The sequence below is a fragment of the Accipiter gentilis genome, chromosome 9, assembly GCF_929443795.1.
Source record: "Accipiter gentilis chromosome 9, bAccGen1.1, whole genome shotgun sequence".
Lineage (NCBI taxonomy): Eukaryota > Metazoa > Chordata > Aves > Accipitriformes > Accipitridae > Astur > Astur gentilis.
In genome coordinates, this window is record NC_064888.1 from 24,700,684 (window position 1) to 24,844,862 (window position 144,179).

At 38.3% G+C, this 144,179-nt stretch overlaps 1 protein-coding gene and 1 long non-coding RNA gene across 6 annotated transcripts; one reads left to right on the forward strand and one right to left on the reverse strand.

Moving 5' to 3' along the window:
• Positions 1 to 372: 372 nt before the first annotated feature.
• On the reverse strand, positions 373 to 15,478 carry LOC126042488 (uncharacterized). 5 transcript variants are annotated; one of them, XR_007507169.1, is made up of 8 exons: positions 15,241 to 15,478; positions 14,123 to 14,248; positions 10,259 to 10,435; positions 9,131 to 9,179; positions 7,644 to 7,842; positions 6,841 to 7,004; positions 6,360 to 6,455; positions 373 to 6,104 (listed from the first exon to the last, which is right to left on the reverse strand). It is a non-coding gene; the product is annotated as an uncharacterized LOC126042488 (long non-coding RNA). The 5 variants fall into 5 exon arrangements; XR_007507171.1 differs by lacking the exon at positions 14,123 to 14,248; XR_007507170.1 differs by lacking the exon at positions 7,644 to 7,842 and having other exon boundaries at positions 14,123 to 14,245.
• Positions 15,479 to 15,712: 234 nt separating this feature from the next.
• On the forward strand, positions 15,713 to 58,844 carry KIF20B (kinesin family member 20B). The gene is made up of 33 exons (XM_049809587.1): positions 15,713 to 15,801; positions 17,304 to 17,460; positions 18,001 to 18,087; positions 18,195 to 18,311; positions 18,495 to 18,633; positions 20,878 to 21,062; positions 23,147 to 23,195; positions 23,862 to 24,056; positions 25,521 to 25,632; positions 26,088 to 26,159; positions 26,651 to 26,797; positions 28,546 to 28,708; positions 29,747 to 30,001; positions 30,761 to 30,900; positions 31,515 to 31,665; positions 32,610 to 32,877; positions 33,483 to 33,544; positions 33,736 to 33,855; positions 35,454 to 35,619; positions 39,382 to 40,594; positions 41,941 to 42,079; positions 43,043 to 43,165; positions 43,624 to 43,684; positions 44,298 to 44,423; positions 44,691 to 44,827; positions 45,842 to 45,997; positions 47,013 to 47,192; positions 47,812 to 47,976; positions 52,170 to 52,373; positions 54,645 to 54,722; positions 55,462 to 55,609; positions 57,146 to 57,288; positions 58,616 to 58,844. The coding sequence occupies exons 2-33, from the start codon at positions 17,305 to 17,307 to the stop codon at positions 58,691 to 58,693; spliced, it is 5,535 nt and encodes a 1,844-aa protein (XP_049665544.1). The 5' UTR covers positions 15,713 to 15,801; position 17,304; the 3' UTR covers positions 58,694 to 58,844.
• The last annotated feature ends 85,335 nt before the right edge of the window (positions 58,845 to 144,179 follow it).

Sequence of the window (144,179 nt, forward strand, 5' to 3'; positions counted from 1 at the left end):
GCAATGCAAAGAGTGTAATGAAACAAGACTTCTGGCATAGCTGCCTGCAGATTTATGCTCAAGTGACTGCTGGCACTTCACCATTCCTGTTTATATTTCTATTCAGGTTACTTCTATGTTTATCCTTCTATGTTTCTATATTGCACAAAATTCATACTAGTTCTTATTCAATTTTTCCCCTTTGAAAATAAAGCAAATACAGTTCAGCTTAATAAATTAACATAAAAATATTAAGAACGTTCCTTGCAAAAGAAAATCAGATACTGTTGATTTTTTAGGTACATTCACATATCACAGATATCAAAAGGAAAGTACCAAGTCTAGGAGTCCAGTATGAGCTTCAACTCAGTGCAGAAGAGGGCTTTTCTTCAGTAGACACATGTTTAAAATATATTTTAATGCTCTTTTTCCCCTACTTTAAATTGCAGAGCTAGAAGACCAACAGTCAAACATAACTACATAATGACAAATGACAGATGTGTAAATCAAAACAGCTCTAAAACTGTGCAGAATTCTTATCTGGAAAATGCAATGACAGAGAATTTAGAAAGGGACCCAAAGGGCTGTAGTTTTATCAGTGTGATCACAAGAAAGCTAAGCCTTACTACGACAACAGCTAGCTAGCACAAGAATTCTGCTTTCCCCAAACACTAACACATCTGAGAGGGGAAACTGACTGCAGATGACAGAGGAAGTGAAGGGCATAAATTTAGTCATATGCCTAAATCTTTGCCAGATTGAGGCCAAGAAAGATTATATTGAGACCATCAGTTCCTTCCCTCCCCACCCACCTCCTGGTGCAGGCTCCTTTCAATTATGCCTTCTGTGACACTTAAACAACACCTGATGATTTAATGAAGAAAAGCCCTCTTCTGCACTGAGTTGAAGCTCATCTCTACTTTCATCGAGGGAGAGAAAGATGGAAAAAGGCACTCTAAGCAGGAACGTAGCTTTGGTGGTCTTAACAGCCCTCAGGGGCAATGTTCTTCCATTTCATTGATGACAAATAGGGCATAGATAGATCTTCTGGCCCAAACGCCAAGCTGAGTGTCCAAGCAAGGCAGTATGAATGCTACCTGGAAACAGTTGTCTGGACTAGGACATGACTTAGATATCTAACAACAATAGCCAAGACTAGGGAATAACAGTCAGAAGAGTACATAGGTGTAGTCTGATATTACCAGCCTGCCCATCCCTGTGGCCAGACTTTGCAGTGGCCCAAGTAGTTTCTACAGTTATCCTCTGGCAGTTCTGAGATGAGGTTAGAGACTGTGGTTGCTCTCTTTCATTCCAACCGAAAAAAGCACGCAGCAGTCACAAAACAGCGAGAACCTTCTTTCAAATCTTTCCCTGCCAATACCTCTGTTTCTCTGTGTCCAACTAGACAATTACAACTTAATTTGCAGGTGCATTTGCTCCCCATAACTTTAACTGATCCCTGGCAGAGCTGTTGGTGCCCATCTTTTATAGGAAACAAAAGCCGTCAGTGCCTTAGTTCAGGCATTTCAAATACCCCCCCTCAAATTAGTAAAGATTTAAAATCTAGTCCTTCATTATTGCTTAGGAGTACAAGCCAGCAAAGATAAAGTAGGTTTTGGAGATGAATCATCTTTTTTCCATGTCATAGTTTCTATTCTGCAGAGAGTTTGTAAAAAAAGGAAAAACCAGGTAATAGATTCAAACTATTAAGTATGTAAATAAGCTAAAAATCTCATTTTAAATACACTCTCCTTTGCCCCCATCCACTCTACCTCATACCTAAGTATTTGGCTCAGCGTACTGCTGCTTATCTTTAACTATCAAACTTAAATATACAAAATGTAATTGGAAAACATGCAAGTTCACAACCCACTGATTGAGAAATACTGTTCATCATCATAAAAAAATGATTGCAACAAGTGGCAGAGCATTTGGTAGAGAAAACAATGGCCTTTGCTCCTGACTGCTCCTCCATAGACAATTATCCTCATGTATGTATACATACTGGTTTTGCTTGATTGAATGTCATCACTTTTTTTTTTAACTCAGCATTTTTATATGGCCCTTCATAATGCCATCAGGAGGGAAGTGACAGTTTCAAAGCTCTTTGAAAGACAACAACAGAATGGCTGACAATTACAAGAGACTCTCTCTTCCTCATTCAGCACTGCCACATCTGAAGAGGAGGAGAAACTGGTTCTCCTATCAATACTCAGCTACACCGAGATTTTTTACTTGCATTGGTCTGTATTCCCAGAGCTTAAATGCTGACATGAAATTCCCATGGATATTAATGATTACAGATCAGGTAACAACAGGGAATCAGACTTTCTATGCCTGTATGTGGAAAAGAAAAAAAGGCATCTTTCTGAACTATTCTAGCTAGGCATACATACCTCCAAACCAGACAAAACTGGCTTACTCCTCTAACCCAGGAGGGAAAACACAGTGTCCATCAGAGCTAGAAAGGACACAGAGCTTTTATCTTCCTTCTTCCAAACTAGTCCACAGATGGGAATCAGTACAAAAAGGAAACACACCACACCTTTGGTATTTCTCCTCAACCACCTTGAGTAGCAAGGAAGTGTATGTCTGAAAGAGCATTTAAGCACAGGGTTAAGTCCAAACACCAGAACTAATCTGGAGTTAAACTTTAGTACTTGAACAATAGGACTTTGCTTTCAGATAGATAAACCAAAGATTTGCTTAGGTTTTTGATGCTGAAAAAAACATTTAATATGTCCTTGTAAGATTAAGCTGAAACCACAGACAATAAAAATCAAATGCTAGTCTTTCTAAAAATATCTTTTTTTAATCCATGTTTGCAAAGAATGAGAGTCTTGTGTAGGAAGGGGCTGTGCTATAAATGACAAATTTGTTCCTAAAGACTCCCAACTACCTAGTAACAAAGAAGGGAAACAACCAAACATTATGCTAACATTGGGTTAGTTTGCCATAGTTACATGCTCTGATATTTCTGGGACTGGTGACCTTTCAGAGTAAGTATTACAGTGAATAGTCTGTTCTGTGCAATGCATTTTTTGTTCAAGTGGCCAATTTAGAGCTTTCAGGTTTTAACGTGGATCAATACAAACTACACACACAAAAAAAACCCCCAGGACTATAGAGACTTCTGTCTCCTCGTTAGATACATTGTGAAAAAAACCACAATAGAAAGTAACACCCAGGGTCTCTCCTGCATAGAGGGCAACTTGCATTTCACTGCAGGAACCTTAGTGTCACCAAAATACTTGCTTTTTTGCAATAAAACATAACTAATACAAACACACACTTGTTCTAATGGGACTTTAAGACTCAAAGAGACCATCTGGGTCATCAAAACAAGTTCTTTGAATCAATGATTAACCTGAAAGGGTGTAAGAAACATATATGCCAAGTACCAGTGAGCACAAAAGATTTTCTATTATCTTGTAACATATGACTGAACACCTTGGGACAGAAGCATTATTTTGACACTCACATATAAAGTCCTAATTATACACAAGTGTTCTTTTTAACCCAAAATGGTAAATCAGACTCCTTGATCTCATGAACACTGCTAATCACATTTGTTGTATTTATCCTTAATTTTGACACGGAAGTCAGTTAAAGAAGCTACAGAGTTACTTTTGGTGCCAGCTATTTCACACATGGGAAGAGAAAACAAAAGCACTGTATATCTCTTGTACAACAGGAGACAAAGATACCTTTTTTGTTTACAAAACCTCTGTATATCCACTGAAAACAGAACTGATAGGGCTAAGACGTCAATCTCTCATACTTTTTGCCTGACTGCTCTACAAGTAGCAAGCACCAATTGATTTGCTTTTCCTCCATTTATAAAATGTACTTAAAATACCAAAGGAGACATGTATCTTATCTTCATTCCATTTCTTCTTAGAAGGATGGGGAAGGAAAAAAAAAAAAAAAAAAAAAAAAGAGAAGAAATACACAGGCCAGAAAGAAAGGTACAGCTACCCCATTAGATGAAGGTATGAGGAAAATACCGCTGCAGTAGTTATGAAGCATCAGTGGTCATGGATTGCAAGTAAGAGAATCCCCACAAATTACATGACATGATCTAGTCTCCATTCACAGGCATAACTGCAATCTAGTATAAACTGGAATTGATATGCATGACCTAAAATCTTAAACCAAGAAAAGCTGTCTGACTTATGACCTCCTTCTTATTGCCAATTTTAAGACCTTAGATCCTCCCAGAACATATTAACTAAACAATGCATACATAAACCAAGTCATTTTTAGAGCAGATTAATTCTCACATTCTGAAGCAAATGCAAACAGCAGTGGATGGACACATTGTGACTGTTTTCATAGGATTAACAAAGATTACCTAATCAATGAAAACATTTTAAAAAAATTTTAAAAATCTCTTTCCTGCAGAGAGAAATCAGGCTGGAACCCTAGTTTCAGTGAACTAGAAGGTCTGTGGTTAAAACAAAAAACCCCACCAACTCTCCACCCCTATTCACCAACCAAGTTTAAATTTGATTATAAGCAGATTGATTTCAGTCACAGCAGACTGGCATAAGGAAAAAGGAAGAACACATAACATAGTTCTGAATTTAAATACTTTGCACTTATGTAGTGCTCTGTACCCACACACTTCACAAACTGTGAAAACTGCTCTTCTCACCTCCCATTTAAAGAAACAAAAGCAACAATGCTAAAACAGAAAGTAGTGAGAGAGCTGAGAAAGGATTTGCAGACAGGTCTCACCTCCAAACTGAAACCCATATTTGGATCAGTTTGACCCAAAACAGAAACTAAAATACCCATGTCCCCCAGCTGGAAAATTTAGTTGCAGTATTCCAGAGTAATTTTCGGATTTTTAACTTAGTTGCCTAGGCAGGCTTAGTGCTGAAATGAAGTCTGAAAGACTTCTGTTTGAAAAACATCAGAATATCTTAATTTTCTTTAAAGGAATTCCTGTTTTTCTCAGCCAGTCATAGATTCAAGAAACAGCTTCAGTTCCCCAGAAGTTGTATTCTCAGCAAAATTGGCTATTAATCTAGCAATGCTTCGGATTGGCTGATTAGCAGTCAAACTTGCATTTCATCAGACATAACATGCTGTCTTCCATTTCATATGGTAGGACCTTGGAAAGACTGCTCCTTCAAGCTGCATATTGAAAACAGGATCCATTTAGGTTTAAAATCAAACAAGCAAGCAAAAAACCCGCCTTGCTTGCAGTTTCACCAAATTAACTCATAAGTATTAGCTTCCTTTGTTGAAGCTCCTTGAGCCTATTAGAAACATATATTTTCACTTCACTGACATTTTGCTGTTCTGCTTGTAAAATTCAGTGAAAAGCTACCTGTTTATCTTTGCATGTACATCCACATAAGTTATGACATTTGGCTGTTATCAGTGTGATCGAAGTTCTAGGCACACAGGTTACTGACCTAAAACATGCTGTTTGAAGTCCTTGTTTGACATAATTTGTGTTACTGTCTACGTCAACAGTTATTTCATCTGTTGTCTACTACATTTACAACTGAACAAAATAAAGAGAACAGAAACTACTACTCAATGCAGTCTTCTTAAGACATTCTCCTGCCTCAGTACAGGAATAATTTCAGCTATACTAGCAAATAGCCTACTTTTTAAGAATAAGGATGTTTAGGCATCTGCAATGAACATGAATAATTTCTAATGTTACTAGAAACTTAAACTCCCAATTTAAGAATCATAGTTGAGAAACATGAACATCTCACTAAAATGCACCAGACTTTCCTCTTCATTACTTCAGCTGAAAATCATTCAGAGCTATTACAATAAAACTGTGTTCCATATTTTCATTGGATGATGAACATCCAACATGGAGGTAACATCTGACTTCTTTAGGGAAGAGTGTATGTATAGCCAAATGAAAGTGGGTTCCCAGCAACCAGTGACACTGAACTTCAATGAGTTAATGATACAGAGGAAGGACAGGAACAAAGGGAACTGGGGGCAAAAGGGGAAGATGAGCAATAGACTTGCCTAATATGAGGCCAGAAATCCCAAGTTTGTGGTCTGTGTTCTCTTCCCATCATAGGCAGGCATCGGCATTAGTCATGGTTTCATCAGATCAGACCTGCACTGTGATGCTACCTTACAAACTGCAGCCGAAGAAGGGGGAGGGTGGGGAGAGAAAAAGAAACAAAACAAAAGAGAGGGTTACAGCCAACAATATGGTACTATATCTGTCCCAAGCAAAGATGGCATGGATCTTCCCATCATCCCCATATTAATGCTCTCAACAATATTTATCAAACAATTTATTAAGAATTCTGAGGTGAAAAGTTTATTCATAAGAATGTTCCTGTCATGAGGCTTTAATAAATCACAGTTCCTGGATGGAAGGAAATACACACCACATTAGATTTTCCTTGTCCAAGTTCACTGCTGAGGTTCTTGGTGGCCATGGCTGCTTTAGACACCCAGTAGCTGGCTACACCATCCACCTAAAACTGAAAACAAAATATCAGATAAAAACATTTGGCATGTGTAACACATCCTCAAGCAGCACTGTGGCATAATTTTCAGGGTATAGCCATGTTTGTTATATCTGAAATCAAGCCTCATGTTTATTTGTAACAGCAATAGCCATCTGATTAAAACAATAATAAAACTTTAGCATCTGAGTGACTTATCTTGGATAATTAATTTGCCAAGAGCTTGAGTCACACAGTTAGAAATGAATTAGAGAATGACTAATTTCTAACTTTATGCTAATATTATCCTCAAAATAAAAGGATTCCTCCTTACCTATAAATTGTTCCATGTTTTTGTTCTTTTCACAATGCCAAAATCTGCTTTATATAGAATATTTGGATTTATTGTTGGAATAATTACCTTCTTTTTATAATGCCCTTCAAGCCAGAAAGATCTTATGGTGCTTTATAAATGTGTGTGTATTCTTCAGTGCACCCACATACATGATGAAACGTGGTAGTATGACAGTACTTGGCAACACTACACAAAAGCACCTGACTGGAACTGCAGTCAGATCCTATAATCTGTTGAAACAGCAAAGGGAAATTCAGATGCACAAAACTGAATTACTATCAATGGAATTTCACTGCTTACATCTCCGTTTTTGCAAAATGGGGTGTATTCTGACTACAGAGGGTCAGATCAGCCAGCTTGGTAACACTCATCATTTCAATGGAAACCTTTCCATTTCTTCAGATTTCAGCTGTGAGCAAATTTTCAGTAGGGTAATCTGGCCTGTTCCAAAACTCTGCTTATCCTTGGCTGCAGCATGTTGTGACAACATCAGGCAGGGCAACATCAAACTGAGAACTATATGTGGAATTATGTTTGGAAATACTCTTAACTCTGCAAGTCTGGATATGCCCAAAGACTGCAATCCAGCCAGCCACCTGCCTATTTGACTCCTTGCTGAAAAATTGCCAAAGATGCGACTTCACAAGCAATTTAGCCAATCTAGGACCGCCTAACAGAAGAGAAGCAGCGCTGCCCTTTTGTCCCACCAGCATTTCTGTCTGCTCTTCTGCTGTCCCAGCACCTGTTTGGTCACATAGATCTACTTGCTGATTTGGCTGAAAATAATGGTATAAGAATGTGTTTAAAAAATTAGCTGCTCATTAATCCACCCTTTGAGAAACAGCTGAGACTTCATGAGTTTTCATCACCTTTCATCTGCTGGTCCACCTTCAGGGAAGAAGACTGTGTTTCTCCTCAAGGACTGCAAAGAGCACTGTAGTGTGATTGCATGGCACAAATACAGGCCCTTGTCTTCTGGAGTATGACTTCATTCTATGCAGGGCAGATGTCTAGTGTGTATTAAGCTCCCTGCCTTCTGTTCTTCCTACAGGATGGGCAATGCCCAGCCTGAAATATTAATAAAGTATAAGCAAAATTTAAAAAAAGGAAAAAAGAAACATAAAAAAAAAGAAATAAAAGGGAAAAAAAAAAAAAAAAAGATTAATTCAGACCAAAACAGGAAATGTCCTGGGCCATTTGCTATTGTCAAAAAGCCATTGTTTTCAAGTCCTTTAAAGATAAGTCACGGGTTAAGAAATTTGTTTTCTAAATGTTCATTCCTTGCCTTTTATCATGCTGTAGGATAACCGTGTCACCCAATACTAGACATTAATTTTGATATCTAAACTAAGAGGCTAGTGAAGAAAGCAAGGTTCCTCCAGAGGGCAATTCACGTTATGGTTATATTCCTTAGCTGTACCATGTGGCATAACTGCACCTCTAGAACAAGAATTTAACTTGGGCCTGAAACTGTTCTGAGCATTTCTTGCCACTGGGTCTACAGGAAGCCCAAGTTAAAACATCTGAAGGTCAGTGGCGTGACTATCCTACTCCAATCGCACCTTCACACGAGTTCAAGGAGAAGTCCTGAGTGCCCAAAGCCATGATGACATTCTGAGGAACGGTACATAATGTCAGAGAACGGCACTAGTCTCTGAGGTCAAAAGAGACAGCTGACACTTGCCAAGAATAAAAGAAGCTCTGTCTTGGGTGTCAGAGCCAGAAAGATGAGTAATACTACACTGAAATACTGTAATGGCTACACTGTAGCACATCCTGCTTCTTGGATTTAGTTCATGTTACACATCTTTTTGAGGGACCTTGTATTTTTGAGACACGGAAGTGTCCAGTCTTCTGGCTTCTACACGGAATGTGTGTATATATATGTACACACACACCCCTTTAGCGGAAATCTCAGTTTCTTCAGCTATCAGCTATATATCTGGCATATATTTAGATATATCTTGGTCAGTTTCCCTATTTCAGAATTGCATTACTCTAGATATGTACTGACTTCATGTTCCAATTTATTTATCTTGTTAAGTTTCTAGTAAGATGACAGAGCAACAGTTGAGAATGTAACGATCAACAGAATGTCTTTGGTAAGACTTTCTGGGGCTGTTCTGAGAGCTCTGGGACCATTAGACAGCTATTTACAGCCTGTATTTTATGTAACACTACAAAAGAAGAAACAGTATTCTCAAAAAAGTAATCCTAAGGATTAAAGCTTGAATTTCTTACACCATGAAGAATTTCCCTAAGCAGCCTGGAACTGAAATAAAACTTCTGAAACCTCAATTGATATAAAACTCAAACATATGTTTCATTTTAGGAAAGTCAGTCCTGAGATTTTTACCTTTAAATTATGGTTACCCATGTTGGTATTTACACAGCTCTGTGGATGACTGAAAAAGAATCAACAACACATGGAGAGAAATAAAGTTTTACCAATAAGATTTGGAATTCATCCCCAGCCCTTAATCTGGAGGTTACAAGCTAACACACTGTCTCCAAAGAAAATAATTAACATCATGTATGGCAAAAAGTGGCAACAGGCCTAGTCCCAGACTTGGAGCTAAAAAGACATTATGCAAGTATTTGCAGAACTTAGGCACAGATTTAGAAATTTAAAAAAAAAAAAAAAAAAAAAAAAAAAGAGGAGGCATTTCAGGGAACCAAACAAAATTTGGATACACAGTTCAAATACACTTCATGAAATATAAGCAGCATATATAAAAAACATTTTCTGAAGTATCCAGTGTTCCTGGACTGTATATGTTCTTCTGTATTAACAATACCGCTCCATTTTTATGGCCAAAGGATGTAAGGACTTGAAGTCCATAGGAAAAGTAAGATGCAAGATCATTGCTATGTGAAAACAGTAGCAAAACTCATACTGACTTCTCTAAGTACAGCATTCAATTTATTATTCCAGCTGTAGACCCATTTGTATGTTCTGAGACATCAGTATAATGTTGACGAGGAGGGAAGAATATTACACACCTCATCAATATCAACTGTCAGTCTTCCTGCTTGTGGATTCTCTGTCAAGGTTTCCAATTATGTGATTACCAGTAGCTCAGAAGTGCCTGGTTTACATGACTCAGCATGATCACAACCCAGAGTGAGACAGTGTGCTGAGTCTGGTTGTGATGGAGTTTTAATTTTCTGGGGCAAATCACAAATGCCCCAGAAACTACATTTAGCAACCAGTTCTATGGAAAAGCCATGTATGCAGACTTGTTCTTAAAAATAACACAGCACACGATTTAAGAGTAGTTATCTTTTCTTGTATAAATAAAATTTCACAAAAAATCTTTTGACAGTACATTTTTTAAACAATAGTTTTACTATTTGCAACATGTATCTTAAACAGCTGATAACTAATTACACTATTTGCCACATGACTACAACTATGTCAGACAAAACAACTGACACATTTATAGGACAAATACTTATGTCACAATGTGAAAACAGCTCTTACCATTTTCTCCAATGGAGGCCGCTTTTGCTGTTATATTGACTAATATGATATTGTGTTGTTTGGCCTGATCAGCCGACTCAGTCTAAATGCTTCAGCCCCTTTCAGCAATAAAGAAGAAAAGTACGTAGCCATCACTAGCAGCCTTATAGCATCTGTTGCCAGCATTACAGAAAGACCCTAGAAAAGGCAGAGGAAAAAAGTAATTTTTTTCCCCCCTCCAGTTAGTAAAGCTTCAGTTTCCTTTGGTAGTAAAATATATATAAATATACACACACACATATACACAAAATATTTCTCAATTATTATTCATCTTGATAGCCTATTAAATTTTACTACAAATGGGGGCAGTTCAAATAAGTAGGGTATATCATAGAAATATTTATGAAACATATTTTATCATAATTTATGCTGTGATGATGTTAAAAAGCCCTTGTGAGGTTAAGAATCCCACTATATTAGGAAAACATCAGTGCAATTGCCCTAATGGAAGGCCCTAATGATCCTGCCTTGAAAAGCCCCTGTTCATAACAAAAGATTTAAATATGGATGAGTAGGTGGAGAAAATATACAGCACACTAATACTGAAAAAAATTAACTGCATTACTAATTCCTCAGAATATCCAAGACATTCACTTGCTTTAGTCACTAGAGCCAGTATAGAACACTACCACTACAAGGCACTTCGTTACACATGCTTATTAAAGAGCTGTTCAAATTAAAAGAACCTGAGAACCTAAGTACATTCATACACTTGGTAAGCATAATGATCCAAGACACACAATTATGTCTTCAGGTACGTTTTAAGCCTGTTGATGAGAGGTGGAAGGTTCTGATTTCAAAATGCTAGATCTGACCTTCAAAATGGTGATTATTTATATTATCATATTACAGACAACAATAGATTTTGAAATTTTTGGTTCAATTACAGGATTGAAAGGTTGGTTACAGCTGAAATGATCTCTTTAGCACATCAGAGAATTATGCAATAATTCAAAGAATGACAGAAGGAATAACCAGAGGGTTGAGGGAGAAGCAGTAAGAAACAACGATAGCTTTTTTGTCTCGGTTGCACTCTTTCCAAAGACTGTCTCGAGTTATGCAAACTGATCAAAATACATCTCAGTAAATATATTTCAAATCTTCTCCTATGTAAGACAATACAGCTCCTGCTCAACGAGTAATACTATGCTTGCCATGCACAGGTTTTCAAATGAAGTTACGAAGATTTAAAAATGATATGCTGAGCGCATGTAGCACATTTTCATTCCACAAAACACTGGCATGGCAACCAGGTGGCCTCACTGCATTTATGAGAAGCTCCCACAGCAGTACCTAAAGAAGCCTTCTTAACGCAACCATGTCTCCAGCTGTGAGCTCCCTGTCTCTTCTCATCTCAATGAATGACATTTCAAATAACCACGACCACAGAACACAGGCAACCCCAACACCTTACTAGCTGGAGCCGCCAGCCCTGGCCCTGCAAAGTGGCCAGAAAGTCCATCACCAGGTGCTAGGGCTTGCCTCCAGATGCCCATCAGCAATCCCCTCTTCCCTCCCCAGGCTCTTGGCTGCCTATCTCACCCTGGCATGTGCTCCTCAAGCTCCCTCTTTGCCCTTGGGTCTACGATTCATTTTCCGGACTGTATTTTACCCTCCCAGAGCACCTCAAGGGAGCGGCCTCGCGACCCTCCATCCACAAGCTCTTTCCAGTGACGGTTTCCTCTCACCCCGCCCGAAATCCCGCAATTACTCGGTTAACTAAATTAGCCGGCAAACAGCCGCAGCATTTGCAGGCCGGGGACTGGCAGAAAGACCCTGCCCGCCCCCCCCCTCCCCGGGAAAAGGGCCCCGACGCCCCGGCCAGCCGCCCTTCGCCGCTCGCCTCGCTGCGGCGGCCGGAGACACCCGGCGGGCCGCGCCCCCCACCCTGCAGAGCCGGGCCCTGCCCGCTGCGACCTCCCGGGCCCCGACGCCGTCACCTGCCCCCCGGGACGAAGCCTCCCGAGCCGGGGAGCGGCCGCGCCCGGCTCCCCCGGCAGCTCCCGGGCCGGGGTCCGCTCCTGGGCCGGGCGTCTTCCGCCAGGGGTCGGCCCGAGAGCCCGGCGGGGTCGGGGCGGCGGAGGGCGGGCTGCGGCCTCGCTCCCCGCTGAGGCGGGTTCCGCCAGTGCTGCGGGGTGAGCGGGGCCGGTAGGGCCTTTGCGGCGGGGCCGAGGCGCTAACGCTGGACGTTACTGCGAGCCTCACGCTCTGGGCCGTGTCACCTCGTCTCCAGCAGTTAATCTGACGCATGTTCGCGTCTGTCTGAAGGCAGAAACGCCGTGCTCGTCAACTTACACAGGATGGCAAACCTGAACGCTTGTTTGCTTGCAGGTGACCAGCCTCCGTGCGGCTGGGTTCAAGAGAAAGCTTGAACATAGGCACGCTAAAGCACAGAAATGACACTGACAAACCCAAGCCTTTTTTCTCTTAAATTTGTGCCTTTAAAGCTAGTCTTGAGCAGAAAACAAGCAAATAGGTAAAGAATCAGAAGTCAGCCATAGAAAAATGATACTCAACGAACTGGGAAATGTGAGACTGAAGAAGCAACTCATTGCTTAAAAGAGATGACGAAGGAAAACCTCTCTATATTAGTGAAGCAAAATAAGCAAACAAACAGCCTGCAAAGTCATGAGTTCATAAAATCAGCTGTATATGCATTAGAAATAATGTCACCTGAAGGCAACTGATGGGAGTGGGACAGTGAGGGTACCACTACATAGGTTCAAATTAAAGTAAGTGTGAAATACATCCACAGGATGGTGCAAACAACAAGATAAATGACAAGCACTGCCCTGAAAGATAGGGGTGAAAAGGGGCTGACATGGCAGACTACCAAGAAGATAACGCAGCACACCATTTTCCTCCAAGATGCCTGTGTGACAAGGAATGGGAGCTTGCTTGCCAGTCAGCTCCAAACAAACCCTGCAGAAGAAGGACTTTGCCTCCAGCCAGGACTGGAAGGTAGTGCTGTTGGGGCATGGGGAAGCACAGCAGAACCAGGAGTGCTGAGGGGAAACTGAAGTACTTTGTTAATTCCCGAGGGAAGGTGAGTTGAGTTCAAAGAAGTTGAAGCCAGTCCTGTTTTGGCTGCTGCTCAGATGTGCTGAAGGATGCTGGGCCAAGTCCCAGCAGTGCTGACTGTGTCTCTAATTACTTCTGACAGCAATGTAAAAGCTAGCTGAGATATGCTGCCTCATAGGGCATCATCTCATCACTCCCATGACTAGACTATCCACAACTTTTGAGTCCTGTCCCAACTATAAGGAGCATGAGTTTCTAAGGGTAATCGTCAGAGTTGTAACAAGTCATCTACAAAAAATCTTTTCCCCTTGGGGAGTGGCAACCTTGCTCCACAAGTTATAGAGCATTTGAGTAGCAACATAATCAAATTTCAGGGGCTAATGAGTTAACAGTTTTGGCAGCAGATATTTTTACTGCAACTGGCAGTCCTTGCACAAACCACTTTAAGGAGAATATACTGGTGGAAAGCCATAAAGGTTATTTACATAGATGGAGTTTCATCATCTACCACTCTAAAACAGGCTGGGTTAGTTATGCTGATCTAATGTTTTCTTTATCATGGTTTGTGTGAGGCTAGGAACACATGTTAGATTGTGTTTTAGTTTGCTCTTATAGTATGTTGATGGTAGTCCTCTGAGATACCAGTTTAAATTATGCAGCATGTGCAGTATTATAAAAACAGTTTCAGAAATGTAATATTCAAACAAAACCAAAATATTGCTTGTACCATGAGCTTTGTTATGCCCCAACTTAGCAATAACAATTTTCTGCAGGAAATAGCCCCCAACCTTCTTAAGAATATACCTTGCAAAATATTCTGAGAAGATCTTCAGTTTTCCTTTCCAACAAGTGGAAAAGAACAACTTTCAGGTTTGCTCCCAAGAGCTAATTTTTTCCCTCTCTTTGAGAGCCATTCTCAGTCCCGTCCTGCTACGAAAAAGGTGGTTTGGCATTAGGTTAGTTCAGTAGTTTGAATTCACGGTTCTGTTCACGATAGAAACTAAGGTACTTTTAAAAAAGTTAGCCTAAGTCTCAAAGAATGTCTACAAGAGCTTTTCAATTTTGTTTGGCAAACAATTTCAAAGTTGCATCATTTTCTGCCATTAAAACAGACCAACTCTTGCAACATGGCCTGCATCTGAACTGAAATCAAGTACACATCTTTTACTGATATGACATAGCCTCTGCTTAAAGAAAGATCGGATTTAATCTTAAAGACAACCTCATCAAAACAGCTGATACGTGATCTGCGTAGAATTATTCTTTTACAGAATTGCTTGCACTAGCTGGCATTCTTTTCTTCAAATGAAAGACGAACATTTGGGTTTGGTAGTTACCGACTACTTTCAACTTGCTTTTATTTCCATTAAAAATAGGCGACGTTCCCTGTTAAAGTTCAAAGAATTCCTGTCTGAGTCTAAAGAGAAACTTATGGTGATTTTTGTTACCAAACCCTGTACATTTCCCTACCCTGGCATTCTAGAAAAGGATGACCTGTTTGGCATTATGACACTGTTTTGAAAATACAGCCAAAGAATTTCTCTCCTTGCAGCTTAAGAAATTAAGCCCCTGTCATGCAAACCTGGTACCAAACAATAATTTCCACCTGGGGCAGGTTTTAAACAAAGGTACCTTACTAAGTGTTTTCCACAGCTGCCACTGTCAGTATTGTAACCCAGGGTGAGGAACAAGCACGGCCTGAACTTAAAACCGGAGTTTCCCAATTCTGCTGACCCCGGCTTGGATACAGGGCGTCTGCAGCTTGAGGAGGTCCCCTGGCCTCTTCCCTTTCACTACCTGCAAACAGCGATTATCCTGTTCATACACAGATCGCAAAGCCTCAGCTTGCCTCTCAGCCTGCAGAACGCCTGTGGAAATAGCATCACTGTAATCATCCGGAGTACCGACAAGCTTGAACTTACATATATCTTCCTGCCAGACCGGCAAAGCCCGGGCACTGCAGACGGCGAGGCGGGCAGGCGAGTGCAGGCCGCGGGGCGGGCAGGCGAGGGCAGGGCGCCTTCCCGTGGCAGTCGAGGCCCTGCTGCCGCCGAGGGGACAGGCCCTGACGGCTCTGGGTGCGTGCGATTCAGAAGTCTCAGTAAAGACCCCCTCGTAGCTCACCCCCACCGCACAGCCCCGCCGCCGCCTGAGAGGAAACCTCCCCCCGCCCCGCCAGCCGGGCAGCTCGGCCCGGCCCCTCCCCCTTCCACTGCCCCGTCAGGACTACACTTCCCGTCGAGCTTTCGCCGCAGCAACGGCCGCCCTCCCAGAAGGCCGCGCGGCGCTGCCGCACACTCCCATTGGTCGGATTTGAAAAGAAGCCGCGGCCGTGCTGGTTGCGCTGTACCGGTGAGCGGTGGCGGTTCTCCGGCCGGTGAGCGGGGAGGGGAGCCGAGCCGAGGCGAGTGGGGCTGCCTTCACCCGGCGGGGGTCGGCGGCTGGGCCAGGCCCGCCCCGTCCGGCGTGGCGTAGGCTCTCGGGTAAGCCCGTGGGGGTCGCGGGGCTGTCGCTTGAGCAGGGAAGGAGGCGGCGGCGGCGGCGGCTGAGGGGTCGCGGAGATGGGAAGCAGCGTGGGCGGCCTTCGTGGCGGGCGGTGCTTCGTGGGGTCTCTTCCCCGCGCTCCTCCCTGCCGCGAGCGTGGTTACCAGCCTTACGGAGCGCGAAAACTTCTCGGCGCTGCCGTGGGGCGCCCGAGCCGCGGGTAGGGCCCGGCCCAGGGCCGTGGTGCTGCCGGAGCCACGCGGCAGCGTCCCGCAAGAGCGGGAAAACAGTGCAACGCCTTGAAGGGAATGTCTGCAGGGGGGAAACTTTCCTCTTAACGTTTCTTAAGTGTGAGGGCTGGTGCTTCGTGACGGATATAAGCTGCCAGGCTCATCGCGCGGCTTGAGCCGTTTCTACCCTTCCTCGCGCGGCCTGTGACCACCGCTGGCTGTGTGCGCCGCTCTCGTTCCCCTTCGCTTGGGCTGTCTGCGGCTCTGCGCTATTGTCGCGGTAAGCAGTTACGATAACGCATCCCGGTGTACAAGTACCTGTTAGTGGCTACAGCCAGGAAACATACCTGTTTACACCAGAATAGCTAAGGCAATTACAGTGCTGTGTGACACCACGTGGAGACAGCGGGATAGTCCGCATCTTGGGTTTTGCATGCTGTCAGTGGCTGAACCTTTCTGGTCTGCCTGCTGGGCTCATACAAACAATTTCAGTTCCAGCTTTGCACACATAGCTCGATGTTTGTCTTTTGCCTCTTATGTAAAAAAGGCACAGAACGAGAGCATAATCTTGACAAATCACACTTTAAAATCAGCTTGTATTTAAAGCAACTGAAATGTCAGTTATCTAAAAATTATGTTTCCTGTCAAGGCCTGATAAGGGTTTTGCAGTGTGACTTTGTGTAGCTGATGAATAAGACTTCTAGATTGTGACAGCACAGGTGTGTTTCCTCTAGTAGCTTATTCACAGATAAGTGTTTGTTCAAGCCGTGGTAATATTTCATGCCAAGTTTTTCCTGGTTTTCATGCAGTTACCTGACAAAAACTGTAGATTAGAAAAAACAAAGTAAACATTGCTGCTTACTTTATGTATAGCATTTGCAGCCTGGTGACGTTTGTCTAGATTCATGAAGTCCTGTATCTGCCTTTTACAGGCTAGATAGGAAGACTGAGCTGTTAAGTGTTTTGGCACTGTCGTGTCAGACGTGGGTTTTAGCAAGGTTGTGGTATACATGTAAGGCTTTTCCCTGGTAAATAGTTGCTGTTTGTTGAAAGAGGAACAGCTGTTCTTGTTTCATCATGATGCGAATCCCTCTGCAGACCCTCTCCCCAGCTATCAGAAACTTGCTATGTCAATATGACTAAGGTGAAGAAAGCTTCCTCGTTAAAGAAATTGCAGCTATCAATCTCAAATTGACTTGTCTTCTGAGGCACTTCAGAAGCTCTACTTTATGTGATCAGAGAGAAAAAAAACATTTTATTTTATGTTGCAGGATGGAACCGACTTTGGATAATGATAAATTTTTCAGACCATCCTATATTGCTAGTGTTGAGCCGCCTCAAAGAACAGGACCAGTAAATGTGGATGATATTAAAGCAGATCTCTCTGCTGAATTTTCTTCGGTTTCTTCAAGCTCGGACACAAGCCAGGTAAGATAGTGATATTTGTATTGTTTGGGTATTTATTTTTTTAATAAGCTTAGTCTTTTCATCCATAAGAATAATCAGAATTTTACAGATAAGATGAGAAGCATCTTTAGGATGTTTTTAATTTGGAGGAGATGCATAGAATTAGACTAATTTGTGTGGCACTGCATTGATACCTTATTGGGTGCATCAGTCTTCTGTGAATGAGGCTAATTGCCTGTTCAGAGCAGCTTAAACATTGAATATTTTTATGGGTTTCGTTCTTGATCTCTAGTTGGCCTGAATGTAGTGCCATGTATGTGTTGCAAGACTATTAACTCTAAGTTATCACAGCAAACTTCTGCAGGGGCCTAAGCACTTGTAAAAGCTGATGCAATGAATTTCTTTTGCTTCTCACGTCATCAAATAAGTCTGTTCAAAATAGCTTGGTGAAAAGAAAACTGCCTTAACGTGCTAGTTATCAAACAGAATCTAGTCAAATTTCTAACTTCTTTAATTTGTTGGGTTTTTTGTGTTTGTGTTTTTGTTTTTTTTTAATTTAAGAGGAACAGTTTGGAGTCTAAGGGACACATACAAGTTTGCCTGCGTATTAGGCCATTGACATCGCTGGAAAGAGAAAATGAATTGCAGGTGTGACATTTACTTAAAATACCTTAAATGTGTGTATTTTTTTTTTCCTGTAAGCTGAGCTCTCTATACTCTTTTCATGCCTGTGTTGATTGTGCTTCCTTTAATAGGACTGTATTTTACTTGAAGACTCAACAAGCATCATACTGAAGCCTCCCAAAAACTCTTTGAGTCGGCTAAGTGAAAAAACTGCTGGACAGATGATACAGAAGTTCACTTTTTCACGAGTAAATGAATTGTCTTTAATTTATTTCTGGAAAAAGTTGTTTAACTTACATTATTTAATACCAAGCAAACTAGATTTTTTTAAACTGTCAATAGCCTTTATAAACATAGGGAATTTAAAAGATTCTTTAAAAGTCTCTAATGATTGCTTAAACAAAATGAAGATGTTTCTTGGTAATGCTCAGGTGTTTGGACCTGAAACAACTCAAGAAGAATTCTTTGAAGGTACCATGAGGCAACCAGTGCAAGACTTCTTAGACGGATATAATCGTCTTATTTTTACATATGGCGTTACAAATGCTGGGAAAACCTACACATTCCAAGGTATAAGTATAAATGTATTTTCCTTGAATGAACTTCCCCTTTTTTTTAAGTGAGGATTACTTCTAGCAGAAATATTACAACTTTTTCCTTTATTTAAACTGTAGGCCCTATACATTTGCTTCTCTTCAATATTAATAAATAGCCTTTGAAAGTCTCCTTCCATAACAAATACCACTAAACTACCAACAGAGAGAGTCACTGCTGGAGTTTACATAAACACATAGTGATACTACTTTGTAAGGCTGTAAAGTTCAACCAAGTGTGTGTGACTTGTCTTTTTTCATGCAAGTATCTAGAGGGACCCCCCCTCAGGGAGGAGGGGGAGGTAGGAAAATATATCTTCTATATATAAGGATGTGAAAAGTGTGTAAGTCGCTCTACACCAGACTAGCATTTTGTTACATTTTTTATTATTATAAAAGTCATAGGCATCTTATATGGACTGTCTTAAAATAAGAAATAATATTTGAGTCTGTTTCAGTTACTATAGGCAGAGAATAAATGTTTTGAAACATGTTTGATTACTTCCAAGTGTTTCTGTCTTGTCTCAAGTTTCTGAGCTTAATAATATCCTGGGAGACCTTGTCTCCTGATGCACTATTCTGTACTGTTAAAGCTCAATATACTTTCTGGTCAGAAGATGTCATTCTTTAATTATTTTTAAAGCATTTTAGCAAATGAGTTGAGTTAATTCACATGGAAACAATTTTTCCTATAATGAAATGGCAGTTCTAGGTGCTATACTGCTGATTTTATACACAGAAGTAGTAGAAGGACAATGAGTTTTGTGCCATGTGAAATTGATCTTTATTGAAGTGATGTTGTCTTCTAAGTGATCTTCTGTGAAGGGGATTATAGCTAAAGACTACTGCCAGTACTTTCAGTTATCATTAATCTGGGGCAATAATGGGATGCTCTTCCCTGTCATAATAATTAATAGGTAAATAACAAAAACCAAATTTCCTAAAGCATACAGCCCCTCATGCTTGACTAGTTTGGGGTGTATTGTGTGGTGTGGTTTTCTGAGAATTTTTGATTCTTATCTTCTCAGACTCTGGAGGCTTTTTCATGGTATTATATTTTTAGCACTTAACTGTCGACTTGTGATAAGAATTGGCAGGGCAGAATGTTGCTGTTGGGTGCCATGATTTCCTCTTCTGTTATTCCCAGTGTTGTCAATATAGCCTTTCCACTTTGGCATTACGTGGGAGCCCGTATTCAGTCAGTGATGAAGGACTGAAGTGAAGGATGAAGCAGGTTTTTTTTGGACTGTTCATCTTTGCCAGCAACTGTGAACTTTGTTCATGTTAAGTTGAATTACAAGTGGCATTACAATAAACAAAAAATAATTGGAGAAAAGAGGAGATGAGGATAAAGAAATGTAATGCAACAGTACTTTAACTTAATATGTTATTTGGTTACTAGCTTGGTGTTTGAGTGCCAACCAGATTTTACACAAGTTCTGACTGGGGCTTTTATCGGTTATAACACTAGCTGTGTTGCCTATCTGTCTCAAGAGTAGGAGAAATCAGTCTGGAAGATGATGCTGTCAGTCTGATACAGGACAGTAGTTTCTCTTCCTCTCTCCCCTTCTTTTCTCTGATTTAGAAATCAAAGTCAAGTGAACCCTTTTTAAACTTCCATCTGTATTCAGAAAGATCAAGTGTGCACTGAGGTTTTTATTTGACTGTTTTGCCTTTCAGGTGCAAAAGTAGTATGCTCTGAGAAAAGGGTATGGGACAGGGGAAGGAGTAAGCCTTCACAAGTCTTCTAGATCTTTTTTTGTAGGGTATATGAAATTAGTACAGGACTGCAGCTGAGAGACGAGTTATCAGTTGTACTTCAGGATTACTTCCTTGAGAGAGAGTGTGAAGGCAGCCTATGAAATGTGACTGAAAAACCACAAATCTCTATTAAATGCCTGTTGGTTGTGGTTGGTTTGATTGTTTTTTTTTTCTTAAGGCTAAGCTTATGCAGAATATTCCAGTAGTTTTTCTTTTAGGCCCCTTACTGTCCAAGGGGTAGAGCATGAGCTGTTGCTGAAAGCCAAATGCCTTTCAAAACACTCTTAAGACATTTCTGTTACCTTGAAAATACAGAAAACCTACTGCCTTGTGCTGTAAGTGGCCTCCACATTCCTCATGTATGCCTTGAGATTAGAATTGCTTATCTTTCTGTCTTCATTTATCTGTATACCTTGTTTACAGTAATAATTAGGATCTTTCTTTTGTATGTTGCTTTCAGGAACAGAAGATGATGTTGGTGTTCTGCCAAGGACTATGGATATGTTGTTTAAAAGTATTCAAGGAAAGCTGTACACAGCAATGGATCTCAAACCCCATCGGTGTAGAGATTATATAAAGCTGACTAAAGACCAAGTGAGAGAAGAAACCGCTATTAAAAATTCAATACTTCGCCTAACAAAAGAGGTAGAGGAGCACTTCTTTCTATACTGATGAGTACACACATCTTTAGATAGTCTCTTCCAATTGAAAAATGAACAGGGTAACATTGAGCTTTCTGTATTTAAGCATGGATGTGTCCATTTGCTGTCAGCCAGCTATTCAGGTTAGCAGTTAAGTGAGCAATAGAGTTGATGAACCCTGTTCTGCTGTGGATTTCTGTCTTGTGGCTGAATACTTGATAGGATGTAAACTCTAAGCTTTTTTTCTATAGTTTGGACACCTGATAACTTATCCTCTGGGGTTACTTGTGCTTAATAAGGACTGAATGCAAGTACTCTCCCCATCTGTGGAGATGGATCTGCTCCTTTAAATGATTTACTGTCTTTGAGGGTACTGGAAAGAAACTAATGATTTCGAGGTTGTTTCTCTCTTCCAGTTTGGCAAATAACCTCAAAGGAAGCAAAATATTTTTTTTGAAACAGCAGAGCTATAAAGCCAGTAGACTTCTAAAGACTTGAATTAAAATGGGCTTCTGCTGGACTTTATTCTTAAACAGATTGCTATTGGGCAGTCCAGAAACATACTTCAGTTTTATGAGTTGCCTGAAATTCTAAAGCTGTTTAGTCCAGTTACAGTTATAGGGAATTTGTATTTTGTATAAGCATTCTTGGTGTTTCTAATTTTGAAATGAATGGAATAATATAAAAAAACCTGAGCATATGCTAAAAATTGGAGCTAGAGAGGGATTATTGTGCTTTTTTATTTTTAATGAAAAGAATTAAGCATTTCCCCAGTGGTATGCTAGATTATAATGAGGTGTTCTGGCTGTTCTGGGACAGAATATATCTGTTACCTTGATTTTTATCTCTTATTTAGTTAACTGGACTTCTAGTGTGGAAGGCAGGTGGCAGCAAAATTCTTCAAGACTTCACTTCAAAAGCACAGGCATATGTTAAATATAGCTCTAGCAGTCTTTAAGGACTTCAGAAAAACCTGTCATGTATGTGTGTTCGAATAAACATATGTCCCCTCCAGTTTCTAAAACTGGTTGTAAGAACAATACTTTAGCTTATGAATTTGGTGGCAAAGTTTGCACCTACTTCAACAGAGACAGGTTTGGGTGGGTGTTTTATATGTGTAAAGCTTAAACCTTAAAGTTTTGATTACATAAATATTAAACTATTTCAGGGATCACTTCATGAAATCCCAGCGTTGTATGAAGTATACTCTTGCCAAAACACTAAAAAAACCCTGACCCAAACGACACTCATTTTCTAATCCATGTTTCTTTTAAGCATACTGTTTTTTGTAGATGAGTTGTACTTATTTGCAGTTCTGTGCCTAAAAAAAACCAAACAAACAAAAAAAAAACAAAACCCCAAAACCACCAACCAACCAAAACTAAGACCGGGAACAGAGTGTATGTGTATGAACCTCATAAGATATAGCTGTAGGGACTTGTTTTACCTTTTTTTTTTTCCCCCAAGAGCTCAGCAGAAGAAAGTTTTCCTTTTCTTATTAAAACCTAGACTTTATTTCAACTGTGAAAGGTTTCTATAGCCTGTATCATGAAGCAGGAAGTTGGTCACTTAATTTCTTAAGTGAATAAGTATTCTACATACACATGTGTTTCTGAGGGTTGACCTAGTAAGACTTAAGATAAGGAATCCTGAATTAGCAGAATACCAATAATAAAAAATTTCAGTACTCTCTAGATTCACCAGATTGAGACTAATGTGTAAACTGCAGCTGGACTTCTGCAAATCATCCTGTAAAATCACCCTGTTTCTGTTTGGGCTTCCACCCCTCTATTTTTCTGTGGCTAGTTTTCTTCTGGTTCAGCAAGCTGAAATGCTATATACTGTGATAGGGCCTGATATAAGGGAAGTGTCAGGAATGAGTATTAATGCAAGAATCAACCCTTTCAATAGGAATGTACAGGTGCATTGAACTAGGCATGACGTGTAGCCAGGATCTTTGTATTGGCATATTGCAACTACGTTGTATCCCTATCTAGTAGGACAATAGAGCTCTTACAAAAGTAACTGGTGGTGTACTGGTGATGTACTGTCAATGGTATATCTTAATATCTCTGTTCTCTTTTGTAGGTAGACCATCAAAATAGCAGTAATAACAAAGGACCAGTTGATTCTAAGGGTATGTTTTATATTGAAGAATTGTAATTAAAGCTGGCAAAGAAGCTTTCTTAAAGTCAGTAACTGAATTCTGGCCTATGTTAATAACAAAATGACTACTTGGCATTTTTATATGCACGTGAATTAGATGGTGAGCAAGTTATCTGGGCAGAAAACAAGGATAAAATGGCTAGAAGAATACCTGAACAGGCATTAAATGAGATGAAACTATAACAAGGAAAAGTAGTACTACTAATGCTATGGGCCCTAGTGGTATCCTGACAGGCTTTTAGAGTACCTGTATGTAATTAGATAAACGTAATTCTAGTATTTAAAAACTACCTAAATACTAGGTTTGCTTTAAAAAGTTTGAATGAATTATACTTGACAGTTTAATTCTGTCTTCTGAAGATATTGAAAAGACTCAAATAATTCTAGCCAAGCTGGATGTGTTTGGTAGAATTTGCAAGTGGAAAAAGAAGTGGTAGAGTAGGTGTCTCTTGCAGATGTGTAGGGTAAACGTGTGACTTCCAGATACTTAAGAAAGGGTGGGAAACTTCAATGGATTTTTGCCTGCAGTCGGTATTTTTTAGAAGGCTTCTGTAATATCAATTTTCACTTATTAATTTTTTAAATGAAATTCCCTTTACTAGGCCTATATTGACTTGTAATACTTTGTACTTGGCAGATTTGGAAGAACTCTTAAAAGACTTGGAACAATCTAGCACAACTGTGAAAAATTACATCAAGTTTTCTGTTTGGGTTTCATTTTTCGAGATTTACAATGAATGTTTTTATGATCTACTGATTCCTGTGTCAAATGAAAAGAAGAGAAAAACACTACGCCTTGCTCAAGATGTCAAGGGATGTTCTTATGTAAAAGGTGATTAGAATACATTGCAAATTGCTAAACATGTAACTTGAAAAGTTAGCCTTCCTGTAATAATGTCTCTTTCTAGATTAGAAAACTCCTAACTGCATACACTGTGGCACTAGAAATGTCTACCTTGAGTATGAAAGGCAACAATCTACATAAATAGTAGTATCTGTACCTTTAATAGCGTTTTCTCTTTATTCTTGACTGTAATTCTTAAAAGCCTGTGTGCACTTCACTGCCCTGAAATTTCTTTGAAATGGAAGAAATATTGAAAACAATTGGCAAATTTGTAGGTGGCTTGGTCTTTTTTTTTTTTCCCCACTTTCTTAAAAAAGCCTCCAAAAATTCTTAACTGTAGTTGGAACTGGCTCAACAGTTCTCTTTTTTGCTTTGGGGTTTTTTTGTATTTTCTGTAGAGAAACAGTCTGACTACAAATTACATTTTACAGTAGTCCAGTTTAATCAAACCTGTGATGTAATTTGTTTTGGGTTGGGGGTGGTGCGGAGTTAACAGAACTCAAAATAGCAATAGAGTGTTTGTTTCTGGCCATGGAAAAAATAGGGTTTGAAACCTGTTTGATTTGTTACAGGTTCTTTGGACAATCAAGTCACCAATTCTAGATTAAAGGCTTTTTTGTAGGTGTTTTGCCCGCTACTTCTATCTTTCATATGCCAAACTATAGATTCAAAAAGCTGAATTGGACAATAAACCCAACTTCTTAATTCTTCAAAGACTAGAAAATGTGTGAAGTGGGAAATAGTTTACTTTGAGCTATGCTTCAGCATAATCTTTTTTTATAAAGCTTGGAAGTATAATTGTGTGGAAGTGTTCCTGATGTAATTGAGGAAAACCAGTTAATGGTTTTTCTTGGTCACAGGTGGTATTTTTCCTAGTACAATTTTGCTGACATCTAATTTAAGAGGTCATGATGTTCATATCATAAGTTCTGTTAGTAGGGTTGTTGGTATTTACTCTAGCACATATCGAGATGACATAGTCATGATTTTGCAGACAAAATTCTTCACTGATATCAAAGATATCTTTCAGTTGATAGCCCTGAAAGGTGTCCATTCCCTCCCCCACCCTCCCCAGCTCCAAATCATGGGCTAGAACAGAGTCTGTCCAGGTAGAATTCTGCCTTGTTGAATATGAACATGGGGCTTTCATATTCATATTAGACCCTACCTTTTGGCTTTTCAGTGCTCAGGCTAAGGTTGCTCACTTAATATGGATGGAACCTATTTTAGTGTGCTAATAGGATGAAATGATGTGATATACTTGTCCTTCCTTTCCCGTGGAAGGAGGACTTTTGATATTATTTGTCATGTAATTTCTGTCTGAAGCAGGCTTAGTAAAATGTTTGTATGTCTCAAGTAACTGTATTATTCTTGGAGTGTGTACATTATCCCCTAATCCCTTTCTTTTTGATAATGATATTTACAAGATTATCATGTTTGTTCTTCCTAAAGATCTGCAGTGGGTTCAGATTTCTGATTCTAAAGAAGCTTTTAGACTTCTCAAACTGGGGTTGAAACACCAAAGTATTGCAAGCACGAAACTAAATACTTGCTCCAGCAGAAGGTGAGAAACATTTTGAATAACATTTGGCATAGGATGGTGTGTGGGAGGACGGAGAAACTAAAATACGGCTTGTGGCTTTTAGGAGAGGAAGAGTCTTTAACAAGGTCTAGATATCAAGGTTTCAGTTTTGGTGTCCTTTAGCAGTATGTGACCCAATGCTTTAAGCCAAAAGGATTCAATCCTTCAATAAGATGAACATGTACAAAAGCTAACAGTGTTTTATCAAATACTCTCCTTCAAGTAAAAGCACTTAGCTTTATTCCATCTAAGTGTCTGAGGAAAAAGCAAAATAAGTGCTACATAAGGGTATATTTAAAAGTTTGTATTTGATAGAGTATATGCGTAGATATGTTGACAGATTTAACAGTGTTTTGAACAGATGTTGTGGAGGCTAAAAATATTTTGAAGGTATTGTTCTGCTTTACCACTTCACTGATTTAAACTTCTCCTTTTAGTCACAGCATATTCACAGTTAAGATACTAAAAATTGAAGATTCAGGAGTACCACGAGTGACCCGAGTCAATGAGTAAGTTCAGAGCAGACTCCCCCTCTTCTGTTATGATGAAGTTGTCAATTACTTTCCATGTTGGTGTACCTGATACTGCACTGCACATCCAGTGCTCCCCGGCAGAGCTTCATCTACGTGTGGTGGTTTTCCCACTTCCTACACTCATAAGAGTACTTGGCCCTCTACCTCAAGCCATCAGGTCACAGTGCTGTTCTATATCTTGTCCCCTCTGTTCAGCACAAGGTTCTGCTACCCTGCTATACTCCTGAATGGATGTAAGTCCTCAGAAGGAAAAGGACAGGGTGGGAAAAATAGGAAGTGTGTTGGGAAAGGATTTGGCAGGAAGTAGTGTGAAATTTGATTGGGGAAGCAACATTGAAAAGGATGGAAAAGTTCATGCAGATGAAGATCAAGAAATTCTTTCTCTAAGAGAACTGATCATATTTAAAAGTGAATAATTTGTGCATGTTCTAAGGCAAATAAAGTGAATTTGTCTTATCTGCTTTCAGATTGTCAATGTGTGATCTTGCTGGTTCAGAAAGATGTACCAAGACCCGCAATGAAGGTGACAGATTGAAAGAGAGTGGAAATATAAACACCTCTCTCCTGACTCTAGGCAAGTGTATTAACGCACTCAAGAACTGTCAACAGTCAAAGTAAGTCCTTCTATGAATTGCAGACTGGTTGTGGTTTTTAGGTATTGCCTACAATGTTTATAAGATATACAATGCTAACACTAAGGTTTTGGTAGAAAAGATGTATAGACTTGCAAAGTCTATACTGTAAAGTCTTGTTGATATACCAAAGTTATCTTAAACTTGCCTTGTTTTGCTCTTTAAATCATTCAAATTCTACCATCCTTTAAACATGCAATCATAGATTTTAGCAATTTAATTTTCTTCTGAGCTTGGCTTATCAAACAAACTTTGGAATAAGTTTAAAACTCCCTTTTCACTGGTGTCATAGTAAGAGTCAAATTTTCAGCATTTTATTATTCCTTTGTGAACTAACTCCATTTTCTACATACTTCTAGTGTAACATTTTTCAGCAGCAGGATATTGCTGTGCTCTCATAACCGTGCATTCTGACAAAATTTGTCTTTTTTTTTCTAAATCTTGACATAACTGTAATACTCTCCTCCTGATCTAGCTAACCACATGCAGACAAAAGAAAGCCTTCCCACTATTTATGCCCTAGCTGGATGTAACTGTCCAGGAGCTGCTTTTTCCTCAGGTTGTCATTTGAAGATCTATTTCTGTCCCAGAAGATAAACGAACTCTCAATCTGCTGATTGATATGCGCAGATGTGCTTTGCCAAATTCCCTTACCCCACAACACTGTTCCTGACAGCCTATTCAAAGTCTATCACACCCTAAGGTGAAAAAGTTTTGCTAGTGCGTGTTCCTGATTAACCCTACGTTTTGTGCATTTACAGTCTTTCTTATCATTCCTCTCTGGAGAGAACAGGAAGATGTGTTAAAACTAGCAGCTGCTTAGAGAGCTGTTAATGTATTCAGAATGTCATCTTCTGATCCTAATAACTTGGAATTTTAACAATATAGAAGAAATGTTCTGAAGCATGATGTCTTAAAGTGTTAATAGATGCCCCTTGCAAGTTGAATGGGAAGCAGTAGCTCTCTTAAAATTCTTGTTTATCAGTCCTGCAGTGAAGCTACTTATGAGCTGTATGTGTATTCTGGCAGGAGTGTCACTATCTTGCTGAGTTTTGTAGCACTATTCATGTAACTGAATAGCTGTCATGTGTCCAAAATGCAAGCAACTTATTCAGCAGCAAGTGTGTGTTTAGTCACGTTTTAGGAATTCTCATAAAATTTCCTATAAGCATCAAAAACTACCACCAGCTGTTAAATTCAAGGGCACAGCTTCTGATTTAGGAAATGCCAAACTGCTGGGGGATTACAGAACTTGTTCTGGAAAGTATCTCCATCTGTTTGGTTTGTACTCATTTGCTTGCCTAGGTGATTGCTGTTGTCCATTCTCAGAGGCAGGAATACCGAGTGAGAAAGATCTCTGGTAATGTTGGATACTGCATGCCTAGAATGAGACATGTCCTTTTCATGAATGTGGAAAGGAGAACAGAAAGGTGGGGTATAGTTTGATGTAGCATGAGGCTATGTGACCTACCATACATAGGCTAAATGATGAACACACTTTTTTAAGTGCTCCCATTGATGGTATTGCTATAGCCTATCTGAGATAATGGCTAAAGCAGCAGTCACAACAGCTATGCAGTCTCTTCAGACAGCTGTATCTAGTCCAAAACAATTTTAATTGATTTAAAGACTGCTGCTTTTAAGAATATTTTTAAGTCTTCAGGCTGGATAGCTCTTATGCTGACTGGAAAGTATTAAACTTTTTGTCATCTGTTCTTTTGTCTTTAAAGGTTGCAGCAGCACATACCCTTTCGGGAAAGTAAGTTAACTCATTTTCTTCAAGGATTCTTCAATGGAAAGGGGAAGGTATACATGATAGTAAACATAAGCCAATGTGCCTCAGTATATGATGAAACACTTAATGTGCTAAAGTTCTCGGCCATTGCACAAAAAGTAAGTGTGTTGTAGTCTATCTTCTTGATCAGTACTTACAATTTCCATTTAAAGAGCAGGTTCTCTCATTTCTAAGAATATGAATTTAGTTACTGGATTTTTCTGTCTCATTGCAATCATATTTTCTAATTACTTCTAGTCAGGCTTTTTTTCTTTGTAAAGCTTGTAAAAAGGCTTTGCGGGGTCACTTTTTTTCTTTGGACTGTGGGGATGGGAGAATCTCCTACTGAAAATCCATAATTCCTATAAAATGTCCAGCCTAACAAGACACTTGCTGTATTTGGAAGAAATTCCCGAGATCTAGGTAAATTGTCTTCTGCATGCATAACATGCTGTCACCTAGGAGCAATTCTGGCTGCCCCATGTATTACTGCTATCTTAATTTGGAATATTGCTCATCTGAAATACCGATAATATAGGTTGAGCACCGAAGAGTTTAAAAGGTCATCTTTATGTCCATGGAGGCTTCAGTGGGAAGGTGGAGGTTAAGCAGAATGAGTAGAAGTGCGTGCAGTGATATAACCCTGGCAAAGTTGGAAGACTATAAAGTATCAGGGATCAGTGCTGCAGCCTTAATGGAAGCTGTGGAAAACTTCTGTTGACAGTTAGATATGTTCAAAGGACAATAGACCCAGGCCTTTGGAATGTTGGTTCATCTAAGCAGGTTAAGTACAACGTTAGAAGGAGCAGACTGTAAGGTTGATACAGTTGTTGAAGAAATAGAATTTGTAGGATATTTGTCTAATGCAACTAGAAACTCAAAGTATAGAAAACACAGAAATCTGAGGTGGCAACCCTCCTGTAGGTTGTCTGGCTAGTGAAACTTGGTGTTCCTGGGATCAAAAGAACAGTTAAGACTATAAAGTGACTCCTTTGTACTCTAGTTGGAAACTGGTCTAAGTAGTGACTCTGAACAGAGGGTAGGTTGGGAGAGTACTGTGCTCAGGACACCTATACGAAAGTGCAACAGGTATCTCTTGGAAGCACCAGTAGAAGTTTTAAAAAACACCGAGTATTTTTTCTTTCTTTTCTGGGTAGGTTTTAGTTATGGACACATCTATTCTTCCCCAAGATCAGTCATTTGGCCAGAAATCAGCAAGAGAATCATCAGTAGTTAGTGACACTAAAATGCCAATCCCAAGGAAAAGAGCTACTATCTTATGGGACAGGAGCTTAGAAGATGTGATTGAAGATGATGATGATGAGATGGAGGAACAACATAATATGTCAAGAGAAGAAGCAGTGCAGAAACATGAAGAAAATAAAGTTCTTATTGGAAAAGAAGACTATAAGGTATGTGCCAGGGCTACTTTAAGAATTAGTGTAGTATGGAGTCTTGAAGCAAGGTATTTTTCTCCTGGTTTCCCCCGTATCTCACCTGTGGGGGTTTTTCTGATCACCCTTATTCTGCCTAAATCCAGTGTTAAGAACTAAAAGTGGGATTACTCATGACTTAGTGCCTATTGTGGGAAAATTATGAAATGTGTCTAAATACAGACTAAGCAGTCAAAATTGCAGATTTGGCTTTCTCTCCTTTTGGTAATCTACAGTCAATGCACAACAAGTATTACTGTGTTTCTAGCAATACAGAAGACTATTCCTTTGTATTCTATGCACAAGAAAACTCTGGAAGCCATTCTTTAAGAAACAGCAATTTTAGTCCCTTCTAGGGAAGATGAGGAGGGAAGAGAGGACTAGAGACTGTTTTGTGGAGTTTTCATTAATATTGCCCCAAAAATGAGCATCTGGAAAACAAGAGCCAAATTCTGTGGAGCTTAAGCCTGTTTTTAAGATAGCTTCAAGAATTCTTGTAAGAAACTTAATGTTCTTTGCAAATGCCTGCTCTGTGCAAACTTATAAATTGCTGGTCTAGTACCAAACGGATATTTCAATCTACTCGTGAATCCTCTTGTTTATGAATAAGCTAATAAAAGAACTGGAATAACTTTTGCCAGCTGGAAGAGCAAACTGTTGTAGTGTTTGGGGAATGGGAAAAATCTCACTTATGGGAAACTTTCTTTATGAAAAACTTAATACTACTGGTAATTCTAGACACTGCTGAGTCTCATAGAAGAGTTGAAGAACAAACTTATTACTGAAAAGAAAAATAAATTGCTGCTGGAACTGAAAATTCGTGAAGAAGTGATACAAGAATTTACCCAATATTTTGCTGAGCGGGAAATAGATTTCAAGTAAGTTAGCATTAAGTGGCTTTAAAATTACTGGTTAAAAAAAATGAAAGTAAATTCACTTATTTCTTAAATCTGTTTCTTGGCCATAAGAGACCACACTCTTCTGCTAGGCTTACTGCTTCTGTTAAAAGATCAGTTTCTGTTTGGACTAAGAATTCGGGAAAAATACTGTGTAGGAAAGGCTTTGATTATTGTGAGGTGGGTAGAGGTGTGTGTGTGTAATCTGTAAGCAGTGTTTGTTCCTGTAGAGCTCTCCCTAAGAGCAGAGCTTTGTTGATAGGATGTCTATAGAAAGAGTGACACTTGCAAATTCTTCGTTTACTGCAGTCTTAGTGATACTCCAAACAGGTGTTCTGCCTCAAGAAGCTTAGAAAAAATGCTTGCAGTTAAGTGCTATCCATAATATGTATATATATATGTGTCTCCACCTCATTCTTCAGGGGCGTGTGTCTGGGAAATACAGTTCTATTTTGGTGTAGCAACACAGTTTTGTGTATTGTTCTATTGTGACAAAATGAAGAAAAAAAAAAGTCTTTGGTAATAGGCAGCTTAACTAATAATTTCTTAGCAGCTCATATGGCTAGCTTTTAGCTGACTTATTTTTCTTACTGTAGAGAGTGCCTTTCTCATGAACGACAACGGCTTGAAGAAAATTCTGAAAGACGCTTGGAAATCTTCAAGGAACTTGTAAATGGTTATACTAAATACACAGATGAAGAAAATAAATTAAAGGATCAGGCTTACAGTGAACCAGCTGGAACTCTGGTATATTTATTTGCCCCCAATAATATCCCTTTTACTAACTGCCTTATGTTATGGTGATGGTATGTCTCAAGGATTAGAAGGATAGTTTCAAGGACTTGCATGCTGTGTAGCTGTATCCTCAGCAAGATATATTTGTCACATTTAATAGGAGTAGTTGCTGAGCCTTGGGTATGCATTTAGGAATCTTTGGGGTTTTCTGCATTTCTGCAAGACAAAGTGAAAATTACTGTACGCGAATTGGGAGGAAAGCTGCAATTATGGTATAAACTCTATTGCATTAAGTGCCTATTTAAAATATTTGAAGCTGACTTCTTAGGCCCTACATATTGACTGTACTGGAGTGGTCCCAGAGGCTTTTTCCCTCTTAAGGCTATTGTAGCTACAACTGAAGCAATGAGAAGTGTATGTACACTTAAGCCATAACTAGACTCTTAACTTGAGGCTGGCTCTTGTGACTTTGGAACCTTTGTTGTTAAAAGACAAAGAGGAAAGATATAAAGGCAATGTTTTGAGTACAACTTAATTTGATAAGCTGCACACCTATTTCACCTCACAAACTTTTACTGATGCGTGAAAACTTCAGATGTATCCCTTCTAAAACTGTTCACTTGCTGTGTTCATGCAATGTTCTCATCGAGTAAAAAGTAGTAGCTTTTATATTAAATTTGGAGGGGATGCTTTTGCAGTGCTATAAAAGGGAATGTGATGGTGGGTCATTAAATGCTACAAAAATCAAGTGGCTATTACTTGATACTGGAGACTTGTCTGTGAAAGCAGGCAGAAACTGGCAATCAAATTGTATATGAACCCACAAGATGGCTTTGAAGTCAGAATTAACTGTACTTACATGTTTGAATTCATAATGGTCTTACAAATTTTCTGTAGCAATAATGGCTATTGTGTAATTTTTTGCTATTTGTAAATGCATATAAACTATTTTTCAGGATGAAGACTGTAGTATAGGGCCAGGCACCTACGCTGATCTTGAGGGCATTATTGATTCTCTGCAGAATGATGTCATTGATATAAAAAAGCAGGCAGAAGAAGCACACAGGTACATTGTATCTCTAGAGGACCCACAGGAAGCTATAGGTTGGCTTGAAAAACAACTGGGAAAAGTTACCACTGAACTAACTAACACCAAAGAAGAGCTGATGAAGAGAACCAATGAACTAATCAGAACTGAAGAAGAGCTGGCACAGAAAACCAAAGGTGAGCTGGGTGTAAGTGTGATGTGAAAGGCAGAAAAAAGAAATGACTGACTACAGTAGAACAGAAATAATAATCCAGTTGAGCAGGATTTTGGAATCAAATTGTATGTATAGAGGTTGTAACCAATTGTTTTGTGTATGTTCAGATTGAACAATTCTATAGGCCTTGGTTATTTCATTTTTAAGACAAAACTTAAACCTGTTAATTGTAGGCTTCTGAATTGTGGGGTAAAATGTCAACATTATTGATTTTTATGGTTATATTGTAATCCTCACACTTCTCTACATTTTGCTGATGTAGTGTTTTCAGGTGTCCCGTAGAATGTTCACAGGAAAAAGTAGCAATACCTCATAACACCATTTTAGCAGAAGTTTCCTGACGTGATTTATATTTTATATGGGTTGCAAGGCCCAATTCTCCTATTCCAAAAAAACCCAACCAAACCCTAAACAACTCTTGAAATGTGTCCTATAAGTAGAAGACAACATGAAAATAAATTGGTCTATTCAAAAGCTACTGAGGTACCAGAAGATCTGGAAAAATGGATTACTGAGTAAACTATGTAATGGCTGCTTATTTGATGTAGGCTTCTTTTCCCATTACAGACTTTGAAACGCAGATGATTAAATTGGATGAGTCTGCTGAGCAGCTTAAAGAAGCAACTGAGGTAACTTTTCCCAAGGAAAAACTTGTGCAAAATTATTTGCTTTAATACAAAACTCTGGTAGCTTAAAATACTATAATAGTATGCTTCTAGCTTTTTTTATATCAAGCTTCGCTTAACTGATCTTGCTTCTAAATACATGGTATAGGTCAACAGTTTAACACTGACTGAACTACTATTCTTTCTTTTCCAAGAAAATGAATACACAGAATAAAAGGATTCAAGAGCTAATGGACATTGTGGAGCAAAAAGATGATGTTATTGTGAGACTACAAGATTTGATATCCCATTTAGAAGAAACCATAAAAGACTACGTAAGTCTTAGACATCTCAATTTTCTTCATACAAAAAAAATTAAATCTAAATCTGTGCTTATAGTGGACTTAACTACTTTGGAAAATTGAAATTTTCTGTAAGTAATTGCTACTTGCTTGAAAATGTAGCAGGTGAAGTTGGTATTGAAACTAAAGTTACAGCAAAATGTGTGTGTGGGTGTGTGTGAAAAGTGGGACTTTTGGAAGCAGTGATCTGGAGTTATTATTGGAGGACTGTAGGTGAGACTCTGAAGAGCCACTCTAAATTAAAAACTCAAAATGGGAGGACTTAAGCAGTGGGAATAGAGGGATTATGTCACTGTCTCTATTTTTGCCTGAATGGAAGAGGAAGGAATGGAGGTTTTGCTGCAGCAAAATGTCAAATTTAAAGTTAGAAGTTAATAATGCGAGAACAACAGTGATTGTATAAATTGGCAACAAAAATCAGTGTGTTCTGCCCATCACCGCCATGCATGCACACTTTCAAAGGAAGAGCAATAATAAGAATTTATTGAGCAGAGTTTGAACTAAGAGTGAATGGATGGCCAGGATCCTTCTGATTTTCATGTGATTAATAAAACTTGCTACTGGCTGGTCTACTGCCAGCTTCTGAATGCCTAAAGCCTAGCTTGGCTAAATGTATACAGGTTAAAAAAAATCAAACCCTGTAGTTAAGGGGGTTTTTTTGAGCCTGATGTCCAGTAACCTGAAGTAATTTTGGGAACACTTTAAATGAAACTTAGTCAGCACTCTGATCCGTTTTTCTCTTCTACTGTAAACTCAAGGCTTTGACCATACTTAATCTTCTATTCCCTCTCTCTGTTCCACGGCAACTTAGCTTTTCAATAGTATGAGTGCTCCAAGAGTGATAAGAGTTGTGATGACTGTTCCCTATTACTACTCCTTCCAAGAGCAAGGCTCCAATTCTGTCCAGTGTTTCTATGAGACTGTGTGGCATGAAACTTAAAACATGACCACAAACCTCAAGCCTGTTCTATGCATTATGGTTTTTAATGAAGTACTTAAAGATGAGTAATTGGTCCTTGGCAACCAGCAAGGCTTGCCACTTGTGTCATCTTGCAAGTAAAGAAACTTTACTCTTAATCAGATATATAGTCTAAAGTATGTATGACAGAACTGACTAGGCTTTTGAATTGCATCAGATCTGCCATGATAATGTTTTGTGGCTTTGCTGAAGGCCGTTAAAACTCCCAACTCTACCAACTATGACACGAAAGTGATGAACTTGTAGAGCTGATCATTTGCCCTTTGAACAAATTGGGAAATTCATCAACTCTTCTGACACTGGAAATTGTTTTCAGATGGCAAACAAACTCCTCTTACATGCAAGTCTTGCATTTTGTAATTTCCTAGTCTCTTGTTCCGCTTTCTGTACAGTGCGAAGCATTGTGCTTGTTAGTATCTGAAGGTGTACCTGCTTTTGGTTTAAGTAACTGATCTGTAAGTGACTTGTTCCTCTGACAACCCCTATACATGTTACCTAGGTAGTTTTGTAAAAATATTTGCATATAAAAAATAAAGCCTTTTATGTGCTCACTTTGTAAAACTTCAAAGTAATTGATCTTATTTTAACACAGGACAACACTGTAACTACCATTAAAAGAAAATTGGCCGAAAAGAACTCTCAAAAAGTGATTGAAAGCAGCCAGTTCAAGGATTGTGAGGAAACTGTATTGGAAATGGGAAGAAAACGTTGCTTTGAAAGTAAGGCTGCTGTGGAAGAAGAGCCACCTACAAAGAAAGGTATAATTTCTACCATCACTCCACACGGGGTCTTCCATAAAAACTTGATTACTATTCCAGAACAGAAGCAAAAATTTGTGAATCGTAAACGTGATGTTATGAGGAGAAAATCTACTAGGTTAAACTGTAAATGGAAGTAATTGTTAAGTAAATATCTGTCTTGCAGAAGGTCCTATACTGTTCACTCCTAAATGCTTAAAATAAAAGTTAGTTTTTAGACTCTTTCCTTTTTGCTGCTTTTTATCATGTGTTAATGTACTTGCAGACTCAGCTGTAGTTCTTAAGCAATTTCTTAACGGTTTTTTTGTACTGAACTTACTGTTGCTGGACTTTTTGGGAAAGTAGTATCTCCTGCCCAAGTTTTTTAAAATTGTCTAAGCAAGTATCAAAGGTGTCAATGACTTAATGATTGTTCAGTCATACAATTTGTGCTGTGAAACTTGATGTTTCATTCTGTATGCATGCTGTAAACACACTAGCTCTCATCAAGGTGACAGTGCTGGCAAAGGAGAAAAGCTTTCCACTTGAATGGAAGTAAAATTATTTTAAGTCCACAAATAGCATATTTTGTGCAGCTCCCACCTTTGCACTTCCAATCTTTTTGCTTTCCTTGTTTTATCTATAAGCTTACCAGTCTTTTTAGAATGAGGTGAATAAACTAGTTGCAGCTGAAGACCTTCAAGGATAAGGGTGAAACTTAAAAGGACACCACTACTTATGTTATCCACTTCATTAGTCTATTAATCAGTGAGATTGAGCTATATGGGACTGACTTGTGCAAAATGGCATTTGTAAGATTTGCCTGCCTCTAACTTGAGTTTAGGACACAGCTGGGCTTCAGTTTCTCATAGAATTATGGAAAGGATATGTGAAAGGAAAATGAAAGGTCTTCCCTTTGTGTCCCTTACTTCCTTGCCTTCCTCCTGCAGAACTAGGTGCAAGTAAGAAAATCTTCCAGGCATTGTTTGGGTGAGTAAGGAATAAAAAGAAAAGTTTAAAAATGGGAAGCTGAAAATATTTATTTTCATGAAGAGAGATAAAACATGTTAAAAGGAGACTTGTCAAATTCACATGATTGCAGAAAACTGTGGATACAGATGGTAAATAAACAATGCTGGACTATCATTCATCACATTCTGCAGTGAAAGAAAAGTGAACACTCAGTCTAGTGGAAGATCAGCTTAAGCTTATGGAACAAAGGACTTCATGCAGTGGGTAGTGAACTTCTAATGTTTGCTGCCCTAGAAGGTGAGAGAGGCAGATAATTCTCAGATTCCATGAGTGGTTAGGCAAGCAAATAGCCAACAGATTAGTACATAGATACTGAAGGGGTTAATCAGGGATGTATTGTCTCGTATGCCTCCAACATTCTCAATTGTTCTGTGTTGGGAAAGCTCTGTAGGAAGTGGCTGGGCCTACCAACAGTAGCAAAAGGAGGTAAAATATTAGGCTAGATCAACTGATGGTGTGTGTGATCCAGTAAGGCATTTCTGATGTACAACTGGAACAAGTGTCATTTGAGGTCTGTCTTAAGAGAAGCTTCTGTCTCTGTACCAGATGCATCTCTGATTTGTCTCTACTGTCTTTTATTGGGATGAATATTGGATCCTAGCATGACCATTTGATGGTGCCACCTATATAAACATTACAGGAAGGGTGTGGAAAAGACGCTGATGTAGACTCCTTGATATACTAGACAGTAGTAGTTTTGTTATAAACTCATGACTGATAATTCTTCTCAAACAAGAAACTAAAGTGGATAACTAATAGTGCTAATTAATGTCAGCACTGAGATTTTTCTGTTGGGAAGAACAGGGTATTCAGTCATGTTAAATATGTTTCTTTTGTGGATGTTGAGAATACAAGGCATCTGATTTAAAAATGGAGTTCTTAAATGCTCCATAATCATGAAATTTATTAATATATATACTTATATTTGATAAGAATGGTTAAATGTACTTGGCATAATAGAACAATGAGCACAGCTACACTGTGATGGCTTTCTTGTAGAATTTAGATATGCTAGTGGCCTATGACCAAAGTTTATTTTGGGAGCAGATAGATTATTTTGTCCTGAAGTTCAGGTTTTTGTACTCTTCTCTAGGATTTGCCTCCCATGTTTTGTGGTGGGGCTTTTTTTTTTTAGTACTTCCTACATAAAAAGCTTCTAGACTGAATATCATGTATCTTCTTGCACTAATATTTATCCTGCTTTGCTGCATGATTGTGGTTGTCAGTACAAAGCATCTAGATCACTTCTAAATTCTCTTATGAATGATCATACCCTTCTCACTATAGGTTTTGGACTAAACTTTGCTAGTTTTTCATCTTGCCAACTTGGATCACAAAATGTGCTAAAAGTGTCTTAAAACATATCTCCCTTTTAGTAAAGTATGTAAAATTTGTGTCCAGTGTGAAGAATATGTAGTATTTTGTCTGATATGTTTTCTCAGGACTACACAACTGGGTTTTCAGAGAAAACCATCTCCCACTCCAAAATTTTTATCTTGTAGGGTTTAGAAGCATGGCTTTACAAGCCAAAGTGAAGATGCTGTTGTGTCTGACCTAGCAGGAGCACTTGATATGTCTAATTAGAACAGAAAAGCAGGAGGAAAAAAGTGTCCTGTGGAATTTGATCACTCTAAAAACACTCAAAACCCAAAACCTGAATTGAGATGGAAAACACTATTGCTAATGCTTCAGTATGACTTTCTGTTAGTGACTCAAAGTCAGTGACTCTATAAAACTTCTTGGATCTGTTCAGGGGATATTTCCATGCAGTACACATGTACCCATGTGTTTAATGCTCCCAAAGTGCGATGTCTGCCAAACACCACCATACTGTAGTTGCAGTACTCACAAGAATCCATAGCATCTTCCCGGAATACATAGTTGTGATGACATAATTGTTAGCTATAGTCAAGCTTGATTTTAATACTAAAACATAGCATGTGTGTTACTAAATGGATGCACTTGGATTCTAAAAACACTTGTGTGAAATACAGCTGGAGTCAGTTTTGAAGATGGTGAAATGCATGTGATTTTTAGTTAGAATTACTCTTTACTTATGGGAAAAAACAGTCTTAAGCTAATAAATATTTATGGCAATTGAGGGTTGTAACGGAATGTTGTACATCTTTCTGGGAGAAGTTTACATGCAACACATTAGGTTATCCTTGTATCTAGTTTAGAAACCAATTGAGAAAAGAGAGGAATGTCCCGAACACTAAGTGAAAAACTTGTGCTGATTCTTTAGCTTCATTTTTAAAGTAAGAGGATATTGAGTATGAATGAAACTTCTCAGAAAAGTATATGATACCATTGCTCTTCTAAATGTAGAATGGGTGATTGCTGACTGTATTAAAATGATTGTTGAACCAGTGAAGGTGGAAACTAGATATAACTGTGGATGTTAGCTAGGTCATAGATATTACTACATATTAGTAAAACTAGCTAGACTTTTCTACTAGTGGCACAGAGTAGAAGGCTGGAATAGAGCTGTGGCAAGGTGTTCTTTAAGGCTTGAACACCTTGCTGCACACTATGTCTAGAAGCCTAAGAGGCACCTATTCCATGTTAAACCATTCAGAGGGCTTTAACTACTTCAAGATTTAAAAATGTCATATGATATGAGGGTGTGGCTTTCAGATGTTACCTTTTTCTGTATGGTAATTGCTATTGGTATTGCTAGTGACTTGTACTATTGATTTTAATCAACCTGAACTGGTTTTTTGTTGTTGTTGTTTGTTTTTTTTCTTTTAGGAGACATAAGGAAAAGTTGGGAAGATGACCCTCTAGAGAGAAAGACAACTGAATATGTGAAAAAAAATACTTCTGAGAACTACGCAGAAATACTAGCACTGAAGGAAAGAACTGAAACTTTGGAAGGTCAGCTAGCTGCACTTGAAGAACAATGCAGAAGAGAAAAAACCAAAAAAGAAGAGTTCAGTGGGCAGGTAACAAACTTGAATCTCAAGCTCTCTGCTTCTGAAGAAAGGGCTTCTGGCTTAAGTGAAGAACTTCAGCAGTGTCAAGCTGCCTATCAGGAGATTGTTTCTGAATTAGACAAACAGAAAACTATAAACAGGGAACAAAAAGAAAAGATTATTCAGCTAAATGATGAAGTAGAAGTTGCCAAACAAAATATAATTGATAAAGTATCACAAATTAAAACAATGCAGTCCAAAGTAGATGAGTTGTATAAATGTCACTTAGAGTCTTATGCTATGGGTGTTGATTTAGTTAATCTAAACGGTTCCTTAGACTCTCAAAAAGATGAACCAGAGAGAGCTCAATTGAGTCCTGTATGCATGCAGTCCCAAACGGCTTCTACAGCAGATCTGAGACGGGAGAGCTCCTTTCACTGCAGTGTTGAATGCATTTGGGAAGAATGCAAAAATATTATTAAGACTTCTTCACAAAAAAGTCAGCGGATTCAAGAACTACTTCAACAAGTTGAAGACTTAAAGAAGGGACTTGATGACACTAAGAACTATAACAATCAACTAAAAATAAAATTAAATGAGATTGCAAATAAAGATAGTCAGTCTGTAAAGGAAAAAGATCTTATGAATCAGTTACAAGAGCAGATCCAGAAGAAAAACCAGGATCTTGAAAAACAGGTTGCAGAAGATCACAGAGTAATTGCACAGTTTGAGGAGGAAGTTACAAGCTATCAGGGAAAAATAAGAGAACTTGAATGCCTTTTGGAGGCTTTCAGAGCTAAAGATGAGAGCATAGCAAAACTAGAAGAAGTACTTAAAGAAAAAGAATCTATTATTTTAAATCTGGAAAGTAATACAGTAGCTCTGCAAGAGAAATGTGCCAATTCAGAAAAAAATCTGAAAGTATTAAATGATCAAGAAGCAAATCTGAAGGAGGAAGTCGTGCAGTTGATGAACAGCTTGGAGAACATGAAACACTCCCTTCAGGAAAAGGAGAAAAATGAGGATGAACAAATAAAATCTGTAGAATTGTAAGTAAATGAGAACTCATAGCCCTTTGAGAATGGAATCAAGTTAAAACTACATTCTGTGAACATCAGTTTATTTTGACATAACACATGTGCATGTTTATCAACTTTATTAACCAAACTCCTTCTTTAACAAGTTTTAATACACTACTTGACTTTTATATTTGCATATTCTGCTGGCTATCTTTTCCTTTTTTTCCTTTTGAAAAAATAAATCTAATTCATGTGGAACTATTGTAGGGGGAAACAGGAGCATGCAAAGAAATGAATTATTTGGGGATTTCTAATGGTTTTATGTTGTGGACCTTTCCGGAGGAAATGGCATATAGCTTAATATTATATCCTGTAACTTGTATAAAAGCAGGCAGTGTTTTCTTTGGAAAGGACTGAATGGTGTAAAGGAAAAGAAGAAAGGAAAAAAAAAAAAGGGAGCCCAGGGATTAAACAGTAAACAGCTGGTTTTGGTAATAGCTATTCTAGATGAACACAGAAGGAATAATGGGTGTGGGAGGGTAGAACTTCCCTCAGCCCCCTTTGCTTTTTAAAACTTTGAGAAATAAGAGAATAAATATATCTGAGAAATTATATTTTTAAAAAAACGACTTTAAGATGCTATGTAGCCCTTCTCCTGAATAGGGTTTCTTTAGTGCCATATCTGTGGATACCTGCATATACTCTAAAGTACAATTTAGCAGGAAAGTCTGGGGATCCCTGACCCTGTGCCTGTAAAGCTTTAAAAACCTTTAAAAGGTTTTCCTTTTGTGAGGCCTTGTTTTGTACTGGCAATTACAGAATCTAAAAAAACTTCCGTTGGTTAGTTTTAAAGTAAAAATCCAAGATGTCTTTCTGTAAACTTTTTAAAATAAATATGATAATTTAAAAATAAACCCATCAAACTTCTTAATTACTTTGTAGCACTTGTAACAACAGTAGTTGTTGCAATGTCATTTTTTCTATTTTATTTTGATTTTTTATTTATTTTGATTCTTACAAGTTCTCGTATGTAGATATCAAGTTTAAACTTACTTGATATTAACCTTGTTCACTTCCTTACTATGTAAGGACACCTAATGACAAAAATGGTTGCTCTGCTGTACTAAAACAATAAATAAATAATAGTAATTGCAGTGTTCAGAAGTAAATCTGAGCAATTTGTTACTTTTCAGGACCATATAATAAGAAGCTGAAATCCAAAAGTAAAATTAGAAAGCTTGTCATTGGTCTGATAGATCTGAGATTTTATTCACAAATAAAACCAGCAGTCAAAGAGCCTGAGTTAATGTGTAAAAGCTGTTTCTTTGAGATGTGTAGCACAAATGTTAATTATGTCTCTTAATTTCTAACACAAGGCTACGTAAAGATCTTTCTGAGAGCTCTGCCCTTGTACAGAGTTTGAAAAAAGATTTGCAGAGGAAGGATGAAGAATATACAGATTTGAAAGACAAATTTTCTGATGCCAAGAAACAAATTCAGCAAGTACAGAAAGAGGTTGGTAACCGTAGGCCAAATATTTCTCAGCAAGTTTTTGCTTGGGGTTCTGTAATTAAAACTTGTTTTCACAAACCTTAAGTTAGGAATGTTAAAAGTGATTCATAGTAAGGCTATTTTGAGTGATACATTTAGAGTAACAGTGAAGCTTAGGTTACGTTGCCACTGAAGCTGTAAGCTAACAATAAGACTAGATGTCAAAACATGGGTTAGTACAGATATTGAAGAGGGGAAGTAAATTTTATTAATACACTTGAAAAAGGTTTGTGAAAACTATGGATAAGGGCTTTATAATCTTTATCACAACAGTAGCCTTACTTTGCTGACTTGAAAGCCTCAGACTTGTGGAAAATGCTGATCTCTGGGAAGAAAAAATGGATTGATCAGTAAAGAAAAGCACTAATTTCTAGAGACTTTTTTAAACTCTGAGCAATGTTTTCTTTTGAGGTTGGGCGGAAGAAATGGAAAAATGGAGTAACTTCTACTGATGTTAATTGTCAGTATTTAGTTATCAAGTACTAAGATTTCTTAGAACCTCATGGGATATCACAAGAACTTAAAATACAAAAGATCATTGCAAGAGTTTGGGCTTGGAAGTTAAGCTTTAAAAAAGTATTAATGTCTTCCCCAGCAGCCTAATGTTTGAGGATCTTTTCCTATTCAACATTCAGTGTATAATCCTCTGAGCAGTAGCAAGGAGTGGATGGGATCACATGTCAGAAAACTTTTTTTTTATTGGTGTGGGATCTTTTTGCCCCTGCCACATGTAATACTCTGTGGTGAAAATCTTTCCCTAGGAAGAATGTACAGTATAGTTCACTTCCAGCCCCTGAAATTTAGCTAAGATGCTTCAAAAATTTGACTTCTAATTAAGATATTTGGTTTTTTAGATAACTTACGGAGACTGTAAAAGGCTTATAGCTAAATGTTGGCTTTGCTTGCTGTCTTTGTGCATTGTTACAGGTGTGTACAATGCGATCTGAGGAGAAATCCCTGAGAAATAAAGTTAATGAACTTCAGAAAATTAAAAACCAGTTTAGTGCAGAACTAGAGATCAAACAGCGCACAATCCTGCAACTTAAAAAGGTATTCTATTTTTTAAAAGGTTACTTGCTCTTAATTTTTTTAACTAATCCATTAGCGAGGTAGGGTTTCCAAGCAATGGGAGAAAGCTTACAGAAATTGGAGTAAAAATAAAAGTAGCCAGCTGAAATTAGTTTTAATAGATGAATGAAAAATGTTTGAAGACCTTCTCAATGCAGGACATTGTCAAATTGTTTTAAATAAATTAATCTGCCTAGTAAATACATACTTACTACCTGTAGATATTCTGATTAGTGACACTTAGATATGTTAGTAGTAATGTCTTCCTCTAAATGAATGCTCCTTTACACCACATGAAAAACTTATTTATTCTGGACTGTTTGTCTGAAATACTTTATTCATTACTTATTAAAGCTCAGAATGAAAAGATACACATTTCTAATATGTATATTTATTTTTTCACCATGTTTTCTTTAATTTGCTTTCAATGTGATATTTAGGAGCAGTTGAATAACGCGAAGCTGGAAGAAATCTCCAAACAGTATGAGAAAACATGTAAAGGTCAGAAAAAGCCATTATTGTTCCATTTTTTTTTTTTTTTGGTGTGTAATGGCAACATAATGAGTTGTCATGTTGTTAATGAATTTGGAGTCTTGTATATTTGTATTTTAAAATACTGAGAAACTCCAACCTAGATATTAAAATGTTACTGTCAGGAACTAATTTTTATTGAATCATTATTAGCAAGTGTATTTGAAAGCAAAGAAACGGTCTCAGAATAAGAAATAGAGGAAGTGTGGATTTGCTGTATCAGTGTTAACGTATTAAATGTTGGTATTTATTGGCCATTTAAAAAAAAGATCAAATACTGAAACATGAACTAACACAATGACAGTTTCTGCAGGTTTGGTAAATGTTTAGCTGTTAAACAATGGTTAGTTTCTCATATAATACAAGCTGTAGTCTGACTTAAACACTGAAATGCTCACCTAAATCAAGTTGAGAATCGCTTAAGAATTTTGGATTTGGATAGTTGAGTAGAGATGTTTTTTTTCTTACAAACAGAGCTTTTGATCTTGGGGAATGGGGAAACAACTTGTAATGAAAGCACTTTGGGAGAGAATGGTGAGAACTAGGAGGGGACTCATCTGTAAATTTATTCTCAAATCTTCAGATTTGTGTGCAAAGGAAAAAATAATTGAAGATATGCGGATGACATTAGAAGAACAAGAACAGACTCAGATTGAACAAGATCAAGTGCTTGAAGCCAAATCAGAAGAGACCAACAGACTAGTTTGGGGTAATTTCTCCATGGAAAGGGAGTAAGGAGGCAAAGTTGGTTTGGATGTATTGTGACAGCTGCTCTAAATTTCTGTTTTTATTTGTTGACTATTATTTAGGCATTAATTTTATATAGTACATAATGAACTTCTAACAGTTAAAGGCTTCTGTTGTCTCTTTGTGGTTATAGCTGATAAGTCCAAGTAACATCAGTAGAAGGATGTGAATATGGTCAAATATGCATTTGAACTATACATTATGTAATCTCATTTTGTGTACTGACTAGAACTGGAAGAATGGAAGCAGAAATACAGAGAGCTGAATACCCAGAGCAATAGTGACTGGCAGCAAAAGATGAGAGAAAATGAGAAGAAAAACATAAATGAAAATGAGGAATTAATAAAGCTGCAAAAAGAACTGAAGGTAAAATATGGTGACATAATTCATACTTACGTTTAAGGCTGTAACTGTCATTTAGGGTCTAAACTTTTTTTGTGTCGCTGTCTTCCAGAGGTAGGGCATGATATGACAAGTTGTTACACTGGTAAAAGATATCTCCTCTAAAAGCTGCAGTGTATCAGTGCAGCAAAGTCTGGATGCAGTGTCTTTGTAATATATGGCATCACTGATGCCCCGTAATGGAGCGCACCCTTCACTGTTATGCTACCATGGATGGGGCTTCTGTAGCTGGGTTCCTCTTACAGTTGTTTTCACCAATCCAACACCTGATAGCCATTTGGAACCTCTTTCCTGACAGTTGCTTGGGCAACTAAATCAAACTCTTTCAAGATCTTGTTCTTGCTGTATGACCTGTAAGCCCTTCCTGTTAGGCTGAGGACTTACCTCTAATACTCCTTGGATTAGAAAGTAGACTTTTTTTTTCCAAGCAGCTTTTCAGATGCCTTCTGTCTTATGTGGGAGAATGTCTGACGAGATTTGATTGTGATAGGAAAGGAGGCAAAGCTGCTGTGGATTGAAATGATGTTCTTGGGTATGCACTATCTCTGCCTACCATTCAAATTGTATTGCGTTCTTTGCCTTTTAGTTTTGAAGTAGAAGTAAATTTTCTAACATGTCCTGTAAGGCAGTATAAAAGATTGGGAATTTGCAAGTTAAAAGAGTCTCTTTACCATTACTTTTGGTGTAACTTTTATAATGTTCGTGACTTACCCAAAGCATTTTTAGAAAAAAAAAAATTTCTGTTCCATGAAGATGTGCCAGTCTGAATAATAAGTGCTGAAAACTGTTAATTTTTTTCGATGGAGAAGAACAAATGACAATGTAATACTTGCACTTGGGAATATGCTGGAGTAAAACTGTGCCTGTATTTCTGTTATCTTTTTGAAACAAATCCCTTTAACGGTAATCTGGATTTTAAGACTACTTTTTTTTCTTTTATCTCTACCTGTGGTTTTATTTCTGGTTTCATTAAAATAGGAAAATGAGGCAAAGTATCAAACCGATAGAAAGAAGTGGCTGGAGGAAAAAATGAGACTCATAAGTCAAGTAAAAGAAGCTGAGAGCCATCGCAACAGAGAAATGAGAAAATTTGCGGAGTACAGAGAACATCATGTAGAGCAACAAGCAGAAATGGTAAGTGACTGGAGGTCTCAGCAGAGTCTTCTAGTATAAATATATAGTACAAAGCAAATATCATGTCAAGTGTTAACAGTATTGGCAATTGAGAGTAGCTGGCCTTTGTCAATGTCCTGTCACTTTATCACATGGCAAAGCCTAGATGAGATCTCCTCAATATGAAAAGGGAAGAATAAGAGGATCACAAAGTGGAAAAGCATAATATGTAACGGAAGTTAACATGTCTGTTCCTTTCTATCCTATCACCACCACCACCTCACTATGACTTCTTCAAACTTCATCTTGTGTGTAAACCACCAATAAGTAACCTATACTTAAATGAATTGCTACTTAATGAAGCTAAGAAAACATACTTTGAAAACCAAGATTTGTTGCTTGGCTTTTCTTAAAAAAAGAAAAAAGCCTATGAGACTTTAGAAGGAAGAGAAAAAGCAAGCAGAAGGTGGCAAAAAGCTTCTTTCCATATATGGTGTAAAAAATACTTGGTCAAAATGCTAGTGGTTTTGCTCCCATATTGCTTTCAAAGTAGACTGACTAATAGTTAATAACAAGGTGGATACCTTTCTTGTTTACTGGACTGTGTCGAGGTTGTAATTTCTTAAGCATATGAAATTATTATATGAATCTGTACAATCTAAAACTATATTTGTATCTAGATGTAGTTAGTGATGACTTTCTGGACCTGCAATCAGTACAGGAGGTTGTTAGGAGCTTAGGACTAATTTCACTTTGTTAGTAGCAAAATCGCAAAGCAAGTAAACAGAAGTGGTGGCTCTTACCAAAAATTCTCTTCATAAAGAGTATAAATATACATACAGATTTTATAATTGAAGCATGGTTTGCTTTTGCATTTTTGTAATGAAACTAGTTATATTTGAGCTTTTTAAAATCTACATGGGCTCTCAAGTTTGCTAAGGCCATAAAATAGTACTATGTGAAACCAAACTATCAGAACAGTTCAGATAGTGTGCAGAAGTTGTGTTCAGTTCTACCCTCTTTTTTCCCCATTTAGGAAAGACTTGCTGCACAGGTGGTAGAAAAGGACAGCAATCTTCAAAAGTGGCGTGAAGAAAGAGATAAATTAGTAGAAGCTTTGGAAGTACAGCTCAAGACTTTGGCTTCTAACGCCATAGACAAAGATAAAGAAATAGCGGAACTGAAACAGGCTGTTCTACTAAAGGATTCAGGAAAGGTAATCTGTCTCTCTTGTTTCTGTGTGATTTTTCTGGGGGGTGGTTTTTGTGGGTTTTTTTGTTAGCCCTTAATTCTGCAAAACACTATATTTGCTCTGCATTTTGTTCTATTTTTTGCTTTAAAACACTGTCATATTGAAACCATTTGCAGTTAATTAAAAAAAATATTGTTTTTTTTGAAATGGAATTTGTAACTGAAGCTTCAAAATATTTATTAGTTCAAATAAGCACTCAAGCCTATTTGATCCTTTGATTGCAATGTTGGACTAGAAATCTGAAAAAACTATCACATTTGATCTGAAACAGCTATCACATTTGCTGCCTTTTTCATAGCACCAAGGACTTCATGAACAAATGGGAGGTCAATTTCTTAGAACTCTACGTAAGTAGAGTAAAATACAAAAATTTGCATTACATCTCCCCAGGTTGTTATGACTTTTCTTCACTTTACATAGTGGCCACACATACATGAAATTATCGGCTTTTTGTTGGATAGCTGGCTGTTTTAGCCTGCGATTCTAAAACTGATGCTACCAAGTAATTGTAATGTTGCTCGTGTATACGTTAATTGCAAGATTGGCAAAAGAAATTTGTGGTGATTTTTGCTATGTTTATTAGGATAAGGAAACTGATAGAGAAGAACTAAGAAAACAGCTGGCTGAGAAAGATAACTTTATAAAGGAATTGAAACAACGCATTAACCATGAAAGTCTTCAGTCTTTGGCAGAGTTATCTTTACCTGAAGAAGGACAAGATAGAATAGATCAGTCTGTAAACAAAGAGGTATGTGTGTTATATTTATAGAAGGTATGTACTAATGATATGTTGTTAATAACTCTTGTTATGTTGTTTTCTCAGTATATATTTTAGCAACATTGGGAATCTCCCAAAAGTTATTTTTCATAGTTCTCCATGCTTTATCTTCAGTTCTGAGTTTGTATTCATTCTTTCTCTCTCCCTATTTCATACTCACTCTCAGAAGAGAAAGTTATTTAGTTAATGGAATACCACCTCTCTATACTTTATACAACTTAAGTACCTGAGGGAAAAACTAGTTAAATCCAGATTCTAGAGATTTGAAGACATAATATTTGTAGTGTCATCTCAGTTTGGTTATGTCAGTGTTAAGGGGATTTCAGCTCAAACAACTTTCCCGATATTACCTATAGTGTTGGTAATAGACATGATTCTGTAATTAGAGCTGACAGTCCATATGGGGGGTTCACAAGAACAAATCAGTATCTTGCATCCCACTTTAAACCAAAACAATATTTGAAGATTACACAAAGAAAATATCTACTTTACATGTTTTCTGAACAAAAATTCAAAGTCTTGCAACTGTACTAAGACTCCTAATTCTGACCGAACCCTTGTGTGCTACATGAACAGTGTTTAATGAGGTAGTTCTGCTAAACTGAATTATTAATGCTATGTGGCTGCGTGGCTAATTAATAATGAACAGGGCTGAACATGGATTTCCTAGCAGTCTCTGCCCTGGCTGCTAGATGATGTGATTGTCTTGTTGCAGAACTGGACTGAATGCCAAAATGCATCTCCATCTCTTTCCTGTCTACTGCCAAATAAGACTGATTGGCTAGTTTCTTGCTACTTCATCAATTCAGCTAGTGCCATATAGATAAAGCTTGTGATGTATGAGGGAGGAGGACAGGATAGCTCTCAAGGGTTACTGCTTTATACGGCTTTGTAATAGCAGCTAAGAATGCACCGTAAAATTGGTTAGTTATGCTATAAAATTAGTTAGAGAAGAATTGTTGTGAACAGTTGGTGCTGAAGCATTTACCTCAAGCCAGCAGCAAAAATACTTGGTGTTATGAATAAGGAGAGGATGCTAACAGTATTATTGTGAGAAACTGTTATGGTGGTGTTGAAAGTGAATGGGGTAAAGTTTTGAGGGGAAGAAATAATTCTCAGGAAAGACAGTGGAGATGAAGAAGAAACCCCAAAGTTATCGAGGTGATATGCACCTCCTGCCTTGTGAGGAGAGGCTAAGAAGCTGACACTGATTAGGAGAGGTTAAGGCCATCAGAGGGTTATGGGGCAGAGGCTTTGTTGTAGTTTAAATCCAGGCAGCAACTAAGCACCACGCAGCTGCTCACTCACTTCCCCCTGCCCAATGGGATGGGGGAGAGAATTGGGGTGGGGGAAGTAAAACTTGTGGGTTGAGATAAAGACAGTTCAATAGGACAGGAAGGAAGAAAATAATAATGATGATATTTTAAAAACCCAACAATAATAAAATAATTGGAATATATAAAATTGATGCACAATGCAATTGCTCACCATTTGCTGACTGATGCCCAGTTAGTTCCTGAGCACTGATCTGCCCTCCCCCCCACTCCGGCCAACTCCCCCCTTACTCTATACCACTTATGTCATGCTCAGGTCCCATACTTTTCCATATATCCCAATTAATCACCATCACCTTTCCTATCCTTTGAGACACACACCCACAGAGATATCATTCCCTTAGTCTATGGGCTATCCCTATAAAATGTCTGAGTTCATTTATTCCATGCCTTTGGGCTCCACCTGTCATAACAGTCTTTCTGGGCAGGAGGGGTTGTGCAAAGTCTACTCAGTTGGCAGAGCAGGATCAGGCTTCAGTGTGGTGCAGCAGGTGAGTGACATTGGCTGCAGCAGGAGGATGGTGTGTAGTTGCATGCTGAAGTCAGTTCTGATTCCATCACTACTGTGCTTAACTCTGTTTTATCAGAGTTCATTGTTCCTTAATCTAAGTAATTCTTACTGTAATACCATTGGTATAGCATATAACAATTATAGTAATGATGGCATACAGTGGCAGGGTTGTGTAGCAATTAATGTCATACAGTTTAATTCATTGGCTGTTCTCACCTAAAATCAAATCCCCTTGAGGCACACATTGGACTTGCCCATCCTTTCACATCACCCGCCAAGTGCACCCAGGTCCTTGAGCAAAAGCAATCCCACGAACGGGTTTGCCTTTGCCTGAGACAGGAGTAACCTAGACTGTCTTCCCTAGCATAATTATGTGCACCACAGGGACTTTATCTCCTTCTACAGTATGTAGAAATTCTGATTGGGCAAGGCCAGCCCGATTGGCAGATCCTCTAGTGTTGACTAACCAGGTGGTTTTTGCTAAATGTGTATCCCAATGTTTGAATGTTCCACCCCCCATTGCTTTCAATATAGTCTTTAACAGTCCAGTGTATCGTTTAAGGCAGTAACATCTACTCACAATGTAATCATAAGATGTGCCCTTCTGGGTCTTACCAACAGTCCATCTAGTTCAATAGTCTGTCTCCAAGAGTGGCAAAGGGAGATGCTGTTTAATGATAACATGTAATCTTGGTCACCTTGTCATCTGTTCACTCCATACTCTCCCAGCACTCTTAGCTGTTGCATTAAAAGTGTCAGAAGGTACATCTCTGCCTGATCCTCAGAGTATCCATCTACAAATAGATTTTATGTATTTCTACTAAAAATTTTTCTAATCTCTGCTGACAGTACCTGTTTCCACCACCTCCAGAAGATGGCTAGCTTCTTCATATAGGAGTATGTTATTTTACCTGTTTTATTTCCTATTAGTTTTATCAAGTGCTGCCTGCTTCTTGCAGGATTTTAGGAAGGACAGTTGTGCCTTCTCTTTACCCACCGCAACCATAAGTCATCTAGAAATCAAAAAAACACAAACCCTTTTAAATGGATGAACAATAGCAGGGCAAATTGGAATTGCTTTCTTCCACTGGAGGATTTCTGTGTGTGGTTTTGTGTTAGTTAATGGCACTAACTATTCCTGTGTAACTTTTTGATTGCTAACTCTTTCATGAAGTAGCAGTTATAAAGAGAATTGTTCTTATTAACCAACTCCATTCTTGGGAATGCAGTGGTGATGGTGGTATTGTCATTCAGAATCCCAGCAGAGCCTGTTGAAGGTGACTACCTTTTGGCTTTCCATGAGCTTTGGTCATGTTCCATTTTGAGAGGAGGAAGGTACCCTTCAGGGTGAACCAGCATAAGAAGTAACAGCAGCTAGTCTGTTTGGGGCCCTACTAGGAGCAGTAGTAGCAGCCACCTGCCTCTTCTCACCACCACCGACCCCAGCAGCCTATCTTCCAGGTTTCATTCAAACCTGCCGAGTTCACTTTTGTATGCTAGACAGCAGCTGATCTGCTGCCACGGAGATGCAAGAGCTGGGGAGCCCACAGCTCTGATTTCCTTGCTGGTGTTGCTAAGAAAAACAGGGTTGTGTGGATGGTGGAAGGTAAGTGCTGCTGGGGAAGAAGAGTTGTGCAAACTGACCTTTCTGCCCCACCCTCACTGTGCAGCTTTTGCGGTTTGGCTGTAAGCAGGTGCAAGACAAGGTCTTCAGCTTGCAGGCAGTGATGCTGCCTGAATGCCTGCTCTTCCCCCAGAGAACAGTTAGTGATGTAGAAGTCTCTCATGGGTTGAATTTGGCTTGTAGCTTGCCAGTTGGACCTTGTTACTTACACAATTAACTTCCTTAGTGTAAAAGGGGAAGCGAAAACTTGCTAAAGGTCAGATAGAGAAAGAGTATACTTTTCTCTCAAAAGCTCCTATTACTGCCTAGTTCCTAAGGAGCAGCAGAGTTAAGGTGAAGAAAATGATGTCAGTTTTACTACTGCTAGCTGTGAAAGCTGTGACTAGCTGCCTCTGCCTTTGAGGAAAATGACTTGGAAACAAAGTATCAGGCTGAGTTCAGCAAGGAAAACTTTAAGTTGTGTAATGATAGATAAAAATATTAACTTTCTGAAATTTAACAAAGAAGCTTTAGAAAATAAGAGTTAAACTCTGCTATAGTTGAAGTAGATTTCTTCACTTCTATTATAATGAAAGCTAACAGCTGGAAAATGGAATGCTTACTCTGCAGTCCACTAGGGAGGGATATGTATTATAGTTTTTAAACTCATAGTTATTTTAAAACTTGTTTTCTTGAAATTTCCATATGCTTGCAGGACCATTCAGAAATTGTCCTTGACTCTTGTGAAGTGTCCACAGAAAATGGAAAAACTAGTCGGTTCCCAAAACCAGAGATGGAAATCCAGTTCACACCTCTGCAACCCAATAAGATAGAGGTGAAGCACCAGGGCAGTGCCTTACCAGTTACAGTTAAAATGCTCAAGCCAAGAAAGAAAAGGAAGAGTGAAGAGGTAGATGAGGTATGACCTAGACCAACTGACAAAATATGTTGTGCGGTTTTTCAACGTGTTACTCTGATCACTTGTTAAAATCCTGTCTTTTTCTTCTGATTCTCACTGAGATCCTAAGGATATATCTACGGTATATTTAAACCTCTTCCCTGCCCCCAGCTCTGCAAGTGGTCGATTTCTGGCCTCTGGTGAATAAGGTCATAGACTTCAGTTTATCCAAACTCTGGCCCATTGTCCCTGACTTTCACTTCTTTATCTTTAACATTTCTTTCTCCCTGCTGGTACCATTTGCTCCTGTCTCCAGCTCTGATCTGTAGGTTTACTGATAAGGTCTATAGAATTGCTTCTTCTGGTTTAGGCAATCGTTGGTATCGCTTATAATCTCTTCTAATAGGCGATTACAAGTTAAGGCCCTGGGCTTAGTCAATGCATTTCAGAGTCTCAAGACTATTTCCTTTGACTTCATTTCTCCAGCCTGTGTTTGCTTTGATCTTTTTGTAGTTAGAGGGACTATACAGAAGTAATTGCACCAGCACCTGAACCTCCCTGTTTTCTGTAGATCTTAATTCCACTTGAATTCCTTCAGTTGTGCTAGGTTATATGCTCCAGCCTTCTTAATGTGTTATGATGTTTGTGTGAGACTAAGGCTCTACAGCTGTTCAAGGTGGTGAAAATCTTCACTGCTCCTACCTGAACTACATGTTCCTTTCTTCTGCTTTTTGTCAGCATTAGCACTACCACAGCTATCTCTAAGACACTTACAGAGGCTATGAAACCCTGAGACCACATTGTGGTGGTACGTACTTATTTGTAATCCTCCTTATGGGGCTTATGAATCTCTATACTTCTGAGGACTTTTGAAACTAACAGGTGAGCATGAGGGATATGACCCATGGATGATTTGGCTAGGTGGCAAGTGATCTCTTTCAGTGAGTGAGCTTGTCTTAGCTAGAGACGGAAATATCTGATGCTTTTCTAGCATTTCTCACTCAAGCATTCCCAACTGATACCTTTTCTTTTTTTTTTTAATCTCTTAGTAAAATAGTTAAGGAAGTAATCACTGAAGTGATTAGTCTTCCACAGTACTTCAATAAACTCATTTTGGTAAACCTGTATTGCAAAAGTAACTGTTAAAAGCTGTGTAAGTTAATTCATCTGGAATTCAACACTTAACTCTGGAAGAATGTCCAGAGTTGATTTCAACTTCTTGTGTCTTGAACCAGATTTCTTTGAGAGTAGTATTCTCTCAAGCTGCTAGAAAAGTAGGTGTAAAAATAACCAGCCATCTGAAGGCACTGAAAAAGTACTGAACCTTATCTACAGATGAATATATTTTATCTAACATAGTTATCCATGTTTTTAGAGTACACTGCTTTACCAATCCATTTAAACACTTTCATAGAGTAGTAGTCCATGTTCATACCCTTATGGGATAACATTTAGCCAAGTAACTTCTCAATAACATGGAACTAAATTTTTATACGTTATCTTATTGCTGTTTTATTCACCTGAATGTTACTCTTAAGAATTATTTTTGTTACATATACCAAACGGAAATAGATTATAAAATGATTCAGTAACTTTTAACTGTCACAAGTCTACCGAAGACACAGTTTGTTTTTTTTAAATTTCCTAAAACTGAAAAGCACATTTGTCACCACTAAAACTAAGCACTGAGGGGAAACCTGTGGTGCTAAAATAACCATGTACTGCTAATCTCAATTTAAAAAAAAATATAGCAAAAAAACCCTTGGTTTTTAGAAACAAACAAAACCAAATCTTTTGCAGAGATTCCCTTCTACTTAAACAAAGAACAAAATCCTCCTTCCCTTTTCTGACACTGTTAACAGTCACTATGGCTATCGGTTACCTGAAATCTCTTGGCACCACTTCACAAGATAGAAGTCATCTTTTAATGACAGCTTAATAATGGTACTATGCTACCAATTTGTTTTTATAGTTGTCACTGTAAATTACATTTAGATTTCTTGAGTAAATTTCAATTTGTGTGTGTGCTTGTCAAATATCTTAAGGCCAAAAGTATAGGAAGTAATGGAGAGAAGAAAATAGTAAATGTCAGAATGGTTTGAATACAGGTATTTCTAGTTCCCTTCCACAAGTTTTAGTGTTTAATTCATATTTGAATAGTTACCTCTATCCAGTATTAGCCAATGCCTCCTTACTGTTAGTCATCTAACTTAAACAGTGTCTACTTCTGTAATATAAACCAATTATTTCTGGAAGAATCTTAGTTAAAACTTGTCATATTTATTTTCTTAGGATTTTGTGAAAAGTGAGAACAAGAAAAATTCAAAACCTGCTATGACTAACTCACCTTCTACAAGCAACAAGAAAATGGTTTGGTTTTGTTCTATTTTTGAAGTTTGGCCTTTTCTGTAAAGGTGGACTTGTGAAAAGAGCAAACATTCTTACGCAGCAGTATCTTATCCTTATCTATGTACTTGAACAGGATTCTTAAACGCTTATGTTGTCTTCCTACTAAATTCTATAAGCTAACCAAAGAAAGTAAGTCTGCATTTGCCAGGAACATGTACTAGCTGTAGTGTAAACTGATTCGAAGGGAAGGATGTTGCATATTGAATAGTTATGAAGACTAGTTTGAACTTAGCATTAGTATATGTGATGTTATAGGAAATGCCTTTGAAGTAAAACTAAGGTTCAAGTCATCCATATGCATGACAATTTTATAAAAAGATGATTTTAGGCATTAGTAGTAATCTGGGCCAGGTTCAGAGGGTAGGTAGTACATTTATTCTCCCCATCAGTTTCCTCCTGTTTTATTTATAACTAGAATAGCTTGTCTAATGAAATACTCCACAACTGTGAATCTACTCTTTTTTTTTTAAGAAACTCACGCCCTTAAATGTGTTCTGTGAAACTTTGACAATTTTTTTTTCTTCTGGATTTAAATTGAGATTGTCTATACTGCTTGCTGTGGTAGTATTGTTAATATAAAGAACAGAGGTGTCAGTAGCAAAGCTCAAAATGTCAGCTTGAAAATAACATTGAAGTCTGGAATTAGATTTGAAGATAAGTCAGTTTTCAATTTAAACAATGATTTCATATTTCTGTACAGATGTCTACTACACAGCCGTCTAGAAAAGAATACTCCCTAAGAAAGCAAGAATCTACTTCAAGTAAAAAGTCAGCTAAAAAGAAAGATGGGACACTACAAAAAATTGGAGATTTTTTCCAAAGTTCTCCTAATATTATTCACTCTAAAGGTTTGTACAGAATAAATAAGGCTTATTCCATGTTCTCTGAGCATTGTAGAATGGCTTATTTTTACTGTAATCTATTAATGTATGTGTTGTTAAAGGATATGTCTGCTGCATTAAGTTGCTCTTTTGTTTATGAAATAATGGAGTCTGAACTGGGGCCTGCTATATTGAATCTTGCAGAGTAGAAAAGGCTGTCTTGACTGCAAGGACTACACGGTTCTAAAGTTTAAGTGTGAAAAGTAAACCAGGTGGAATGGAAGGACACAGTGTGGAATATATGCATATATATTTATCATAAAAGCAATAGTAACTGTTAAGCTCAAAATGTTTGAGTTACTTTGTTCTTGCTTACATTAAAACAGTTAAAGTCAATATCAATATACTGCTCTGAAAAAATCAGGAGCTGAATCCAAACTCCAGATCTTTCCTTGTTTTATAAGCAATCCCACTTCCCCCTACCAGTCTGCTTTGTTTCTGTTGAAATGGTATTAATGATTTTTTGATGTATGTATGTGAGAGGAGAAGATGAGTGCTACAGAATCTGAAAGCGGGTGTCTTGTGAAAATAGTTATGTTTATATAAATATATGTAATACTATATATATGAAAATATAAGCAATTAATGGATTTTAAGTTTACGCATAGTCTTGGGAAGATTAGCTGCCAGGACTTTCCATTGAAGAATATATTTTTATTCTTTCCTACAGTAAGACACGATCTCTGAGTTACTGTGCTTTTAAAAAAAGGATTAAAATTAGTAGAGGGCACAAGGAATTGCCAGTGTTAAAATTCTAAAAGATGCTATTTGGTTGGTTCAACCAAGGTCAGTCATTATTCAATATAGACAGTTAAAATCAAGATCTCTGTACCAACTTGTACTCTGTACCAAGTAAAGTTTTCATCTTACTTATCTGCTCTAAGACAGTCTAGATGATAACAGTGGGACTTTGAAAATTTTCCTGTTTTGTCAGATTGGTTCCATGAGGGCAACATATCCTTATCAATGGAAGACAAATTTGGACTACTCAAAATTTCACCCTGAAAATACTTAAATTGAGCAAATGAGTTTTAGTTTGTAACCTTTATTACCATGTCCTGTATTTTTCTTTTGCATAATTTGGTATTGTTTGGGATTTCTTCTTTCTTTCTAGCTCATAATATGCATACACTCATCACTTTATAGAGCTAGTACTAGATTGATAAAACTATACAAGTATACAGAGAAAATTGTCTCTATCCTGTGCTTGTGTCAGCACAAAGTTAAGCCTGTTGTTCAACTCCTGTTGAAGTGTTTAACTTCCAGTGAAACCTGACTCCTAATTGACTTTTAATGTACTATTTAAATGTGTCCTTCAAGCTTTTGCATCTGAAGCTATAGAAAATTGTCATAGTCAAATACCACTTCTGAATTTTTATATTGAAACTTCAGACTACATTTGTTTCATTTTTAAACTGTTTTTAATAAAGCTTGCTTTATTAATTTATTTTGAGGCTCACAAAGCCAGTAAGACATTGATTTACGATGAAATTTTTCTTCTAGCGAAGAAGCTGATTTCAACAATAAGCTCTCCCAAGTCTGCAGAACCAGAAAGTGTCAAAGAAAATGAGCTTAAGCCAAAACGATCTAAGAGAAAGCTGTATTCAACTGATATTTCTTGTCCTCTAGATATCCCTGTTTCTTCAGTAAGTAATGAGAGGTTACTGATCTGTAACCTCTGAGGTTACTGAGGTTACTGTAATGTATTTCTGTAATCTTGGATTAAAGTAAACTATTAGGGGGACAGAACAAACCTGAAAGTCTGATCAAGTTGCAGAAGAGGTTTGAAAGTACTGACTTATTTCTTGATTCTACCTAACCATTCCTTTTGGTCTTTTCTTCCTGTTGTTTTACTTAATTTTCTCTGTTTTCTCACCTGTCTTCTCTGTGTTTGCTGACTTACCATATAGGTGATACAGCAATCATGGAGATATCTTTAAATTTGGAGTCATAGATATCTTAGTTGTGGTATGCAGAGGATTACTTTTTCCTCTACTACAGCAGTTGAGTCTTAATTTGATTTTCTAGTAGTTGGTGTTCATGTAAGTGTAGCATAAAGGGAGAATAAATTGAGACCCTTAAGGGATCCGTAGATTGGAAATAGCATGCTTGAAACACTAAAGATAAAACTCTACATGTACAATTAACTTTGCAAGTGAGCACCTAAGGTAATTTCCAATTCCATTTATGCCCAGCTGATATTTGGGGTGCTTCAGGATGTGGATATATCCTTGCTTTGCCAAAGCATAGTTTAGATAGCCTTCTGCGTGTGCTTAAATTGTGGTGTCCTGTTGAAGCCAGTCTATAAAGAGTCTTACAGGCCAGAGCTTGATGTATTGTTTATGAAATCCAACTTTCTGGTTTTGACAGTAACTATAGTGCTGAGGGTACTCTTGCTCTGTTGGAAGTACATCTCTTCATTCTGTTCAATCCTTTCTTCCCTTTACTATTGTGAGCGTTTGCCCATACTGAGATATCCTATTGAATTTTCTATAAATTGTATGAGTGGATGTGGCAGAAACCAAAATGCTGCCCATAGGAGGATGAAGAAAATGACAGGAATGCAGAGCAAAAGAAGCTAAGAAGCTTGGAAGTGAAAAGTGAAAGACTGAATCCCGGGAAAGTCAGAGAAAGCTAAAGGGATTTAAGCTAAAAATGTTTTCTGAGCACTTCCTGTTTCACAAAATGAGTATTAGAGACTAGAAGTGAGAGCTGCTTTCACATCACATTTTTCTTTGGACTTTGGTATTTATTTCAGCAAAACCAGAATTTTGTATGTTCCTAGTACTTGTTGCTTATTATGATGCACTAAAATGGACTCTGTCTTGGAGACCTCTGACTAAAAGATAATAGGCACATTTCATTCTGAAAACAGCTTCTGGGAAAAACCGTGTTGGTTACATGGGTCTAGAAGTGAATGTCATTTGTCTCTGAAGAAATGCTGATTAACTCCTGAAATACTATCTTTTTCAGATCTTTATAGAACAGAAAGAGAAGGAAAGTGATCATCTAATCATCAAGCGACGGCTACGATCAAAACCAGCCAAATAATCTTGCAAAAGCATGTTTGTATTTCCTAGTTAGTGCATATTTCCCTTGTATTATTTCAGTTCATTGTATATAGGAAATAACAGATACTTAGTCATGCTCCCAAGTCTGTATATAGATATATGGAATTGTTCTGATGGTTTCCAGTTCTGACTCCATTAAAGATGAGATACTGTTCAAGAAAGTTTGTGTCTGAATCTTGTATTTTTAGGAATGGTGTCTTCGGAAGTGTTCATAATTTACCCATTGTGCAGTAAGAACTATGCCTGTGTAGAATGGTTTAAGTTGCTTTTTTCAGGTGGCTTGTATACCTATGATAACTTTGAGTGGGAAAAAAAAGAGTACTCATCAAAACTTGTATATCCTTAAATTCTTCAAAAAGATTTTTTTTTTAAAAAGGCAATATGTGGGGAAATAAGATGGTTTTCATCACTTGTGTGGTTTTAACTGTCTTCTATTAAATCTTCTCAATTAAGTAATTTATAAGCATAATATTCATTCTTTGGGGGTTATAATATCCATAAATAATTATAATCTGCTATTAGAAGTGACCCACTCTCAGATAGACATCTGACATTTTATTCTAACCATCCAGTTCTGCTCAGCTACAGCAGCTACTTTTTATATAGTAAGGCTTCAGCTTATCGGTCACTGAGTAAACATTTAAAACACTTTTGGTTTCATCAATGCAGCGTTTACTTAAGTCACAGGCAGTGACTGTATTTCATAGGATTTTGCACTGTTTGAAGAACAGTACTGGTCATCTTTCAGAAAGGGCTGAAATTACTTTGACAATGACCTGCTCGTGATGTGGATGAAGCAAGATAATCCCAGTGAGTGATCGTTTACTTTAAATTCTTGCTCATGCAGCTTTCTTTTATTTTCTTGAGTTACTACCAAACATACAATGTTGTTTTCACTTAAGACTATTGGATTATTTTGATTATTACTGCATTTTGGTCCGTTTCACTCATCACATCTATGATTCTGATATCTGTCTATTTAAAGAGTTCCTTACCAATCCATTTTGTACATACACAGGGTTTAGCACCATAGAAAGAGTATCTTGTTTACAAGATTGCCTTTTGAGGTTTGATATTGGCCTGACCACAAAAATTTTTCAGAAGTTCTCTGTCAACATCCAATTTGAGATTTCACCCCCCCTGCCCCCTTCCTGCAAGCCTGCAAGTTCATCAGCCAACAACTGTTTGATCTGTAGAGTCAGTTGATAGTTTGCTCATACAGCTGGGTAATACTCATTTTTGATAGTACAGCTGCAACCTTACTGTCCTTCAGAAAGTATTCCATTATTTGTTATAAATGTTTTTTATTTGTTTTCTTGGACTGTTGGTTTGTATTATTGTTTGAAGAAAAAAAATCAGATTGACTCATTGACACAAAAGAGATTAAAATTGTTTTTCTTTAAAGAAAAAAGTGACTTTAAATACCTGTTGCAGTTTAGCTTAACAAATGTGATATTTTTAAAAATGCAAATCAATGTAAAAATAGTCATTAGTCACTTCTTAGTAGAAGTAGTTTTCCTTCAATTTTTATGTGACTATAGCTTAAATATGGACAGCAGTGCTGTGAGTCGGTTTAGTGGCAACAAGCTGATGATGGTTTTCTCTACTGTTCTCCAGTAGATTGTCTGAGCATGAAATGTTTCTTAAGGATAATGCATAGTTTAGTTCTGTAGCTCCTGACTTGTAAGATCAGATTGTCGTACAAAGTTGCTTCTCTAGTTTCCCAGCTGTAAAATGGAGTTGCACCTGTATACTCTTCTGTGTCTTGTCCTTAACAAAGAAAGTTGATGTTTTGTTCTTTCTAACTTGAAAGTGGCAGTAAGCCTGCTTCACAAATCATTCAGCTCTTCCATTGCTTCAGCTTTTTGTCTTTATCTTCTGTCTGTTTGAAAGAGAATGCAGTTTCCTTTTCATTAACTCATGCTTGGTATTACCATCTTCTTTCTTCCCTCTTTTCATTCTAAAGGAAAAATACAAAATCCAGGTGGTGGTCAGATAATTCTAAATAAAAATAAATGCAATGTTGCTCAATATCTCTTCTCAGGTAGGATTTTATACTTTGAGCCCCTTTGTCCTTCTCCAGATCTCCTGTTTTCTGCTGTCTGTAGTCCAGATATCTGGATTGATTTCTTTTAGGGCTATAGAAAAGCACAGCAGTGAAGACTCTTACCTGATGTAGGTGCAAGTTGCTCATTTTACAGAAGTCTCATATCTGGAGACAGTAAATATACAAGGTGAAGTCATGTAACAGTCTTAAACAATGAGACAGTACTTGGGATATTTATTCTTTGTCTTAACATTCTGTCTGGGTTTTTTCATTTTTAGCAGATGTTCTGTCAGCTGTTCTTCTTGACCTTTAACTTGTTTTTTCTGAATGGTTTCAGTTAATTTTAGAACCTATCAGCATGTGCCTCTTTAGCTGGATTGTTCCTTCCATTGTGTATAACCTTGCCCTTGTCTGCAGTGAAATTCATATGCTGTCGTGTTGCCTTGAATGACTGATTGCTTATCATAAAATTATCAAATGGTCTTCTAGCTCTTTAACTGAAAAATATATGCAAGGTAAATGCAGGATTGGAAGGATGCTGAATTACTTGATTGTTGCCTATATGGTATCTTTATTGATTCAAATGTGTAGAAAGTAATAGAAATATCTTCAGCCTTTTAAAGTCTTTGTGAAATTTCTGATAGTGTTCTCCCTATCAAACATAAAATTTCATAGTTTCAAATAACTTGTGCTTTCTGATTTTGTGGGTAAATATCAAGTGACAAAACATTTAACAGTTTATTTCCATTACTCTGGTAAATTGCAATTTAGTTATCTGTGCAACTGATTAGGAAGTAGTGTCTCAATCAAGCCACTATGGCATTCAGGAATGCTACTGAACTTCTATAAGTATTTCTAATTTTTTAAGCTCTTATTATTTACTAAAATTTCATCAGTGTTTCTGAGCTATCTGGAGACTATATGAAAAGCTATATTTTCTGGAAGCCATTTGAATAGGTGTTGTCATTATAACCTGAGCATTAGAGTAGCTATATAGACAAACATTTTGTGCATGTATATTTCACTTACTCTAGGGTTTTTTTCTTGTCCCTAAGTTAACTTTTGCAATTGCAAGAACCGCACTGAATTAACTTTCTTCATAGGTTTAGGCTTGGTTATCAAACTCAATGGTTACAGAATTTTAATACATACAGAAATAAAGCATGTTTCACTTGCTTTGATCAAGGGATTGTGATTTCTGTACTTCCTACAGCTCTTGGAGTTTGAGGCTATATCTTGCTAGCCTAAAAAATGGGTCATACTTTGTATACCTCCTTTGTCTATGTCAGGATGATCAGTTATTTCGTGAGCAGGAAGAACATGGGTGTGATATGAAGGGAATAAAAATAATGATCTAGCAAAGCAGTTTCTTTGATACTATCACATACAAGAAGATGTTCACTTTCAGTTCTTTGGAAGTAATAGGAAATACTCTTTTTTTTTTTCCTGGTCAAGACTGAGGCTAGCTCAGTATTGTCCCTCTTTTAGCTCCTCTAGTAGAGTATGAAGCAAAAAAGTGTTAGGACATCATTTCCCTTTTGCCTTCTGACTCTTCCTGATAAGTACTGTCGTTAATTAAAAGCTGAGCAAAACATCTTTATTTTTCTCTTACCTTAGTGTACAGTTCATCATTTAGCTTGCAAAGAGAACATTTTAGTCCATTAACAGAGGAGAGATCAATTCTTTACCTAGCAAAGACGAAGATAAGCACCATTTAATGGAAATTTGGTCTATATGTTGACATGGAGAAGACATCTGCTAATACTTAAATTGTCCTTGTTCTCTTTAAAACTTGGCTGTAGGAAGGTGAACCCTAACAATGTTGTGTGATGCATGTATCACTACATCTTTGGCTGAAGGGGGGAATAAGAGCTTCTATACATGAAATTGGGTCATGCAGTGCTGATATACTAAGAGAACTCAAATCCCACAAAGTAAAGTCTCCTGGCCTAGCAACAGTGACTTCTACTGTTTTGCTGGTTTTGGGTTTTTTTTCCCTCAAATTTGAGTAAATCTAGTTCCTGAAACTATCTGATATAAGACATCATAGTTCAATATCAGTCTCTTCTATACACTGAAAATTTCTGATACTTCAAATGAAGTTTCCTTTTCCTGAGAGAATAAGCTTAGATCCTTATAACTTTAATAACAGACTTTGAAGACTTAGTCTTGCTTCTTTGGTGTTTTGTTTTCTCACACAAGGAAGGAAAATCTTCTGCAGTATGAAGTGGTTCTATTTCTGGTGTAACACCTCAATCCTTCAAAGTGCCTTGTACACCAACACCATTGTCTTTGAATAGTTGCTTTTGAGCATGTCACGCTGTGAAGGATAATTCTTGGAAAATAGCCTATGCTATACGTCTGTCAAGTTGCCCCAACTTTTCCAATGGTTGAGCCTCAGCTTGAAAAGCCTATTCCTTGCTCAACTTCAGCTTATTTGGGGTGAATATTTTTTCTTTTTTTGTTCTCATGGCACTCCAATTACAGAAGTAATGAAGGCTTCTGGAAGGAAAACGAGGACACTACTTAATAGAGGTCAAGCTTTTCTCTTTGGCAAAAGAAAATGAGGAACAGTGGCACCATTTGATCAGATAGCTCATGAAGTGTGATGGTAACTGGTTCTGGAGTTTTCTCCCTTCAGTGAGAAAAGGGAGCAGAATATTGGGGGGGGGCAGGAGGATTTTTCAGTAGTAGGACAGCTTTCTGTACATAATGCAGGTACTTGTAAGTTCTTGACACTTGAGTAGTGCTGTGAGAGAAGAAAATTAAGATACTTTAATAAAACACGCCTACTCGGGTGTCTACAAAGCCAGTTAATGTGCAAGTCTTGCCAACAACAGCAAAATCCCCAGGAGATGCTGCTGAGGCACTGCTCAGGGTCTCGAGTCTTGACAGAATTTCTCCTAGGAGGTACAGGGGGACAGAAAAGCTTTACTTTTTTTTAAACTAAGCCACTTTTCATCCCATTTAGCCAAGCTTCATAAAACTAAGCCACTTTTCATCCCATTTAGCCAAGCTTCATAACAAGTTCAGAATGGGGCCTTGCTGGACTATAGTCTCTTGGCAAGGTCCTAGTCCTCCAGGTCTATTTTTCCTGCTATGATGACACTACCCTTGCACATAAGCAACCACTATATAGTCCCATCATATAGGATTTTGTTTCTCGGGTTGGGATTCTGAGATGAAGTATTGGTTTATATGCACTGATATCTACTGTAACCTGTTCATCCATTGTTGCACACTAACAGTTCACAGGAGTTTATATACTTCTCTTTTAACAAAGATAATAGATGCTTCTGGTGAAAAATTCATTAGGCAGAACTAGAGGTCCTGCAAGGCTTAAGAAAAGTATGAGATCAGATTCATTAAGGAAGAGCTTGTTTCCATAGTTGCTGGATTTAATATGTATAGATATTGATGGATAAAGTTGGACTTTTTTCTTCTTTTTTTCCTCTCTAGATAGGTTGACACTAAACAAAACCAGTATTCTGCTATAAGGACTTAGAATGCATTTCATGTAAGTGCTATAACATTGTTTCATTTTTGATTGATCTATGAGAATAAGGAATATTCTGAGAACCAAGCTTTGGCTTATTTTATAACATAAAAATGCCAAATTGTACCTTTCTTACTGTGCACTAAAGCCTCCATGTACTCTTAGATTGCTGCTGAAAGATGAGTTCTGAAACTCTTATCTTGGAACAAAGTTTTTTGGAGTTTAACTGAAACACCAGCTTTTTCAATGCATTAAATAACTACAAAATTTGGGAAAAAATGAGCTTGTATCTCTTTCAGTTCATTTCCAATTGTTTAAAGTGTTTTGCTTTTAAAAAGGAGTCCTTTTAATCATAGGTGAATTGCTGATGTGATGCATCAATGCTATTTCATGTCAGATTAGAGAGAATAGAAAACTGGCTAAAAATAAAAAGTGGATAAAGGAAAGGCAGCATGTGTAGATAAAATACCTCAGTACATTAAACAGCATGTCTATTTTAGATCTCCTTCAAGTTTTTTATCTTATGAGCAGGTATACTTCATCATCTTGGAGACCTCATATAAAGTGGATAATTCTGACTGTATGTTTGGAGAAAGCTATCCAGCTATGCTTCTGTGTGCATGACTAATCAAGGAAGATTGAGATGTTCTTTCCTTGTCATCTGCGGTCAATAGCCCTTAAATAGTATTTCTGCTCTGGCATGTGTTAGTGCCTCAAAGTAACAACAAAAATGATTGCACAGGCTCAGTGTAAAACCCCAAATACTAATCCTCCCCTCAGTGACCTTCAAAACTTCAGGTGCAGTAAGACGAGCCAGTTAAAGTTCTTGGCTGGTAATATGTCCCCATGCAATCTCCTATGGATTCAGTTGCTCAAAGGATAGAAGTGTGACATGAGTGAGTACTTGTGTTTTGATAGGAATGAATTGCCTTAAAAGCAGCTGACAATGGAATGATCTGGGTTTATTGTCTGAAGATGACAGAATCACAGTGTTGCTGTACAAATAAGCTTTTTCCTTGCTTGTAGACTTGTGATATCCAGGTTTGTGTTCTGGAGAAAATGACTGGTGAAAAAAATTACAGAAATTACATGGTTGTATTTAATTATCTCGTTAAAAACTTGAACTTTGGAAGTTTAACTGCTTGGTGTTAGCCAGACGCACCTGCATGTGGATGCCAGTGTGGAGGTTAGTACTGATCTTGAGAGGAACGTGACATTCATGACTCTCCAGAGAGACAGGCAGCTACTACACAAGTACCTAAACAAGTAATTTATAAAAGTAGATGCATTTGAAATCATTGTCCTTACCCTTTTTTAACCTGTTCCACATATAACAGTTACAAGACAACGCTGTTTGAACTTTGGCAGTGTTGTGTTTTAACCCTACCAGCAAGTAAGCACCAAACAGCTGCTCGTTCACTTCCCCCTCCCCAGCCCAAGTGGGATGGGGGAGAGAATCAGGAGAAAAAAGTGAAACTCATGGGTTGAGATAAAGACAGTTTAATAGGACAGGAAAGAAAAGAATAACAGCAATAATAAAATGACAGTAATAAAAATAGGATTAGAATATGCAAAACAAGCGATGCACAACGCAATTGCTCATCACTCGCTGACTGATGCCCAGTTAGTTCCTGAGCAGCGATTTCCCCCCCCAGGCCAACTCCCCCCAGTTTATATACTGGGCATGACATCACGTGGTATGGAATATCCCTTTGGCCAGTTTGGGTCAGCTGTCCTGACTGTGTCCCCTCCCAAATTCTTGTGCCCCTCCAGCCTTCTTGCTGGCTGGGCGTGAGAAGCTGAACAATCCTTGACTTAGTCTAAACACTACTTAGCAACAACTGAAAACATCGGTGTGTTATCAACATTCTTCTCATACTGAACCCAAAATATAACACTATACCAGCTAGTAGGAAGAAAATTTACCCTATCCCAACTGAAAACAGGACAGGCAGAAACCAGTTTTAAAAGTTTTATTTGACTTATTTTTAAGGTGATACATGCAACGTCTTGCTCCACGTGGAAATGTGTGTGCTACATCTATTGCGTAGTACTTATTTTGGTTTGGGGTTTAGGACAGCATTTGAAAGGAAAAAAAAAAAATTATCACGGGAGGCAAAAGTACCCAGAAAAAAGGAATCGAATCAGATAAAAATGGTTATCTCCTTCCATTATTAATAAGACCTGGGCAAATGATTCCACTGGACAGCAGAATGCCTCAGGACCAGATTGCAAAATGAAACACTGTAGTTTGAAATCATCGGTGAGGCCATTGAAGCTGACTTGATTAACTGCAATCTGCAAATTACTTGAGCAAATATTTCCATTCCAGAAATCTGCAAGTTATTGACCATGTGACATTAAAGGCAAAGGTATAGTCGGGGTGAGAACGAACAACTTGAAACAAGAGATGTCAACAGACCTTTCATCTGTATCAAACATTTCATAATACACAATTACATCCCAGAAGCACTTTTTTTAAAAAACAGCATTTTTAACATGAGAACAGCCTAATTGCTAGCTTCCACTGTACAAAAACCAAGTAGCAGTGTACTTACTGTACTGATCTTGTGCTTTGCTGCACAAAATTGACCTTTTATAAAATGTCACAGTGTTTGAGTCTCAGACTTATTTGTGTGCATTTTCATAATGCATAACAGGGAGGGAGAATAAGTGGCCTCACTTAAATGTTTCAATTTCTTTTTCTTAACATAGCAATTTTATCTGTTTGACAACCTCTGACCTTTAACCACTGTGACTTAATAGGGTATCTTACAAAGCTACTGACAATTTTTTAAGACACCATGTCGTCAGTGGGTTCCATCTGAGCTGAGGCTTTGTGAGGTGTTGAGGGCAAGAAAGACATTTGTACTAACAACTTCTTTTCAACACTGCTCTCTTGCTACTAGATGTTCCTAGCAAACTAGACAGTGCTGGCTCCTCCCTCTCTGCAACCCTCTGGGATGCTGCAGTGTTGTCATCCAGAGCCAGGCTATGGGCAGTATATAGTGGTCAGCTAAGAACAGATAAACGTGCTGGCTTGCCATTTGGGCAAAGTCTCTCAGCTACCTATTGCCCGGTGATAAGTGGAATGAAATTACCTGCACTTACTCCTAGCTATACCAGCCTCTCAGCATTTAACTTGATGTTATTTTTTGTGGTTTTGATGAATTATTTGGACCATGCCACTGATTTCAGTGGAACTGGGATTTGACTTCTAAATGTGAGTGGTGTTTGGAGGTCTCAGACTTTGCTCCACACACATGAGGTCACAACCTCCTCCTCTGAAATAGATTTTTACGATAATGATCCAAGTGTTTACTTATTGGAAGAAAGTTTTGTGATCATCTGTGGGAACAAGTGGATTTCAGTGACAGCTGAGATGCTGCTGCACAGGTTGACATCCTCACTTTCTCCCACAAGAAACTGTCTTTATGAGCCATGCCAATTTGGACATGATTTATGTATCTTTGTATTTGGGATTTAAGATGTTGATGAGGAAGATGCATTTGGAGAAAAGATGTAAAAGCCTGTGTCTTTAGACCCCACAGAAGGAGCACACTGCTTCTGTAATACGGAAGTCATTGAAAAGTGGCTTTGAAGCAGTCTTAAGCTTTGAGCATAGCTGGGTGTTGAAGTAAAGGCAATGACTGAATTCCTGAGGAAAGTGCTTTTACAGAGGCACCTTTATGCTCACAGGCATTTGAAAAAAATCACTTATTCCTCTCGTGGCAGGGAGGAATGTCACCAGCCCTGAACTGGTATCATTAAATGTGAGGCCTATATGGGTACTTAAATAAGATGCATTCCTCTTTAGGCAAAAACACAACAGGAACATCCCAGGAAACACTTGGACACATTCCAGCTTCTCTCATTAAAGCGTTTCTGTCCTTCCTTAGCTGTCATGGGAGGTCAGGAGAAAGAGTCTACTTCCCAGTCACCTGCTTAAGCTTTCCCCTCATGAAGTGTAAGTCACCTGGTACACAGCCTTCAGAGCGCTAGGCGCTCCAGAGCCCCTTAGAAACCGTCTTGGTTTGTTTGTGTCTGAGTAGTTCGATGAATAATGCTGAATTAGGGAAGTGATTGCTTTGTGGAAAGACTGTGTGCAAGATGTTCTGGATGTCTGTCTTTCCAAGCAGTTTAGCCAGCTGAAACACATTATCCAAATAATAAATTTGAATAACCTTTGTTTTCCAAACAAGGATTTCGACCATTTTGAAACCAGTTTTGGAGGAAATGCTTTGAGCTTAATTTATATCATCTTGTTAAACATTTGATCTCAATGTGTGAAATGCCACATGGTATTAATTTCCTCTAGCATCTATTAATAATGTTAAGATTATTAGATAGATGCTCTAATCACTAATATTGACTGCTAAATTTCTTGCTTATGAAAAAAGGGCTCGTGAAGTACTTACTCCTACAGACACTGCTTAAGCAAAGCTGTAACACTGAGTTCCCAGCAGGAAATCTCTTGGACAACCTCACACAAGGGAAGTTTTTCCCTACCTTGTAAATTAAACTTCATAAACATAGTCAAGCTTTAGTGATGCAAATGGGTAATAAAAAACGAAATAGCAAGTACAGTCAGTCTCTTTGACTTTCATGACAGCTTTTCAAAGAAAATCCCTGAAGTTGAATTTCATTTAAGGAGTTACTCCTGTTTGTTAATGAAATAAACATAACTGATAAAAGAGGAAATTTCTGTTATACAGATATTGCCAAAATACTAAGTGCTTCATAACTTAAATATTTCAGTGTTGTGGGAGGTAGAAATCTACGTTCCAGCAAAATATATATACTTTATGCAAGCCATATTTGCTCATCATTTGTGTTTTACAGAAATGAAATGTTCTGCTTGATTCAAACACATTTATAATATTTAATTCACAAAGATATTGAAATTTCACTTTTACTTCGGGGAAAAAAAAAGTTCAAAATCCTGTGTAAACTGACCTTTCCCATCTCTGCAGTGCTTTAATGTTATAGCTACTAGGGAAAATATGTTGTTTGTAGGTCAATGCTCTACAGGTAAAAAGCAAGATGGATGCTAACTGGCGTGGTTATGGACTCCCTAACATCTCCAGCAAGCAAGATGAAGTTAGGGGGAAAAGAGGGCTGTTTAATCATGGGGTATTTCAATCTAGTCAAGAATGCTGTATTAAAGATTGCATTTTGCATCAAATGTTTTCTCTTTTGTATGCCTTTTAGAAGTATTGATACTTATCTCTGTCTCACTGCCTTTCATTTTTCTGACTTTTGCCTCTTATGTCATTTTTATGGTTAACTTTTAAGCTGTGGGATCATATGTATTTTTTAATGTCCATATTCCATTTGATATTCCTTTCCTACAGATTAAAAGTGCTGTGCTGTGCACTGTTTTATGCGGATTTACTCTCATTCTTTCTCATACTCCAGACCAGCTGAGCAACTTTGATGTGGAATTCAAGGATATGGTGCCTGATTTATCACAAGCGTGATAGCTTGTGCTGCATTATAGCTTGATGGGAGTGTGTAACTGCTGCTGGTTTTGACTATATTAATAGTTCTTGAGTTTGTATCAGCAGTTTTGCTTCTATCAGCAGGAACTTGAAGGGAGATTGGGCCCTATTTGCCAATCTGATACTGGGAGCAGAAGCTGGATCTTCAGATAGCTTCTCTTATTGAATGTTGCTTTATCTTATTGATGACAGCAAGGGCCTGTTTCTTGCATTAAGATTTTAAAGAAATGAGCAGTAGTGGCATTATTTAGGGAAATTCATAAAACAAACAATTTGAAAAAGCTGATGGAACAACATTAAGCAGCCTATTCCAGTATGTGGACTGTTTTGCCTGTCAGCATTGCTGAATATGCTGTCTGCAAATTGTTCATCTGGACCAGTCTTGGATTTAGAACTGGTATCAGGGTCATGCCTATTCACCTTTGCTGACTGACACAGTTTTTGAACAGAAGATTCACCAAGCTCACATGAACTGTTTAATGGAAGAGACTGGAATGTTTCCTCTCTTGTTAAGGTTTTCCCATGAGGACACCACTTGTTTCCTGAAAAATTGATCTATGGCAAGTTAAACTAGGACAGGTGACACAGAAACCAGATCTGGTAAATACTCCCAAGCTGTTAAGAGCTTACAGCCTGATGTAGTTTAAATAGTAGCCCTCTGATGTTAGTTTTTCCACTAACACCAGAGAGCTGTGATGGTTTAGGATGAGACTTAAAGCTTCAAGAAATCACCTGTGCTGTCTCCCACATACATAGCAAAGGCAAAGGGAGCAATGGACCTGTCTCTTCATGGTGAAGGGACCAAAACAACATCATGGCAGAAATCAATCAAATGTGAGTCCTCTCAAATGAGGAGCTTAAAGGAGCAGGGAGGAAATAAGTAAAATGGAAGAGTAGTCCAAGTGATTTGCAGAGATGGAGAGAGAAACTTTAGGGAGAGGGGTGCTATGAGCTACTAAAGTAAGTACACTACAACCTGTGTATGCTACTCAGTGGTGACATTGACTTGGAGAAGATTTTGATGTATGCAAACCCCAGGTAAAGGCATTTGGGCATCTTTCTTTTAAGCCATTGGGAAGGATGTCCAGAGTCAACCTTGGTTCTCTGCTTTTTACTCAACTCTTTCCTGGGTATGGGGCTTCAATTTATGTAAATTTGAGTAGCTGTAGCATAGTCAGTACCTGTGTTGTTTGGGTTTTTTTCTCTCTCTCTCTCTAGCTGAACATTTGGTTCATGAGATCACAGGACAGGTTTTGGACCACCAGAGGGGTCAACCCACATTCAACTAGGCTATGCTGTACTGGTGAATTTGTGCTTCTAAGCAGTACCTACTGCCTGCTCAGAGCTGCAGCAGTGCCCCTGGACCCATAAGCTTGCCTGATCTGAATAACTACATTTGCAGAACCTCCCCTCTTCAGATCTGTCCTGTGGCTTAAGATGTAGGTATCTCACCAAACACAGCTCCTGGCCTGAGCTAATATTTTTTTGACTAGCATCTTAAATTGCCACAGAGAGGCTAACTAACTCCACAGTATTGAAGCTTTTCTGCTTTTGTAGATGGGGAGAAAGGAAGATGCCTATAAGGTGCTGAAGTCATGCCATCTTGAGAGGAAACAAGTGTCTCAGCAGATGTCTTCTCTAGCTCACTACCCTTCTTTCTTTTCCCCTCTTGCTTTTTTCCTAATATGTTACAGCTTTTGAAATATAGGCAGTGTTATTCCACAGGTCGTTCTGTTCTCTTATAAAAATTTATGCTCTTCATCAGTATTTTGGTTTTGTAGTTCAATAAAATATCATCTACGGTAAAACAGCACTTGAGGGTCCTGTTTACTACAGTTGGAATGGGCTGATGACTCTCAATTCCCTTTTTATCTAACATTAATTCACTCCTTTTATTCCAACCTACGTGGAGAATCAAAATATCAGTTCTGGTTTTGTTTTTAACTTTACTGACAGATCTTGCTGCTAGAGAAAGGCACAATATAACTTCTCACATCTTTTTAACATATGATATTTTAGATTTTTGTAAATTCGGTTAACAAAAATCTTATTTAAATCAAAAACTGGGTTCCAGAGGCAGTGAGTCACTAAATAGCATTTTTTTTAATGTCAACATTCAAATGACTGAAAATGAATTAATTTATTACCACATGGACAACAGTCGATTAAATTAAAACTGTGGGCAGAGAATTTCAAAACTACCTTTTACTTTATCTTTCTTTTGACATATTTTTCTCTTGGTTGCTGTCAATTTTTCTTGCATTAACTAAAGGCATTTGAAACATGAGTCCATGTAATAGTAAGACTAATTACAGATGATTAGGAACAGCTCATGATAGATGTAGTGATGAATAAAACCCCAAAAATACATTCAGAACTGAGACACGCAGAACATCAGGTACTTGGATATCAGACTAGCACACTGGAATTGCAGAGAACACTGATATGAGGACGTACTGATTTTAAAATGGTAGATAATGGACTTATTGTTTTATACAGCTTTGTTTTCCAATGCTGTGATTCAAAGATATGTACCCTAAAAACTAAAGCAGAAAGAGGGGACTACATTATTATGTTGGGAACACACATACCTTTTTGTTAGTGTCCTATCCCAGCTTGGAAGGTGATTTAACTTGTAAATTGAATTGGAACAAATTGTCTGTGTGATAAATAAAATGTCTGTATTAGCTGCTATATTATTCAAGCTGCCCTGACTGACTGCTGTGTTAACTACAGCATGCCAAAACCTGTTCTTAAATCCCATTGTACATGATTGTGTTGGCTTCCATGGAAATTTGCCTGCAAGCAGAATTTAGCCCTGTGGCTTCATGAGGGACTACACATACTTTAGGAGATACAACCTGTCAGTTCTGAATGCAAAGTAAGAAATCTGTGGCTTAGAGTCTGCCAGAACAACAAAAAGTTACCTTTTCATGGACACTGATCAAACAAAAGCTCCTGAAGTACTGAATTGTTTGCTGGTGTTATCAGAGATTCATTGACAGGTAAATGCTGGCAAAGTAATTTTATTTAAAGGAGGAGCTGGATCAGCTGTTAGCAGTCCCTACTAAGAGCATAGCCTCAAAATCAGCAGAAGCAATAAAGGTTAGACTATCTCAGGTATTTTAAGTAGTTTTGCATCAATGGGTGCTTAGTCTCTGCAGTGCTTCTTTGTAGTGCTCCAAACAATGATGGGATGAAAAACAAATTAATTAAACAAAACTGCCACATTTCTAGCTTCCTGCCTTTACTGAATACCACAAACCTTTTGACACAAAGCAGTTCTACGAGCCTGTCTCCACAACTTACCATCGACTTTCTATTGCTTACAGTTATGGTGTCAGCACTTTGGGGATTGGAGAAACTTCACTGAGCTGCATTAGTGGCCAGTGAGAACAACAACCAGTGTGGCAGAAATCTGAATTCCTACCTTTCCCCAGTCTGATCTGTATTCTGTCAAAGCCATTCCCTGAAAGCTGTGAAGCTTCCATGGAGCTAGGAAAGGTAGGAACTTGAAGCTAAAAATCTGAGGGGGTATTATCTGATTTCCCATCAGCAAAAAAAGACATTTTACAGTCAGTGATGTAATTTTCCTGTAATGGAGATTAGCAGTATCTGCAGGTTGTCAGGTGCCATCTCTGTTAGAGGGGTATGACAAAGGCACAAGAGAATAGCACACCTGTGGAAAGGATAACGCTAATTTTTAACTTCAATGATAGCCGCAGTCAACCTTTGTGGGAAATGAACTTCAGAAAATGTCCTACATTGCATATCTCTGAAATTTATTTTCCCTTTTAAACAACACAAATTTCAGAAACTATCTAGGCATAAACATTTCACTTCTGATTTTGCTACTTCCACTGCCTTTCATGTGTTTTTTGTATTTTGAGTGATTCAGTAAAATTAACAGAAAATTAAGGGAAAACCAGGGTGGATTATCTCCATGAAAAGTTAGGGAAAGGATTACCGAGTGGAGTCCAAATGCCCTAAAGAATGGCAGTATGTAGAACTAGAAGTAAGATAAAAGAAAAAGCTATGGGAATAAGAGACTGGAAGAGGGTTGGACTGGATGACTTTTCCAAGAATCGGGTCGCTCTGCTGCACCCGTGACAGACTGTAGCCCCATCCAGTAACAAAGCCTTCCAGAGTGGGAGTCCAGAACCTTCTGGAAATCTAGTCCAAGAGCTCCTTCTCTTTACCCTTAGATTTCCCTGCCCTCTAGATCTCCCTGCTACAATATCAGTTCATTATTCCTTGTTCTGTCCTCATAGGATGTAACCCCTTTATAACAACTTTTATGTATTTAAAGATAGCCTTTTGTGTTCTCTGATGTTCAGCCTTTCTTGAAAGGTCATGTTTTCTAGATCTCTGCTCGTTTCCTGTGCTCTCCTGATTATGCCTATTTGGGGGAAGAGGCCTCTCTCTCCAGGTCACCATCATGCCTCAGCTCCACCTGCTTCAGGTCTTCATGGCATGTTACGTTCTGTGGGATCTGGAGCCTGTGCTAAAACTTGTGACGTTTTGCTGTAGCTATAATTGACCAAAGACACAGGTAGAACAAGGTCTGTAAATAGAGGTAATGCCTTTAAGATATTTTTTAGACTGACAGGTATTATTGGAAAGATCAGACAAGCTTGTGCCCACAAAGACTCAGGCCCTACTTTTTAGTTGCTGCTTCATACTGCAATTATTTTTATCTTCCATGCTATATCATCGTGTGGAGATGTATACACAGATACCATCCAACATACAAGATTTGTAGTAGCCATGGTGGTCTAAGGAAGTAATTGCCCTTACAAGATCAAGGAGGGCTTACATGTCTAAAGGCTTGTCTAATTCTTCCCTCTGCAGAAGTTAGTCTAATAAGTGACATCTCTTCTGTTTGTAATCCTTGTCCTGCATGAGAATTTAGAGCTCATGTGTGCCCTACTGTGGCCATTTCATAAATTTATGAGATCCATGATTGAGGAATGGCTTCTTCTTATTCAGTTAGATTGAAAATACTCTTAACTCAAGCAAAGTTAAGGTAAAATGTAAACAAAACATCCAAAATAGAAAAGACAGGCCTGATCTACTCATAAATAAATCAGAAGTTGCTGAATCTCCATTATTCAGGAACTGGTTGTAGGTTTTTCCCTGACATGGGAACGACTGTCCCTGACACTTTCTCAGAAGCGCAAATGTCTCTTCACCAGCCAGGTGTCATCTCTCACTCTTTAATGCCTGAACAACAAGTCCTTGGGTGAGAAAGGGTTACAACTCCTCTGCTGATCCAATGTACGCTTCACCGTCACTCTGCTTGACCATGCCAGAGGATAGGATTCAGTGGCGAAGGTGAGCTGGTCTAGTGGCCTGTTGTTAGACACTGAAGTCCTGTCCCCCTGCTGTCCCTCTTCTTGCTCCCATTTCTAGTGCTGATCCCAGGACCCAAAAGGCCGTTTGGGGAGCCACAGAAAACTACCCCAGGAACAAAGTAAATCGACCTTTCTGTGGTTTGAGGAAGGGGGATCGTCTCGGCGAGCAGGGGACAACTGCCACAGCTGCAGCGGGAGCACAGAGGAGCGGGAGGATGCAGCTGGGCGCAGAGCCCATCCGGAGCGGGAGGAGTGGTCCACGGGGCCCTCCCCGAGCCTGTCCATCAGCTCAGCTGTGCTGATGAACAGTGTGTACCCTGTGCTGTCTTTCAGCCTGAACTTCGGCAAGAGTAGACGACATAAATATTTAACGGCGATAGCTGTCAGCAGCTTGTTACTGGCTCTTGCTGAGGACCAGGCACACTGGTGATTGATTTGGAGGTGACTGCCAAGCACCTTTCTTCCCAGAGTACTGTAACCCCTTGGCTGACGCTGTGGGCTAGAAGGGTGAGTAGGGGCAGGGGTCTCAGCTCCGAGGCAACATCTTGCCCTGTGGTGCAACAGGGGCCCTGGCCAAACTCAGAGGGTGTGAGAAGCGTTGGCCGCTTCACTGGGGACTGGGATGGGCTTAGATGCCATTCTGGATGTGGCAGAATAGCTTCTTGCTTGAACAGAGCTTACGTGATCTCAGGGGAAGTTTAAATGTGTTTTCTCTGGAGACAAATATTTGCTATGGGGAATAAGATTTACGTGCTTGTACAGAAAAAGCTAAGAAAGTAATTTTTATCTGTTTTTAAGTATGAGATTCCAGGCTCTCCAGGGATACATAACAGTAAATAAAATCTATAGATGAACATAAAAATTCTCTTGATCAAGAGGTGAATTTTTACTTTGTGTAAACCACAGCATAATTTTACTCTGTAGAGAGAATAAAAAAGAATTGTTGCAAGATGTGCTCCAGCCATAGTTTTCCAGTATTACCAGATAAAACTTAAGGTAAACCTTTTCATTAGAAAAAAGATCAGTGCTCAGCAAATGCTGTTACCAGACTCTTCCAGGACAGAGCAAGGTTATTCTATTAATTATTGTTCTGGTCACTTGTCTTACTAATGTCAAAGTTTTGGCCCACAAGTTTCCACCTCAATGAACAGCTTCAGCTGGAGGTGAGTGATGGAGCAGCATTACAAACTTCATGTCTCTGCTTTCAAACACAGAACACATAGTGAGCCCACTATGGATATTTCTGGGCAGCTCTAGTCTGCTATGACAAAGTAACTCTGAGATTCGAGACATTTCAGCTAACAGTTTCAGCTAATAGTCTGCTGTGGGCGTTGTTGCGTGAGATGTGGGTTTCTGCTGATTTAGTGAGCAGGCTCAGGCTGTGGCAGGGCCCTGCAGGTGATAGAAGAGAACAGAGGGGTGTTCCCCAGGAGTGCCGGGGAAGAAGGCCAAGCTGTCTCCTTCTGTCCGTCAGTACCTCTGCTTCTGAATTAAGGCTGCAGTTTCACAAAGACTATTACAGTCAGCAACAGGCACATCTAGCCAAATTTATCTAGTCTGGTGAGGGAGTAAATAGAATGAAATACAAAGAGGATGAAAAAGCCAGAGGGGAGGAGGAATGTGAGGATTACCCTGTAGCAGTCATGTTTTCTGTGAAAACTAATGCTCCCCTTTGTAGGGTTACCAGCCTTTTCTTAGTGTGCACCATGTATATTGAAGATAGTGGAAAGAACGTTGCCCTGGAAAGTTATTATATGGTCTGCCTATTACCCATGCCCTTTCTCCTTTTGCCAGGCTTAGATTAATTTTCATCTCTGGGTTTATTTTCCTGTCTGTATGTCTCTATCTAGCTATCTGAAGTGACTCACACTAGAATTTCGGTGACAGTTTCATGTAAAAAAGGCAACAAGAATTTTCACTCTTGATTTCTTGGTGGTGGGTGACTAATTGTGCCCTTGGTGTCTCAGGAGTCATGGGAAGAGGGTTGGAATTATGTACAAGAATTCTAACTGGATGCTAAAGAAGTGGTCAGTGCTGAAATGGTTAATAAAGTTAATGTTTCTGAAGAGCTAATGTGCTCCTGGCTTACTTGGAACAGCTGGTACCCTGTAACACTGTTTGTGAAGTGGAGATAGACAGCAGCATCTGTTCTTAGTTCTTCGGGTAAGCACTGATATATTAATAAGTCTACAGAAACACTTTATACATAGAAATGTAACTATAAACAAATGAGAACTGTAGATTTGTGGCAGAGGATACCTCTGAATATTCTTCAGGCAGTTCATTGTGAGAGTGCAGCATTTGTACTGCCCTTCATAGCTCCGTTTTGGGGAGTAGTCTCCCTGAATTCTTAAAGCTGTGGCTTGCTCAGTCCCTGAAGTGTGCTGAAATCTCAGAATTTATATAGCTTAAGCTTGTGTCACTCTCAGACCCCCTATGGAGTTAAATCTGCACAGTTCTATGAAAACACAGCAAGCAGTCAGCAGCTCATAGTCTCTGAATATTTATCAGTGCTGAAGGCACATTCTTGTCACTAGAACCCCTAATCTTCTGGTGTTTAGCAAACACTTTTGGGGATCCTAGACAAATTAGGTTCTGTGCAGCCCATCAGTGGCCCCTTCTTTGATTTATACTGGCCCATAAATCAAGAGCTGCCTTCTGAGCTACCTTCTACACAACTGTGCAGGAGGAGGGAGAAATTGCACTAAACTCTGCAAAGAAAAACCTTTCCTTCAAATGCAGTTTTTGCTTTAGTTGAAGTATGTTGAAAGTGTGAACAAAGCAAGGAAGCTCCTGCTGACTCTGCCTGATAACACTTGGCTGAGTGGTTACTCCGTTACAGTGTTTGGGGGTGGGATAGATACACCCTTTTTTCTACCTGGTTACAGGCTTTGCTTCTCCTTGGCTGTACCAACAGGTAGCTGGAGCAGTGAAAAGGACAGCTGAAATGCCTTACTATGGTCTTACTCCAAGGTTAAGCCGAGGACTGTCTACTCTACCCGGATACTGATGGTCACTGGTTTACTTGAGCTGAGGACTTAAAAGGCAAATATATTAGAGTCCATGGAACAATGCTAAATTAAAGGCTCACATGGATCTAACAGCTGTCCTTAGAGTGGACCTTGGTCACTTATCTTAACTCTGCAAGCAAAAATACTCCAGAAGAGATCATATGGCTCTACCTTCATCTCAGCCCATTTGAACTGCCTTTTAGAAGTTTTCATTAAGTAATATACAAATAAAATTATGATGCAAAGCCCTGCACCGGTAAAGGATTTGCAGTTTACTTTATCTCTGTCTTCACACAATTTATGTACGAAGCATTTTCTTGGTTTGAATTCCCTTATAATCTGATGTGTGCTGAGGTGTGCACCGTGGTAACCATGTTTCTCTCAGAAAACTTAATAAAAACATAGGAGAAAATCTATCTTTGAATTACAAAATAGGTAAGAAGTGTGGTGTGGTATAGTATAGTATAGCATCATTTATTATCTTTGGCAATATTTTAATTTAATTAAAACTCCTACAAAAAACTCATAAAGCTATCTTTGAAAAATCTAGGAGAGTCCCAACTCTTTGCTAAACTTCCTTCTTCACAGAGCTTCCTGTCCTGATTTCCATTAATGAGTGGAAGAAAGGATTCTTGGAAAATGTTGATGTGTCAAAAGGAGTTAATCTGAGGCAGTTTATGGGTAAGATTTATTGGAATTTTCTTTAAATTCAGATTTTATGGAACTCTTTTTTATGTCTCAGGATGTTTCAGCATAAAAAAAAGGTAAATGAACTAAAGTGTATATGTGTGTGCATTTGGGGAAGAAAAAGACTTTTAAACTCCATATTCTATTATGGTAGCCAAATCTTTGCTCTGTCTGATTTGTTGGCATAATTTTACAGTTCTCAGTTAAGCCAATTGCTCACAAATTTTAAACAACCCAGTGTCACGGTGCACAGATCAAGCTTTCTCTCATTTAATTATAGCTGCTACACTATATGGCATAATTGGATCTTCAGGAGAATTTCCCTCTATCTCATGGATGATAGCAAGAAGCAGCCTGAACTCGAAATCAGGTGTAAATTACTAGAAAGGGGCTGTAACTACATGTTATAATTTACTTTAAGAATCTGAAAATTATAGATTCTTTCCAAACTTAATGCTCTTTTTTTTTTTTTTTTTTTCCTGGTAACATCTAGAATTCTTATTTTACAGTATTTCACTGTTTATCATTGAATTTGAGAATCCTGGAACTGAGTCGGCCTTACATCAACAATTTCAGTTACAACTGGGTTTTTTGGAAAATAATTAGATTTGAACCTGCCGCAGAAGAAGTGAGCCCCCTACAGGAGAGAGCAGGTGAACGTTGGTGTGATATTCCTCACGCAGACTCCGGCTGGCCTTAATGTCAGAACTACGGACACTGTCTTGTGGAGTGTTTGGTCAAAGCTTGGAAGCTACGAAGGCGTCTTGAATGTCTCATCAGTGTGATAGATGCGAATGTCCAGGGAAAGGAAAAGAATTTCTTTCATTCACTCCAAGGTGCCCTATTGCAAATTGTATTTTTCTTGTCAGTGTCTCTACGTCTGACAGGGTCTTGGTGCTGCCGGAAATGGGAATCAGAGAATTAAGTGAAATTTCCATCACATTCAATTTAAATAGGCAAAGTACAATTCAAACCAAACACAAATGCAAGGAACAGTTGACAGACTTTTAATGAGAAGAGTGGCTGTTTGAAGGCACAAACAGTGCATGATTTTTCTCCCTGGTGTGAAATTGGTTTTGTTGCCTCTTCTTCTAACAGCCCCTTGAGAGCTTTTAGATTTGCAGAAGACACATTCTATCGGTTTGTTCTGTATTTTCTGCGCTAATTGCTTAGAGGATTTTAGCCTGTTGCTGTGCTTCTTTCTCTGAAGGGCACGGAAAGTCTGCACAATGGCTCCTGTCAATGAGGAACTGCCCAAGACGGCAGTTGTCCCGCGTACTGCTTACACCTTACGCCTTCTTCCACTGCAGCTCTTAGGGGGCTGAGGGTGCAGGCGGCTGTTAGGTTCTGGCTCTGTCCTGAACACCGAGGAATTATCAACTCTTTTGGGGGAGTATCTGTAATGTAAAACAATTAGCATTATACTTCTTAACACTATAATCTATCAAATACAGGGGAAACACAGCCATTTACAGGAGCAGCCTGCAGCTTAGATCTGACATCAGCCGATACGCGACTGCAAAGTCAGTTCTCCTAGCAGAGGAAAAATTGCGTCTGAATTCAGTCTCTGATTAGCCTAGCAGTTTCTCTTTACAGTTGAGAGACAGTATCACAAACTGTGTCTCAAACATGGGTGCCAGAGCACGTTATCCTACCAGGCAAAGCTACCGTAGCTTGTTTACAGAGCAGCGTCATGTCTCTCCTACAGCCAATGCTCCAGCCCTGGCTTCCCATGCTCGGTATCGCATTGTGTCAAAGTCCAACCCCTACCAAGGCAGCCTGATCTTGCCATGCTTCGGTAATCCTCACTGACCGATGTGGTTAACTTCTGATTTTTGTGCCAGGGTATTAGGCACAGAAATTCAACTGTATCCTTTGTAGGGATTGGCGCTCGGAAGATCTCGCGATGTACGGAAAGAGAAGGGTTAAAGGAGGCGGGATGACCGACAGACAGTATATAAGGGCGTGATGCAGTTGAATAAACGCCATTTGCAGCATCCTCATATTGGTGTCAGTGCTCTGTGGCCCAGGGTATGGTGGACCCTGTGCCGAGTCCCACGGGGTGATCAGACGAATGTCTACAATCCTTGTGCACTGATCGGTTTTCCTTTATCATGAAAACAAAATCATCGCTAGGTAAAAAGTCCTCTGTTAAAGTGCTTGTAGGACTCGTGGGATAATTTCAGTCCTAAGCAGCAGTTCAAGTGGTAGCAACACTTATATGCTGAATGTTTTAATGAAGGAGTCTATAGATACCCCTTGCTTATGCATTTTGCAACATCATAATACACCCACATGCTTTTATATGAAAGAACATCCTGAGAAGGAGGCTTTCTCTTATGGACTGTAAACAGAGCTAGAGATGCTATTCAGTAATTTTTCTCAAAGGCATCCCAGCAATTTCTAAGTATCCAGGGACTTCACAGTGTCGCTTAACAAAAAAACCCCAAACAACCAAACAAGCCTGAACCCGACAAACCAACCAACCAAAAAGATATAGCACTATAACCGCAAAGCCTACGAGAAATGGTGTATGGACTGGCAGATCCCCAAAAGTGGTTGTTAGTGGAAAATCATCATTAAACAGCAGTAGTTCCAATGGAACTGTAAAGACTAGTGCTACATCTGATACAACTCAGTGTTTTTTATAAACAACAGAGAAATGTATATGAAATCTTTTACAAAGTTTCAGGTTGTTAAGTTATGTTGAGAGGTAAATCACAGAGCTAAGCTGAACCCATTCAGCTGAAATGTGATTTAAAGGCAAACAAATGCAAAGTTCAGCTTCTAGCAGCAATCCATGCAAGGTCACGCTTACAGAAGGGAGGAATGCTTCTGGAATACAGTGTCTCGGAGTACCTTTGCAGGGTTGCATATCAGACACCGGTATGTTGAGTTTAATGAAAAATGCCAGACTAGAATCAATATTTAGGTGTGCAGAGACCAAGGCAATTCAAATGGGAAACTAGGCATCACTTTTGAGACTTAGAAGGCTTAAGCATTTCTAGCATACCACTCCAGTAACAGGTAAACTCACTGCTTGATGTCCTCAGGCCTTTCTAGAAGAGATGTTTTAGCCAAACACGACTTAAGTTAAATACTCTGGCCTCTTCTAAACAGTTTCAACGAAATCTGAGCCTGAGAAGGGACCAGTCAGTCTGATCTCCATATGAATCCTTCTGGCTTCAGTTCCCTTCAAACCTGACGCAGGCAAATGGCAGAGTGCCTTTAAGCAAAGGCTGTTGGTAACTGTGTTCCTGTTATCTGCAATGTCACAACAGGGCAGCACGCAATGCCATCTCAGGTGCCCCATGAGAGGAGGAAGAAGCCCACAGAAGATATTTGGTGACATGAAAATATTTAGAAACGATCCTACTCAGCAGTCCCTGGGTGGGACTAAGAAGGGCAAGTGGAATTTGCAGCTCAGTTTGAAAAGGACCCTCATCAACACCCACAAAATCATAGCTTGAGTTAGCTCTAGAGGAACCAGGTTTGGACACAGTGTTGAGTAACTGTGGCCAGTTCCAAAGAGCTGAAATCAGTTTAAGCCATTCAAGGAACTTGTCTTCTACAACCATGAAAGGTGGAAAAAGCAACACAAGAAACATGAGAACTGCGAATAAGTGATTAAGAAAATAAAGCTGTTTAGTTTATTGGAACAAGAGTATGCTGTATAAATAAGCAATTATAGCCATTTCTATCATTCTGCTGTTTCTAGCTTGTAGGTCTTGTTGTAGAGGGCCTTGACATTCCTTTCCAGTCTGCATGTGAAGTGGCTACCTGTACATGGGGAGATAGTCTGCATTGGCAGGCAGATGTATGAGCAGTAAAGAAGCTCTTCTAACACTTTTAAACCTACGATTCTATAATTATTCAGCACCCATCTGTCCTGAACTCTTCACAGCTTCTGAGCAGCAACATTTGCCATGTATGTCTTCTGTGCCTCATTCAAATTTTGGCTCTCTGCTTTTGGATCTTTCTCATTGTTGTGGTTTATCCCCAGCCAGCAACTAAGCACCACCACCACCACCCCGCCCCGTGGGATGGGGGAGAATATTGAGAAAAGAAGTAAAACTCACGGGTTGAGATAAGAATGGTTTAATAGAACAGAAAAGAAGAAACTAATAATGATAATGATAACACTAATAAAATGACAATAGTAATAATAAAGGGATTGGAATATACGAAACAAGTGATGGGCAGTGCAATTGCTCACCACCCACTGATTGACACCCAGTTAATCCCCGAGTGGCGATTCCCCCCCACACACACTGCCCCCAGTTCCTAAACTAGATGGGACATCACATAGTCTGGAATACCCTGTTGGCCAGTTTGGGTCAGGTGCCCTGGCTGTGTCCTGTGCCAACTTCTTGTGCCCCTCCAGCTTTCTCGCTGGCTGGGCATGAGAAGCTGAAAAATCCTTGACTTTAGTCTAAACACTACTTAGCAACAACTGAAAACATCAGCGTTATCAACATTCTTCGCATACTGAACTCAAAACACAGCACTGCACCAGCTACTAGGAAGACAGTTAACTCTATCCCAGCCGAAACCAGGGCACTCATACAAATCAAACTGGTTTAAATTACCATGGTATACAGCTATTATTCATATATTTTATTTTGTCTAGAAAACACAGGCTTAACTGCATTAACAAGTACAGTAATCATTGGTTGGTAAGGTTCTCCTGAGGGGCATCATTTTATATTAAGAATTACCCGAATTGTAGTTTGAATGAAGGATGTCTTTGGATGTGTCTGAAATAGCAGCTATTACCTGGTAGATAACGATGTTTTTGGAAGTTTGTATTCTCACAACCAGAGAGATGGCAGGTGTCTGTTCCCTGCTGCAGTCAAGGTATATAACCAAGCATAACGTTCATAGGGACTTAATTTTATAATAAATCCAAGCAGTTTTGGCAAGTGCTACTAAAAGAGGTTATTTCTCATGTAAATCAGTTTATCTCTGTGTCAATGACTGTATTATAAACTGTTGATATAAAGTCTTCCCTATTTAAGGAAATCTGCAATTAACATAACTGTCTTTTTAAATAATTTTATTTCAAGAGCTTTTGTGGCTCTTAATTATAAATTGGTTTACATTTTTTAGGAAAAGGAAGAAGATATAAGTGTCTTCCTCCCTCCTTTTTCATATAGCTTGACTGTGTTATGCTTAAGCCAGTCCTGAAGATCACCCTGTTTTTCCATTTAGGCCTCGATTCAGTCAGATACTTGCTTGAGTTTTAGCAAATGAATACGCAGAGTGATTTTTAACTGACCTGGACACTCACAGAGAATATACTGGTGAATCTGCACTAATGTTGCAAGAATAATATGTCTATTAATGTGATGATAAAGTGGGGGCCAAATTGGGGAATACACCTTGAAGATCAATATGATAGGATCAGCTAAGGTCAGTTTTGAGTTTATTGATTCTGTAATAAACAAGCACATATATTATTCTGCATAGAACAAAACATTTTGCTTAATGCAAAACAGAACATCTTGATTTGGGAGCATTTGTAACAAAGCCAAGGAAACAGAAGGCTAGAATTACAAAATAAGACACACCAGTGGAGATTTCCTGTCCCAGATCACCTTAGTTAACACTTTACCCGTGGTCATGGGCTCACTAGTTTTCTCCATTTCAAAACAACCCAGACCTAATTACCATACCCTTCTCATTTTGTCCTGTTGGCTTTTTTCCACTTTGCAAGGATGGTTCAAATGCTTACTGGGAGGGGTAGGGGTGAGAAGGAACAGGCAGATGGACAGACAGCCACGGGTGGTGGCTAGGGTAGCGTGCAGGTCATGTAGGTCACCTCCAGATCTTCACGTAGATCATTGCTGTGAATCACAAGAGTTACCTTCTAAGCATAGTGGTTGCACATATTCAATGGTTTGAAATGTCCACGATGGAGGACAACATGCAGGTATCCAATGATGCTCTTTTGTAAATACTCTGCCTTTTGAAGGGTCCCTGTTTAACATTGCTTTCCACTTTTCGTATGAAATTGTCAGGGCTAAAGATATTCCCAGTTCTTTTCACTCACCAGGGGACTTACCAAGTGCATAGTGAACATATTCCTTGACAGCAAGATTTACAAATTTCAGCACCCAGTAACCTTTTTGTATCAGTTTGTGTCTTTTCCCATTTAAATCATCACTGCTATTTGTCTGCCAGCTATGAACCTGGGGTCAAATGCCTTATTGCTTGATGATGTTGTTAGAACAGGACCTTTATGTCATTAAACATATCTCAAAATCAGCAGGAAAAGGTGTCTAAAGGAGGGATGGGGGTGGGAATGTTAAAGTTAGAAAAACAATGCCAGCTGTCCTTGTAGTTTTGCTGCTCTCTTTGGGGTCACTATAGGCACATCCTCTGGTGAGACGCTTATAAAAACCTGATGCAAATTAAACTGAAGTCACAGAACCAGCTGTGTTTCTGCAGAATGAGAGCCCTCCAATCTGTGTTGTGCTTGGGGCAAGGGAAGACTTGGTAATAAGTTTATGGGCCCTTCCACTTCCATTAGCATTTTCTTTTTCAGAGCAGTGGGATGGTTTTCTTTCCTCTCCCCGCTGGTTCTGTCGGGGTGCAGCAAGGGCCAGGGAGCCGAGGGGGATCCCAGGGATGCTGGGACAGGGCCCATCCCGCAGCACGGTGTGGGAGTGGGTCCCGGGGGAGGCTGGGCAGTGCCATAGGGACTCCTGGAGTGCCCTGACAGGCTCTTTGCTTAAGCAAGGGCAAACAAGAGCCAGTCCAGAACTATTTCACTAGGTAATCCAAAGGAGAACCAGGCTTTAGTATTCTGGGAAATGGTGAAAAACACAGGTGGAAGCGTTCATGTTTCCTTATCTCAGCTGATCCTGACTTCCTTTGAGAAGCTTTTGGCAGATATGGAAGGGGTTTTTTAATAAGAGGCTGAGCTTTCGCTCTGGCTGAAAAACTGTTTAGGTATAATATATCAGTATGATTCTCTTCCATAAAGAGAAAAAGAGCTGAGACTTTTTAACAAGGTTCTAGTAAATTTCCCGCTTTCATTTAGTGCTTCTTTCTTTGGCTTCAGATGCAACTCAAAGATTTTGTTTGCTTGTTTGTTTTTGTGTTATGTGTTTATCTGAAACTCATGTAGTGGATTGTAATGCTTCAAAATGCTGTCTGTTCTCGAAAGGGCTGAAGTGCTTCAGCAATGCTTGCAGAGATTTCCAAATTACAAGACAACTGCACTGAAACATCCTATATCTTTCTACCTCTCCCTAAAGAAGCTGCAAGACTAAAACCAAAGCTTTTTGTCTGATTTTTTTGGGGCTTGTTTTTATACAAAGGTACAGAGAGGAAGGAAAAAGATGTCTTAAAGGGAGTTTTGTTATAAAAGTGCCACCAAGAATAGGGCAAAGGCATGTTTTTCCAGGTTATGAGATGGTTAGTCTATTCCCTAGTTATTACCAATATATATCAATAATTATTAATTGCTGTTGGCAGGTGGCTTTCACTGACAGTGAAGTTTTTAAAAAAATTGGGTTTGCAGTTGTGAGTTTATGCAAAAGCCTCTCACCTCTGGGGATGAGCCTTCAGCTTTTGAATTAGATGCCAAAGGAAAATGTTTCAACTCTGTGCTGCTACTTCTTACAATGTGATTTATGTCTGAATATCTACTTGGGCAGTGGAGTTGTGAGTGGGGAATACTGCAAGACAACGTCTGGATACACTGACAGAGAGGAAGGCAAAGCTTCCAGCAAGTCTGTCCAGACAACTCCAGAGATGCCTCAAACTGCTGAAATTTCCTGAACATGAAACTTAATCACAATTTACACTTTTTTTTTTTCAAGTTCTTTCTCTCTGTCTTTGCCTGAAAGCTTAGTTTCGCTTTTGAATAAGAAATATTTTAAAAGTATTTTCATAAAATATGTTGTTGCCTGCCTAAGAAATAATAAAATTCTTCTTGTTTTCTTCAGGAGGCAAAGTAAGTTGAAGTGTGGAAAGATCCCATATTTGCAAGTCAGTGTGTCTAGATCTGCATGTTTCTTGTGAGATCTAAAAAACCTCGGCAGTACATCTAGAGGACCTTGTCGGGGACCACTCCTGGACTTCCTTTAGGCTCAGAATTTAAAAGCACGTGCCTGGTGGCTTGGAGGGCAGCCCAATGTTCAGCAGATGGCTGTATGGTGACTGTGGCTGTTGTGTCCATTTGCCTGGTGAGCAGGTTTACCCATCCGCCTTTTTAGAAGATGGATTGCTCTGGTCCTGCAGGAGTTACCCACAGCTCTTCTGGAATACAGTCATGGCAAAGATCAGCTGTAGGTAAGTTATGTCTGCAACCTGATATAGCAGATGGTGGGTGGTTTTTTTCTTGGTTTCCTCAAGAGGCAAGACTTTATACAGCCATACTATCTTTGTGTGTTCACATCTTAACTGTTTAATCCATAGGCAGACATGTCAAAATTATTCCATCTGCACAGGTTTCATGAAAGTAGGCAACCAGAGAGAGGAGGGAGGAAAAGACTGCAGGATGATCTCATTCCTTACCAAATAATCCACACTGTTGAAAGTCACCATACAGCAAATCATACAAGTCTTATCACTGCAATTGATAATACTTGAATAAACAGTATCTTGGTAATAAGATAGTGATACAGCTTTTTTTTTTGTTGTTAATGCAGTAAATGGGCTTCAAACCTATTAGACTACATGTTAGCTCAAATAATGGCTTACATTAGAAATAATGACATGAAAAGTAACTACAAAGTCTTGCTGTGCATATCTATACTATAATCTTGCCATCATGAATTAAATGCTTCAGCAAGTTTGTGAGAACATTTAAAGAAGATTTAATTCAGGAAAGCAAGATGTGGTTTTACCACAGCTGAAGGTAAGACTCTCTTCCCCAGTCTTATGCTAGATGTTTTTCCTTCTTACAACTACTGATGTGCCATGTTCAGAGCTTGCTTTTCTGAGTAGTTTACCTATCAGTCTTTCTCATTGAGGAGTTCATGTTGGCAAGATCTAATTTAATGGCAATTAGACACAGATTAACCACTTTTTTTTATTTTAAGTATCAGCCTTTTGCTGAAGACTGACAATGAAAAACCTTCAATTCAAAAGAACTAATTAGAATTTACAAGATTTTGTTTAGTTTTAATCAAAATGTAAGAAATAAAAAGAAAATCTGGCTTTTGCACTATGGAATAAAAAGTAATTGACACACCACAATTTGAAGTATGTTAGAACTAGAAATGTTCAACAGAAATTCAGTGGGCCAGTTTCTTTAGGACCAAGTGCTGAACCTCTAGTAGGTGTGAATTACAGCTGACAGACAGAGTCTGTATTTAAAGATAATCCAAGACACTAAAAGTTTCTTCTTATGCATGTACAAATTTTATGGAACAACTGTGCACATTACAATGCCTACCCACCAATTTAGGCTTTGCTTTTCTGTAAAGTGGGAACTGAAATTATTCTGAGGGATGGTCTGGGAACTCTGTGCTTGAAATGAAAGTGTAAGGTGTCTCTTTTAAACCTGCCAGAATACTACAAGTTGTAGAACTGGAAAGGCTAATCTTTCTTATCATAACATGAGTGTATGGGGCAATGCTTGGAAGAGGGGCAGATCCAGGTTCATGTGAGTTTTCAGCTTCAGCTATTTGTCTACATCTCCAGGGCAAAGTAGATTATGAGATTTGGTAAGTGAAAATTAATTGGTATCAGGAAAAGTGTTTCATAACAGATCACTAGACTGAGTAAGAGTATGGGATATGCAGATTACTTTAGAGGATCTCAGACAAGCAGCAGTCACAAATAAAGACTATTAAATCTCATGTCAGAACAAAAGGATTTACCAATTTCTGCCAACAATGATGCTAGTAACTTCAGGAAATCTTTAAGACCAAAGAGTCGTGGCCAGCACTTTGACAATTAGTAAAAATAGGTGATTGGTTAGAGGTGTTTGAATTACATAAATATTGTTTGTTTGCTCACAAAGAAGTGGGAAATTGTACTTTAAGAGGTTTGTGTTACATGAAACATGTTTGAAACACTAAAGGAAGCAAGTGCCATATCTCTGCTAAAGACAGATTCTTCCTCCTCTGTCTCATGGCTGGGAAGACACAGAGTAATATAAACTGAATGGTTTTCTAGTTTTAGTTTTGCTTTTAGCTTTTTCAGTAGAACCACTGTTTTGAATCAATATCAATGATGAACTGACACATCTTTTACCATTGCTTTTGGCAATTCATCAGTGGCAAGATGTGGCACAGTACTTGTTACTGTTAAGGGTTAACTATAATAATAAATATGTTAATATCAACATAGGCACTTCCAAACCTCCGATCTAAAGCTGAACTTTCCCAAAGTGCAGGCAGAGAAACGAAGCGATACAAATTTCCCCAGAAATCTTACTTCCTTGTTCTAAATGCATCTTCTCTGCCACACAATCTATGCACTTGCACTCCACATTCAAATGTGGTGGCTTTGGCTAGTGTGCTGAAAGGATTAGGATGAGATAAGGATGCAAGCATTACAAGCTAAGACCTATGGGCTTTTTTGCTCCTGAGAGAAAACATCTTCTTAAAGCTTTTAATGAAACCTGGTGATGTGAGCTGTATTGTGCTGGGATCTGCACTGGCTTCCCTTCTGAACTATGGAGAACTGGCAAAACCTTCACACACAGAACCAGCTGAGGGGATGGAAAACTGGTGGTAGGTGGAATTTGTTCAACCGATCTTTTGGGGAAGAAGTACTTTGAGGGTGTTTTGGGGGTTTGGCTTTTTTTAATTTATACAATAAAATCCTGACTCAAAAGAGGAACAAAACTTTTTAGCTTTGATGAAATAAACAGCTCAGCTGCCTTAAAGTGCATCTTATTTAGAGATTATGGTGTGACTTTGGAGTCTTTCTATTTACATGTTTTAAAGTGGAAAACCATATAAAAGTTGAAAAAGTCCCTTTCTCTCACCTCTAGACAAAAAAACCCCTCACCTCACAAATTTCTGGAGGCAAATATAAAGCCTTCAAGCACATAGAAAGCAAGTTTCAAGCACATAGGGTCTGCTATTGCTTAGGGACTCTCAGCAGAATTATTTACTGAGGTAAATTCATTAAAGGTGTGAGAGTTCTAAGGTGTCTCTGCAGGGGTAATTTGATGCCCGAGAAGTTGTTCAGGCATTGGTGAAGATGTCTTATTTGAGAGATATTAAGGACAGCTGAAGTCAATAGCTAGATAGGTCTTCTGGGGTTGGAGGGAAGGGATGTGTTGGGTAGAAGCACACTGTGGTGTTTGCCCTGTGCTATGGAGGAGGAGGAGGAGGAGGAGAGGGGGGAGGGGAAAGAAAGTTAGATAGATAGATAGATAGATAGATAGATTTGGCAGAGTAGTTGCTGGTGAAGGTCTGAACTACTGAGTACAAGTTTGGGGCTCTGCCTGTTGAAGGCATTGAATGAACCAGTGCAGCTTCAGTCCTCTGCTAGGTAAGAGTTGGGTGCTTATTTTTTTCTTTATGTCTTTTATTAAATCTTCTTTTTCTTGAGAGGCTAATATTTTTCCTCATCTGTAAAGTGTTTCTGCTGTTTGTCTGGGAGGTTATTGAAGTGACTTCTGATGTAGGCTTTATCTTCTGTGGTGCAGAAAGAGATAAAAATACCAAAGATTTTTCAGGTTCTATGTTCTTTATTTAGCCTGTGTTTTGTAAAACTTTATTTCACTTCAAAGAGTGCTCTGCTTACATAAGAACTGAAGTGAGTGGTTTTAAAGTACAGTTATTTCTGCAGCAGTTGAAAGACCTAGTGCTTTTCCTGGTGCATTGGGCTGCATGTTCAGTGCTGTGGAGGTGAATACTTGACTAAAAACTCCATTAAATTTGTGTGAATCTTTGGGCTTCCACAAGTACAATATGTTGGTTTTGTCTGTATTTCAGCAAGCAGATTTTGAAATAAATGTGTAGGTAAATGTTATGGTGCTGTTAAAACATAAAAAGATGTGACTATAACCAAATATTAAAGAGAAATTTGGGGTTTTTTTCTCGCATTTGTAAGTGGAAACTGATTGTGTCATCACCCCAAATAAAATTCAGACATATTGTATTTCAATGTGAAAAATGTGATTGATTTTGTAGCCTCATGCTCAAGTTGTACAGCTGTTCCCTCCCGCCCTCCCCCCCCGATAACTTTGCAATATTTCTATTCAGAACACTAGACAACTTTAAAGGATTAATTCTATATTACTCAAGATCTCGAAGACTTGACTGTAAGGGTAAAAATCAAGCCCTACTGCTTTGACTACCAAATGTTTCAAACTTCACTCTTGAAACACAAAGCTGCCTTCTAGCATAGCAAAGCTCTGCTGTAAAAGTATGAGGCTCAGCCATGATCAGACTGAGGTGTGGGGCTGTGAGGTCACCCTCTTTGTGTAATGGTGAGTTTGATGTAGGTGTAGTCCCTATTAGGTTTTTTTAGTATGCTGCACAGACTTTTGCTTTCATCTCTAGTACTGCTGGTAAGGTGAAGGTAGCAAGGAATAATGGAATTTTTTATTTTTTTTTTTTAGCTTGTTGTGCCCATGCTCCTAAGGGCTCAAATGGAGAAGTCAGAAGGAAAGGTTGGGGCCAGCAGGCTGGCCTGATGTCACACAGGTGCACCAGATGAGGCTGAATGATGGACTGCCTACATCAAAGGTGACCCTGAGGTTTGCTGAAGCAGCTTGCGGTGAGCAGACAAATTACTTCATGTGTTTGCTTGTATAAAGACTGGCTTAGGACAACAAAATGTAGAGATGCACTTGAAACAAATGCTTGGCTCTGGGAGAAATGTGTTTGAAACAATTGCATGAAGTGTAAATGACTTGGGGAATTGGAGGATCCATAGGTGACTTTGAGTGTGGTTTTTTTTTAAGATTTCTGTCAAACCTGTTTAATTTTGTAATTCCTTTGACTCTTACTGCAAGCAGCCTAAGAGGGAAGTAACAACAGTTTTCCTTGAAACGTGACAGTCTGAAACACCAAGTTGTTCGCTGAAGCACGTGAGGATTGCATGAAGGGTACGACTTCTCTGCCAGTTTTCTCATAAAATGTCATGATAACTTAATTGCAAGAGTACAAACAGCTAAGAGCTGGAATTAGAACTTTGGGCATCTGGGGAGGAAGGATAGCTCTACCTGTAAGTAAGCTACGTTCAGTAAGCCAGGATTGCTTTCTGTAGGTCCAGTTTGTCAGTATGACCCCTGCCAATACAAAATCAGACTCTGAACTTCATTAGCTGTGTCTCCATCATGACACCTGTGGATGCTATATTCAGCAGATGGCTGAAGCAAAACCTGAGATGTTAAGTGGTACAAAGAGAAATACAGCCAAGAGCTGTAGCATGTGTTTCTTGAAAACCCTGCCTCCCTGTGGAGAGACAGAGCTGGATCTGACAGAAGGATGTTTTTGCCTGCAGGTTGTTTCTATCTACACGTGTGTGCAAAAGGCTCTATTGTTTGACTAGATCTGCCTTAATTTTGTCATTAAAAGTAGTAAAGATTGTTCGGTAGAAGCTTGTATTTATTCACAATACCAGTTTCGGCAAGAATCAAACATCTGAAAATCCTGGAGTCTACAGGGACTTGCCCAACTTTACCTACACCCTCTAAAGCTGGTGGTAGCCAAAGAGGATGCATGCAGGTAATGCTGTTTGCATTGGGTGTAACTGTGCTACCAGATTGGTTAGGGTTGTATGGCAGTGCTGTGAGACTGATAAAATGAGCTGCTTCAGGTTCTCAACCTAATGTTTTTTGCATCTGAGAAGATCTGGTATGTCTTGCTGAAGCACCCGCTGCAAGTCCTTACTGCGGAGATGAGGATCTACAGGAGGCCCACCTCCACTTCAGTGGCTAAAGTGGAGATCAGTAGGACCTCAGATGTAATGAAGGGTAATTGAGAAGCATTAAAGTGGGCTGATGGTACTGGGAGTATCAAGATGGCTATGAAGCTTACTGTATAGAGGCTTATTTCCATGGGTAGAGGGAGGTGGGCAATAGAAATGCTCTTGGACATTGCTTAGAGACCAGAGTTAAGAGATGGAAATGCCATTTTTCTGCCGGAGTACCGCTTGACTTGGCATCCTGGAACAGTACTAAATGTTACTTGGTAGTCTTAATTTTTAGGCAATAAAGCTGTTTATCTAAACTCTTCAGGGAAAAAAGTGCTTTGAAAGGGAAGATTTTATACACTTATAAGAAAATACATTCAGTAAATCATTGCTGTATATGAGGGTAAAATGCAACTGTGACAAAGTTGTTTTTATGTGATTCTTAAATATTCCGCCTTGCACACTCCCACCTTTAATGCAAGTGGCTGACACCATCTCTCCTCTCTGATCCAACAATAATACAAGTCTCCTCAAGTCTCATTTTCCCTCTGATATGCTATGAAAATTAATATTAAAGCCACCAATTTCTCCCCAAAAAGATCTCTTACTCTTGTGGCTAGTGGTGTTTTAACAGTTGATGTTGTTACAAGAGGAAAATGCTTAAAAAAGGTCTCAAGAAAATGAACAGACCTGGTGAGGAAGGGCTTACTAAACTCCTATTATTATAAAAAAAAAAAAAATCTAGAAAAGCCATTGGTCGTCAACCAGTAAACTATGGAACAGGACTACTGGAAAATGATTACAAGCCAATTTCAAAAATGTAATTTGTGCTTGGGTATTGACAAACAAGGTATCTTCTCGAAGAGATAAAAAGGACAGATGTGTCATCTCCTCATCATGATAAAATAAAATGAGTTCATAGTGATTGGGTGAAGACTTTAATAGTCCCTAATCTGAATGTTATGAATAATTAAGGTTTAGAAGTACAGCCAGACAATGGAATTGATTATCCTGGATTTAGGAAATGTACAGTGATTATCCAAATGGGTTGATATCACCAGTATAGGTATCAGCCAAATTTTTATCCATTTTTAATATCAATATAGAATTAGCTGCTTCTATTTTCCACATAATGAGGGAGTTTATTCTATAAATTTATGCAGATAAATCCTTTTTCTCACCTTGCACTAAAAGCCTGCACACTGTCCTGTTCATATGCTCTTCAGGATCACTATGTATTGCTCAAGACCAGGTTGGAAATGAAATGGGCAAAATTAACAGGTGACAGAAAGAAATACTGGTTTTTTTTATTTTTATTGCTTGTCCATGACAGCTGTCCTCACTGAACCTCACTGAGTAATTCACCATATTTAATGAAGAATTACGTCCTCAGTATGTTACATGATCCAATTAGACTCATTTTCTCAAGAAGTGAGAGTGACTGAGCTAATTCCTTTGTTTTTCTTGATATTTTTACAAGTAATTTAACATCTTGTAAGATTAATGTCTCAGAAATGTCATTTTGTTCTTTGCTCCGATCTATAACTATTCTTTTTAGCAAGAACAAATTAGTGAATTTCAATTAATGCAGTAATCTGTCCTCCTGGATACAAATTTGCTTTTGAGCACTTTCTTTTTAAGCTGAAAGATTTTAACAGCAGTAAATATTACTGTTGAAGGAAACCAAATTCAATCATCTAATTTCTCTACCTACAATACCTCATTACATCAGTAACAAGAGGTGGTTGATTTGACTGTTCCATTAACTCTGAAATATTTCAGTGCATCCTGCATTGGATTTCAAAGCTGAATATGTCTTGCCAATCATGGCGTGCTCCTGGATGCTCTTAACGGATTTTCATGATGCAGTAGTCTTATTTCTTGATTTGGGTTTCCTTTGTTTTCAGAGAAATCTAAAATGCTGAGATCAATAAAATTCATTCTTAAACTGGCCTTGGTTATCCAAGACATAAATCATTCATATGTTATTCACTGTATTGAAATAATTTTGGTCAGTCTTCTGGCCTAGACTTTAACTTCAGATGCTTTTAAGTTTTTTTGTCATTCTTAATTTGTGAAATAATATTTGGGGTTTTCTTATATGCATATTTTTGTGTATAAAATCTGACATTTGCTCCTGAAGAAAATAGTTATATATATATATATATATACACACATATATTATGGCTTCCATTAAAGAAGCCTGAATAATTTCTGAAAACCCTCAGTTACTTTTTCTAGCACTTTACATGGATGAAAACCTAAATAGAAGAAGCAGATGTTGCCTAGGTAACTGCAGTATTCACATATCTGATTTTAAATGATACTTGACCTTACTGTTGCTACGTATTTAGTTATACTTCTAATTGACTCTTAAAATTAGCATTTATAGTTTTGGTGTTGTTTTTTTACATTAAAGTTAGCCTGATCTCTCTGCCAATGTCCTCTCCTCTTCACTTGGATGCCCTGTATGCACGTGCATCTAACTTTGCACAACTGAAGTGCTAATATGACTGATGGGTTAAAGAAAGGTGTCTTCAAGTGTGCTGGTGAGGTGGAAGTAGACACATCACCATTTTAACTTTCTGCTTATTACATACTAATGTACGCATTTAATATACATATGGTTTTGCTGGGGGATAGTGAGAGAATTAAGCAGGTGCTTTTTAAAAAAATATTCTTACTAAACACAAAATTAATCTAATTAAGTTTAGGAAATGGAGTTATAGTGATTGCATTTCCTCTTGGGATGAAGTTGCTCAGATGCATATCAGTAACCTCTTTCTTGACTCTTTCTGTTTGCAAATCAGTACCATGTAAGAGCACCCTCTTAATCTAAGCACTAGCACCATTTGCAATATAGCTGGAGAAAAGTGATAAAGTTTATCAGCTGTGTGAGCTACAGGGAGCTAGAAGAAGGCTGATTAATAGCCAGGCAGCAAAGATCTGAAATGGAGCAAGTCTGAAACTTTCTGAATGAGGAAAAACACTTGCTGTGCAGTCACTGGGACATAGAGCATCACCTTGTTTCGCCTGCTTGTGTCTTGCTGCTATGTCCTGGTCCTCTGCCACATCAGGAAAGATGGCATACGTGCATTAGCCTGTTGAAGAACTTGAAGGACTATGAGGCAAAAGAAGTCAGTGCTCCTAGAAAGGGCTTGGTGCTTCCGTCTGGTGTGTGGGTGCAATGGGCTGCTGGGTCTGGATGAGGGGGAAAAGCTCTGTTTGTACTGCTGCTAAGCTTTTGTTTACTTAAGCTATGTCAGCTGAACTTTATCTCTTCAGGAAAAATCTCACACTGAAAGTGAGCAAGCAGGTGTTTTTGGGGGACACTTTCACTGAGGTGAAAGCAAATAACTGTTCCTGTGCTTAATAGTATTGTTGCTGCTTAAGTGTAACGAGTAGAACATCTGCTAATATGGAGTGCATGTATATATATTTTTAATACCAATCAAGTGCTCAAATCTTATGTGAATATATAAGTCACCTGGCAGAGGCTGTTATATTTGTGCTTAAAATGTTGGTAGTGTATGTTTTTATAATATATGTTCCCTGGATATTGCTGATTAACGTGCACTAATTTTTCTGTGCCATTTGTTTGATTATATCCTGTAAGTAAATTGCCTGTTTAGAATCACCCACCTCTGCTTTGTCACTCTCTAAAGAGCTTCCCAACACCTGTATTTTGTCCGTGTATGTCATAGCTAATGGGGGGGGGGGGGGGGAGGGGAAAGTCTATCATCCTTTGCAGTCATGTGTTTCTATGAAATATAGTGAGATTTCAATAGTTGAGAATCCCCCAATGTGATTCTCTCCCTGCTGCAGTAGCACCATGCCTTCCTGCCAAGAGACTATGGCTGCTATCTTTTGAGGTACAATAGCTCTATAATGCCCCTGAAAAGTTTTTCATTAAACATCTGTCCCCCTAAAATTAAACTCTCAAAAATGACAGATCAGAGCTTTTATTAGCTCTGCGTGTTCCTGGCTTCCAGGTCAGGAAAAAACTTCAGTTTTTCCCCATCCCTCATCCTTCATCCTAAGCAGTGTTATTGTGCCTGATGAATTCTGTATAAGCAGTGCTACTGAACTGTACTTCATTTACATTAATATAATGTAATAATAAAAGTAAAAATAAAGTTACCACTTAGTATTCAGCATATACTATCTCAATTGAACTGATTATGAATAATCATTTGGGATGTTTCATGAGAACTGCTCAATAAATTTAAAAAGTCACAATAGAATTAGGAGTATGGCTATAATAGCTGGCAATTTTGCACAAGGTTAGCTTATGAAATGGCTTCTCTAATGTTAAACTTGATCATTGCAGAACTTCAATTGTGTCTTATTTGGGAAGCTTTTTTTAATTGTAAACTAAGTGGAATTTTGGTCTCATTTTAATAAGTGAGGAAATAAGATCCTCCCTTGTTCTTTCATGCCAAAAATAGCTCCACCCCTGTATCCTCAGGGACTTCTGCTTAAGATCTCCTGTACATCAGGAGAAAGCAATGAGATGGTAAAAAGCAAAGGAACTGAAGGGCTGAGACTGTACAGCCAGGTAAAATGATGACCTCATGGTACCTATTGGTATCCAGAGCTCATTTTCTTGGATATTCCTCTCCCTCGTGTCATGCCCTGATATTTTCAGGCATTCTTAAACCTGGGGCCCCTGTAAGTATGAGATGTGCTTGCCACCGAGAAGCAAAGCAGCAAGATGTCGTCTTACAAGCCTTTGGGCCCTAGACATCTTGTACCAGAGGGATGTTGCAGTGATATCCATCTTCTCTTCCTGTGGAGGGTACTCTGTATAATTGTATAATGTATTAGCTTGACTCATGTGCCAATTAAGTGACTTACTGTCATAACTCTGGATTTTAGCCCTGTTGAGTAAGTGCATTTCCCTCAGCCAAGTAATATCTATTTATAACGTGATGGTTCAATTTTCTCTTGGCCTGAGATTTCTATTCTGTCTTCTCCAATTTATGCCCAGTCTTTGCTGTATTGCGCATTGATTAAACACAAGATTGTGATTAGTCTGAAACTAACCTTTAAAATTCATTGCTTCATTGCCATGAGAAGGGATAGGAATGTTAGTCCTAGTGAGGAGATAGTAGTTATTTGTCTGTCTTGAGTTTTGGCTGACCTGAGTCAACTAAGAAAGCAGGGCTTTGGTCTGAGATGTTGCTAGAAGCTTCACAAACCATTCTGTTATGGGTGCTCCCCTTGCAGCAAGCAGGTGCTTTGCTATACGCTTTCCCAAGATAAGCTTTGGCCTTCCTGAGTTCTCTCACAAGCCGTCTTCCATTCCTGCTATGTAAATGATGAGTTATTACTAATTTACATAAAATTGTATACTATTTAAATGGCAAATGAAACAACTTGTAAGATGGAGCACTGAGGGCCTGTGTCTTTTTCTCCTGTAATGGCTTGTGCCTTTGTCATGCCAAAAAATTTATTGCTGTTTACTTTACTCTGCGAGACCCACAAGCTGAAAAAGCAACACTGTGAATATAGTTCTGACTCGGCTGGTAGCCTGTGGCTTCAGGTCCATTTTGAGCAAGTTGGTAGGTTTGTATGATTCTTACTGAGCTTTGTTTTCAACTTCTCTGAGAATGAAATGAACAACAAAAAAAAAAGGAAAAAAAGAACCAAAAATATCCTCCTCAAATCTCCCTTACGTCAGTAATTCTGTCCACCACAATGCCCCACTTGAATGTTCTGCCATGCTGCTAATGCACTTTCAAGAGGCAATGGCGATGTGATGCTGTTGATACCAGAATGTGATGCTTGGCATGCAGAAATTTCAGCATTTTGCCACTTTGTCAATGTTTTCCATTCTTAACCTTACGAGAAATTGTTACCACCTCTGCTTCATTTTTGTGTAGGAGATAATAACATGAAGAGCCAACTTGCATAATGATTACCATCATATATGAATACTCTTCTATTATGTTCTTTTAGTTTATTCTAAAGTACTTTTTAAAGGGGCTCTGTGACTCAATAAATAAGTCATAAAAACACCACAACACAAAATTCCATGTTTGTACATATCTATAAAAGGTAGTGTTAAAAATAAGTTGTTGTCTGGTACCTATTTTTTAATAAGTTAAAAAGTATCAATTGCAATGCGATCTTCTAAGGCATTTGTCATATTGCTGTTCCAGACTCCTTTTCTTTTCAGCTCCCTCCTACACATATTATTTTAAATCTTAAATCTTTGCAATAAGAGTTAACTCTTTGATATGACTCTGACTTTGAATAGACCATAGGCCATGAAAACTGAAAAATGACTGCAAAATGACTCAGTAGAAATGTACTATCACAGATGAGTAAAGTACTAGTGCCAAAACTTATGTAAGTAATCTCTCTGAGATAATATGAGGTTATGGGAATTTTTCTGGTGTAGATAAATCCAGAGCCAGCTGGCTCTCAGTCTGGTAGAATTGTAAAGTAAACAGGTATGAGCCAGTGTGGTGTTAAGAAGAAAAAAAAAAAAAAAAAAAAATCTTTCTGGTGTAGTGGTCAAAGTTCTGCCTCTCAAGTCCCCTGAGAAATTAAGGGGGATGGTATATTTCTGCGTGCTACTTAGGGCAAGGGGAATAAAGTTTCTGTTGTGGGGAAAATCAATAAATTTTTTGAAGTGTATGATATGGATATTAGGGCAAAGTCTTTTATTAACTCTTCTAGTTCCAGAGAGAGGTTAAAAAAATATATTATTACTTGATGGATGGGAAAGTTAAACATGAAAAAGGAAACATTCAACCAATATACCTCCATATACAACAAGCAGTATTGTATGTCTAAGCACTTCATCTTAAAATAAAGGGTTTGCTAGTGTTTGCCTGTCTCACTTCAGCAGATTTAGTATTTGTAAAACTCCTGAAAAGTGGAAATGGTCATACAATTGCCATGTGGGAGCAGCGCTGAAGCGGGGTGGAAGTAGATGTTTCACCCTTAACTTTTAAAGGCTAGAGGCATGACTCCTGTTGTGGGCAATTACAAAGGAGTTTTGTTTTCTTCCAAGTACCTATTGTCTATTTTAGAAGTCCTAATTGGCTAGTTGTTGCTCTTTTTTAATCCTCAACTTCCCTCATGTCTCACCAGGATGGTCTGTGATCAAGTCATTACGCAGTCTAGTAGCTGTGCTCATGCAGAGTGTAATGAAGCTGGTATGTGCGATAGGAGTTACTGTGGTGAAGGCCTGCATTATCGCAACAGAACATGATTTGATAGCATGGTGTTAATGAGCCATGGCAAGTTTAAGCCAGGCTGTAGTAGAAGTGATGTGGAAATGAACTAATAGGTAAACCGTGTCTTCAACTCCAATACCTTAATATCATGACCTATAAATACTCCAAAACATACTCTGATTGTGGTCGGTTTTCATCTGTACCACAGCCAGCTCTTCATACCCCCTCTGTTTTTCCCTGCCTGCTTGCTTGTCTGTCTGAATGATGGTGATCTGTCTTATTGTTTCATCTCTGTGCCAGCCATATTTTTCATGTTAAATCATTTCCTTTGCCTTCTCAGTTGTTGGGTTCAGTCATCCGTTCTTTCACCTATCTTCTGCTCTCTTCCCTCTGTCTCTCAGTGGAGCTGCTCTTACACTACTTGGGACAAAACAAGTTGCCGTTACTTTTGCTATTGCTAGCTGCGTTCTGGTAGCTCTGAGCTAAAGGTGATTTACCTGGATGGTTAGGTTTGTTTCCATGGAAACAGTAGTTGAAGACTCACGAGAGTGTGGCAAACTTCATAATTTCACCTTTTTATTTAAAGTAGGCCTGGAAATGCATCTTTTCAGGAGGCAATGAAATTAATATTATTGATCTAATATTGATCTAATCCGTTGCTGCTTTTTCTCCTGATTTTTGGTTGACTGTATCAATAGCCCAATAACTGGAGAGTTCCCTGAAGACCCTATTAAGAGCGAGTGTCAAAAGTAAGCCTTGCCTTAAAACTCTTCTGCCTTCACGCTCTGTGATCCATGTAACAAGACCAAAGGTCTCTGAAGTTATTCACCACGACGAAACTATTGATGGGGTTGTGGCTGCTGCTGTAGGTTCCCTGCAATGGACTTGTACTTTCCTCTGTGTTCTTAAGACATCTTTTGGGGGCTTTTTTTGCTGTTGTTGGCTTGCTTTTCCCTCAGCCCTTCACAGATAGAGGGTGATACCATCTGTATTCCATGGGGTCTAGAGAACTGGGCCTGCTGTCAGTGGAGGGTAGTGTCTGTAGTGCATTTTCCACAGGTTGGGTGTTAGCGGGATTGAGCCCTGTTGAGTCAGTAAATGCAAGTATATGCTGCTATTGATGGGAGCACTAAGGGCATCTCTGAGTTGCTTCTCATTCTCTTTTGCAACTGAACCAACGGCTATTGAAAAGCAGCGGATCTCAACACTGTAAGGGAAAAGCTTGCAGCTTTGTAGGTACATATATAAAGCTGTAACCTATTGTCTCTTGTAATAGTTTTCAAACAAACTATGGCGTTATCCCACTTTTAATAGCCGTTTTGACACAGGAATCTTTTGACTGTTTTGCCTTTAACTCTGATATTTTTTTTTTAAAACAATTGATGCTGAAATACATTGTCACACTTGCCACCTCAGATATGTTAAAGTGTGAGACTACTACAATCGTCTGGAAAGTGTCAGGATGTGCTCTCTTATTAAACTTGATGGCTCAGAATGTTTCATCAAATGAAGTTGTTCCTTGGGAAGGCAATGGGAAACGCACTTTGGATTTTCATTATCTGTGACATCAGATGAGAGTTTAACGCTTGAGAGTTGGGAGGTGGAAAAAGATCCTGTTATGCTTGTCATTGTCTTGATAAATATTCCTTGCCAAACACTTCTCTGCTTCCTATCTGGAGTTATGAAGACAAACACAGAATATTTCTGTTGCTGAAAATAACCAGTGAAATACAATAGATTTGCACAATTTAGCTGAACAAATGGTTCAGTAATTGTATCCCTTCCAACCATGCAGAAAAAACTGCTTTGGAAACATATTGGGAAAAATGAGTCAAATCTATATAAAGAATGTGGGGGGAGGGGGGATTATAACCTACAGACTTTATTCTGACTCTTGACTCATGGATGCCCAGGAAGCTTAGTTCTGTGCAGTGGTGCGTTTTCCACATTTCGATGTGAACACTAATGTACTTGTTTGGCATGGTGTGGTGTTTTTTTTGTGGGTTGTTTTTTTTTTTTATTTTGGGGGGGGGGGGGTGGGGTGTGTCTGGTTTTGCCTTGCTTTTTCTGTTTAAAAAAAAAATCTGCAATAATGCCTACTGATGTTAGTGAAAAGACTGACTTAAATGGGGCTGGAAGTGGCCTTTGCTTTTTCCCTGTTTGAGGAGAAAGGCTGCCCATGTTTCTTAATCTTTATAGTTCACAAAATGAAAATATGTATAAGTTTTATATCAGGCTTTCATCAAAACAAGATTATTCTAAGGGACATCTTTAGCTCAAACACCATAGCATTTAGAATAAGTATAACCAGTAGTAATACTGTTTAAAACCAGACAAATCAGTTCATGTGTCATCTACCATAGTATTGTATAGGTTAACTTATAATTTTCAAGTTTTAAACGCTTTCCAAGTAATTGGTCTGTGGCAAGGCAAGAGTATGACAAGCTGTAAAATGGCTGACACTAAACTTATATAAAATTATTAGGAATAACTTGAAAAAATGTTTCATAAATGAAAAATAGAATGAATGTTTTTAACTTCAGAATCAACATTTTCAGTCATACAGTACCAGAAAATATCTGACCTATTTCACCCTGGTTTGTAATAGCGTTCACTTATTCAAGTGAAGAATCATAAATGATGATGGATTATCTATTCATGGAGCAGAAAAAGGAAGGATCTTGGGGATTAATTAGTAATTAAAGTTAACCTGTGTTGCCTAAATAAGATGAATTTATCCTAAGTGATTTTCTGCTCTGTTGAGATTTTCTCTAAGGAGATAGGACTATAATATCAGCAAATATCACTTGCTATTATGCCTGGATACCTGTCTGGATGTCTGGTCTGGATATGCACTATTCCATGCAACTCACTGGAAAATTATTCTTCCTTTTCTGGTTCAAATGCACTTTTTCTGCTGTGTCTTACTGTGAAATTAATTGATAACCACAAACTATTATATAGGGCTATTAGTGAGTGACTTTTTCAATTAAGTCAGATATAGCTGAGGCATTTGAAACACCATTTATTCCTTACACTTTTGATTGTGAAGAAATTGACTTTTCGTAGCTGTAGTCTTAGAGGATTTCAATATGGATGTATATCTTTGGCATTTTAAGGATACATAAATGCATGTATTAAAACCAACAACAGTAACAAAACCCAAACCAATCAAACAAAACAACTCACTACCAAACCAAACAACGAAATAATAAACTCTGAAGGCTTGAGCAGAGCTTATGTACCTTAGTAAAGTAATCCTGGGAGAGTCTAGTTTATTAAAAACAAGAGGCAAACTTTAGAGTTAGCTTTTGCAAATCTTATCTTTCAAATTATTTCTTTGGTTCAAAAAGTAGCTTGTTATATGAGGTTTTTTCAGTCCTGCTTACTTGATTTATATCAGCTTCAGTGTTTTCTATGTGAGAACAATCTGGCCTTTGCCTCTTACTCAGTGTTGTGCATGCATGTGAAGAGCATTTAATCCTGATTAAGTTGTAAAACTTCTGTCTTTTGAAAAGGTGTGTATAGATAGTAACTTCATGTAGTTGCTATCCCATTGAAATAGGAAACATCAAATGTAAAGAATAATTTATGTACCAAGTATGCAGCACAAGTCTTATGTCCTCAGATGACTTTCTCCTGACTTGTTTGATAAATATTATTTCTGAGGAAAGGCTAATGCAAGCAAGCAGGTCTTGCTCACAGATGTGAGACTAGTTGGATTATTCCAGTCCCTTCACAGGGAGCTGTAGAATAGCAGGTTGATTGCAGGAAGAATTTTGTGCTGTTCTCATTCAAGCTTTAAAATTGGCATGGAAAAGGCTATAATCACTGTTTCCATTCTCTAGCTCTTGTATGCGTGTGTGGTTTTTAATTTTTTATTTTATTTTATTACTCCCCCCATGAAGACAATAATACAATATTCTGGGTTTCAGGATTTAGGTGCAAAACATTTTTTTTTTTCTTTTTGGGACTATATGTTTTAGCCTGTTTAGAGCAGTTCTACAGCTGTAACAGTGAGAGGCAGGCAGTTCGTTTCTGATAAGAAAACGGTCTTCATGAGGGGAAAAACTTGTGAAAACTCTGAAAATAATTGTTAGAATGGTTTTTAAATTGTTTAAACTAGTAATCTTTGAAAACCAAACTTACCAAGCAATCGGGATGCTGTGAATATGGCATTAATAGATTCTCTCAGTGGCAGTTGAGCAGAGGTAGGCTCCCATAGATATGGAATGAGGTGAGATTAATAGGAACTCTGGATCAACCGAGAGTTAGCTTCTGTATGCAAACAGGATTTATACTCATTATTTGCAGTTTCACAGCCCGTATGTTTATGAGCTGAAAAATTGCCAAGAATTGAATATTTCACCCTGGGTTTACTTTGTGTTTCCCTATCTTTACATTTCCACCCAGTAGCATTCACTTCCCATGACTCTGTCATACCTTCTTAGCCACATCTAGCCCCCAGCAAACTCTAGTTTTGCATGTGTCATTTTTCATTGCATTTGTTACTCTGTTCCGTTCTTCACATTCTATTTCTCCCATATGCATGTACTGGGAGCACTTGGGTTATTTTCTGTTCTTTATGTGATGCCTAGCACAATACAGTCCCATTTGTGGTTGATGCCATGTTTAGAATAGAAATGAAGACTGAGAGTAAAGAGGCAGCGAAAAATGTAGTTTTGCTTGAATAGGCAAAATACATTAGAGAACTGCAGAGACAATGTAGTTAAGGTGATGTGAGAAGGGGAAAAATGTGTTAAAATGTGTATCTCCTCTGCGCTGGTTTCAATTGCCCCCTCTCCCTTTAAACAGGATACACCGAGCTCTTCCAAAATTTCACTTGTCTTTTTCTTAGTTATAAATCTTTTTAAACTATTTTCCATAGCTGTGCTTTATCAGAGAAATGTTTTCTTATGAGCTTTCTAGTTTTCTAATAGCATTTTTGTTGTTTTTCTGAGACTATATTTTTTATTTGTGTAATAGTGTACAAATGTTTTAATTGAAACTACAAAAATAAAATCTCCAAATAGATTACACCTTTTCAATTTTGGAATTTGGCCTGATGTACAGATTATTTGTACTTTTGATGGTAAAAGTTTTATTTCGCTGCTTCTACCCCAGCTATGCAGTGCTTCACATATCTTCAAGGCTGCACATCTAAAACGTGTACATTCAACCTGGAAAAAAATCCGCAAAGAGCAAGGGCAGCCTCAGGTGTGAGCAAAACGAATGGGCACACAAAATAAGAGGTGCTCACGGGCAGATGTATGCTTTGCCTGTGTTCCTTTCTATTTTAAACAGCAGTGACCTCAGTTATTCAGGGCACCATTTGCTGAGTGATAGTGTTGATCTGTTCCAGCAGCACTGATCTCAATTCTTTTATAATTCATTGCTTTGGAGGGAAGCAGAGGGGAGATAGTTGATTAGACAATGAATATGCTTTTTTTTCCTCTTTATTTCTCTCTCTAAAGGGGGAACTGCAAAGGGAAGCACAACAATAGACAAGGAAGACAGCCAGCTGGCCTTCACCAGTCCCCCAGACAAATTCAGCCTGCCCTTGAAGCCTGAAATAACCTGCCTGCCTATTACCATTAGACTAGAACTCAAATGTGCATATTTATATTAAAAGTAGGTCAAGACCACAGTAAAGACAAAAGAGAGCAGCTCTGCTGGTTCCATAAATCTAGTGAACAGGCTTATGTTTCTGCTCAAATAATTTTGAAACTCTTAATCATGTATTGATATTCTGAAACTTGTTGATGAATTTTTGCCTTGCTCCTTTTATTGTATCTGCCATCAATCATGGAATCCCAGATCATCGTGCAGACACCTCCCCGGAGCAGACGTAAGAGTTGCAGACAAGTTGTGACAGAGCTAAATTCTTCTCGTCATGCAGGTGATGTTCCTCTAGGGCTGTTTCAACACGTTTTACATTTGACTCCTCAATGTGGTACAAATTAACCTTTTTAGACAAGACAGTTTAACCCCAAATTTCTTCTCTACTTTTCCCCTGTCTTTTCAAGAGTCAGACTACTTCACTGTGGAACCTCTACTTGCTTGATCCATCCCCTGTTTTCTGTTTGGAGATTATACTGTAAATTGTTAGGATACAGAGGTTATAGTATAGGAGGCGTGTTGTTCCTACCTCATTGGCAGCAATACTTTGACCCTTTACTGAGCAGAGTATTTATCACTGACTATATTGCAATTTTAGGGTAGAATTATAAGGCAGAATTTCTCATCTTGATGTCTCTCACAGCACCTTATTTTAGCAACGGTCACACTAATCTTCTCTATATAAAGTGGGCAATTTTTTGGACTGTAGAATACACACAAAAGGGTTGTCAGCCGGTGTTTCTCTCTTTCTTTGGGATCATTTAGTGTAATATTAGCACTGTGGTATTGTTTGCTAACTGAGTCACTGTTGGTAAGTTTTTCTTTTCAGAGGGGGCTGCATTGACGCAACTTCTGTTGTTTAATAGGTCGTCTTCAGAGAATATTCAAAGCTGGTGGGGAAAATATAACTGCAAATGTGACTGAGGTGTTAACACTTTTGCTGGGGGCCAATCTGAAGCTATTGCTCTTGAAAAGGACTGCTGTAGCACTGCTTCAATTTCTTATTTTTCTTTCCCAGATATAAACCAAAGCATCATTCTGTACATGTTTTATTATGGTTGTCTTATGAAGACACAAAAATGCCTTCACAGTGGTAGACCTTGTTGTTGCTGTGGTAAAACATAAGAAAATTCTAAGAAAGGCCAAAACTTTCTTACCTTTTTTTGTTTCCACAATGCTGCAGTGCCCCATGTGGGAGAAGCACCTGCAGTTACTGGAACAACTTTTTTTCTATAAATACCTGTAATAATTTCATTTTATCAGGCTATTTTAGTTGTAGCTTTTCTGATGGGAGAGTAGAGATACCAAGTACATACAGTCTCTCAGTAGCTCAATTGTAAAACAAAATATTATTGAACTCTTACTAAGGTTTGTTCAGCTTTTTTCCCCACTGTTGAAATTACCATTTCCTATTTTCAGCTAGTGCATGTTGGTAAGCCTTTACAGAAAGTCCCACTACTTGTTTTATCAGTGGATGAGTAAAGGCTATGATAGAATGGTGATCTTGTACTGGGAGATGTGCAAACATGTTTGTTGAATTAAAAATAAAATAAATAAAAATTGTATATCTTCTATCATACTAAACTGGTTCCAAGGGCTGAGATTTTGCTTGTATTTGGAAATATATCACAGAAACCTTCTTGGTAATTATTCTGGAATAGTTATTTTAGTTTCAACAAAAAAAGTTATTCTGGGATAACTATTCTGATGAAATTCCAAGTGTAGACAAGTGTTAATAACACAAGCCTGTCATTTTGTTCACACGAGTTACACTTCCACAATTAGAGTTCTGTTTGCCTTCTCGGCTGCTTTGTTCCACATGTCGTTATTGGTGTCATCCAAAAAGACTTTTAATACTTAATTTACCATGGCCTTGAGGAGACCTGCCAGGCGAAGGTTATGAAAACATTCATCAATCTTTGGAAGGAGAAAGATTTAAAACTTAATAGTGAAACTAAAACAAAAAACACTAAACACAAAACTGTTCAGTGGCAACTTCATTTCTGTTACAATTCAGGTATGCTGTAAAAATTAAAGAAGCATCTATAATTTAACTACCATGTAGCAAAATGGTTCTGGAAGGAAGGATTTTCTCCAACTTTAGTGATCATATAATGACAGCAGATGGTTGAGAGGGTTTTTAAAAGCTCTCTTGCAATCAAAAATGCTCATCTTTTACTTTCATGACTAATTTGTTCAGCATCGTGTGTATTATTTCAAATTGCTCAGAATGGAACCTCTTGTTATTTTGCTCAGTTTTTACTTAATTGGCTTTTCCTTACATACAATGTATATTTTCCCCTTCTGAATTGTCTCCTAGAATATAATGTTTTCTAACTGCTGTCTTTCTAGCCTAACAGTGACATTGAGGGAGGAAAGCCAGATGTGTTCCTCAGTATTATTAACAGAGAAGGGGAGAGAAAGCTCTCATTTTCATGAAAATATTTTGATTCTAGCATTTTTTCTGTTATTTTTTTTTCCTCTCCTTTTTCTACATGTCATCACTGAGATGCTCAGCCCTGCTCTGATGTAGGTGAGTGGTGTAGCTGTTGGTTTTGGCTTTCCATGCTAGAGCTTACTTTGGGTATTTTTTTCCTTTTTGTCTTCCTAGCTTTTTGTGGGATACCCCCAAAAAGGACATAAAGCAACAATTGGATAGTAGTTAAGGTCCGTTCTTCCCTTTTTACACTGCTTTGTCCTTTCCTACCCTAGTCTTTCCCTGTAACTTTATTTAGAATATGTGGGGAAAAGCTTCACTCGCAGCAAAAATCAGCAACTAAATTTTCATCATACAAAACAACTGTCAGAAGTTGCTTAGTGTTTCCAGTGCTCAGAAAGGAGGTGCTGCAGGTGCTACTGCCATAACCTGGTGAAAGAGTTTCTGGGTTTTTTCCCCTCATTTTTTTTCTTAGCAAAACAAAGACTGTGAAAGAGGATCCATTTACTTTCCTTAAGAGCATCAGGTAGTAGATCTACAGGAGAGAGAAGAGCAATCTAGCTATCTAAACAGTATTGGCAGCAGGACAGCTGCATGACCAAAGCTAGGACAGAAATAAGTTGGGGGCGGGTTTTTTTGGTTGGCTTGGGGGTTTTTTGGGGTGCCAGAGGAATAAGACTTAGGCTTCCAGTGGGAAAGATGGCATAGGAAGTAATCTGAAAGTTGGAGCTTGCAAAGTTTGTGGCATGTAGAGGAGAGCTGTGAGGGGCTGCTCATCGTTGTAGGCTGTGGTGTGGGAAATGACTTGTATACAGTGGCTTTGAACAGGTGATGTGGGGAGATTAGATCTGGGTATATATTTATTTCTTGGGTAATGATCCATGTTTTTGATGTATTTGGTTGCATTTGTCAGTGTGTCCTACAAAATAAGAATTGGGGGGGGGGGGGGGGGGGGGGAGAGGGAACGACCCTGAAATTTCTTCTTCATTAGCATAAAATTTTTATGAATAAAAGCTGTCTACTCCAAATGTGGTGCTTGTTAATTTCTAGGTAGATGATGTTGTCCCTCACCCTGCCTTCAAGCTGTAGACAGACTGTGTTCCTTTTAATTATTTCCTGACAAAAATAAAACCACAGTATTTTTCTTTCAAAACACTTCTGTGCAAAATCGGAAGTGCCAAGACCCCTTCCTCTCTGTCCTTCGCATTTCTGAAGATTGTGGGACTGGGTTTGTGTTTTTTCTAACAGTGTAGTCACTTTGTCACATCCACCTCTGCTACTTTGCACAGGCTTATGTCGATGCATGTCAGATAGGCATGTCCCTGCAACTGGTTCTCCTTGCTGTGCAGTTCTGCTCAGTGGGTGCAGGGAATCACCCAGTGGTAGTCTGAGGATCCATGAGAGTTGATGACAGTGGTACTGTTAAACTACTGATTTGTTTGTTTATTTGTAACTTGGGTGATCAACAGGGGAAAGGGTGTCTACATGTTGCCATAATGCTTTGCACAAATGCAAATTAAATCATAAATGTTTTCTCTCTCCCATTAAGAAAATGAGTTCTTACCTACTGTGGCTGATACAGTTCTCCCTGCTGCTTCCCCAGTGATGCTGCAGCAGGTTCAGTGTATGCTTTTTGGGGTGCTTTGCTTAGCTAGTGTTCACTCTGGCATGATGGGACCTTTTCTCAGGGAGATGAACAACATCCTCATGAACAGCAGGGAGCATTGTGATAAATCAACAAGAGCGCTTTTACCAGAGCTGCTAAGCTCTTCCGTGCAGACTGTTTCTGGATCTCCTGATGCCTAGAGCTAGTAGGAGCTCTCATTTTATATCCATTTGACTTTGAACACTTGTCACTCTGCCTGTTGCTCCTTCAAAGCAATTGCTTTTCAAGAAGGAGAGAAGGTCGTTTGAAAACAACAGTGCTTCTAGATTAAAGCTCTTTTCTTACTGACAAGAGCTGAGGCTAAGCACCTCAGAATTGGGCTGTAAATGGAAGCAAGCATGAAGTGAAAATTCACTCTTAAATAAAAACTTTCAGATACTTTCCAAACTGTAAATGTATCACAGGATTTGCCTGCCTAAATGTGACCATGTTTCATTTTAAACACAATCAAATAAAAGCTTTTACTGATCTTGGACAAACCTGATTTTTTTTTTTTTTTTTTTTTGAACTTAGTTTAAAGGAAAAAAACCTCAGCAATCATGACAACAGAAAAAGCTCCAGCACCTTTGTTATTCAAGATAAATGTATGTATTTACTATAACAGAGGAGGTTGGTAAAGCTGATTTCCAATCAAGACAGTAATCATAGCATATAGAGAGCTCTGTTCAGGAAGCTGATTAGTCAATCAAAATGCAAATAATTTGCAATCTGCATAATATCTTGTAGTATTTGGTTTATGGATACTTTCAGTAGAGTTCCCCTAAAACATTCACTGTGTTTGCATTTGGAGAGCGTGTGGTTTGTAAAAGGATTAGTGAACCAAAGCAGTGTGACGTGATTTGTCTGGTAAAGGGCAAGCTGTTTCTTTGAGCCTTTGTGTAACCTCTATGTGGATACAACTTTCTAGCTCACAGGCCTGTGCCTGTTCTCTCCCATAAAATTGTATTCACTGTACTCGAAGTCCTTGGCTCGCAGCTCTCCTGTGAGACCTCAGCAGACCCAACTGGGTTTTGTTTCATTAGAGAAATCTGTTTGGGTCCTGTGAGTGGGGGTATGAGTATAAATGACTTTATTTTCCTCCCCCTCACCACTCCTATATCTGTTGTGGGATGAAGAAAAAGAAATTAAAGGCAGTCACTCAAAACAGATTTGAATCAATCTATTTTTGTGTCCTGAGCTGGTGTAAAAAAACAGGTTTCACGACATGCACCAACATAAGTTGTTCCATATTTGCAAGAAAAGACAACTAAGATCTAGGCTCGTAGTCCTGGAGGAACAGGCTGCTCTTTTTTGTAATAATCCAGTAGTGAAGGTACCCACCTGGCAAGTGGGAGACTTGAAATCATGTCCTTCCACAACCCAGGAGGATGCCCTAACCTCCTGTTAGAGCTGTCCTATCTTGTATAAAAGAATTAAATAGCTGATGAGATAGAACAAGAGAATAGCTTTTCAGCCTGCCAGCAAGGATGCACACTCGAGATAGGACACAGGGTTTTTACTCTCTGCTCCAGTGATTTTATTATTAATTTAAATTTTTTTCCTCTACAGAGCTTGGCTTGCATACAGAAAAACCATCTCATTAGACTACATTGTGTATGTTTAGGGAAGGTAAGCAAGCATGAAGGCAAAGCATTGATACTGAAAGGAGACTTTGCCAGGACACCTTACTGCATCTCTGTGGTCAGGGCTTTTCTGGGATAGGGAGGATGTGGGACCAAATCCAGTCAAGCAGAGGAAGGAGCTGAACATATACCTCTGTCAATATGCATGACTGCCTCAAGCGAGGGACTTTCAGGTACCTGGGGATAGCACTACTACTAATGACCTCCTCAGAAGGAGCATCTCTACGTCTCTGGGAAACTTGCCACTGGCAGTGATCAGTGCAAAAGTATGGTGAGCAAGGATTTTCTGCTCAAAACAGATCAAAATTTATCTGTGGAGCAAAAAAATTTATCATATAAATATAGCAGTACTGTTATAAGCAATTATGGTTTTCCCCACCTGCTTTATCTCACTGAATCAGGTGCAGTTTATCACTATGTTTTCCTCACAAGGGTTGCACCTCTATGATATGGGCACTTCCCTGTGACTCTGCAAGGGATTTCTCCCTGTGCCTGAAAATCAGGGCTGTCAACAAAGCCCATTCATTTGTCTCTTGTTCTGGAGACCCAGTTTGGGCAGCAGGCTTGTGGCATGACGTTGGATTTATGAAGCAACACTGAATGGATTGAGGCCATTATTTACCTTTCTAGGGGTTATGTTGATTATTCTTTTTTTCTCTTTTCACTGGAGTTTAACTCTTCTAGTGGGCAGTGTGTCAGTAATTGTAATACTTGAGAGTAGTTACCTGCTGTGTATTTGGTGCTTTGGAGCACATAAGTTAATCAAGAATAAAACTTCCTTCTTAAGATGACGCTTAACAGCCCTGTCAGCCTGTCTCCAAGGGTTCTGTTGAACCCTTGGAGAGGGTATCTACAGTATCTACTGTTGAATGCTCTCCCCAGCCCTGTGCGTAGGCACCAAATGCTGTGCTCTATATCTGCTGTATTACTCGGCAATAATTTAAACTATACATAAGTGAGTATGTATATAAAATAGAAGCAAAACATGAAAAATGGAGACAATACATTATTTCTTCAAAAATACCTCTAACATAGGGTAATTCCAGCCCTTTCAGAAATGCCAGCTTTTCTTTATTCCATCCCATTGTACAGATTACTCCTCGAAGGCTTTTGAAAATTGCCTCTCTGGTGGTTCATTCGTTATGTTGTCTCCTTTTTTTACTAACAGGCAGTTTCCAAAATGCTGAGCAACACTGCCAGTGAAGTACCTGGAATGCTTGCCTGCTTATACTGGGAGAGAGAACGTGATCATACTCTGCTATGTTCTGGACGATGTCAATGGTTTTCTTGCTTTGAATATTATAATAATTTCTGTGTGTTAGTGTGGTGGGGAGCGGAACTAAAAGAAGCCAAAGTTTGGGGAAACTTATATAATCCTGCTAATGAACTCTGGCATCATGAGTCAAACTCTGGCTCTGCCCAAGTCACCTGGGAATTTTGCCATTGAGTCTGTCAGGCTGGAATTTCTATGTCAAAACTTGAAACTAGAGGAAATTTGTTTTAGCCTTTGTTTTAGCAAATGATCTCTTTTTACAAAAATTCTTATTTTAAAGTCTTCTTGTGAAGATTGGCAATTATTATTCTAAATATAACAAATTGTTTAAGTAGAAAACTTAGTCTAATGAGCAGATAAATGAACATGAATATAACCATTTATTTGGACGGTGCCATCTAGTTGTTATAAAACGTAGTGAGTTTTTCTTGTAAAATATAATTACCAAAGCAAATCACAGCTCTATAAAAAAACCTTCAGTGTAATTTAAGGCTGTTTTCATCCATTATCCAAACAATTGTTTCTCTGAAAAGAGACTATTAATGTAAAGCAATGACTGTCTTAATGGAATTTGTGGAGCTGGCTGTAACGTGATTTTTCCTGTGTTAGACTCCATTAGAAGACTTTATTTACAGTGTAAAAGGTAATCTCTGAAAAATCTAATGGTTTCCTGGTGTTGCCAGAGCACCTCTCCACCTCTTTCTCCTAAATTTCCCCAGTAATCTTTCTCTACCGCATTCTTACTGATAAATTAGATTTGGTGAATTTTTATCTAAGATATTGTTAATATATCTGTGCCCAGACCATCCAGGGTCAATAATCAATTTAGATTTTTCAGTCATACAGGAGGAGGTCAGGCAGCAATAACTTCTAAGGATTTATTTAAGAACTTCAATAGTATTTAATGTCTCTTTGGCACTTGCGTTGCTATATGGCTTATTCTTGATTTGAATATTGAGCAAATATTTAATATAATGATTGCTTTCTGCCCAAGACTGCAGTCTTCTCTATTTTTAATAACTGAGTAATCTTGCTTGTCTTGAATATGATGCCAAAGAAAGATTAGGAACATGAAAGCTATTCATTGGGAAAGTAAGCCCTGAGTTGGTGGAATAAATGTTATAGGAAATGTCAGTATTAGTGAATATATTGGAGGACTGAGGTCTCTACATTTTTTTCCCTGTTTATTTTCCATCACACCTAAAACTGAATATTTTCTGAACATTCAGTTTATAGTTGAGAGTCTTTTTTGTGACTTGTTAACTCACCGAGTGCTAGTCTGGAATAAAGAGATGTCCATTTAGTAACATCATTAGATTGCCTTTTCCCCTGTCTCTTTAGAGATAATTCATTCTAAACTTCTAAAGAACCCTTAATCAAAAAAGCAAACAAAAATCACCATTTATTCAGTCTATTTGTTACAGTGGTCCTTTGTTTTTTCCTATGTAAATTAAATGAAACAAAATAGATTTAACTTTTTTTTTTCTTAGAGGGAAAACTGCAGATTAAAAACATTCAGCAAGCACTTCTAGAATTCAAGGGAGTTATTGAGTAGAATGATTTCTGGGATAATAGTTGCCTAACTGAAAACATCTTACTCTTAAAATAAGCTCTTAGTATAACACTACAGGCTCAGAGGACCATATAGCTCCCTAGGGCTGTCTCTAAGAGCAGTCAGTAGTGGATGTATTGGGCAGAGCATATTACAGTCAGCAGTTTGCTTCCAGCAATTTGTGGAAGTTGATACCTGTATATTACAGAAGGCAGACCTGAAAATGGGATCACTCACGGGATGGAGCACTTGCTTTTCACCCCAGTGACTTTTTTGTTTTCCCCCAAAGGCATTTGAATTGCAATAGTATGCCAGGGAGGGAAATTCGTAAGCTAAGAAATAAAGTCATTGTGCAGGAACCTTATTCACACAGTTTGGTAGAGGTTGAAATACTTTTCCTTGAAAACAGTGCAAGCTCTGTGTTGCAGAGCAGTTGCGTATGAGAGAATAGGTAATCGGTCTCACCTCTTTCTTGGCCTTCTGCTCTTAGAGCTTGGGTTGCTCAAGGACTGGAAAAGAAACTGTACCTAAGACATCTCACTGAGAATCTGAGGGCAGTGCAAGATGTCAGCAGACTGCCTTACCTGAAACTTCTACAGTGAGTTCTATGGAAAAAGTTATCGCTGGCCAAGAGAATTGTTTGCATATGATGCGATTGACACTGGGAAAACAACAATATCCTCATCTTTAATTCCTGCCTCCCAGGGGAAACAGTAAATCAGGATCAATATCACTGTGCTCACAACTCCTAATGAAGCTGCAGGTATGCGGACAAAACTGTTACTACCGTAGTTTGGTTTCTTCTGGGTGGTATATTTGTACAAAGCATGCTTCTGCCAGTCCGTTTGTGTTCATCTTGGTTTAATATTGCGCTATTTCTGTCCTAGAAAAGAGATCCCTCTGTAATATGATTCTGACCTGCCTGGTTCTGAAATCTTGCTTTGACAAGTATTTAACTTGTAGTGATAGTTCTTGATGTTTAATTAAGCTGCACAGTCTGAGCTGAGATGTTCTGCAGGCTTTTGGAGGAGGTCAGAATTTATTGGGATGCTTGAAGTAATTAGTTGGTCTGCAGTAAAGCTTGAAAAGGTAGGAGTAGTTTTACTGCTATTGATTGGTTAGAAGTAGTCTGGGACAAAGATTCATTGTGCACAATTATTTTATAAGTACAGACAGTACTTATGCAGTACAGACAGTCAGTGACTGTTAAGGTATAGGAGCAAATAGTTACAGTTTGAACTAAGTCACTTTGACTCCAGGATTGTTACTAGTGTATTCCAGTCACTTCAGTGATTAGGAAGGTGATTCTTCCTATGTTGCAATGTCCTTTAGATAAGGTATACATTTTCAATAACGTTGTTCAAGACTGTCAAAAGACATATTCTCTGGTTTCTGCTTGTTCAATTCCTGGCTAGATACAGTCATTGCATCTTAAAAAAAAAAAAAATAAAAAAAAAAATCCAAAGTATAAATTACTTTATGAATGAGGGGTAACAAGCCTGAAAAAAACCAATGTTCTCTTCACACATTGCAGAATTTGCCAGGTAAAAGCTATTCACATTAGAAATTGTCTTATAGCATTATGCAGTACTTGAATAGGACAAAAAAAAAAAAAGAAGCTATATTGTCAGCTGAAGCATATGCAGAGAAATCTAGTTGCTTTACCAGAACATGCATACTAACAGCTGATGCTGCAGAGCATGTGGATTCCACAGAGGCATCAGTTGACAAATTCTGAATCTGACTTAGTATTTTTAGTTACTAATTGATTTATCCTACTGGGAAGTAGTTATGATGATAATTTTTCTTGTAGTTATTAAAAAATACAGAAATGTCAAACTGTCTGACAGCAGGATTCAAAACTTGTCAGTAGGGTTTGTTAATTTTGGGTTATTGACAAGAAGATTGCAAACTTGAGGAGGGATTCAGGGCAGGGTGTAACTTTTTTGATGTATTATTATTTCTCAGGGAGCATAATAATCCAGAATATATAATCCAGTCTGTGTGCCCCTGTTCCAATTTCAAAAGTGGCTTCTGTGCCTAAGTTATGCAGGTCCTTTTGAAAATCTTATTTTCCATCAGGAATAGTGAAAGAATAACAATATACAAACCCTTCCTTCACCCAGGATCTGAGTCTACTTCTAATCATTCTAGATGAGAAGAGACAAAGAGAGTCTGGAAAAAGGAATGTTCAAAGTATGAATAATTCATTTCGTGTTTTAAATGAATGAGCATTCATAGTTATATTTTAATTGACAAAATTTGTTTTCAATATAAGGCACTATGAATGGCTTGACAAAATTTGTTATTTTCTTGTATAATGCAATGTGAGGAAGACATGCAATTGGAGCTCAGCTTCCTGCTGGATCCCAGGTGACTGTGCTGTCAGCTGGCCCTCCAGATGGCACAGATCTTGAGATGACGACATGTTGGTTTATGAAGTGGAAAGTGTAATTACTGTGTTAACAATGCATAATGTTGGATTTACTGTTGGTACTAAAGCTAGAGTAGTTGAATAATACATCACTAAAATCTCTCTCAGGAAAAGACAAATGCTTTAATCCATGAAGAATGTTTTCACTGGCATCCTTAAAAATTTTCAAGTGCTTTTCAAAAGCATTTTTGTCTTTTTACTTCCCATCCATCAACACAAGAAACAATGCACTATGAACAGAAGCAAAGAATCTCACCCATTTTCCAACCATTTCATGACATGCTGTCATAACAGTGTCAGTTTTGAACACAACATCTGAATGGCCACTGAAAGAATAAAAATGGCAAGTGAATGTGAAGCACAACTGCATTTTAGACAGCTGTACAGCCCTTTTAAACTATTAATTCTGAGGTACTGACAGAATGACCCAAGACTGCAAACATGGCCTGTTACTCCACAACTACTCTAGGTCACCCAAGGAATTTCTTAATGCTTTTGTAATCTCTTTAGCTCTTTTGAAATTCTTGACATATTATGAAGTGATACATTACTAAGAAATCAGTAGTACAGTGTTTTATAACTGTGTATAAACCACAGGCACACAGATGTAAATACATGTAAATTTCCAACACTTGCTGAGTGGTTTGGTAAAAAACCCCAAATGTTCCTCGGAGAGTTTACAAATTGTTAGATGTTGTTAGTAGTGTCATCACTGGTAAAGTTTAGTAAGGTTACAACACATTTGTGTATGGTTAAAAAAAAAAAAAAAAAAAAAAAAGGTACTGGGGGAAACCTCTTGCTTGATGACATCGTGTGTACCTTTTTCGATAATTTGGGCTCAAATAGGATAAATTTTGAGATTAATAATTCTCTGTCAAAGACAACAGTGACTAATAGGGAGATTGGTAAATAGAACATTGGCCAAAACCTCAGATGGCAACATCTCTTTGGTGGAAGTGGAAGTATATAAAGCAAGCTTAGTTCATAAATTTGCTACCAGTTGTTGCCTCTTGGATAAATTCTAAGGTAAATTCTTGTTACTGTACCATGTGTAGGATTAGAAAAGTTGTTTGCATTTATATCTTCCTCCTCTCCCGAAAAAGGCAGGCAGGTGCCTTCAGATTTACTGAAGTAGAAGGAAGACAGGCAATAATTTAAATTTCTGTCTAGGTGATAAAGGTCTGAACTAATGCTAATGTATGCTAAGTTAATGTAGCATGTTTGCTACATTAATGATGAATGTGATGAACAGTGATGAATGTGATCATGGAGGTGGGTCCCAATACTCAAGCGTCAGCCCTGTTCACACCTCATATCTGTACTTGCTTGTTTTTCTGCACATGTGAGACGTGACTGGATAGGTAGTAAGAGGACCAGATGTGTGCCTACAGGACTGGTGTCTAAAAGCCAGTTCCAAATTGTATTATCACCACTCAAGTTAAACGTATTTAAAACAACTACAAAAATACAGAACTTGGCAATGAAATCATTCCACTCTGAAAAACAACCAAGTTATATCAAAAAAGGGCATTCTATTTCCCAAATGTCCTCATTTCAGCTGGGATAGAGTTAACTGTCTTCCTAGTAGCTGGTACAGTGCTATGTTTTGAGTTCAGTATGTGAAGAATGTTGATAACGCTGATGTTTTCAGTTGTTGCTAAGTAGTGTTTAGACTATAGTCAAGGATTTTTCAGCTTCTCGAGCCCAGCCAGCGAGAAAGCTGGAGGGGCACAAGAAGTTGGCACGGGACACAGCCAGGGCACCTGACCCAAACTGGCCAACAGGGTATTCCAGACTATGTGATGTCCCATCCAGTTTAGGAACTGGGGGGGGAGTGTGGGGGGGGGGGGGAATCGCCGCTCGGGGATTAACTGGGTGTCAATCAGTGGGTGGTGAGCAATTGCACTGCGCATCACTTGTTTTGTATATTCCAATCCTATTATTATTACTGTTGTCGTTTTATTAGTGTTATCGTTATTAGTGTCTTCTTTTCTGTTCTATTAAACCATTCTTATCTCAACCCGTGAGTTTTACTTTTCCCGATTTTCTCCCCCATCCCACTGGGGCAGGGGGGGAGTGAGTGAGCGGCTGCGTGGTGCTTAGTTGCTGGCTGGGGTTAAACCGTGACACCAAATATTGTGTAACTTTGTGGGCTTGCTCTTCCAAGGCATGATCCTCCTTGGAATAGCTGTCCTGGAGTCCAGAACACACAGTAAGATTTTTGAAAGTGACTCTTGTGATGAATCATGTGAATAACTAGGTCAAAGTGACGCTTCTCTTGTTTTGCTTTGATGCTTCTCTTGTTTTGCTTTCAGGCAGGTGATGTTAAGCACATTGTTCTATTCCTAAAATATTACTTAATGTAATTTATAAGTAATATATCTTTGCCACTGTTCTATTTTTCAACTGCATAAATTCCTTAACACTGACTTATTTGAACCATTCCCCTAACGGGAAAAGGAAGGCTGTGGGCAACAATTGAATTCAGATGTCTTTTATTTTAGCCTGTTTGCTTGCGCTGTGTCTCTGTACTAGAAGAGTTTGCATTGGTGTTAGGCTTTATAACAACTGCCTTGCAAACCATCAAAGTATTTGTGGTTTGGTTTCCCAATTGTCAAGATTTGCAGCTGATGAGAGAATTTAAGGAGCAGCATATGCACTGCATGGGGCAGATCTGTTCTTTTGAAACAAGTATTAGTCTCCCTTGAACAAATGCTGATACTATCTCTGTTTCGTGATCTCGGTAGTCCCTTCCTGTATTCCTACAATATTTAAAGACTTATGATAGTCTGATATTGGACATCTTTGGAACTACCTGCAATGTTGATTTTCTAATAAATGTCGCCTCTTTGCTTGTAAAGAATTATGATGGATGCATGCTAATAAACAGAAATGTAAATATGAACTGTTCTTGTGAAATAAAGCTATACTTGAGGCATGCTATTTAATGATGCAGAGGTCTAGATTAAGATTAACAATTAAAAAAAATTATTTAAGACATGACATTTTTAAATGCTGTGCTCTGGCATTTAAGAATTCCAAGAATAGGTTCCAGTAGGCATCCTATATTCTGTTATTTTTAGTTGCAGACATTGTTTTTAAGGATATTAAAAATACAGTATAATTTTGCAACGTTTCATATCTTCAAAACATCTTAAAAGGAACGAAGTTAGTGTTCGTGGAATATGCATCTATGGTAACTGTTGCCTAGAAAAAAAAACCCCAAAGACTTCTATCAATCAGCCTTTTTAAAAAAAATGTTTCTTCGCAATTTATTTCAAGGTATTAAATGAATCCTATGGATATTAACAGATAAAACTATTTACAACATCAGAATAAATTCTCTGTCAAACAATTCCTTTGTAAAATCAGGATAATTTTTTTGAAAACTTTTCATCAAAAGGAAAAAAATGCTAATAGTTAATGACTCTCTTATATTTGTAGATTACACTGTGTTTTTTTCTAGTTGTTTGGAAAACTAGCTAGACATCAGTAACCTGACAAATTCAGGTTTTCCGATTTTGATTTACAAGGTGGGTACACTCATGAATTGCATCACTTTTTATTATACTATAATGCTCTGACAATAGAGGAGTGTTCTGGTGGGGTGTTTGGGATGTTGTTTGTTTTTTAATGATGGAAACAACTGCAGAAGGTTTCTGTGTGGGATTTGACTTCTGGCTGAGCCTGTATAAACAGAAATAAATGTAGAGCTTATCTTATGTTTCCTAACATTATCATAACCTTCACATATTAAAAAAGATAATGCTGAGCTCTGTCATTCAATTTGGCTAGGTAGAATATTTTCTACTGATGTTTTTTAATTGCAAATACGTTTCTGATTAAAAATGTGCATGTTCTATGGAAGTGTGTAAATCGTGGCAGTAGCTCTAGTTTGCTGTCAGCTTGTTTCCCTCCCCTACTTGGCAGTCTTTCAGCACGATGAGAGAAAGCATGGATTGGCTGATTTCTTAGCGGCATGTCTGGCAAGTTGACCGGGAGCTGTGACAACTGAAGTCCTAAGTCATCTTCTCAAGATCCAGGCACCAAAATCCTTTTTGATCTAAGCTTTTTAGGGCTCTTGGGGGAGCCCCGTCTCTGGCTGAGAGAGTTTTTACTGTGTTATCCTACACCATTATGTGTACATTTTAAAAAGCTGTTTTATCTTTTTGGTTCTTGATCCAAGAAAAGGTCTTGTTCCCACAGACAGTTGTGTTGTGTGGAGACCATGTATGTCTCGGGAGACACTGACTGAAGCAGTGCTAACAAAGTTGGCAGTTGTGAGCTTAAAGTGCTAAAGATCAGATAATTGTTGGTAAAATCAACAGTGTAGAGTGACTTTCCCTCTCCCCGCCCCTGCCTCCCCTCAGCCCTAGGATAAATCTCAGTTGTTCCAGCTGGATGAGGAGAGTGCTCCATCTGGTTACAGTCTTGTCCCGTGGGTGCTTTGGCAAACAGAGAAATCCCTAGGGAACTCAATGCCATCAGTGCTTGTGGGGCTGCTGGGTCTTCTGGCCAAGACATGCAGGCAGGCAAGGAAGCCTTCTCCAGTGCTCCTTTCTCCCTACGTGGAAGAAAGCAGAAAGCACAAGAGCTCTATAACGCACTGGAAACAACTTTGATATGCTAGCACTGTGTAGAAGGGGGCATTTGGTTTTTCTCTTCCTATAGTTTGGTAATATTGTTAATGGGCAGAAAAAAAATTTGTTGTTCATTGAAAGAAACCTGAAAGTTCCTTAAGGTTCATATATATAACTGCATAGAACTTTTAGATTTTTAAATTTTTTTTGCTAGTTTTGATCTAGCTTAAGATCTAGAAGATAAGGAAGACTGATTATAAAAGTAATATATGTTTTCAATACATTACTATGTAATGTTGAAAACACCTATGTTCTTCAGACTTTTTAATACACAAGTTCTAATGCAAGATGTTGTCTGGCAGTTGAGGAAAGCCACAAATGGTAAAGGAATGAGTTCATAAGAGTAAATTTTTTTTAAAAAAAGTGAAAATTATGAAGGCAAAATTCAGCATCAGCATGAGCTTTGGATCATGTTTTAATCACCAGATATTCCATTGGTTTGCTTTCCTGTGCCCATTTTGAAGAATTTGTCTAGCCCCAGTATAACATTCAAACCTGTTGAGAATTCAATAGTATTCCAGAGTTTAGTGATGGAAGAATGTTTGTAAAATGCAGATCAAAATAGCATTTTACTATGACAACTGAAAATGTTCATCAGATGTGTGTGTGTCCAGTCCTTGTGATTATGACTCTGTGTCTGACTTCAACTAGAACTTGTTGACCAGGTGTGTCCATCTTCTTCATTTCCTTGTGTGAGTGTCTCTGTGTGCTTGTAGCAAAATAGAGATCAGAAAGCTGCCTGCTTCCTGAAATATCCTTAAGATTCTCTTCCTCCTATAGCTCTTCAACTTCCTTAGTTTGTATTTGCCATCTACATTTTTCCTCACCGCAGCACCTTCCAAAATAGTCGTTATTCAGCGTGCAATGTAAATGGAGTAGATGGATGTAACGTGTTGGGTGAGAGGTGATGAACACAATTGACCCTTAGCTTATTGGACACTTTTACAGCATTTTAGTCTTTCATACTGGTTTTGGAAATGCTTTTGGAAACTGTTTTCAAGTTGCAATGACAGAATAAGAAAAACGTGAAAAAAGGTTTATTCTAAATATTACATTTATTTTTATGGTTTAGCGCCTATTTTTATAGAGTAGCTGCTCAGTGCCAGGAGGTGTATACTTTGGCATATTCTCCATTATCTGAACTTACTACTGCCTGCAAAAACATAAAAAACAGTGAGCTGTAAAGTGGCTCAGTGGATATTCAAGAATCAATAAGGATGTGGTGTGTGTGAAGTGAATACTTGTTAAAAATTATTATTTTGACATACAGGATTGCATGTGAACTTGGTATGTTCGGGGTAACCTAACAAGGGCAAGCTGAAGTGTCCCACTACTGGGGAAACACTGATTAGTTTAAACTTTGAACATGTTTGGTACATGAAAACATTTCTTCCTATTATCATTGTTCTCTTCCTCCTAGTGGTCTTTCAATTGGACTATAACCTTAGATACAGTTTTTCCTGGATGTATAGGAAAAAAAGAGGATTTTTGTATAAAGTATCTAGGCAAGTACCTAGAAATATCTAGGCTTTGGTGTGAAAGCAAGGGATTTCCTGACTAGTTTATATTGCAGAAATAAAAATCAACAATCATTGAAATATTTAATAGCCAACGTGCTTAAAAAACACTTTATAATCCTTTTTGGCTGAAGAAACAGATACATGTTCATTGATCCATATAAGATTTCCCCCCTTGCCCCTCCTGTCTTTCTCTAAAGAAAAAGTATTTAGGGGCTGCACTTAGAAGGAGGATTGAAATGATGAGACATACTTGTGCTTTAAGTGGCAAATTAACTGCTATTTCAAGCCAGGCTATATAACTTAAAACCTCAATATAAATGTATGTATGGTATATCCATGGGGCATAACAGATATTGCCTTATGAAGCATGTATCGAATATATAAGGCAGTGAGGTAGTGGTAAGCATTATGCTGTCAGATGCTGCATAGCCTGAGGAGTTAATAACTATTATCAGTGCAAAGCTGAAACCATGTGCAGAGGGGTTTTGTTGCTTTTACCTAATTTTCAGCACAGTTTCTAGTACAATATGAGTGTGTGAGGAATAAATTGCCAAAGCCTCGTCTCACCGATATTTATCTCGGAAGAATTCAGTTGTGTGACTAAACAAAAGGCTACAGGCATTAGTGACTTTCTCTTGATATGTCCTTTTCTCCTCTGGGTGACATCTGACAGGCTTGGGCAGCATTTTCGGTTAACATTGTTTCTGCAGGTGATTGAAAAACAAGACAAAAAAGGATCCCCACGCTGGTCAATGCAATGCATTTGCACCATGCAGTGTCCCTTTGCTCTAGTACACTTGATCAAATTTGTTTGGGATGCTTGTTTGCCAAGATCTGTCCTGATATGTGCCTCTAAAATAGGAAGAGATAAAGGTACTTGTTATTTTCCTTGGCTAGAAAAAGAATCTCTTTAGAATGTTTCTCCCTTATGTCCTTGCACTCCACGCTCTAAGGTTTATCTGCAAAAAAAATTTTTTTGTTACAAAAGTGTCTCAGTATAATTAAGCAAAATGTATTCTCATCCCAACAGTTTTATTTCAGTATTTTCAGTAAGTCGAATTTGCACAAAACTCCTATTCAGATAAACTCAATATCAACTCCTGCTGATCAGTTCAGTATAGCTCAGCGTTTTCCTCGCTTGCTGAAGAACCACCTTTATGTATTCGGAATTGAGTATTTCTCTGTGTGCATATGCATATTTCTCCAGCTGCTGCATTGCTACTAAACCCTTTGATTTATGACGGTTTCATTCTTATAATTGCTCTGGTTTCACTACATAAAACAGAAAATGCTGTTTACTTTCATCCGAGATGTCTCTTATTTCAATAAACATATATAGACATGCTGGGAGACAAGGGAAAATAATGTTTTGCAAATGGCAGTGACCCCAATAATTGCTCCTGTAGCTGACAGACACAGCCATGGTAGGCACAGTGCATAGGAAACAGAATATCCTCTTAAATGGAATAATAATGTCTACTGTTAAGGAACATATTTTGAGGTCTAGTTCAGAGATCCAGTCAGTCTCCAACTTTCCACTGGATCTCATGCTGACCAGAACAGCACAGATGTGAGGATCTCTTGCATTTTCTACTTAGAAAAGATCCTGTGCTACCTTGAACGCTCAGAGAGTTTAATCATAGTAGAAAGCAAGTAGATGGAGCAAGTAGCAAGGAGCTTAGCGAGTTGTGTGACTTGCATCAAATGCTTTTGCAAATCGTGGAGTTTCAGGGAAAGCTAACTGCATTCCCTATTTCAAAGGCTAAAAAGTGCAACAATTATAAAAGTGCATACTTAAAGCTCAAGAAAACTTCTTTCAAGGCATGCAGAGGCTGAAACTTTTTTCTCTTGAAGTAGCTAGGGATTATTTTCTTTCTCAACCAGTGAATTTTCCATTAAATGGGGTTTTCATTTAAAAATGTTAAGAAAGCATCACTTTCAATAATATGAAGCACAGGTAGGTTCTTACAGACTTTCCTTTTTTTCAGCAGACTTAATGGAAAGTATGATGCAGTGTGCTGTCAGATAAGAAATAAACACCACCTTTCTTTCCAGGGTGTATCTTTGAAAAATGCTGGTTGCCAAAAATTACCTGGAGTTTGATTGTGCCAAATGCTGAAAGTCTGCAAATATTATATGCCATCAGAGCTGAGAGTGCATGCTACTTTCCAAGAAGCCTAATATGCAGCAATTTACAGGGAAGCTGGTCCTCTGGATCTTGGGAGATCTGGTTCACGTCTAAATTGATCTGTAAGCTCCTCTGTGTGTTCTTGGCCAAGTTGCTTCATCCCATCTATTGATTCTGGAGAAGGAAGTGATACATGTTTCATTCAGAAAAGTCTAAATGTCCATGACAGATGTCCAACAGGTTGGCAGAGCACATGCAATTGTATTTTCTTCCAGGTAAAATCCTTCTGTAATCAGGGACTTTGCAGATTTCACGGTTCTCTTCCTGAAGGATTAATATTGATAATTGCATTACACTTTAGTTTGTTTCAGAAATCATATTGACAACATGCATTTTCTAATAAAAATGTTTATTTATTTGTTGCTACATATTCAGTTAGAAGGCAACATATCTGAATGTTTTCTCTATTTTATACTTTAATATTCTTGATTTCTGTGTGTGAAGTGTATTGTATGTTCCTTAGAATACACACCTGCTTTTTCAGTCTATAGAAGTGTACTTTGAGTACCCCATACTATAGATACCTTAAAATGAAGCTGTGGCTCCTGCAAAACAATGTGTACAAACTGTTTAAGCAGAGCTGTGCTAAGAGAAACGATCTAGAGACTGTATCCAATACATTGTAATGTACAGAATCTATGCATTTCCCTTTTCCTGTGCTTGCTGTTCATTTCCCTGGGCTCTTTGCCATACTCCCTTTTTTCTTTCTTTTCTACACTGCTCTTACTGAGAGGTTAGGACAGGCCATGAACAGTCTGGATCTTTTCAGGCCACCGTGAAATGTTTTCCTGGCTCCCATCCTTGTATCTTGAATCCTTTTTCGCCCTGCACCACAGTTCAGAGTATGTTTGTTTGTGCTCATATAATGTCTTGAATAATGATTTCTTAATCATTAGGACTGAGTATTGCCAAAATATAAACAGTAACTGTTTTATGATATTTTGAAGACTAACAGAGGTTGATGTTAAGGAAACAATTGCAGATAAATGCTTATTTGCCATTAATTAGTAAGCCTGATTGTTTGAGGTTTTTCCCTTTTTTCTTTAGGCTTCATTTCCTCCTAGTGATTTTTTCAGCCTAATCAAACTGTATTGCTGAAAATGCAATCAGAATATTCTCTGCTTGACTGATTTATAACTGATCTCCTTCTGCACTTGCCCCTTACAATCAGCCTAAAGAGACCAAATTTATACCCCAGATTATTGTCATAGATAAAATAACTGCTAATCTTGGATTAATGATTGAAAGCTAAAGATTTGAGTGATAATGCTAGGAATGTGTCAGTGGAAAGCAGTAGGACGCTAGTGTAAACGTGTCCCTAAATGTAATGACATGGGGACACTAAGCCAAGCAGACTACAGTGAAATTGAGTTTAGTCAAGATATTGGAAAGTAACATCAGATATAACAACAATTGTAACTTGTGAAAGAATACTCAGGCCAAGCTGATGTTAAAACAGGCAAGGCTGACATACTGGTGGTGTCCAGTACAAAGGTAGATTGCTTTTGAGTTAGTCTATTGTCTGTTCTTTATTGTATCTTGTACTCTTCCACTGAACTTGAAACTTCCAGTGTCGTATGAAATGAGACCTAAAAGCTATTGTCTGTACTTTGACTTTAAAGGTCATTCAGACTAACATGGTGGTTTACCTCCTGCAAGGTTGTCACACCAGCTCATGTGGAGATACTGCTGAGCTCTGCAGGTCTGAGGATGGCACACTCCAGCACTGGGGTGCAGCACCATGGGGTGCCTTGGGTAGCTGCAGGCCTCCCAGAGGTTCCTTTTTTTGACAGCTGGTTTCCATCCTGGAGCCACAGGCTACCAACCTTCAATTATGCTGGTATAGCCACAGGGCTGCAATGAAAACGGTATTACTGGAAAGACCTTTGGTTTAAAAATAAATCCCTAAACGTTCCTTCTTCTCCCTTCTACAAAATTCCTAAATAGTTCTATAATTAGGGAGAAGGCTATTTCTAACACAGGTTATTTCACTTTTGCATTCCTAGTTCCTAGTCCAGCCCAGCAAACAGTGCTGCTACCACTGCTGGCGAGCTGCTGAGCAGCAAGGCAGTGGTGGAAACACCTCTCTCACTGATGCTAGTGTCTCTCTGTGGCTGTGGTTTGATGTTACACAGGGTTTGGCAGTACTAGTGCTCTTTGATGTTGCTACCTCTCTCTCCTTTCTGGGTCTTCATATCGCCTCTTCAGTTGTGCTAGGGTGACCTGGGCTGCCATGTCTAGCACTGGGCTGTGAAATCAAACTGGTTTAAAAAAATATATATCTATATTTGCACCTACCTGAGTTTCTGTCAGTTCGATCTGTAACCATGCAAACAGATGTATCGGCACCACTGAAGAGTTGGTGCCATAGGAAAGGAGAATGAATAGTAGGGATGCAGATTTGAGGAATTGCTGTATTGCTGTCCCTTGCTTAGTAATGTCTAACCACAGCTGGCAAGAGAGCTTTATAATGTGCCATGCAGCCACTGTGAAATTTTTGTCTTGACTGACTCACCAAATATTCGTTTTTCAAAAAACCCAGTATCTTAAAAGCTGCTTTTGTTAGTAGCTTCAGGGAACAGGTGTGATTGCTATGCTGCAGATGCAAAATTACTTTTACTGATGTACCACCTTTCCATGTGATCATAGTTCAAGAAATGTTTTGGGGTGAAAATTTCATTTCTGTTCATTCAGATGTAATTTGTGGTGTGATCAGGCATAAGCTATTCAGTAGGTTAAGACAGTGAGCAACTCTTATTTCTGTTGGGTAAAATTTCAGAATGGCTTTGACAATCTGTATATGTGCAGTTTAAATTTGGCATAGAACTAATTTCATGAACTGTTCTGCTCAGCCTCTTTTGCTTCACCTGCCTGAGACTGTAAGCAGGAATAACTGGCTGTGCACCTACAGAGAAAGGAATAACTGGCTGGTTGATGGTACATGTGCAGAGGGACTGAAGTTTACAGTGGCTAGCAAGTTGAATAGGAATCTATGATGTTGTGCTGTTGAGAAAGGTAAAGATTGAATAGAAGCTGCAACACTGTTTAGAAGACATCTGATTTATTTCTCCTGCTCTGCTCTCATAGGGCTTTAGGTGTTGTTTGTGTCCCATAGGGTTAGATAATATAAGAACCAAATGGAGGGAACCAGAACAGACTGATGTTGATAACCATCGCTTCTAGAAAATGTCCTGTGAAGAAAGGTTGCAGGAATTGATGCTGCATTTGTCCAGAGGCAAAAAGACAACTAGGACCATGGCATTACAGTTTTCAGATAAGCGAAGAGTAAGAAGGAATAAACTATTCCCTTTCTGTGGACAAATAACGAGCAAGGTGCTTGGATTACAACAAAAAGTAGTTTATTAGGCTTTGGCAAAAGCTCTAAGGAACAACAGGAAAACACTGCAATAACCTGCCAAGGGAAACTGTTAATTCGCTACTGTATAAAATGCATGGTGGTAGTCTTCAGGAACGCATTATCTGGAATGGCATGCTATTATTGATTTCTCCTTTATGAAGGAGATATAATTACCTTCTGCCTCCTATGGAGGTGGAAAAAGACTAGGCAGGTTAAAATTTTAAAATTAAAATAGTTGCAATACAGTGAAAATGGAAAAAAGCAGTTATGAAGAAACGGGCATGTCAGCAGAATTAAGAATCTGCAAATGTGTGGTGTGCTAAATCAGTAAACACTTGTCTAGTATGTTCTTTGTAAAGTATGTACTGTATCTGATATGAGGTAACAAAGCAGTTGTGTACTGTGAACAGCGCGTGGACCTGCACAATGAAACCATGTCGAAGTCCCTCAGGTGCTGTAGATGTGCCAAGTGCAGCATGCATCCTAGCTCTACGATTGCAAAACAAAAACTGCAGTGCTCTACCAGATGCCTGAAAACTGGAATGCTGAAAAGGGAGCAGTTTGATAGTCTGATGCAGAGCTGCATTAATTAGAGGGTGTCTTAGCACCAAAGCTGTGAAAAAATCCTCAGACACTTGTACTCTAGTGCAGCAGTCAGAGAAGAGCTGGCTGAAAACAGCCACAGGGTATTAGTCTAATGGTGACTGCCGCAGAATGATGCAGGAGGCCTTTGGCCAAACTGCCAATGTCTTGAAAAGGTTGCGAATTCGAGCTGCTGAGGGAGTTGCGCCAATTACTGTAATACATTTGCTGTATGATGTCATTATTGATCATATCACTTTGAGATGTCATTTGCAGCCCTGCTGCAATGTTAACAAAATGTGTTTCCCGTGTTGAGATTACTCTCAGTTCTTCTTGGCATGCAGATCGTTTTGGGGTTTGAGTTTCTGTGTCCATTGCCCCCAGGAAAAAAGGAAATTCAGAAAATGAAGCAGAGACAAGGAGGGAGGGAGAAGCACTGGCCCTGACACCCAACTGGCTGCAATTCGCTTCGCCCAAAATAATGTTCTTTCAGATACTGAAAGGTCTTAGGCCTCCGTAGGGAAGGAGTGAGGAGAGGCATTCTTGCTCTTTGTGCAAGATCTGTTCTGACCCCTTTTGCTGTTATAATTAGGGTTTTTTTCCCCTTGACAGTGTTACAGAATTTTCTATTGAATTTACTAATCATATCATCAGCTGAGGCGCAGAACTGCAAGAAATAGTCAGACACGTTAAAGGAAGAAATGCTCTATTATGCCGCTTAGCCAATTCTCTGGCACTTGCCATTCCCACCAGCACATAAACAAGTGTTTGGGCCTGACTAGGTTAATAGAGAATAATTTTAAAAGCATTAAATACATAGCTTTTATTGTTAGTCCTAAAAACCAGGTTTTGTGATGGAAGATGCACAGCAGAATAAAGTGTGTGTGTAACTGCACACACTGGGCAGCTAAGCTTTACAGCTAAGCTTTACCGTACCTGTGGATTTGCTTGGAAGCAAGGGTGACACTTGCATTAATGACACCTATAGAAAGTCTTGTACTAAATTAGAGACTAAATTAGAATAGTCTTATGATGATCTACCTTAAATTTGCCTCTAGAACTTTCCAAAACTATGATAATAGTTGCCATGTACAGTCAGCATCCTTCTTACCAGCTTCCCAGCACGTTACACCTGCTCCGTGTTTCAGCCTTGCTCTTACAACACGTATCCTGTGCTGATTCTGGGCTGCCTCAGCATTCACTGTGCTGGGGAGTCTCTGCTCGAAATCACAAGATTGATTTGAACCACAGAAAGAGCACAAAAGAACTTGCTGGAGCTGAAAATCCAATCATCTATACTTACATACGTGTATATGTCTATGCATATATATCCTAGATATATAAATAGGATTAGATGTATGCATATCCTATACCCTTGTATCTATGTATGCATACATATATTCTGCTGCTGAAAAGCTACTGAAGTATAGAGAGATATTTAGAGGCACTGTTGAAAGAGATTGTGAGGTTCCTAAATTTAATTAAAAGAAAGGTTTTTTGAAAAAAATATTTTTTCTTTTAACAACAAAGACCTTTCCGTAGATTCTATATGGTTGGTTGGTTTGGGTTTTTTACACATGTAATGCCACAGAGTGACAGAATAACCTTGCTACGGAATAAATAGGCAATTTATTTAAAATAACCTTATAATAGATGGCTTTGATATCTACAGTAAATCCAAGGACAATAAATTATCTGATTAAAACCTCTTCTACTCTGTCAGAGAACTCAGTCCATAAACAGAGCTTCCAGCAGACTTTGAAACATTTAAGGGAAAACACAGTAACAGTAAACAGTAATTTCTTTTGTGCTATGGAACCCAGTTACAGATTTTAGATAACTTATAGCAGGTTGAGAGATGCACTAACTTTGAAGCAGCTTATTGAAGTCACGGTCTGCATCTAATGAAGAATTGAATCTTTGAGATATTGCACAGAAATTCTTAATGGAACATAACTTTTGTAAGATGATCATTTTATGATGGTGATGCATCTGTTACTGTGAAATATATAAACATTTTACAAACATGCAATCTAGATTGATAATAGGAGAAGATTTCATTTTGAAATTCAACCTCTGCTAATAAAGTTCTTTCTCTCTATGCTTGTTTATCTTAATATCAGTTATATCAAGCAGGTAGTTCTAAAGAGGTTAATGGATTTTGAGATAAAAGGCAACCAATATATAAGTTCTAGTCCAGTATTCTGTTTTCAAAGATACAATAAATTTTTCAAATGAAGGGCACGTTTTAATTTAAGAATTGTATTCCAAATGATGAACTAAAAGTTAGAGCTTTTAGTGGATTGCAGATGATGATACTTGCTGAAAAATATTTTGAAATTAATAAACTTGGAAAGGAATCTAATGTTGATTCTGCTTGGCTGAGCTGTTAGAACATCTCTGATAATTTGGAACTGTATTTAGAAAGAGCAGGGACAAATCTTCCTTTTTGTTCTCATGGTTAGACTAGGGTAGATAGGTTAGTGTCAAAAGCTTTTTGTCCTTGAAATGATTACTGTGACTCTTCCATTCTTGGATTTCTTGACCATGATAAATGCTACATATCTGTGTTCTGAGAAAATTAAGAAGGGAAGTAACTGTATGATTGTTAGAACTGGCCAGATAAGGGAAATCTTTTGCTGAAAAGCATTTTTGCATCTTCCAAATTGGAAGCTTGTTTTTTGTTTGTTTTGGGATTTTCGGTTTGGGTTTGTTTGTTTGGGGGTTTTTTTTGTTTGTTTGGGGTTTGTTCAGTTTTTTGGGTTTTTTTGGGGTTTTGTTTTGTTTTTTGTTTTTAACCCAAACAAACCAAGCAACAAAAACCCCCACTCAATCAACTTTCTTGAAAAAACGTTTTTCAGGGGATAAGATATGTTTGGGGAGAAATTAAAAGAATGGCCTAATGTAAATTGGAGGTTGTGTGTTTTGATAGCAAATGGAAATTTTTCTGGCCAAGGATACATGATTTTGGCATAAAGGATGTTTTCTGTCATGAAATTATTCCAAAAAAGCATTTCCAGTTGTCTGCAACTGTTACAATTCTGGCTATTAGTAATAGCATCCTCTGTATGCGGGTCCTCTCTAAATGAAAAAGGAAAACATCCCATGTTCATAGGATTATACTTCACCATTGTTCAAAAAGCAAATTATTTCTTATCTTTCAATGGCTAAGTTCTCCTAAGAAGGATCAATTGCATTTGTCAAAATCAGGCCTTAAAATTGCCTCAGACTTCAGTATTCTCCCCAGTGATTGAAACTTGAATATGCTGTTGAAAATGGACTTTGATAGCATAGCTCTTCAGCCATGTCCATTGGCTGCATCCTGAGGCAAATACAGAATCTGTGTGTGTATATAATAATCTGGGATGAATATCAAAAAGGATTTTTCTCTGAACCTTCTGCTCACAGATGCTGAACAGGTTTAGATGCACTGACAAAGATTTCATGCTGTCTATAACAAATGCACACGTTTTACATTTTTAGATAAGGAGAGTGCCTTTTGTAAATGAACCTGTTTAGCACTAGAGCTGTATTTGGAAACTGGTGAGGAGGAACTGAGCAGCACAGTTTGCAGAATTTCAAATAATAAAAGGACAAACTATGAATTAGACTGGAAAGTTGTTAACGATATTGCTTTGCTCCAGAAGAGACTTGGTCTGTGAAGATTTGCGACATAGTCGATTCCTTGAGACTATTGTACTTTTGTGCAAGTATTATTAACCATATAACCATGCCACATTCACAAGAATGAATTAAGAACGTCCCAAAGACTCTTTCAGTCATTACTTAAACCAGACAGTGAAAGCTGTTATGGCTCTATAATTGCCATCATCAGTAGTTACTTCTTTTCACACTTTCCCTACTTATTTCCTATGATAAATCAAGAGGGAACACACACGTAACCCTTTGATGTTAATTAGAACACCACTGACAAAATTTTATATTTGGAAAAAATCGCTGTAAGAACAAAATGGTAATTACTGTCGGCAATCCAGAAATGCTTGTACTTGATGGGCACTCTGATTTGCGAGATAACTAATTTGCTAACCACATACAGTACAGCTACCGTAACCCTCTAAAATTGTTTTGTCATCATAATTATACCTTGTGCCAGCAGTTCTAAGCAAAACTTGCTATTAGCTTAATTGAGGAAAGAAATGAAGTAAAAAAAAATAAATAATAAAATAAAATCGGATCTAATGGCCCAAAAGCTACAGCAGGTGCACAGCAAACCCAAGAGATAGGTCCCTGGAGAACACAGAGGTGAACTCCTGATCCTGGAGCACTAAAGATAAATACTGCCAATTACTCCAAAGGTGCTTAATGAATAGGTGCACTCACTGCTTTTGCCTATTTTTGAAACGGGTCTTGGAATGAATTCAGCTATCCATTACAGTAGTTTTTACTAAGTAGGTGTCCTCATACAGGGCTTGGTTGGCGGCTGGGAGGTGCCTCTGCTTTCTTCTCTACCAGAAGGGGATAACTGAAACACTGAGGGAGCTGAATGAGAAGCATATGAAACCTAGTATGACAGGAATGACAGCTGATCATCACGCCTCTAAAGAGCAGACACTGGCAAGTTATCCTTTCAAGTTAGAGAGCTGGGTTTTGCTGGTAGAGAACGGCAGTGTTGATGATAACCTACTCTTTTCCATCTTGAATCCCTTCTGGAGGAAAGGACAGTACCTGCATTTGCTGACAGCGTAGCTGCCATCGTGTAGTATGGGACTGGAACCTACTAGACTTATATTGCTCCAGGAAAGGAAAAAAGGAAAAAACAAATTGTTCTTCAGATGTAAAAACTTCTATTTTGTGAATTTAACACATAGGCTCCTAAAGAGATAACATCCATGTGTACTTACTTGCTTATTTACCTTACTTGCCTACTGGCCTAGGGTTTTCTGGGCAAACGGTGAGCAGAACACACATGATTTTATAGCGGTGCCTTCTACATGAAATAGTGCTGCTGGAGACTTTAGCAGCAGCATCTTCCAAAGTAGCACTAGTTACAGTGCTGACTACCCCTCTTGTGAACAATGCTGCCCTCTCAGCAAGACTCGTTTGGCTTGTTTTAGGCAAAAAGAATTCCTGTGCTTTGTCTTGCAATACTTACAAATGGAGAAAAAAATAAGAGACTCAGCTTTATATTAAAACAACAGGTTCTGTTTTTTTATTTAGCTATTTTGCTGTTTATTCTTCAGCGTCTAATGTAAAGCTGATTCTCTCAGCTTCTAATCTGCCTATTTGTCAGCTCTTAATTTAAATAAATTAATGGGAGGTAGATTTGAAGCTCTGCAAAATGATCAGCGGGTCAGACAATCAAATCCAAACAATTTGCTTCATCCTTTTGAAAGTCATTTATTTCTCCTAGCATGCTGTTGCGATTTTTAGGCTAGTGAAGTGTATTGTATGTCCTGGAGAATGCGATGTGTTTTGTGTCTTGATGAACGAAAGTAGTGATTTTTCCAATTTGCATGCTTTCATTCTTAATTTGTACTATTAATCATTTTTACCAGAAAGTTATATGGAATAAAAGGCAAATGTTCACACAGGATGAGATCTTCATCATACTGGGCACTGTTTGGATCCATCTGCAGTCCTTGCTCCAGGAATTTATCATCAGCTAGCAAAATTTTAAGTATGGGAAAATTTATATATACCTACGGGAAAGTAATTTAATGATCTACACAGGGATTTAAGGTTAGCTCTGCTGATGTCAGCAAGCAGGTTAAAATTAATGATGTAATCTGGCCTTGGGTAATCTGCTTTTAAATAGCTCACTGAAGCAAAGAATCAAAAGTCAAAGATATAACGCTAACCTCACTCAGGTGATTTGTCATTACAGCGTTATTAGAATGAGGCTTAAAATGCTTACTTACAGTGATTATTCAACATGTTTCATAAGTTAGCCATGAGTGTGTTTACCGTTTGTAGCTGTGGAGTAATAAAACAATGATGCTCTCAGAGACTGTTTTGGGGACAGCTATCATTCCCACTGGCTCTGGAAAGGAATGTCTCCTATTTCAGTTGGAAGTAATAGCAAGGACCGTTTCTAATGAAATACTTTTCCTTTCCAAATTTTTACCCATTGTGACTTTAAGGGACTTAAATCCTTAAAAGACCTTCTTTTTAACTGATAAAATACTGTCTCTTTTTCTTTCCCTTTATTTTGAAAGCTGATGTCAAAATGATGCCAAAAGGTAAATTTCAGGTCAAATCATGGTATATTCTTCATACTGAATTGGAGGTTTTTGTTAAAAGCAGCCCTTAGAAAGTCAAAAGGGACAGTTAACTTGGAAGAGTGGGGCCACCTGATTCTTAAGGATTATAGGGTATGGTTCTTTCTAGGCCAAATGAGTAGCCTTTCCTCTTACTGATATGTGTATCTTCCCTCAAGCAAAACCAGATGTATAAGTAATTGTGAAAATATTGAAATACTTATTTTTAACTTGAAATACTCTTATTCCAATAGTCATTAAGGCTATAAAACAGAAACCTTAATTTGCCTTGCATTTTTTTTTAAAGACAAGCTTGATTAGTAAGTTTATTTTAGTAAATCTCAAAACACTGTAATACGTATAAAACTCTTCAACTACAACTTAGAAAGCTAGCTCTAGCCACCCTCCCACCCCCCCCACCCCCAACCTCTGTCCTTTCCTAGATATTGTGGGTTTGGCTTGCTTTATTTTTTTCCATCTACCAGGTTATGTTAAATTGTTGATACTGGACTTTGCAGAATTTACGTTGTTTGACTACAATTCTTTCACAGTAAGCTAGTTCCCAAGACAAAATTTTGAAGCAGCGATTTAGTGATGTAGAATGATTTTTAAAACTCACAGAACCTTCCCCCAAAACTCTCCCTGAAAATTTTTGCTGAAACTCATATGTTTTCTCAAGTCTTATAGATAGGCAGCATGTAGAAATAATGATTCAAGGAGATGGAGGCTTAAACAGTATAAATATTAAACACATAATAAATTAAAGTTCTCCTTAAAATAGCCATTAATCTTTCATGTTTGCATAAAACAATCTAGTTGCTTAAGAACATCAAATGATGCTATCTTTCAAAAAAGAATAGACCCCTGATGGATGCCTGTTCCTACTGGAAAAAATAGGCCTTAACATCTTCAAGCATCTGGACCAAAATGCTTTGGGTAATCGTTAAAACCGAAGCATGTATCTTGTAATCTTGAATAAAAGTAAGATAGTACTAAGTATTTCCTATCTTAAAATAGCACCCTATTAATGCTTAGAGCATTTCTTTTCAAATGCCCTTAATGAGAGTTCAGTAACTGTCAAAAATAACAAAGGCTAATAAATGTTAGGTCTAGAAGCAAACAATATTTCAGGCAATAGAACATATTAGCAGTAGGTGTTAATTATTGACAGGTATGAGTTCAAAGTTTGCGTAAAATATCACATTAATAGCCGATCTGCTTAAGAAAAGTGTTAACACTTAATTAGAACTGAAGTGTAATGCTCTGTCTGGGGCTTGATTACCTTATATTTCTGCTTATCTGATTGTTCTGGTGTTATCTTCCTCTGATTTTATTAGTTAGTGTGAATAAGCAATCTAATCAGTCATATTAGAGCAGAGTCCAAAGAGTCTGAGACTTGGACTCAGTTCCACAAATAAGCTGTAACTGTTTCCCTAGTATCTGTGCTTTAAATATTCTCTATAAAAGTATTTTATGTAAAATGCTTCTGAGAACCCTGGACTTTTTGGACTGTAGAATAGAAAAGGGATAATCATGATAATTTAAATATCAAAGTTTAAATCTATTTTATGGTAAGCTAATCCTTAAAACTCTATGTATTTCTGGAGGAGATTAGCTGAGAACATATTTTTTGAGTAGAAGGCCAGCAGTTCTTAATGATGTTGCCTTATTTTAACAGAGTTAAAAATGTTTACATATGATGGTGAATTTATGTCAATACCCCTTACACCTACCACCTGTAGCCTGATTTTGAGGATTAGCAAACAAATGTGCCACAGGCTCACCCCAAAATACAAGAAATATTCATGTAATCATATACTCAACTGACAAGTTCCACCTGAGCAACGGTTAACGATTGTCCTTGGAAACCACAGCATCTAGATTCACAAATGTTCATGCAGAAATGTTTTTTAAGTATCTGTTTGAACAGTAGTATAATTCTGTGGTTTACTTGCCTTAAAACGATGATTTGTTGGCTGACGTGACAAAGCAAGAAGCAGCTGGGGTTTTTTCAAGCAGTATGTAGTATTTTAATTGTATGTAGCAGTGTTGCTGATGCAGAATTAAATACGAGATCTGGCCACAGTCAAAACTCTGCCTTGATTCCCTGTCATACTGCTGTCAGACCTGCAGTGTTTGTAAAACTGATTTTGAGGGAGCATCCATATTAACAGTGTGTATATTCCTCTGCCTGACATGCAGCTGCCAACAGCTAGGAATGTTTAGAGCAGTCTGATGCTAATATCTGGAGAACCATTACATATAGTAATAATGCCCCCTGCCAAGGGAGCGGAGCTATGTAGTTGTAGCTATTTGCTTATTTGACTTAAGTAAAATTGTGTTTGTAAATTCCAGTGAATAGATTGACTTGAATAATGACTTTTATTTGTTTTAAATATTTGTGCAGTTTTTGCATGCAAATTATAAGATAGAGTCAGAAGACAGATGTCAAAACTGGCTAGTTCACCCAGGGTGGGTGTACAGCTAAGTGTAAATCACTTGTACAAGCCGGTCTTAACAAAGCTCCTAGGTAACGTCTTTCTGTATTTAACTACAGTTACAGCTAAAAAGTTCCATTTATACCTGACACAAGCTTTTCTTGCTGCCACACACAACTGTTCCTTCTACATTTACAATAGAAGTTATCTACAATTGCTTTACAGAACGTTTAATTTCCTCTTTCTTTGTGACAATGTTTTGTGCAGGATAAGACTTATCCCTGCATCTAGTCTTGTCTTTCCCTGATTTCATAGGCATTGTTTGTGCAACTGCTTCCCATGGAACATGGGGTTAGCACCTCTGATCGCTTACTGCTCTTCCTTACCTGGTCCAAATCTTCCCTAGAAAGCACAGCAGTACTTGAAATTCAACAAGATGCTTCTGCTCAAGCCTTGCCAAGGACTGGTAGAAAGAAGATTGATTTTACAGATTTGCATGGGGCTAACCTGTTCCTGTACCCAGATCTGCTATTAGCTTTCTCCTATTTCATATTCAGTTGGTGTTCTGCAGCACCATACAACATATTTTGAATTCTGAATTGCTCAGCAACTAATCACTGTTTATTGCTTGAAGTGTTTGCTATTCATGATTTGCCAGCCATAACATGGTTACCTAAATCACACCATGCGTTTTTCCTTTTCTTTCCTGCCTCTTACAAATAGATGGCTAACAATTTACAAGCATTAACTCATTTATTTACAGGGTGAATGATCTCATATGCATTCATGTGTAGTGGAACCGTATAATAATTTCTGTTATTTTTCTTAAGCATCTTACTGGTCTTTCCACATTCTCTTCTGTACTCTTATTATAACAGATTTTCAAATCCTGTTTGGATGGGTAGGATAGACAGTTGTGCTTTGTGATGGTTGGGTAGTCTGGTTTTGGATTTTTTTTTTCTTGACAGCTTTTCTGAAAGATTATGTAGAAGCAACTTCATGCAAGGATGTGTTCTGTGTGCTCAAAGACTTTGGGCTGACCGATACTAAACGCATTTTATTAAATCAGCAGATTTAACTTTTTCTTATATCCTTATTAAAACAAACTATAAAATAGTACTAAGTGCTAATATCTGCTTCAGATAGTTTGTTGATCTGATTGCCTTACTGATATGCTATGGTGGGAATTTTTGGTGCCCTCAGCAAGATAATTTAACTTGTTGTGCAGATTAAAGGTTAAAATAGCTTAGACCTACAATAATGCAGATTTCTTTGTATCTTGAAATTCTCGGGGTTTTGTTTGGTGTGGGTTGGGGTTTTTTATTCTTATTAAATACTGAAAGAAGTACATATTTTCTTCTTCTAAAAGGTTTCAAAATATTTTAAGAATTTAATTTATCCATCTATTGAGAGCTTTTGCAGGCCCTGGGAATCTGTTTTGAGGCAAGACTGTTCTCTGCACAGCTATGAAAGCTCTGAAATTTGAAAAAATATTTATAAAAGTATTTTTGAATCTCTGAATGATAAATCTATTTCTAATAGTATTTTTGCTGCTAGAAAGACTTTGAATTCTTTTTTTCTTTATTATGCATATTTATAAGGCTTGTTTAAAAAAGAAATCATAAATCATGGATAAAGCTCCCTTTAGAATAACAGCATGAGTGGATTAAATCTCCCGCAAATGTTCAGTATATTAATATCTTTTCAACATCAGTTTCTCTGTAAAAGAAAAGTGTGTCCATGAGTGATATTCTTTTCAATTAGATCATGTATTTGGGTCCTATATGTTATCCAGCTTTTACGTTCACACACAACAGTATGCAGCACACAACAACGGTTAGCAGTAGCATAAAAGCCAAAGACGACAGAAGTGTAAGGACAAAATTATACTACTTGTCTGCCTGTTTTTAGGGGAGGAGGGGGAAGCTCAGAATGAGGTGGGGTTTTTCTTTCTTCTGCCTCTTGGTTTTGTGGGTTTTGTTCATTTTACTTTGTTTTGATGTTTGGTGGTTTTGGGGTTTTGTGTGTGTGTTTTCATTTTGGTTTTGTTGTTGTTGTTGTTTTAAATGTTCTGGCAGGACAGACCAGTAAGTCCACGTTTCAAAAAGCAGCTGAGAACCACTAACAATAGACCCTTCTTTGCTCTTCTACTGAGAGACTGCATGTGCAGGATGCCAACATAACAAGTATTATGTTTTCTGTGCCTGTTGGCCTATGCTAGCCTCATTTCACAGAGGGCAGCAGAACTGGTACCTGAAAAACTGTTGTCCCTGTCTGTTAAGATCTTTGCAGAGGAGAATGTGAAGTGAAATACTGACACGGGGCATTTGCACTCATTTGTTTTTTTGTTGACAAGAGCTCTACTGGATCGTGTGCCAGTTTCATGGCTTTTAAAGGATGCAGGTAGCCCACCAGTAAGCTTGCAATGGTATAACCCTATCACATTAATGATTAAATGAGTATTGGTTTAGGATGGAGCATCCCAGCCAATACTGAATTTTTTTATCTTCATTTTAGAAAGCAGGCGTGAATGCATGATAGTAGTTTCAAAAAGCTGTCTAATGTTCCATTCAAGCAAGAATGACAGAATTGCATCTTGAAAGTAGAGGTGGTTAAATATATAACAAATTGATTAAACTCAATTAACAGGTGGAACACGGTAGGCTAACTGGGCAGTACTTGGATTTGCAGATATGTGTAGCCTTACTTACTGGAATTCATTGCCCTTTTTTGGATGACCAAAAGAAATATAAACCCACACATTAATACTTAGATACAGTGCATAAAAGTATGGTTGATTTAGCTCTGGGTTTTGCTTGTTTGCTTTGGTGAGAGCCACAATAGTAAGATAAAAATGTCAGGCAGATATTCATTAATACAAATATCTCTTTTTATCTCTGTACAGATAAAAGAAGTCCTGGCAAAGCTGAAGAGGAAAATTATCTCTGCTGTGCCAGTGACATTTCTACTGAATGCATTGGCTTAATGCAAAGTTAATATCTACTTAAATGTTTCCAAGACTTAGTAAATGGAAGTACAAATTGAATATTCTGTATAAGCAGTTTAATTTAGTTAAATATTTGAAGTTGTGGCATAGCAGAATCATGAAAATATTTGCTGAAGTTTGCCCCACTTTTACAGTTGCTTTTTAGTAGCTGTATTTTAGACTGTGTTTGATATTTTCCCAGTAGCCTTCCACACGGGTATAATACATTATACAAATCCTAGCGTTTTGTATGAATTCTTCTGTAATAATAGTTTTCAGCATATTGGTCTAGACCTTCCTTTTTTGATGCCAGTGGCAAGAATCCCATTAATTTAACTGGGAAAAGAATATGTCAGTTTAGAAAACAACCATGTGCTGGCTTTTGAAAGACTAGATGCACAAGTTCTTTAAAAAAAGAGATAAAATTACTTCCATACTAAATAATACATTGCCACAATTCACTTGTATTTATGGGTGTTAAGAATTGAATGGCCAGAACAGCTGGGCCGATGCTTTTCGTTTTAGCTAATCTCCCACTTTCCCTTTTATCTCAGGGGATGAGTTGGCTGTGGCGATGTGGGCGTTTGGATGCTGTTTATGAAATCATTATCTGTTATATTTATGTTGGTCCTGGGTTATATATTTTTATCTGGGCACATTCATGAGTCTGTTTATATGTATTTTTAAATGGTGACCGAAGTTGCTAGCAGCATTGGCTAGCTTTGTTTACAAACTGTAAAGAAACAGTGTAATAGTTCAAACCTTTGCCAGTAAGACTTTCCTCCTTCTCCTTCTATAGAGTGTAACAGTTCCTCCAGTTTTTACAATGTTAAGAATACAGTGCCTGTTAACCTAGTGTGGAAGGTACCCACAATGACAGCAGTCCACCCACTGTTCCTTGCTCAGCAACCTTCCAGATGGAAAGGGGCAATGGTAATGAAATGTCACCTGGGGAATGTTAGGAAATTAACTGTATGATAATTATTAATATATGATATATATTGACTAAATGATTATATTAATATCTATTAATGATATGATAATTATTATCCAGCTACCTATTCTCTTAATAGGTTCTGTGTGACCAGGGCTGGTTCAGTGATGCTGTAAATGGCGAGGCAGAGCAGAGCCTTGTTTACTTTTGGTGCAGGGCTGTATCGAATAGCCATCCTGCTCTGCATTTAGAAACTGAAGTCAAGGCAATGAGCTCTGCAAAGCTACCAAAATGTGGTGAGACTTGCTACAGCCCTCCGTTCCTGGTGGAGAGGTTTATAGTCTCAGGATGGCCCTGAACTTTTCTCCCTGCTACAGAGGGAACACCTCTACTTTTATTTTGGCAAACATGACTGTGTTGGGAGAGGTTAGGTGGTAGTCAAGTATCCACCCTGAAGCTTTATCACATGCATACGAGGTCATGTTTGCTACTTAGAACAACTGCGTAAAAACTGTAAGTGAAGCTAAGCTAGCAAAATAGTTTTGACTTAAACTTTTTGAAATAAAAATTTACTGGTATGTAAGCTATAAGAAAGTCTAAATTATCAACTTCATTTTTTCCATACTTTTTTCCCCCACAGATGTGGTATAAACTTTGTTGTTTCATTTGATTCCCCTCAGTTTTGCCAAACTGTGCTGATCAAAGCTGGTACGGTCTGTTTCTTATCTCTGTCCTTTCCTGTACAATGACTGTTGAAGTGAAGATCAGAGGGTTTTTTCACTTTGACACTCGCTATTAAATGCATAGAAAACTGTCTTGCAGTCCGACGCACTTGAAATTTCATTCTCGTATTTGACATCAGCATTAACATTAGTGGTTTTCATACAACAGTTTCATCCAGGTTCTTCAAAAGAAGCTTTCAGAGTTTTTACTTTCCAAGTGGAAGGTGATGTGCCCAGGTTCTAGATAAAAAAAAATTTAAACTCAAATTGAAGTGAATTTTTAAAATTTTGTGGCCAATTCTAGCTGACTACCATATATTTAAAATATATTTCTATATATATAATATTGATATATTTTATATATGAATATTTAAAAACATATAATAAACCTTATCCTTAATAACAACAGAGGAGCTGACTATTAGTCATATTTTGCTAGAAATTATTGATTTTTCAAAAATTATTACTTGAGGCAAAATGTTCCATGGGAAACATACCCTGGTCTGGACATTGAACACCAAACAGCAAATATCTCCAAGTGTCCACCTGCCAGCTCAGGAGAAGTGGAATGCAACATGATTTCCCTACATGCCAGAGCTGGAAGAAAAAGTAGCTAAACCTTTGAAACTCTATAATGTATACTAACCATGAGCAACCTCTTACCTGATGTGCGAAATAGTGTTCAAAACATGGGGGTTTAGCGGGAGGGGTGTGGGGGCGTGTTCGGGGCTTTTTTTGCCCCCCCCGCCCCCTATCTGGAGACTTCCCAAGAAATTCTCTCTTTTGCATTAAGCCTGTTGATAACTCCTAGTGAAAAGATGAAATATTAACATTTCTTTTTTAAAAATTTAATTGCTGTTTGAGAAAATAAAGCTTTTCATCTGCTGATGGTACTTGCTGATGTCAGCTTTCAGGAACAGTATTCTAGAATTAGAACAGATTTGATAAAACCTTTAAATGGAATCTAAATTGAAATTGCTCAGAATATGAAACAAAAAGGAAAAATCCATCCCCTCTGATTTTGGCTGAATTTCTGTGTAAATATAGAGATAATATTTTGCTGAAGACGCACGCACACACACACAAATACATATACGCTATATATATATAAAATATGTACACACATACATATTCTGTATGCGTGTGTGGCTATTTAGATGTATGTATACACTCACATTTTTTTGCCAGTGTCCTTACCCCATCAATTTGCCAACACAATTTTATTTGTATTGAATACAGTCACATTGATGAACTTCTATGCAAATTAGTTTTGGCTTTCAAAAATTTATTTAATTTATTCCATTGATTCAAGTAGTACCAGGTGAAAAACATTTGCAGTCTATCATAAACAATCAGTACTCTTATATCCCCATAACACAGGCATTGATGGACTTTTGATTGATGAGAAAACTTCTACTGAAGTCCTTATCAGAAATCATACTGAGCGCATGATATAATTGTGTGTGGGATCAATGTGTGGCTGTGTAATGTATAATAATTATGTAGCTGAAAGTCATTTTAAGTTCCTCTGTGTAAACACCCATTCATGAGTTTGAGTTAAAGTCAATGTATATGTTGTTGTTATGTATGGTAAATTTTTTTAAGAGTACTTGTAGGTGAGTAGGAACAAACATCAAATTACACCACTTCATGTTACTCCATAAAATAAGATTTCATGTCATGCAATGGTTACTGTGAACATCTCCCTGTGGCCTCGTTCTCTTCCCCTCGTTCACTTACCCAAAGCGGCCTTAATATGTGTTGTAATACTGTCCACGTAGAGGCTGCAGAATTTTCTGGAAGTTGTAAACTTAGTATATGCAGTGAGCAGACGGTGGCTCCCAGCAGCTCCCTGCCAGGTCTTGCAGAGAGGAGCAGGTTCCTGCCTGGGATGTGCTCCTACCGCTGCAGGCAGGGACAGGAGATGAACCACGCTGGCCCTCAAACTGGGAAACTGCCTCAACTTCAGCTGCAGTCCGTGCACTACAAAATAATAGCAGAAATGTCAGTTCTCCACAATGCAAGGATTCAAACAGTAGAAACGCGTGCCTTTTCAGCAGGGGTGATAACCTGGCATCTTCCAAAAAGGAAGCTTAAACAGGAGACTGAGTTGTTCCCTGGATATGCTCTGCGGAAGGCTGAGCTTCACACTGAG

Bases quoted from the DNA above. Each gene is read 5' to 3' on its own strand.
- KIF20B (XM_049809587.1), top strand. From the start codon at position 17,305: ATGGAACCGACTTTGGATAATGATAAATTTTTCAGACCATCCTATATT. The intron at 18,634-20,877 runs GTATAAGTATAA...TGTTGCTTTCAG, and splicing joins GAAAACCTACACATTCCAAG to GAACAGAAGATGATGTTGGT. The intron at 42,080-43,042 runs GTTGGTAACCGT...GCATTGTTACAG, and splicing joins TTCAGCAAGTACAGAAAGAG to GTGTGTACAATGCGATCTGA.